The sequence below is a fragment of the Astatotilapia calliptera genome, chromosome 11, assembly GCF_900246225.1.
Source record: "Astatotilapia calliptera chromosome 11, fAstCal1.2, whole genome shotgun sequence".
In the NCBI taxonomy this organism is placed as follows: domain Eukaryota; kingdom Metazoa; phylum Chordata; class Actinopteri; order Cichliformes; family Cichlidae; genus Astatotilapia; species Astatotilapia calliptera.
Window position 1 is genome coordinate 32,075,491 of NC_039312.1, and position 144,179 is coordinate 32,219,669.

The 144,179-nt window shown below is 41.2% G+C and overlaps 1 protein-coding gene across 4 annotated transcripts; it reads left to right on the forward strand.

The window, feature by feature from the left end:
• The first annotated feature begins 23,171 nt into the window (after positions 1–23,171).
• satb1b (SATB homeobox 1b) lies at positions 23,172–83,656 on the forward strand. 4 transcript variants are annotated; one of them, XM_026183864.1, is made up of 13 exons: positions 23,172–23,625; positions 36,902–37,140; positions 39,988–40,164; positions 41,032–41,158; positions 45,402–45,525; positions 50,897–51,008; positions 52,102–52,179; positions 55,058–55,557; positions 57,771–57,983; positions 61,011–61,082; positions 61,531–61,686; positions 78,326–78,532; positions 80,357–83,656. In XM_026183864.1, exons 2-13 carry the CDS (start codon positions 36,927–36,929, stop codon positions 80,975–80,977), a joined length of 2,601 nt encoding a protein of 866 aa, XP_026039649.1. In that variant the 5' UTR covers positions 23,172–23,625; positions 36,902–36,926; the 3' UTR covers positions 80,978–83,656. The 4 variants fall into 4 exon arrangements, with proteins under 4 accessions (XP_026039649.1, XP_026039652.1, XP_026039651.1 ...); XM_026183867.1 differs by having other exon boundaries at positions 23,173–23,625; positions 45,402–45,450; XM_026183866.1 differs by lacking the exon at positions 23,172–23,625 and adding an exon at positions 31,195–31,639.
• Positions 83,657–144,179: the final 60,523 nt, after the last annotated feature.

Genomic DNA, 144,179 nt, shown 5'->3' on the forward strand with positions numbered 1-144,179 from the left:
AAAAAACTTCTTTAATATATTTTTGTTGAACAACTTTTTTTGAATAGTCATAATTTTAATAATATAATCATAGTAATAAAATGTTTTAAAAGATTATTTACAGAATTTCAAGCATGTTGCTAATATTTTCGTGCCCTGGATAACACAGGAAAAATGGATAATAGATCACGAACAACATAACTGCATCAAGAATAATTCACTTCAACACAAATATTCATGGAGTCAAATTGAACTGCATGATATTTGAGCTCACACCATCTAAAACTTCCTCAAGCACAACGATAGCACCAATCTAACGACAAAATTAAAACAAATCCAGAGTACAATCTCTTCACGTGCTCACATTACAAACCATTATTCGATCGCTCAAACACTGAAGTGCATCAATCTATTACATTACACAAGCCTGTTTCTCCCTGAACAGCAGTCTAGCTGTTCTATAGCAAACAAAACTTGATGTCAGATGCAGACTTAATTGAAAAGTTAATTAACTTTTTGAAGTCATCAGCTGTCATTCTTGCAAATCAGACTCAAGTCCACCCCCATGAGACCAACTACAGCAGTCTTAATGCCTGGGGACCTCCACCGGGCTACATGGGAACATTTGGTCATTGAAAGTACCATTTATAGAGTATTGTTTAATTAAAGTCAAATTAAGAGAACTCTATGCAGAATTTAATTTCTGGTATGAATTACTGCTGAAAACAGAGTGCAACTCAGATAATCAAACTTTTCATTATCCTGTCCTCCCTCCTGAGGTGCCTCTGCTGCTTCGCTCTAGATCTTTGTTTCTCAACTCCCAAAACATAAATGAGAGGAAGCTACCCACAATGCATTGCATATTGATCCCACAAGTTTCTGTTTTTCAGCAAACACCACACCACTGATAACAACATCACTGTTGCTATCAGTGATATATGTTAATATAACCATTAGATCAGCGGTCCCCAACCTTTTTTGCACCACGGACCGGATTATGTTTAACATAGGTGTTGCAGATAAATAGAAAAAGAAAAAACAGTACCGGTAGAAAAAAAAAGATGATTTATTCATAATACAAAGGAGAAGACCCTGGGAACCCAAATTAACAATAAAAAATAACGATAAAAACCCTGAAAACTATAAATTTCACACTCGAGCCTCAACTCTCGCAGCCCGGTACCAAACGACTCACGGTCTGGTACCGGACCTATGCATTAGAGCGCATCCAAGTCAAACAACAAAATCTGTTCTTTAAAGTTTAAATAGGAATTAATTTTGTGGCATTTTGTGCATTTTTGCATAAAATGTCACAAGTGAAGGTATTTTTGACCGTATCTAGACATACTTTGAAAGAAACGTTTTTGAAATGTAAAAGCACATTTATAAGCAGTAACACTTAGAAAATGCAAACATTTTTAAATATTTGAGGACACTTTCAGAAATTTAAGGGCATAAATGAAATGTAGAAACAGCTTTATGTTTGTATATTGAGAATTTGTTAAATTGTTTCCAGTATCAGACTGGTTAGTATCGCAGTATTGGTACCAGTGTGTATGCACCATTGATTTAGCTGACAGTTTCAAATTTTGAACAAACCAAATTCCTAAAAGTGAAGCTGTTGGTGTCAAGCAATTATGTGTGAGTGAACCCAAAGATCGGGTGTAACAATTCAGCGTGGGAATTAAAATGATTCTGAAATAAGTTGTGTAAAAACCTGCATTGAAGTAGATTTTGTGTACAACTGAAAACAACAAGATATAAGCAAATGATTCATGCTTTGCCTCATTTACAGTATCAGTTCCAGCTTATAAAATTTTACTTGAATAGTCCATACCTTTAAAAACAATCACCCATCTTCCTCTCCAGTCCTGTTTTGTATTTCTTACATCTGGAAAATACAGCAGCCATAGCTACCAACACACTGTGTGACAAGCTTTGCAAACATTTCTTTCTTTGGTGATATTTTGCTGAGCTTTTTGAAAAACTGAAAAATCTTCTGTTGCACTAGGACCTTTAATGCATCACTAAGATGAGAAGGAAGAAAAAAAAAAGATGTGCTGACATGTAACCAGTGCTGACATGTAACCATGTAACCAGGTTTTGGGATGTCATCATTTTCTGATTACTGAGCAAGTGTCTCCATGTTGCCACTGGAAGCAACAACAGGTGGATTAAAATGAACTCAACAGTAATATGCACTAACCTGCCTATTAGATTTAATTGCTCACTAACTGAAGGTGTCACTTTAACTCCTGGCTATATGTGAAAGGTTGTTGCACGTTAACCATGTAGCACCACCAACTCATACAGATACAACATTCTTTTAAACGAAAGTAAGGCAGCATGTTTGACTGCTTTAACAAGCAGTTGGGATCTGGCAAACTGAAAATGCATTTGTCTCAAGTCAAATTAACACTTACAAATGTATTTGTGGTTTGGACTTTGGCAACAGCATCTGTTTTAAGTGTTTGTTTAAATGCAACTCGTGCTAATGTGAGGAGTGGCAACAAATTTGTCACTGGACAGCTCTCAAAAATGACACAGGAAAAAGTGCCACAGGCTGATAGCTAGCTTCGTAAGTCAAAGCTAGCATGGCAGCAACTGCTAACTGCTAAATAGTGAGTCGCTTTATCCCTATTTATACTGTCAGCTGTCCTGAATGCTTACATACCTATTTCACTTAATGACCTAGGTCAAATATGTAAGATTTATTTCTTTTTGTTATGTTAGGTTAGCATGATTCTACATTTACTGGTAGCCTGTCTAACCTGTTAGAAATAGGCTGGGTTTGGGAGTCTGTTCAAGTCCAGTTAGCATACATTTTGTGTTCAGAAGATGTGCGAGAATCAGTGCAGGTTCTGCTTGAATATCGTGATCCTAAGGACATCTCTTCAATGAACGTACATTACACTGCACCAACTACACATGAGCCCCAGGTGGGCTATGTCCACTGGGGTGCATGTGGAGTCCTGTTATACTTCTATGAAGCAGACTTCATAGAAGTATTACAGGTGATCTCCAGCTGTCCATGTCCACAGCAGAATATCATCGAGGTCTTAGAAGGAAACTGAGGTTGGAGATGGGATAAGGATCAGGCCTTCTTTCACATACAAGCCGTTTTCTCGTGTTCATTTCATTGCACTGCCTGTCCTCCACAAATAGGCCAGAGTGGTCAAATTCATCTGCAAGAGGCTTAAATTCCCGCCATCATATTGCTGTCTCATTTTAAAGGTTGTGTGGAGACGGATTCTCCCATGATGTTTCCAGGGGTCAGCGCAGGTTTAATTGATTCTCCTTCTCCCTCCGTCTCTTATTAGGGCCACAGTGTCTCTCCATGGGAACTGCTAATTAGCCCTCCCCTGTGGCCACTTGGATAAGCAGGCAGACGTGGCCCGATAGACACTTCTGCGGGTCCACAGAGGTACTGGTGGAAAAGAGATTCACGCCAGCTACGCGGCTCTGTATATCGCTTCTTTAGGGACGACAGTATGATGTTTCCCTCCTTCACCATCTGGACACCAGATTTACTGACAAACGGATCGGGACCAGAGAGACTCATGAACATGATGAAACATGATTTTAGATGATAACACCTCTGTTCAAACTGGTGCGTGCATGTGCTCTTGTCTTTCTGAGGTCCAAATTGAGTCATAGACTTTTCAGAGCCATTTATGCAATGAAGGATACTTGTGGGCGTTTTTTGTAAACTACAGGAAGACATGAGCATGTCAAATACTGTTGTTTTGTTAAAGGCACGAACAAGGTTTCCTTTAACAGAAGTGACAGTTGTGGCAATAGTGACATGCCTGTCACATTCCCAACTTGTCTAACCCTTTAGCACTTCATTTAAACCAGGGGTGTCAAACATAAGGCCCAGAGACCAGAATCAGACCAATAAAGACTCCAACTTTCATTTACTACAAGAGCATTTCTTTATGATGTTGAAAAACTGAGACCTACTATTAAAGCACTTCTTTTTTTTATATTATATCGAAGGGATTACATTTGTGGTTAGACTTCTATATACTGGTGGAAAGGAAACTAAAATGAAATCAAAATGAGCTGTATGTGGTCCACAATGGAAAATAAGTTAAAGTCCCAGATTTAAACACAATGGGTAAGCATCATTTTTCAGCGTGTAGGGTTAACCCAAATTATCATATAGATTAAAGCAGTCTTTAAGCAACTACTCCACTATAGTAGAATACAAAAGTTTTGGTGTCTAAAGCTAAACTAGCATCCATCCATTCGCTTCCGCTTATCCTTTTCAGGGTCGCGGGGGGCGCTGGAGCCTATCCAGCTGTCCTAAACTAGCATGCAAGTAAAAAACAAACTCAAATGATACAAATCAGCAGGAGAAAATAAGAAGAAACAAGGCCTTAAACATGGCATGAACCATAGTGCCGTCCCTTCAACCTCTTTAAAACAGGGCGATTATTTCTTGGCTGCTAATATTCACCAAGGCTGTGATGCCAAAAGATATCTTGTGCATAGCTTTGTGATGCCAGAACATCAGAGCTTTTCACTATGTCTCTTTTACACCTTAAAAACTTATTAAAACAACTTGAAATCTTCTCAGCTCAAATTGTTTCAGATGGTTCTGAGCAAGGCCACCAAAGGACTTTTTGTGCTTATCTTTGTGAAAAATATTTGCAAAATTAGAATATTTTGATTCAGATACATTTTGGAAGAGTGATAATAGGTTCTGCGCAATGTGACGGGGATGTTTAAAACAAAAAAAAGTGAAGGTATTTTTGTAGCACTTTTCAAAAGTGAAGCCATTTTTGGAAAGTCGGGAAGCAATTTGAATGTGCAAATATTTAAGAAAGGGAGCAGAAGCAGTTTTAGTTTGCAGGGCTCTTTTGGGGGGTTAAGCTGTTTTTTGAAACAGTGCACAATGTTGGAATATGCAGATCTATATTTGGGGGAGTGATGGGGGTTTTGGTATAAGTAATATAAGTAATATATTATTTCAATCTTAGACCTCAGAATTCAAGAAGTACAAGTGTGTGTGTGTGTGTGTGTGTGTGTGTGTGTGTGTGTGTGTGTGTGTGTGTGTGTGTGTATGAACGTGTTTGAGCGACACAACTGTGAAAACAAAGCGATACTGAGAGAAAGTGTAGGATGATTTAAAGGTTGTTTCTGTTGTGGGCATAGCGGGTGCCCATGCACTGTATGTCTGGTGATGTGTAAAGTTCATGTAGGTGTGTAACTGCACTGTAGTAAGATTTGTTGACTCCTTGCATGCGTGTGCATTTTTTGAACGTATGTACACAACTGCTTCCTTTGAAGGTTGGAGGGACTGTGTGCAACACATGTAGCAGATGGAAAATGCCCTAAATTCTGTTTTGGTCACGTGTGTCTGTAAGTGTGCTTATCTGCCCGTGTCTGGTGTTTATGTGTGTTTTTGCAACTGACCTTGATGTTTGTTACCCAGAAGTGAGGATGAGCAGACAAGCGGCAGACTGTCACCTCAGTCGTTCTTTCCTCGCTTCACTCCAACCACAAAGACACAGAAGAAGGTGCTCTGTTTCTTCCATGTCAAACTGAAGTCTTTGCATCCTGTCTGCGCTCGATATAAAACCAGCACGTTTCCTCGAATATGACATTTCAGTGCTTTGTAAGAGACCCTGGAGTAGGATTTTTTTTCCTGCCTGTGGACAAACTGATTTTCTTTTCAGTTTTTTAAATAAACCTGAGAAACAAACTGCGACACTGAGAGAAGAAAGAAAGTTTCATATGACATATTCTCACGGTGCTGAAAGGCTGAGGACACATAATTTTTACAGTAACATGAATAATATCAAAACATTCACTCCATTATGACTCAACAAGTGCCCGTGGCTAAAAGTTTGTCTTTCAGAGTCTTTGTTGTGGCACACGTTTTAATGAAATGCCCCAAATTTACCTGAAGTGCATTTTTTTTCTGTTTCTCAGTTTCATTTTTTGTACATCAAACGGAAATCAGAGAATAAAGGTTTTCCACTGCCTGCTTTTACATCTTAAAAACATATTCATTAAAAGAAAATATATTTTTATGTCCACGTGAACACCTCTGGACCGAAAGAGTGCAAAAAGATCTTCTCTGCGCAAATTATTTTAGAAGTTATTGAGCAAGTAATAAAAAAAATCATAACTAAACTGAGTAGTCATAATGATTGTAAAACCACAGCGAAGTCACAACTGTGCAGGAAGATTGGAATTGAAAATGAATCAGGCGTGAAGTTTCTCAGCGTGAGTATAGAGAAATCACAGTGGATTCCAGAGAGAGCCTGCGAGTCAGGATTAGCGTCTGAAGGCTAAATGGTGTTATCGGTTCTGATTAAGGAGCATGTACATGGCGCTCGCTCCACCTCTGAGACAGCCACGGATGTCAATAGGGCTAATTGGCTCATTAGACCAGGTATTTAACTGTGCTATAATCATTCTGTGTCATCACTTAAGCCCTGGTGGAGCATGAGGGGCTCTGGCGATTGAATACCCCCTTAACCTCTGTAATAATCTGTGGTACGTGACGGAGCGACTCGTATGACAGGAGTGCTCAGCCGTGGCTCACGATATCTTCTGCTGTGTGGGTTTGAGTTTAGCTTTAATGCTTAAATTTTACTTTTCGGAAAAGAAAAGATGAAAAAATTTACCTCCAAAATATTTTTTTAAAAGCATTTATTTTTCAACATTTGTTTAACATTGTAGTTTTTAAAATATCTCAGATATTTAGCTCAACACCCCTGAATGATGTGGGTTGTTGATTGACTGTAATCAGAGAAATTTTATAGCCGAGGATGAAGCTACAAATAACTGAAACCCACAACCCATAGAAACCACTCATATAAAAATGGATTTCCCCAAAAACTCAAATGTTGTAATCATTAGACTCATTCATTTAAAAAAAAAAAAAAAATCCAAAAACCAGCTCGGTGATTACAGTTGATCTCAAACTTTGTATGGCTTGTAAGGAGTTTGCACCCAACAATTTTAACACTGTTAACTGCAATCATCTCTAAATATATTCATTCAGCATTTTAATGACTTTGTCTTTGGACTCAATCAGTCCCACCGAGATGTCTTATAACACACATCAGAAGGAATCTGCACATTAAACTTCACATGCAATGTCCAACTCAATGCCAATGCAAAATGCATTATCTGTGAGAGGCAGAAAGGTCGCAGTGGATTTAATAGCTTTTCATGTGATTATAACTTGGACTGTATAAAAAAAAAAATGGGTGTAGCCACCATGATATTACCCCTTGGCCTGGGAAAACCTAAGCAATAAATTGTGACCTAGAAGTGACCGTATTAGACGGAGAAAGTGGAAAAGTTATCAGCAAATCCTAAAAAACTTTGCCAACTGCATGGCTGCACTGTTCAAAGACATATGCCTACTAATGAGTCTTCTGTAACATGTTAATAAAGAATTTTAATCAGTAATAAAATCAACTGCATCCAGATATATTGTTAGTCTGATAATTGGCACCAACCATAAAAACCTGGATAAAATGTCCAGTTTTGCTGCTACACCTGTGGCCCAACCTACTTCTTACTCCACCCTGTAAAGGGTGGGTTTCTACTAGTACAGTTAAAACAAGAAGCCAGCAAATGCACATGTTTTAAGTTACACCACAAATATCTGGAAAGTTGGAGTGTCCTGATTAGTTTTGTCAAAAACTAAAGTTCACAAATGCTGAATCTGGCAAACGGATGCAATAAGATTCCTGAATTTCTAAGAGCAGACACTTTTTTTAATTGTAGTTTTTTTTTTTTTATCAAACATTTTTTTTAATCTTTGGTCCGCATGCAGTAAAATGTGTTTGATTAAAAGTGAATCAAAGTAAAACTGCAGCACAACAACAACAAAAAAAGGGAAGTTGAAACCAAGCACATCTTTTTAGTTTGTTTTCCCTTTTGCACGGTTCCACACATTCGTTGGAAGTTCATGCCATCACTGCCATGGTCTTTGCTTAAAGAAGAGGAGAGACGAGAGGAGGGGCTGTCCTGAGGGCCCCTGGAAGCTGGCATGGTGCTGACCGCACTGCTGTTTCTTCTGAAAGGAATGTCTGGTGTGGCATCAGTCACTGCTGGCATTCAGGAGATGGTCTGCCAGTCCCTCATCATTGTGCCACTACTGCACACACACAAACACACATACACTGTCTAACGCACAAAAACATAAACGCATCACACCCTGTGCAGGGTAGTGATAGGCAGAGGACGAAGAGCGCACATCCTTATCGACGCCAATCCAGATGAACCTACAGACATGCTTCCCAACACCCCAGACCCTCTCGCTGCACAGTTGGCCACCATTAGCCTTCTTTTAGCTTTGACAGTCCTAAGGCTAAGGGGAAAGATGGGGGGGGGGGGGGGGGGTAGCATTGCCAAGGTGCACCCATGATTTGCTACGTTTCCCAGGGCTACGGGGCCTCTAGGCTTACTGGCCCATGGAGACATAAGCCCCGGCCTCCCTGGAGGCTCTCGGCCAACCCAGATGCTTGGCATGGGCCGAACCGCCCAATGGGAGCCATCCAAGAGCTGTGGATGGCTATGATATGTTTCCACCGAGGGCAATTTCAATCATGTGGAATTTCGATGGATGAAAAGAATGTGTCTCGCCGGGGGTGGACTGAGCAGGAGAGAATCAGACTGCTGCCTTCACACATTACCTCATCTCATAGTCGAAACAACAAGGCGTTCTTCTTTTTTAATGAAATGTACCTAAAAAGATTTCAAGGGTCATTCATAGAAATCATATTAAAACATTCTACTCCTTTGTTGAAAGGTCTGGGTTGTGCAAAAGTTCTTGTAAGAGTAAAAAACTTTTTCACTGTTTATTGTAAACCACCTAAGGTTTGTTTGTGGTGTTACTACCACAAGCTCTTTGCATTTTTGCTAAAATATTATTCGAGGTAGATGTTTTCTCATTGGACATTCACTACACAAAACATCAGTGATATTCACAAAACTTCAGAATATTATAAATGATCCATTTTTGACTACATCCAGGCAGAAATGGTTTTAAGAATTATAAATGAAATAGTAATTATCCCCTGAAGTTCACATGGTGGGAATGTGTTCTCTGAGAGTCAAGAAGGCTCCATACCTTTACTTTGAGACTTAACTTTGAGGAATTTTTGAGAGCTCATTACTATCATCAAAAGAGTTAAAAGGCCTATTTCTCCAGAATCTTGGTCACTTGTACTTAGTTACCTGTAAAAACAAAAGACAAAAAAGCACATAAACCTACAGCAAATTCACTTTTTTCTCTCTCTGTTTATTCAATTGCAGTTAAGAAAATAACGTTTCAAATATAAAAAGAAACAAAAAGTTTATGAGTGAAAACACTGGTTAAACTAGGCAAGCTAATTCTAGCTCACAATTAAGGAGCCACAGTTTACAAGTGCAGATACATTTGCAGACTAAAAAAGGTGACCAAGAACTAAGATCTTAAAACAACAGCCAATCATTATAAAGTATGTATATGATGGTGCAATATCTCATTTGTTATCAGAGTTGGACACATGTTGGTCTTAAACTTAACTTACAAGCTTACATTGAATCTCAGTAAACTATAGAGACTGATGCAATGGAAGACCTCATTGTGGGCTTGTGTGCCCACATTATGACTGAAACTAAGCTGATCACGTGGACTTGTTGCTAAAAGATCTTTATAAACAGTTACTTTTACTGAAACACAAGAAGGAGAAATGATCTATACATCCACTGTCTGAGCTGGGAGGAAGTCTGCTATTTATTAGCAAAGTGAGCAAATTAAATACAATTGTAGCCAGTTACACTTTGTTTCTCTGAGGTATTGTTCTTGTTTTTATCAATACTGTGGTTACAGAGTATATTACTACCAGGAAGGAAGGTAGGTACACATTAGCCTACAGTGTAGGCTATGGTATAGAGCTATGAATTACTGTGAATCAAGCCTTACATAACTGGCAATGGATGTAAGCTGGGCAGTGTAATTTAAAATGAACAGATATCAGAGATATATGGCTGGAAAAAGACACCAAAATTATGGTTGTATTACTCCTTCTACTCTTCAAGTGTCATCAGCCTCAAACATTGTCAACATTGTGAGTTTTACAATTCATAAAAAACTGTCATGATGTCAAAGGCATTCATTATAGATGGCACACACCACAACACACCTCAAATCAGAGGGTTAAAAGCTCGCTGATGAAGGATTACGGTAATTTTTAATGTAGACATGTTGTTTTTTTAATTCGCTCTGACTACACTGCCTTGATGGTTTTGATTAATATGGCGAGGAAATGTTTGTGAGCAAGACATGTACAGCGATTCATCTGCAAAATAATCCAATCATTACCAACTAATGACGGGGGGGTGAAAAATGATGTGTGCCTGCCGCGGCTCCCCAACATGCATCAGGGCCCCACAGACGCAGAGGATTGGAGGCCCCACCTGTCACTGCGATGCAGTAATTGCATTGTGGGCTCTCTCCTCTCCTCAGCTCAGTTTCCTCTCTTCCCCATCCACCGCCGTTCAGCTGCGCAGACAATGCTCGTCTTAATGAAGCCGTCTGACGAGGTGGCAATTACAGACTTCTGTCACTGTCACCGGGGGCAACAGGGAAGGAGGTGGAGGGGGCGAGGGGGTGGCGTAGGATATCTCCCCCCTGAGGGCTTTTCCACACCCGCTGTGTTACGCTGGATGGCAGGGTGGCTAAGCTGCTGTCAAAGGCAACTGGAGAGCACGAGCTGGATTAGAGGTTTACTGTATGAGTGATTGTTAGGAGTGAAGTGATGCATTACAGCGTATGGAGATGTCTGTGGATTGATGGATGATCTGCTGACACTTCCACGTACACTTAAAAATGGAGAAGTGCTTCCATGTGCAGTTAGAAAACTTGACTCCTTTGACATTTTCTGGGTGATTCCTTTCAAGTATTTTTCGCCCGTTGAATTAGCACAAATTTTACATATTAAAAATCAGTTTGCTTGGCATCATCAGGACTTCCCACCCTCATCTAATGACTTATGTCTTCTGTGGCTGTGGAAGAGCTTGTTAAAGAGATTAGCCAAGAAGTTAGCTAATGCTATTAAAAACTATCATAAGCAAACCGACACGAATAACCTTAATTTGGCTAACGATAGACCCCATGTGATGATACATTTGGTACATTAAATAAATTAATAACGAAAATGCCTTTTTCCCCTCCAACTGTGGCATGAAAACAACATGATCAATAAGTTGCAATGTTGATTCTGAACTAACATTTTTATGATAACGCAGGAACAACACCAACACGATATCACTATTCATTTTGCCATCTCACTATGTACAGTGATAAAATAAACATAAAAACTATAACATGATAAGTTTACATATATGTCTGTGTACAGACTTGAGCAACATGAAGTACCTCAAGGCTGGTAAAAACCATCTGTAGGATCCGTAGGATGGATTTTGCTGGGGGTTGTAACAGTCAGCATGACAATAAGCAGGCCTACCTTATAACTCGCTACTTAATGGGTCTGCATTTACCTTTGGTTTAGAGGTTAAAGCCAGCCCAAACTTCTAAAATTAACAACCATATTGTGGTTGAGGCTTCAAAAACTGTGATTCACAGACTAGGCCCTTCTTTTGTATGCAAGCTAAACATTTACCAGGTATAAACAGCCCAGTGAAAGTCACTATGTAGTATTAAAAAAGGACCAAGCTTGCTTTCCATGCTTTCATCTCATCACACTTTAAGTCTGCTGTGAACTTCTCTCCTTGAACTTCAGCCAGAAGTCCCTATCGGCCTTCATCTCATTTAAAAATCAGCTGTCAGACTTAACAAATTGTCTCCACACTGGCTACCTCAAATTGATTTTAAACTTTTATTAATTACCTTTCAGGCCTTACGTGGCCTTACTCCCTACTTATTAACTACATTATAGATTTAGTCACTCTTTATGAACCGAGATGCCGCCTGGGTCAGATTCTCCAAACTGCTCCCGGCACCATCTCATTACTGAAGGAAATTGGGCATTTTCTGTTAGCGGTTTAGCAGAGGAACTGAGGTTAGCAAACTCAGCATCCACCTTTAAATCACTACTCAAAAAGTAATATAAAGAAGTCAAGTCAAGTCAGCTTTACTTATATAGCACATTTAAAAGACATCAAGTGTCAGCCAAAGTGCTGAATAGAGGGATAATATGCACTCTCTTAAGATTACTATTACAAGTATTATTTTTGTGCTTAAAGCTGCAGCTAAATAATGGACTTAGAGGTGCAGTTTACGCCCAAACTTTCCCAGGTTCAGCTCAGCATTTTCTTGAATTCAGCGAAACTTGGTGACCGCCAAATGCCAGAAGAACACATTTGAAAAACTCAGCAACAATGTCCTGAAACCACAACTTCATTACTTCAAAAAGAAGAAAGGAAAAAACAGCTCAAACCTAGTTAAGAGTAGTTTCATGTGAGTTTCATGCGAGTTTCATGCGAGATGTAGGTTTGTGGATTCCTTTTTGAGTAACAACTTCATGATTTCTAGAAATGCTGCAGCTTTCTTTTTTTTCTGTTGCTGTAAACATGAGACGTTCATAGAATTCATTTCAATTTGATTTGTCTAGTCTAATATCACATGTAAAAGGTTCAAAGGGCTTCACTGGCATAAAAACATACTAAGACATGGTTTCTATCTTTCATCTTAAACTCAATTTACCTCGCTGTTATGGGGTGACATCAGTAGACACATTTGTGAAATTTGGGTGAATCGATCCTGCAGCTCAGTGCTCATTTTGAACTGCTCTTTTGCATTAACTTTTATTGTAGGCTTTAAGCTTGTAAACGGTTACATTTTTAGCGTTTGTTCCACCGCATCCCGTCACATTCAGTGTAACAGTGATGTAGGTTTGTTCACGGCCTCGCTAACAGAAATGAAGCGATTTCAACAGTGGGTATTAAATTGGACTTGAATTCCTGCACAGGTGCCATTACAACTCAGTCACAAAACAATAACTTACCATAAATTCTTAACCTCGCACAGCTGGCGGTGTCTTTACTTGAACAGCTCCAGACATTAAGAACACAATTAGGTTAGCCAAGCTTTGCTGAAAAATTATGCAGAATTAGAGATTCCTCTGGTTGCAGTGGTATCAAAAAAGCCATGGTGGCTAAAATGGAAATGTGCATAAGAGGCTTAAAGGCATTCCAATTCTTAATGGTGATGTGATGGATGTAGTACAAAATGGCGTTGCAGGCCTGGATAAATGGTTGAGTACAGATATAGCCCCCTTACAAGATAAACCTGCCTCTGTGTTCCACGTTAATGAAGACAAGCGGAGAAAGTTTTGCCAGAGCTCATTCAAGTCCTTTGAGGTCACCAAAACTTTGCTGAATCTCTTTATCTTGCTCTTAAAATCACTATATATAAATACCATCAAGTCACAGAGAAATTGTGTATTGCTAATTTATCATTAGCAGCAGACCACCTTTCTTGAGCCCATATTTATGTGGTTGGTATGAATCAGAATAGATATGTGTTAATAATTAATAAATACAGTGCAGCTAACGCATTCGCCGCACTGCAGTTTAACATTCCCGTGGTTAAAGTAGCGCTCGCTTGGACAAAAAGTTAATTGAATCATTCTTGCTACTTCATTGTTTTCATGTCTCCAGTGAAGCTTAAACTAACGCTGTTTGTAATGTTCTTTAAATCACACTCTCAAACGCACACACACACACAAATGCTCCCTTTCACATCATTACAGGTGTTCCCTGGTGTCGACAAACTGTACATGTTGCCATGGATTCATCATGCCTACCTGCCCTATGTAATTATGTAGAGAACCATGACATTGTTCTTGAACAAAACAAAGTAGAGTAAATACTTCCTCCATCCTTCCTGTTTGCTTCTTTGTCGATATAGAAGGGAGTGTCTTCTCTTAATCTTTCTAAGAAAATGACTGTAGGGAGGAGATTAACCAAACAATATGTAATATTTATATAGTGTCACATGAGCCATATCAGCTTAGAAAAATATATCTATAGTTTTACCTTTTTAAAATAAAATTGCCTTAAATGAGCACAATGTTTTAATAGAAGATGATGATCTTATAATAATAATAACTTTATTTATACAGCACCTTTCAAAGCACAGAGTTACAAAATGCTTCACAGTTTGTTTTTTAAAAAGCCACAAACTGAACATAAGTGTACATGTTAAAACATACAGACACATAATCACACACATATTCAGCCATACTGATGGACATTCACTCCAACATGAACACATACCTGCATGTGTGGTTTCAAACTTTGGCAACAAACGAAAGGCAACAGTTTAAGGAAAGGCTAACCTGAAAAACTGAGTTTTCAGCATTGGCTTAAAAAAAATAACAGCGTCAGCCAGCCTGAGTAAGGCTGTTCCACAGTTTGGGCATTACAACCTCAAAAGCACAATGACCTCTGGTATTAAAGTCAGAGTAGGGGCAGTTCAAGATGGTTGACTGACAGAGAAGGTTTGATTTTTGCAGTATGTCTCATATTAAATAAACTAGACTGGGTAACCTTTGAGATAAGAGTTCCAAAATTCAGATGCTGCTCAAAAGTGATACCAAGGTTTTTAGCCGATAATTCGAGGTTATTGCTGAAGGGGCTGATGTGCTTGACTAACTTCCTTGGAGAAACTGCCTCGGCTTAGCACTAGAACCTCAGTTTTACTAGAATTAAGATAGAGGAAATTAGGATACATCCGATTACTAATATCAGAGAAACACTTATTGAAGCAGGAGAGGCTGTTGAGGCTGTTGGGCTTCACAGAAAAAATATAACTGTGCATCATCTGCATAGCAGTGGTAGGAGATTCCATTAAAACCATTGATTAGTTGGCCCAGAGGCAACATTTCTAAAGAAAACAGAACTGGTCCAAGGACTGAGCCCTTGGGCACTCCACATATGAGCGGTGCAAATGAGGACATTCATAGATTAATATGAACTCTGAAGTGTCTGTTTGATAAGTATGAAGAAAACCATTTGAGAGCAGTACCAGTGATGACAAAGCAGTTTTGTAATCTGCTAATAGCAGCAGCATGATCAACAGTATCAAAGGCTGCAGATACGTCGAGCAGGACTAAAGTGGAATGTTCACTATTATCCAAGCTCATAAGGATATCATTAGTAATGTTCAATATGCTGTTTCAGTGCTGTGGTTGTAACTGGGTTGGATGTTTCCTTCAATAATTTGAAAGAGCTGACGAGCACCTCTGGGAATTCAAGAACTTTTCCCTTGGTGAGAGGGCACAACAGCCACCAAGTTTGAGCCAGATCTCAGTGACAAAGAAAATATCCAACTTTTGAGAGGTGACAAAATTGTTAAGGCTGAATGATTTATTGGATGAGAGTCTACTGTTAAAAAGGGCAGTAACTGCAGGAGAGGGACAAATAATTGAGAAACACATTGTATCTCTCACTGTTGTGATATGATTGATGATTATCAATGGGTCCTCTCTCTTTAGTCCAGAGGGTGCAGCGCCCATGTTTCACATGTTGACGTCAGAACAGTTTCCCACTTTGCTTCATTCCCTTTTAAATGAGCTTTGGGTCAGCTGCAGCTCTAACCTGCATTTGTGGACAGCACCGTGAAGACAGTGTTCACAGACAGTGATTTCTGGGAGGTTACCTGAGCTCATGCAGTGCATGATTTCCATCACAGACTCATGCCTGAGGGCCCAAAGATCAGAGGGATCCAATACTGATTTTCAGCCTTGCGCACAGAGATTTCTTCAGATTCTCCAAACGTTTAAATTATTAAATATTAAAAGACTTGTAATTTTAAATTGAGGAAAATTATTCTGAAACTCTTCCACAATTTGTGTGCTACAGATTAGTGAACCTCTGCCCGTCTCTCCAAGTTTTCTTTATACACCCCAATCGTTTTACAGACCTGTTGCCAATTACCGTAATCAGTTGTAATACGCTCCTCCACCTTTGCTGCATCAAATTCAAAATGTGCTAATATTTTTCTTAAAATGGTGCATTTTCTCTCTTCAGACATTTGATGTTTTCTGTGTGTTATCGTGAATAACATTCTGCACAGCGTCTCAACTTTTTCATAATTGTGTTTGTAAATATTAGATCACACACAAAAAACTCCCACTTTTGTGTATTTATTTTTTGTTGTTGCTGTCCGTGTTTTTCTTCAGCTAAAGAAATATCATGATGTCCAACATTTTTACAGCAGCTGGTAAACCAGGCTCACAGGTTGTTATGGTATAAGCCCCCATGCTCTTTTTGTTCAGGTTTGACCAGTATGGTTTCTGCACCCTGCTACATGAGGCTGCCAAAATTCCACCCAGACATCAGATTTATTTTTGTCATGATGCAAATAATTCCTAATCAGCTTTTACCCCCTCGGCTGACACTAAACTCTCCACATCGAACTATTGGTGTTTCGTGTTTTCCGCTGGTGTTGTGTATTCTGCAGGGTGCCACTGCGGAGGCTACCATACCTGTAACATATGCTAGGTTGCTACTATCCACCTACTCTGATTTTATTGCATATTGAAGAAGCTGAGATAGAGGAAAGCAGTATGTTGTTTTTGATATAAAGACCATTTCATATCTACAGTTAGCAAGTTTTAAAAACAAACCAAGTCATGAAGATACTGAGGTTAAACTTTGGTAAGTAACCTTACCAAGGGTCACTTCTGCCAGAAAGCATTTTATATTTTAATAATTTTAAATCTGAGATAGCAAGATTCAAAAATATTGGTACTGAGTCACCAATCCAGCCCAAACACAGTCCCTCTGGGTGTCAAATATTCCTCCAAGCACACCACTTCAGGTTAGAGAAACACTATCCAGGAGGAGGAGGAGTTTAGCACCTTGATGCTTCCTGAATGTACCGAATTGGTTGTTCTCGGATCCTTTGAGTGACAAAATGTAGTGCACGACACAAATAATAAATGAAAGGAAATATATGACACAGTTGTTGTTTTAAGGACGGTGTGTAGATGAATTTATACCGTTTTGAAACTGCCTGACCCGAGAAGCCTGTGGAAAAAATTCAACTACGGGAACTCTGCTATTTTTGAAAGACGAGGGTTTTAAAGGAGTCATTTAATTGAACTAAACTTGGTGAACTTTTTAAGAAACTACCAGAGGCCTCATTATTTGAACTGGCATCCACCCAGTTAGATATCAGAGCCATATTACCTGCAGTGGCTCATTAGAAGCCCTCGGTTCACTCAGACATAGACAGACCATTGTTTTAAGCAGCGCTGCCCTGCATGTCTAGGTTGTCTGTGATTGACTAATGAGTGCACAATCAAATTGAGGAGATGCAAGGGCAGAGAGAGTTCAAACTTTAACTGAGTTTCTGCAACTCTGCATCTTTCTGCTACTTCTTTCCTCAACTAAAAACCTACTGAGTAGCAAATAATATTTCTTGACAGAAACAGCTTATGCTTGACGATGAATTGAAATGACTCACAGTTAAAATCCCCCTAAAATATTAGCACATGGAGTTACCTTGGTTTCTCTCTCATCTCTCTGTCTCTGTCAATGATTCATCTTTTTCAAGTTAGTGAAAATTTCCCTGTTGCTTTCCACCCAGTTACAGCAGACAGCCGTGGCTAAATCCCTCCCACGTATTTTGCACTAAATTACCAGTAATCAATCTCTTATTAGTTATCACCTTATCCTGATACTCCGACTTTCGTTTTCTCTTTGTACGTCAGCACTAAACTCTGATTGACAAACTTCAGAAGTGGACCCGAAAACGTCGCTGCCCGCACACATTACTCACACGTTAACTCTGCAGCTTGCAAGGCTGTGCGTTAGTGTGTAATAGGCGCTATTAATAAAGCCAAGCCATGCGTGACTCGACTTTCTCTCTGCAGCCTCCTCTCATGGTTGACTTCTTACCGGGGATTCAGTTGTGTGAGTTTGGATCAGTCTAATCACATTTGTTTAATTAAGCACAGCTAATAGACTCTCCAGGAGATAGGGTGTCTCACTGTGACGGCAGCGCTGCTCTGAGATGCATGTCAAACACAGAGGCCTAGACGCTGTAGTTCCCCTAGCTCTGTGCTGGTTGACATGCCCGACATCCAGCCGTGTTTACAGACTTGACACGACCAAGCTACGGGTTAAATGTTGCGTGGATGGATGCCAGAGGAATGCGTAACTTTTTAACAACATACATGCTCTTTAGCCTCCTTTCTATGACAGAAAATCCAACTGTTTGCGGGTGGTATCATCCTAAATAATGTGTAATATTAAGATATATAATTACACGACTGCTTTTTTGCAACATATAGACACTTTAACCGACCCTTGACCAGATGTTCTTAACACCTGGTGTTTCTTTGTTCCTTTGACAGAGACAATATGGTCATTTTATATATTCCAGCTGCATTAAAAGCATATTTTATAAAACTGTGAATTCACATGAAAGGCATGATGTCGTCTACACATAAGTGATAATAAACCAGATCTCAGAGCAACAATACTGCACTGTAGAAATATTCCATTCAAAGTGCTCATTTCACTTTTACATTGTTTTCTACTTATATGAACACACACAAATATTTGAATGATTCATACTTACGGTCCCAGGTGAACTGCATGACACTGATAACACTGTGTTGTGTCATTGTGTGGACTTTAATTTGTTAGTTGTCACTCATTTAAACATTGCACACTGCAGACACACATGCCTCGTGGTAATGGCACTTCCCAACGACATTAGCCTCCCTCAGTGGGTCAACTGTTCATGAAATCCAATCTGATCAACATCTGCAGCCCCACCCAAAGGCTCTGATGTTCTAGAGACAAATGCTACAGGATACTCCAGAGGTCCTGGGGAGGGTTACACACTATTAGGTAGGTGAGTTTAATGTTGTGTCCTTTTTAAACAGTTAGTTCAGAGCACTGATATGTATCAGAGTGAAAGACTGAAATATATCTGATTTTCTACTTTCCTTTAATCTTTGATTCTTTTTTCAGCTGTTGAACAATTCAGAGATTATCAAAGTGAAACTGTGTGACACGTTTAGAGCAGAAATGCCTCTGAAAGAGCTACGAACAACCCAACGACATCCAAAATATGACAAAGAGCTACAATCGTACATCGTAATTTCATATGCACACTGCCACCAACCAAGAGCCACTCTTTAATGCTGCGTTGGATTTTTGTAAATAGAATTCTTGGACTTTCAGACTCTTCTGATTAAAGTTTTCCTTCAACAAGAAAGGCAAGTGTTTAAAAACAATGTTGCTTGAAATAGAGAGACAAAACCCTCCAGGAAAAGGAGAAAGTCAGTAGGCACCCAGAGTAAGTTAGGGAGGAGGGTGGGATGGATGAGCCCATCAAACATCAGACTGAGGAGACAGGAGTTTCCCACTGACAATAAACATACTTTTCTCTGACACTAATCAGGTAGTAGTTTCTCAACTTTAAGAAGCTGATGCGTCACCATTATCAGTACAAGGACTGTGGATAAGAGAAAAAAAGAAACAAGGGACAAAGAACACAGTCTTTTTTTGACAACCACTAAAGTCACAGCTGTTCCCGATGATCCAAACTACTTCACATTCTCTCTGGGGATCAACAGACACAATGTGATATAAATTTAAAACTCAAAACTTTTTGCTCAATTAAGCTTTAAATAAATCCTCCTTATGATCCTCCGTGATCCTAGGATCAGTTTGAGGTCAAGAGTTTAACACTGCAGGGCTGGAGATGGTTTCATGATGTTCACATTACCAGGATGCTCAAGGAAAAGAAATCCCACTGTGCCCCTCACTGCATAACTGACACAAGATCTTAATGTGTTACACAGAAAAACGAGCACATCGGTATACCTGAAGAAAATTTGTGATCACAGAGTCCTCTAACATCTGGGCAGCTGCCACCAATGTTCAACTGACGCTCTCCACGTGCAGTAATGTACTAAGTGACATTAAGCTGCCACATCTGACGGGAGAGTTCACACCGGAAAGTAATTACTCTTCTGGGCTGTTTTCTTTCGCCCAGCTGACTGACATCCCATTAACAGCTGTAGGCGTGTGCGCTTTGGAGTTGCTGCTGCGGGTCAGCTTTTGTTGTTCTGATTGGTTCTCATCTCCACTGTCCTCGTTGGCAGCACGCAAATGAGGATTAATAGTGTTTCATTTGAGAGGTGAGCTTGTGAAGTATACTCCTCTCTCAAAATGTGAAGAGATGCTGTAAAGAAAAGCAAGGAAAAATTGCACTTCCATTTCGATTCCTGCCGAGGAGATCAGAGGAGGAGAAAATGTGGGAAGCCAGTGTTTACCCTTGGATGAAGCCAGGTAGACAAGTCATAGGTAGACAGGAATCCTTGTTAATCTTTAAAAGGTGAAAGATTATAAAAGATCTATTGAGGAAAGTTACAAAGGCTAACCACAAAACCAGAGCTTAAAAAAGAAAACACACCCGCACACAAAGTGGCTGAGCATTCCTGATTTAGACGAGACGTCTGTCTTATAGCTCTTGGGCATCTTTCTGAGACAAATTACTTTGAGTAGTCAATAGCCTGTAATTAAAATATACCCACTTGATGGAGACGCAACAGTGTCTCTCTATTTAGTTATGGGTTGGAAAGATTAATTCTGGGGTGTATAACCCTTGTAATTTTGCAAGTGCTGTTTATTGTTTTCAGAGAAAATTTTTTTAGTGCAGACGATTGAAATGTCTCAGCTCAAGGTCTGCTTTGATTTGCTTGCGCTTCACACACACTTGGTCCTCTCTTTGTGCTTTATATGTGCCCTACTCATGCTTCAGCAACATAGATGCACATTAACAATTTGTATTAATGTTTTGGAACACATCCACAGCTCTCGCACATCGCTGCTGCACTAATGTTCTTTGTGTTTGAATCCAGAGGTCAGGGTTTGCTGTTTTTTTACTCTCAGAAATACTGGTAAAAGCTGCTGGATGCCAGCATATTAAACCCAAAGAATGAAAAGAGTCTTATAAAGAGGGGCCATCATTTGCTGACCTCCTCTCCTCTTACTCTACCCTGTTTAACATGAAACTCACTGGTCCCCCTTGTGGTTAAAGTAACAACTGCAGCACATGTGGGCTCAGGGAGGCAGCAGCATGAATTGTTGAATAAAACAGAGGCTGCATTGAAATCACCAGCTGTTGTCCGTAATGATGAAAACATCCCCAACTTAGCATGAATTTATAATTATGCAAAAAGCAAATTTGAATCTCTTTACTGGAACTTTTCAATTCCCATTCAATCTCCCGGGAGAGAGCTGTTGTGAATCATATGCAGAGATTGTGTGCATCTGTGAGAGAGTGTGTGTGTGATTTTTTTCCTCCCTGTTTTTTTTTTTTTAATGCAGATCTCAGATACTTCATAATGAAACTTTTGTGGAGTCCCAAAACCACAACAAATGAACTTTTCTGAGAAGTATTTTCATATATGAGCTTACAATAATGACTCCAGTCCTTTACGTTCAGCGTGGACAACAAGAGAAACATTCAGATTTTTTTAAGACTAACTCTATCTTCATCTCACCTTCTGTTGCTCAGTTTCTTTTAGCTCCTTTCCCTCCCCTCACTAATTCTATTTTCACGGGGGTTTGTAAATTAAGTGTAAATGTAAATGGATCAGTGTGTTATTATGCTAAATCCAGCCAAAGAAACACGTTCGTATTGTAAGTAAACAGCTGCATTACCTGTGGGCTCCTGCACACCTGCTAGTGCATAGCAGTTAGCCTGTGCAGATGCAAACTGTCAATCATTTCACACACGCAGGCAAACAAACAAAGGCGTGCATGTGACAAATGTGTATAAATGTGCAAGGTGCAAGAAAGTTCAAACACATGACACAAATTTAAAAAAAAAAAATTCTTGCAAACCACAATCTGTGATGCACACACACACAGTATAAAACACACTCACATTATAGTGTCACATCCACATGATCAGCAGCAGCTCATGCACATACACGATTGGCACAAATAAAGTCAAATATAATAAATTATTTTTGCATTAAACTCTTTCATCTTTTTTCTGATGCTGAAGGATATTGTTGGGGACGTTCAAGCACAACATGTAGAGGTATAAAAATAATTTCCTTTACTAAGTGTAATATGTACTTCATTAAGACTATTAAATTGAATTTACCATATGTACAGATGTTTCCCATCTATTTTCAGACTTCAGCAGAAAAAGCGACCTATATCTCTCTATATTGTATTTTTTTCACGTAAATACAGCACTCAGTATATGAAAATCAATTAAAATATCACAAATATATTTAGACGCTATCAGGGCGGAAAATAAAAGGTTTTTTCTCTCTTCTTCTTTCTCTGTCAGCATCCTCAGTGTCTCGGCTAATTCAGCTTCTTACTGTGTTCTTAAAAAATATCCAAGACAACAAATAAAATGAAATGATCCTCTCTCTATGCTGGTTTTACAAATTTGCAGTCATTTAGTATATATATTTTTTAATTTCTTATTTAAACAGGCCTGTATTGACTTCGGTTGGTGGATCTGTGTCTGCGTGATGTCCGCAGTTAAGTTATAAGCGCAAAAAAAGCACACAGCAACAGCTTGCGTTGATAAAATCAAAGTGAGTGTGGTTCAGTAATGATGCATTAAAAATGTTCACTGCCGAATAGTCGGAATAATAATTATTTCCCACTAAAAGCCTTGTTTAAATTGGCGAAATTAATTGGAAAAATAGCTGTCGGCAAACACAGCAGAAGAACAGACTGCAGCATTAACACGCCTTTCAACCAGCATTGTTCAAACTTAATTATTCTTGAAAACTTTTTTCCCCCTTCCTTGTTTCCTATATTTTGGCGGCTTTCAGACAAATCAACCCATCTGCTTTAATAAACAGCTCTTTATGTCGATACGAGCATGTGATGTATACCAGACTGTACCGGGCAGTACGGTTTCATGCTCGGCTCAGGTGTGCGGGGAGGGAAAGCTGGCAGGTTGCCCTCCGCTATTAAAACAACAGGCTTTGAGTCGCTTCGGAGCAAAACGCACGCCGCTGCGCGCACTTTTACTATTTACCAGACTTTTTTTTCCTCCCTTCTTCTTCTTCTTGACATGCAAACATGTGGCGTGTAAATATGAAAATGAATGAGTGTGAGAGCTCTCCTGGCAGTGACTTCTCTCTCTCTCTCTCTCTCTCGCTCTCTCTCTCGCTCGCTCTCTGTCCCCGGAGAGCGGCGCGTCGGAGAGGAGCGGCTGTAAAAACCAAAGTGGGGCAATGAGACAAGCTGCGCCACAGCTGGCAAATCATCGATTTGAGCATCAGAAACGGGGAGGGGCGGTTCATTTACCTGCCACCCTCTCAAAGCAGCCCTCCTCACATGCCGCTACTCTACTCTCCTCTTCTTCACCCCCGCTGCCCGCAGCGCACGGTTGCTCGCGTTTCTGCGCTCCATCAGCCGTGTGCGCTCCCCAACTTCACTCCAACCTCCGCCAGTGCGGTTTCTACTTGACGACCCCCTCCTCCTCCTCCTCATCCGTAGGACTTTTGACTTTTTTTTTCTTTTTCTTTTTTTAAAAAAAGCAGTTCTTCCTCCCACAGAGCAGTCGCCTATTTTTGGATCTCTCGCCGTGGAGCAGTGACAAGAGATTGTTCAACTTTTGATGGAAAACAAGAGGTCGGGCGACTGCTGACTTTAAAGGTATGGTCTCTTACTCTAAACTGTTTCTGCTCAAGTGATCGCTGTCCGCTGTCATTCTGTCACATGCCTCTTTATTAGAGCATCTGCACGGGTTTGAAATCACATTTTTATTGCGTGTCACATTAAAAAAGGGGGTCTCCTTGGAATTAGAAGAGTGAGATACTCTAAATGAATTGAAAGCAATTTTGCAGACCTTCATCTTCCAAATCACTTAAAACCCGCAGACCAAAAGTGGCTGTAAGAATTTAATATTTCAGAGAGATTTTTAAAATAAAATAAATAAAATTAAAATCGAGATTGTGAGCGGTGACGCCGAACCTAAACGCACGCATTCAGAACTTTCTAAATTTAAACGGGCCCGTGTCGTTTCTGCACAAATAAGCAAAGCACTCGTGATATTCGCGGGGTTAAGTGCACCCATCTCCTCTAATTCATTTAACAACTTACTCTGCGTCGCAGCAGAGGAGGAGGAGAAGTGATGCAGCCATCGCCACCGCTGCTCCTGGCCTGACCGTGTCACAGAAAGTTGCTTAGTTTTCCGTCGAGTCGTGAATCTTGTAGAAAATACTAGACTTCAAAATCAGGCCTTCCTCTCTTACTTATAATGAAGTGCGTGCTATCAAACAGCTGACACGTCTATTAGAAATGAATCTACTGCAGCCCAACTGCCCATCTACTTTTACTACTTTTTATTAGGCCATTAGAGCCACTTCATTTATTTCCTCCACATACTTACCATTTAATTACGTGTCAACTTGCTTCAACATTTTTACTGCTGTGACATGAAACATTTTGTGTAACTCTTAAAAAAAACACTGACTGAGCCCAACAAGGTATAAAAAAGGTGTGAGAGACTCAGAAGGAAACAAACATTAAATGACTTTATTGCTTTCTTTCTGCTTGACATGGCGTGAGGCAGTCAGGAGGATGTGATGACAGAGTCGGTGTGGTAATGCTGTTTTGGTCTGCCTTATGGCTTTTGTCACAGTGCTGATAAAGTAATTTCAGGTACAACCAGACCTGTGTGTGTGTGTTTATGTGTGTGTTAGATAAAGAGATAGAGAATAGGGAGCAGTTATGAGAAGATGTATTAGTGTGCTCAAAATGCGTGGGCACCAATCTTCTGTGGTTTACAGGTTTTTAAAGGTTTCACTCTCTGTCTGTTCCTTTTGAAAAATAGCTGACATTTCACACAGCAGCAAGGCCAGTGGCTTTCACTCAGATATTCGAGATTATTTATATATAGATATCAGCATAAATACACACATGTAAGACAGAGTAGAGTTTGCGTTTAAGGCACAAGCAAGATGTGGCACAGGGGTGATCATTTGTGACAATTGTGCAGAGAAATTAATTTTATACAAAATAATAATAATCTAGCGGCGTTTTGCATTTCAGAGACCTGATCTGATAGCTTTCTGAAAAATAATAATTACTTCACGGTGTCACCGGTTGTTTACCATGTTGCTGCTGTAGTCAGGTCATGTGCGTTGCTCACGCACGTGCAAATTACAAGGTCAAGAGTGGCACTACTGCATGGGAAAAAGCAGGTTATGGCACAACACCGGTGATTTTTCTCCCTTTTATCTTTGCAGATCTGTGGCAGTTCAAGGTTCTGTGGCTTATCTGGTCAGTGCCTTAGACAGCAATGACAAACAGCCTTTTTCCTGTCTCGGGCTGCCATGTGTCACTTCTTGTAAAAGTCCTCAGACAACCAGAAGAAAGCCTCAACGGCAGTTTGTGAGCGTTGAAGCAAAACTTCTCGGTATTACTCCTCGCCTTCATTACAACCACTCCTTATCAGCTTGCGGTTGTGAAAGTGGCACAAAAAATGTTTGTGTACATACGATACCATGTCAATATGTTTGGCAAAATTTCTCCACTCGTTCTAGTTTAGCAGGAATGATAAGAATCAGAGTGTGAAGATGTCAGCGTTGCTTCATACTGCTGGGTCACACAGATCCAGCAGTAAAGCTTAAACATCTGTTACAGCTTATTAGTGCCTAATGAAATCCTCTGAATGTGTTCCCAGTTCTTACAATAACCCTACCGTGATTTACAATAAACCTACGATCTGAGAAGACATTTAAATATACTCACCCTTCTTCTTTTAAGTTACAGGTTTAACCTTGTTATACTCAGATTTTTCCCCTCAGAGCTTAGTTTTGTTTTCATTACGACTAATCGAAACTAGTGCACGCGGCATTTACTGTACTGTAGTAGTGTTGTAATAGCAGGAAATCAGCGTGTAGTGTGCACAAACACTCAGGGCTTTCTCACCGTCTTTTGCTTTTAAATCCCAGTGACGCTTCTGCATCACATCTCTTTTAATCATCAGTTTCAGGTCGTCAGGTCAAAGGGTTTCTTAGGACTGGCAGGATGACAAATTAAATCTTATCTCTCAGGTGGAGGTGGTGTTAGTTAAGTGTATATCAGCGTCTGCACGTTGCCGTGCTCTCGCTCAGTGTCAGGTTCACAGACTCTGAAGGGCAGGTTGTCAGGAGTGAGCGGGAGCAGAAAGTTTGTCCGGTGACCCCGAGACACCAATTAGCGTGGACATCGGAGAGCACAGGTTGTGATTTTTGTTGTTGTTTTTGCTGTGCAGTCTGCACTCAAATTATATTAGGAATGCTTCATCACTTTGCTTTAAAATTGAATTATGCTCTCAATCATCATTGCTTTCAGTAAAATTAGACAAAAAAGTTCAGGGAAAGAGGCTGTCCCTAAACACACAACAGACACTCCTATACGTTTCCATAAGCTTTGCTGTGTCGGCTGTGTGTCGTGGTTGTTGTTTGAATTCCTCCAGCAAAAGATGCTGTTTATTAACTCCCCCACCACCACCACCTCACTCGCTGAGTATTTGCTGGGAGTTTAGAGCTGGGCTGTTCCTCACTTTGCTGAGGCTGATATCTCAGGCTAAAACCATTAATCGTCTTTCTTTACCACCTCGATAATTATCGCTGTAGCAAAATAACAGCTCAGCAAACAGTGAAATTATACCTGTGGTAGGGAGCAGAGTAAATACCTGTTTAGCTGCCAGCAAATGTATTTATTAGACTGTCGCCAGTAAATAAGAGGCCTGTCTCGTTTTTTAATGTGTGGCTCTTTGGGGATTCCATCCCTCCACACTCCCCGCCATGCCTCCTCTGTATGAAATAGCTCTGTTATGATTGCTAATAGAGGAGAAAGATAACAATGATTCCCTCTTTTTTTCCCCGTTTTTTCTTTTTGGTGGCGTGTTACAACTAGTGTGGAATAAGAAAACGCTGGTGAGTTAATAATGACTGCTGCATTCCAGGGCTCAAAAATGTAAGAAAGCCCCCCCCTGTCAGTTACAGACATACCACCCTGGGTGCATGCTTTTAGTGTGTGTGATTCAGGAGTTACAGCTCATTTTGTCATTATCTGGAAAGTTCTCTATAAGAAAGAAACGGGGTGGGTTATGTTGTCCCGGCATGTTCAACTGCATTTATTTTGGCATATGCTTTGCATACTGTTGATCCAGATTCCTTGGCTTAGTGATAAAAGCATCATATTGTTTTTGGGTCCCCACAGTCAGCCCCGTTCGCTGAATGGCTTGGCGTGTCCTCCCTGGGACATAAAAAAATATCCGAAGTCCGTCACATTGGTTTTGTCACGCTTTTATGAAATGACATCCCTCTTATGTTAGATTTTTTTTTGGAGTTTGGAGTTGGGGGGTGTGTGTTCTTGTTCTTTATTGTGCTTCATGCTCCTGTATCAAATATAAATTACAGACGCAAACACATTCAAGTTTTCATGATTCAAATCATATTATTACCGGTCTAATCGTATGTTTTTTTTCTCAAGAGGGAAAAAAACCCTCATTGTCTTTCATTCGATGCTTGTCTTCATCCGATCTGTGTAGGTTTTTCTGAATCCTTTGTTCAGAGGGAGGAAAAAAAACAGCGATTTAGAGGAAAGCGCATCCCGCTAAGATCAGGTTGTTAATACCCACCCACATACCCCAATGAAACAATTTCAACAGATACTGTACTCTCTGTCTTACACACACACACACACACACACACACACACACACACACACACACACACACACACACACACACACACACACATTTGCCTTATCAACTGTTTTGTTCGTCAGTGGATGGATGATGCATCCTTTGACAAGGGATTAAATATGCAAAGAAAAATATGTAGATAAAGAAACACATCTTTAAGTCTGTGCTTCTTATTCAATACTTCTGCCTAAGCCTGAATATTAAGTGCGGTTTCCTTACACGCTTGCGTGCCATCTTTTTTCCCTTCAACTCACTGCAGCCTCACTTCTTGCACACTGAGGCGAGTAACACCATCCCGTCACCTGCCCTCATTTCCTTAACACTCCCCACAAGGCCAGGGGAACTGTGCCCTTCACCGCCTCTCACCCACTTCAGGAAAAACCCAGCGGGCCATGACAACCTTTCTCGCCCCTTCAGCGTGCCCTCTCTCACAAAGCCGTCTTCAGTATTTCTTTCTGCCTCTCACACACTAACACCCGTGTCTCTCTAACTCTATTAATTGTTTATTTTTTGCCGTCCACGAGGCAGAAATTAGAGTTTAATTATTTGATCATGTGACGACCGGCGTCCAGCACGCAGTGACAGAAAAGTAATTTCTCCAAACAGGGCCCTGCCTCTGATGCCTGTTGATTGTTCTATGACTAATTGGTTTTATAATTCGATAAAGGCGCAGAGGCGCAAGAGAGGGAGGGGGGTGATAAACAAGGCGGTGAAGGGTCCTCTGGGTGCGCCTGGGTGGGGATGTTGGCTTTGAATCGTTAGCGCAGATTCCCGTGAGGAGGCCTGACATGGGCTTGAACCGACACGGCGCTGCTCGGCGGTCATTACAGCCAATATTATCCTGATGGCGGGGGTCACGGGTTCGGGCAAAAGGCACGAACTTCCAGGGCAGAGGGGCCTCGTTACAAACGGCGCGGAAACACGCTCGCCACCACTGAGCGGATGTACATGTGTCTGTCTGTGTGGCGTGCATCTGTGTGGGAGCTGCACAGTGTACAGTGTACACCACACGCCATCGGGGGTGGCTGCTGGGTGTGGAGAGTTTTAACCTGAAAACAAGAGGTGGGAGTGCAGCGGTCGATCTGTCTGTGTATCAGAAATGGGGAGGGAGGAAATCCTCGTGGGGTCTGCTGTCTGCAGCGACGCCGAGACCCTCTGAGGGGAACTGGCGTTAGGCCTTCCTGTCAGCAGGCCTGAGGTGGAGACCACTTGCTCTGCTTCTATTTCTGTCGACTTCATGTGATTATAAAACAATTAAGTACTTAGGAGCCGACTCTCAGTTCATTACATCCCCCTTGTTCTTTCTTTCTCTCTTTTCTGCCTCCTCCCACACCAAAGTGCGGACATATGAGAAATGTAGAAATCACCTTCTCCTGCCGCTAATTGAAAGCCACACTCCTTGTATGAGAAGCTAATTTAAAACACGGAACTAATTCGAGCTGAAGGATATATTCACGGCGGAGTAGTTTGTCTTTTTGTGGTCACCTCGCAGCAGCTGTGTAAGTAGCTCTTTACGTCTTGCATGTAAATATTAATAAACCACCTCAAAGCTGAGCTCTGTACAGAGCTGAATGCGAGCTGTCTGTGCGCAACAGGAAAACGCAAGCAGTACCTGTGACAGCGAACACACACACAGACCAAGGGTGAAACCGGTCACTCTTAAAAAAACATTTCTGAGAAAACAATGAGCACCTCTGAGACAGCATCGAACCAAATGATGACACATTGCGCTTGTATTGTTAAGAAAGTGTAATATTCTGGGTTGGGTTAGTGGAATCTGTAGCGCCTTTTGAAACTTATTTGCCCACACACTGTCAAAGAAATGTCAGTGGCACTAAACAAGTCAAACGCCTCCCTTTTTCCTGAATTCATTCATGATAGAAAAATCAATTCTGCACCAAGTGCTGTGCTCTTGTTTAGAAAAGAGGTTCGCTTTATTTTTGTGGCTTTTTTTTTTGCTACTCATTTAACTGCTTCTTGGTTTTGCACGGCATCTACTGTACAACACCCTTGTTTTCATTTTTTCTCTGCACATGACATATTTTTGAGGTTCGTCTGCGCACCCACACTGATGCAGGCGTGTTTTGACACGTTTCCTCGACAGATTATTAAATCCTCTTCAGCCTCTAATAATACTATTATGTTTATGTGTGTGTGTTTTTTTTGTTGCGCGAGACACTTGCAGAAAGAGCTCAAAGTCGAACCAGTGACAGCGCTAACCCCCATGCTGCGTCTGTGTGTTTGCTCAGACTGGATCCGCAGACTAATTTGTATTAGTAACCAAATAATCGCATTAATTCCCATTAGAAGCATCACAAGTGGTGAGCATGAAGACATCACAACACCTACGTAGAGTAAGTGATGGCGCTGCCGCTTCGCTTGACACACTAAATAAAGACGCCTCTCGATGCTGAGCCAACAATAATATATTTTCTTATTCATTTTCAGCCTTTTCTCCCCCTTTTGTGTGCCAATGATTAGTATCCTTTTAAATGAAAGGCACATAATACTTCATTTCTTCAGGGACGTGTGGTTTAAAAAGCAGTGGGCCAGATATGATACCACTGATAAGTGTGTTATGGGAAAAAAACACACGCGGTACCTGTGATAATGCACACACTGAGGGTGAAATATATTTTAATATTATTTAAATATGAGGTGTCTCTTTAGCATCCAGTCTGTCATGTCATTTTTCATGATTTCTTTACAAATGTAGCCATCAGGCACAAAATCCTGCCTGAACAATTACACTTGTGTACATGCATCTCCCCAACACAAAGCCACACAAGGCTTGTAAAAACCCACCTTGAACAGAGCTAAATCTGCATTCAGCACATGATTATAACACCGCACAGCTAGTATTTTTAAAACGGCTTTCTGTGTTTCAAAACCCATTTTTCCCTCTTTTCTGTGTGATACAAAACGGTATATGTTAATTGATAATCAGCAGTGTTGATTCAGTGGTGCATTCAGTGCAAATCTGTGCCCTTCTGGATGTCAGAGGGTTTTCACAGCCACGTCGGTGCCAACCTAGCTGGCAGTGCCGGCACCTGTTGGCAGTGCCAAGGCCTGGCAGGGGTTATCGATGCTCTCTGATGGTGCCCGACAATCACAGTGGAAATGACTGCGGCTGCTTGCGTCATGCCAGATAGAAAAGAGCATTTGCCGACAATGGCTCGCTTTCACCATCGCTCCTGTTTTCCGGATGCTGCTAACGACGGCCAAGGAAGAAAAAAACTGGTTAAAAAAAAGAAAGAGAGAGGAACGGGAGCCGCTGCCGTGAACATCATGTAAAACATGTCAAACGTGGAAAACATGTCAACGTGCAGAACGTTGAGTAGCAATGCTGTGCAAGCCGAGGTGATGCAAAGCAATCTGCTGAAGAGAAGGTGTGGGTGTAGGGGGGCTCCAGCCTGTCAGATTCATGTTAGTACAAATCACAGAGAACCTGAAAAGGAGGCGCATGCATGCACACACACACGATATTCATGATTATTATTTCTATTCATGAAAAATAAAGTCAAATGTCCTTTACTTTCATGTATCTATGATGTGGTAAACTTACAAATAATCCATTCGTGACTTTTATGTCTTAAAGGGCTTGGTGGAAGTCTTGTTGCTGAATAATATGAATCTCTGAAGATGTATAAATAGTATTTACTCCACAGTTTGGGTCCTTTAACCACACTGCACACCACAGCTGGGTTTAATGCAAGTGTTGGCAGCTCACTGAAAACCAGAGACTGGTGGAGATAAGAATTGATTGCTGAATCTTTGAGTGACAGCCTCTGCACGTGAATTCAAACATGCTGGGGTCGCATATCAGCATTTTCAACAACTCTTCTACTTCCTGTTAAAAAAACCACATACGACGTGGGACCCTTTTAAAATGCAACCGCCTCCTCAAAACTTACACCTCACACTAACTAGGTGTCAATATTGCAAGACGTTCCATCTCAGGTCCGAAAGGTGAGTTTCACGTTGCATTTTTTTTTTCCGTTAAAAGCCTCTTTGATGGCCTCCTGCTATGAATTCCTAATGCAGTGTTTTTGGACACAAATGTATTTTAAAATGAACAAACTTTTGACCCCACAAAGGTGGGTGGAACAATGATTTAGTTTCACAACCAGGGGGGTGAATGAGAGGTGTAACTGTGATGCATCACTTCTTCCGTGATTGTTTTTTTTGATCGGTTCCAGGTTTGGCTTTATTTTAAAGACCTCCAGGTCTTTCCCTGCCTAAAAGAAGCACTTTATGTAAATTTAGAACCATTTTCTTTGTCGGGCTTCTCTGACTGCCGTCACTGGCTAAGCTAAGATGCTTACAACTGCCGGGATGCATTGTTTATGAAACAGCAGCTTTGTGTGAGACGATTTGCAGTCTTTTTTTTTCTTTTTTTTTTGCGGGGATGAGCTTTATCAACCCTGCAAACACATCGTAAGTCAGCATGTAGCATTATGTAGCACTTCATGCACACCTGACCTCCACGATCGACAACATTCAGGTTCTGTCGATGTGATAGGTACACACACTTCCTGTTTTCTGTTGGTTTCCTGTTTTTGTTCTTGCACAGCCTGGACAGACGTGCTTCTTCATTTCTCTTTGATGTACACACTGGCCTGATGACAAAGCCACACCTTATGTTAAGTGTGAAGAAAAGCACGCTTTTTATGAAACAAGTGTCCCCATGCTTTCATTTAATGTGCAAAATCTATTTCCCCATGTATTCTCAACGCTGAACTTTGCCTCACACACTCCCCCATCTGGCTCTTTCTAGGATCTAAAGATGGAGAGTCAGATATGCCACCCCTCACACCATGTGTGGGTGTGTCCATCATTAAAATGACCTTTTTCTCATGAAGTCAGAGTGAGGATCTTATTATTGGGTCACCTTAATGGTTCGGTAAAAACACCAGATCAGGCCTTTATTGACAATACCAACAGATTAACTTGTGTGATGTTTTGGCAGTTCGGCCAGCAGGGACTGGTTTGAGAAATAATTACAAAATAATGACAATAGCTTAACATCAGCCTGTTCAGGGTTTTTGTTGACAATATCAACAGAGATTAGCTCATCTAATATTTTGGTCTAACTTGCAGTGGAGGTAAAGTTTTAGCACATATGGGAAGACTGCTGAAAGCTAAATGTTGAGAGAGGGAAATGAGAGATGTGGCAATGAAGACTGCTTTTAAAAAAAAAAACTGTATTACTTGTACTATTTACAAAGCAATAAGTCAGTAATAGCCCTGAGAAATCACTAAAGCTTAATATTCAAGTTGATAAACAACCAACGTACATATTAATACAAAAATATGAGTCTAAATTGTATATTATTGCTGTAAGGGTGGAAAATGTAAATAAATATATTAATATGTAGTCAGTTTTTATTTGAAATAAAGCTATTATCTGCTTTTTAGACTTATATGTGTAATTTCTTATATTACTTTGTAGCGTATTTAGTTTTATATTTTTATTTAGTCTTTATTTAACTAGGAAAATATGACTCTTGAGATTAAAAATATCTTTTGGAAATGTGTGTCTGCCAAGATAAACATCAGCACAATCAACTGTGATCAGTAATCCACACATGGAATAGGAACATTATAGGTACTTATGTGTATGAGACAAAGCAAAATGGTTAATGTTAAAGCTCAGACCTAAAGCAGGGTCAGTTATGGTCAGTCATCATATTTGCATCCTGAGGTCATTTAAAGTGGCCTTAAATATATTTGGTGTATGGTTTGGATCAAACTCCAAACAATATTTCTACTCTGCAAAAATTTATTTTTATTCCTAGTTATGAGATTATTTTGGAGTTTTAAATAAATGGGTTTTGTTTTTTGCAAACACAGCATTTGTTAAATTTTTTCTCACTTTTACGTTTTGCTTTCAGTTTGTCTCAAAGGGCCAGCCACCTTACTTATTTTGCTATTCTGACTTCATCTGGATGTAGATTAATTTGTCAAACAAAAACTATACATTTGGCCCAAAGTAAAGTCCTGAAATAAATAAATAAATAAAACACATCATAAATTAAGGTATCGCGCGCGCGTGTGTGTGTGAGCATCTGTGTGTTACTCGGTAATAAATGCAGGACCGCCTCACTCTAATCAAGCTGATTAAAAATTCCTGCGCGCACAGCCGGAAATCGCACCACCGTTCCTCCCCGTTGTGTGTGTATTAGTGAGTGTGTGTGAATGCATGTGTGTTTATGTGTGTGTGGTTTCGCTCCCGGTCCACTTTCTCCACTTTGTCTCCGCCAGGACTTTTCCTGCCTGAGATGCGGAGGAATAATCTGTTTTGATTTTAATAGGGAAGGCTGCTGGTGCTGGTGGTGTGTGAGGGGATTATTCCTCTTATTTTCTCTTATTCTCACACACTTTACACCCCATCTCCTGCGCTCTCTCTCCCACACACACACATCCCCATCCTTTCTTCTATTTTTTTACCCTATTTTTTTACCCCCTCTTACCACGCCATTTGAAATGAGGAGGAGAGAAGGAAAGCAGAGGCAGCGGCAGCACCAGCAGCGAGGAGAGGAGAGGGGGGAGTGATGAGTCAATACAACTAATAATTTAATGGGGACAGAGAGGGAGAGACGGAGTGAGAGGGGGAGAGACAGAGAGGGAGATAGAGAGAAAGAGGAGCTCCGTCCGGACGCCAATCCCCAGCCAACAGGACACCTCCTACTATTACTATCAAGGCAGCTCTCTTATGCATCCACAGCGAGCCTTATTCATCCTCGGCATCGGAAAGTAAACCGCACTTTTTGACCCCCCTCTCCTTGTTTTATTTTGCGAACCTGTTTCGACTGTCCGCATATCGTCTCCACATCGCCTCCATGGCAAGCTCACACAGTCGCTTCTTAGTATTTTTGCTCTCTCTCAGTCTGCCGGCAGTCAAATCTAGCTAAGCCGACGCTGAGCTATTTTTTCCCGTAGTCCCTCCGTGAACACACACAGCGAGGGTTTGTTAGGTCTCGGCGGCGGTTGTTGTTGTTACAACTGTGTCCGAGGTGCTTGTGGTTCGTGCTGGCCGTACTGTGCGGCTGCCTGCTCGCCGTTTTGGATGTTGTGCTGCGAACTAAAGCCGAAGTCGCCTTCACTTGTAAGCGTTGCTAAATGTCGCCGGTTTTAACGCTTTCCGTTGCCGTCCTTTTTCCTCCACTTGGACGGAATTGGCTGTAACGTCAGGGCTGCACACTCCTGTCTCTCTCCGCTCCTGCCGCACACGCACAACCGCTTACCAATGTTCGCCTATCACGGTCCATCTCGACCTCGTCCTCCCTTGCACAGACCCGGGTTGTTGTTGTTTTTTCGCACCGCCTGCCAGTCCTCCGCCAAGAAGAGCAGGAGAAAGCATCTTTTTAAACACTGATTTTGGGAACCCCTCGCTGTCATGCACACGTAGAGAGATAACAAGAGAGGAACCGGGAGTTGTTTTTGGGGAGGGGGGGTTTCTTTCTTTTTTCCTTTTTCTTCTTCTATCTTTTCTACCCTGGCCAAACTTGAAGAAGAAGCGTTTTCCAGCCGGTGTTATATGCTCTCCAGTGCTGAAGTGCTGCGGTTCAGGTTGGTTTGAAGTTTTTTTCTTTTCTATTTCTTTTCTTTCTTTCTTTTTTTTTTTAAACTCAACTTCTCCTCTCTTAACTCCCACCCCCCTTTGAGCAGGGGCGTCCAGGATTTTTGTAAATGGGGTGGCCCAGAACAAAGCAAGGGGGGCCTTGTAGAAAGCAGTGTTTGATGAATTGATTGTGACTTGTTTTGTATTAAGAAACTCTTTTACAAAGTGGTTAAACTCTTTATTTAAGTCAAAGTCTACAAGTACTAAAACTTTAGCAGTACTTTTAGGTACTTACAGTTAAAATATTGATGATGCAGAAAAATATACATCATCTTATCATATTTGCTGATTCAATAGTGTACATAGCACTTTATTTTGCATCAAAAGACTAATTTAATCATTTTCTATATTGTTGGGTAGCTTTATTTATAATATTACAATTTTTTTATTGGATTTAAAAAAAATTGAATAATAATAAGTGGTAAAAACTTCAAAGAGTTTTTGTGTTTTAAGGTCATATAAAAATCCTGACCTGGATCCAGACTGTATCCGGGTCTGGATTCCTTTGGCTCCCTCTCTGTGGGGAATTAGTTGCTTCATTGGATGTTATGAATCGAGGAGTTCATGATCTTTTGAGTGGGGGTGGATGATTTTGCCCTTTTCACTCTTTGACAACAGCATTCCAGTTCAGTCCACCGGCACCCACTAACCACCACGAATAATTATTTTTCTGTTGTGACCTAATATTATTCATATTACTATTATTATTGATCAGATTTTCAAAGTTTGCCCGAGCACTTCAAATGATGTAGGAAGCTGTGTGTGTGTTTGTGTGTGTAAGCACACCTGTGGGTAAAGCAGCCATCCTCCATCTTTCCTTTTTGTCTCTTCCTCCCTTTTCTTTCCCACTTTAGATGACTACCCTCATGAGTCAGCTACTGCCTGTTTTGGAGTTTCCTCAAGCTGCTTTCTCCCCCCCACATCCTAAAGTTGTAAACTCATTGCTCGCCACGGGTGTTTCGCTGCACTTGCAGAATCTAAAAATAAAGTTCACACCTGTAAAAGCTTGTAACTGATTTTGTTTGTCTGTCACAACAAAATGACGGTGCGGCCTTTTGCCTTCTTTCTTTTTTTCTCCAAGCTGCGTCACGAATGGTAAGCCACACAAAGTGACTCACAAACTGAATTACGTTAGTTTCCCCTTCCGTGCGTGCTCCGCAGCACAACCTTGTTCCTTGAACTGTACTGTATTTATTGAAGTGGAATCTCCCAGCAAATTAATGTATTTGCTCTAAAACCTCGGCCTGTTTGCCTCCGCTCGCATGGGAATTTCTAGCGGGACACCCATACATAATACATGCGTTAAAAAATGGGAACATTACAGCAGCAAGATGACATCACCGCGGCCCGAGTCATCATAACCGAGGCGAATTGACAGTTACTGCCGTAATGGGTCCGTTTTCAGAGGTCTCAATTACTTAAAGGACTTTTTTTTGCTCTATAAAAATGTCCCTTCACATCTTCACATGTCAGTGATATCAACACAAAAGATTTTGCGTTCATTGCCCCTTTTGTATCACATGGCAACTCTTCATTCTCCTGCTTCTTTTATGCCACACACATATCTCCCCTGGCAGCTGATTACATGCTGTTTCTGCCTCCCCCAGGTGATAGTGAGCTGAGGTGCTGAGAATGATGGAACATCTCAGCGAGACGTGTTTGGGCAAGGAGAACTCAGAGCTGGTCAACAGCATGGCAGACGCCAAGGCCCCGCCGGCCAAGCTGCCCCGGCTGGAGCAGAACGGCAGCCCCCTGGGACGGGCCAGGCTGGGAAGCACCGGGACCAAACTCGGAGGGGTCCCGTACAAACCCACCAGCCACCTGCTGAAGACCTGCCATAAGAAAGGTAAGAAAGACCGAAACGGATCAAAAGGAATTTATTGAGAATAATTGTAAACATATAATTGTATTCTTTTTTGTTTTTTGGAGTGTTTATTGGCAAAAATAATCAATTTGAAGACTTCCCTCTGGGTCCTGGGAAATTGTGTGGCGCTTTGTGCGTTAATCACACAGGTGAAAATTAATCGCAAATCAAGTGATCAAGCACATATCCCAAATATGTGCGTCTAAAATTAGAATAGTTTCTGCTTTTATTTCTTTTATATGACAGAAAACTGAATATTTTAGGGGGGTTAAGTGTTGGTAGGAAAAACAAATGATCGGAAAATGTTTTCACTGCTTTTTTCTTTTAAGAAAAAAACTTTTTGTTATTTTACAGACAAAATTATTTTAAATTCAAAATAACCATTTACTTTCAGGCCTTATTTTTTGACATCTTTTATAGTTGTCCTTTATACACAACAAGATAATCTTGAAGGTGTTAAATGTTAGCCGCAGTGCCAGCCTGTATCAGCCGCATGCAATACAAATAAAGTATACGCAGCTCTGCGTGTATTTGTAATGACTGAGAGGAAACATAACCAATGTAAAAAGAGGAAAGTAATTTAAATGCAGTTTAAATAGGCCCCCTCCCACACACACACACAGCACCTTCCACCCACCACCACCCCTGCATGCTCTCCAAAACTCTTAAACCTTTTTACAATGCTTCTTTAGTCATCTCAGTACACACACACACACACACACACACACACACACACACACACACACACACACACACACACACACACACACACACACACACACTCCCACTTATTTGCCCAGACAATAGCTAATAGAAAAGCACTGTGAGAATTATTCCTGTGCCGTGCTGCATAGCGCTGTGTCACTGCTGCTCTCTCCAACCCCGGCACTCCTGCTCTGACATTTGTTTATTAAGGGAAAGTTTCAGTCCTTTAAGAGCCATTGCTGCTTAAAGGGAGCCTTTACTTTGAGATTATGACATAGCTTTTTAATATAACCAGTGTCATCTTGTGAAAAACACGCCAGGCAAAGCCATCCAATATGTGAACCTTCATTTTATGATTATGTTTCTTTCTTTTTTTTTGAGTTTGAAATCCTGCAGGTTTGGAGTTGTAATAGCACTTGGCTGCGAGGGCTCAAATGTTTGTTTGTTTGGCTGGTTTGGTTTTCTTTGGCCAACAGGGACTAAGGAAGTCTTGGAATGTAGCTGCGAGAGTGTCCTCGGATGGGCCATTTCTCTTATTCGCTGCTTTTTATCTACGTGTTGCACACCAGCTGAGAGAGCCTAATTTCTCACCTTCATCATCTCTGCTTCTCTTGGCCTCCTACAACGTTTGCTCCTCCAAGCATCCTCTTTGCCCTCCCCTCCTCTTCTTTTTCCTCTCATCCTTTTTTTTTTGTCAAATTTTAGAAAAGAGCGAAGCAGCCGAGAGAGGCGGCTGGTCAGCCACGGAGGCTTCGCAGAGGGCCCACAGTGGGCATTGTGTCCGAGCCCGAAACACTATTTACCGCAGCCCTCTCTGGGCTCCCTGGAAACAAAGCCAGTATTGATCCCCCAAATGAACCTGCACAGCAGTCTTTATTGTTAGATCTTTATCTATTAAAATCAGGGGAGGAGAAAAGCAGCTCTTTCAGCACATTCTTTTGCATCTGTTGGCTTATTGATTGTTTTGCCAGAGCTGTGTGCATCTTCTGGAATGCTTGGGATTAGAAAATATGGCAATGTTTATCATTTCTATCTGCACTTACAGCGTATGTAAAGAAACGTTCCCAGGTGGCAGCAGGTAGAGCAGAGACCTACTGAAAAAGTGGGGAAACAGGGCAACATTTACAAAGTACAGTAAGCAAAAGATTACCTCCAGTCAGTACTTTGACATAATTTTGACTTTCTGTTTTTATTCAGACTAAAACTTCAAAAGGCCAAGCCGCCCCTGTGCCCTCAAAGTCTAAATTTCACGCCTGTTATTTTAGCCAAAATGGCATATTGGATGATATTTGCACAGTTGGTCCCTTGAACATTTGACAGTCTTTGGACAAGGATTGTTCATTCCACCTAACAGCAGAGCCACTGTTGACACAGACTCGTAAACCTCAGGGCGCAGAGGTGGCTCGGGATTTGTAGCGCTGCATCATGGGAAGATGATTTTGGGTTGGCAGTCAAGGGGAAAAAGGCTAATGTGATCCCAGCACCTTGACAGTGAATAAACTGTGTATTGTGCCAAAAAGAGAGACGAGACTTTCTGTTTTTTGCGGCATGTTTGTTCACACGCGGTTAAGGTTATCATTCTGTCTAATATACAGTATATTTTTGCTTGTCACAAGCAATACCAATCAGTGCAGGCCATAGTGCAACACCTCTGCAATATTATGTCATCATCTTAAAGCTTTAGGCAACATGAAGGAATGCTACAACATTTAAAATGAATCTTAAAATGGGAATTTGGAGCAAAAAGCATCAGGGGGGAGATGATGGAAATGGAAAAAAAAGAAAGAAAAAAGAGGGCAATTTCTTAAAAGACGAAGCAAATTCTGTGTCTAAAATTATGCACCCAAGTAATATTTGATCCCTCAAGCTGATCATAGAGTTTGGCAATGGGACAAAGAGGTGAAGGTGTTGAAGGAAATTGCCCTATAAAAGATGAAATATGCCTTTGTGGTCCAAACTTGTGTTCAGAGCTTAAACCTGGATGTTCACTTCTAATCCCTCGACAGCCAACCTCAGTGTAACTTAATCATCTGCACTAAATTTTAATCCCATTCCTCTGCAAACAGAGGACTGAAGGTCAGAGTTTTGCATGTGAAGAAATGGCTTGTGTCTCTTTGTCTGCAGGCAACATGCTGCCTGTGTTCTGTGTGGTCGAGCACTACGAGAATCCCATGGATTTTGACAGCAAGGAGGAGCACGCTGAATTTGTCCTGGTGCGCAAGGACATGCTCTTCAACCAGCTCATCGAGATGGCCCTGCTGTCACTGGGCTACTCCCACAGCTCAGCAGCCCAGGCCAAAGGTAACCCCCTCACCCACTCTCATCATTGTCATCTCTTTCTTCTCTGATCTGACGCTCTTCTTTTATGCTTATCAGCGTCTTTTCTACAGCATTTTCAGACATGCTGGTGCTTGTGCACACACACACTCACTCAAACCTACAGACACACATACACTCTGTGACCATAATAGCTTACCGCCAGCAGATCTGAAGCCACAGTAACACAACCTGACACTGATCCCAGAAAGTCTCCCAGGGGTCATACGCTACATATTCCCACACAGAGGTATCCTCGCACTCTCACAGAGGCTAGCTGCACAGTAAAATGTTTACATGCACATTCACTTGAGTGCTCATATTGTATATATTTATATACATATACCCTCGGTGACAGTGGGTGGGAGGGGCAGGTGGAGGAAAGGGTCTGCTAATTGCACTTGAGCACACGTAGGCTGAGTGCGGCTGTTTCAAGGTGCCTCGATGCATGCTCTTTTATTATAGGCTGTCCATCACGCTGCACATACATACACATCCTAGGCCACCTTTCTCATGAGCAGTCTTCCATCTCTCTTTCTGCTGTGCGGGCTGCCACTGTTTTAAAAGCACTCTCAGGAAAAATTCCTGCGTGGTTGTTGCGATTTCAGTGAAAATTAAGGAAATAAAGAGCATTTATGGCACCGGAATGCTCCTGGGGGTATCTATGCGTGGCTTCGTTCCTACCGTACATGTTTACGGCTTTGAAATGAACAGTGAAAGCGAGCTTCGTGCTGATTTATTTGCTTCTGTGTCCATTGTTGTGCTTTTGTTTCCAAATCTGTGATTTTTTTTCATGCATTTCCACATTTTGTCCATATTTATGTGTGCCTGCATGTGTTTTGCATCATCCAGGTATGATTCAGGTGGGGAAGTGGAACCCCGTCCCACTGTCATATGTGACAGACGCACCAGACGCCACAGTGGCAGACATGCTGCAGGACGTCTACCACGTGGTCACACTTAAGATCCAGCTGCACAGGTAAGCAACCAATCCACAAGTTTGGGCACATGTGCACTGGAATATTTACAGTTGCACCAGCCCAGAATGTGTGCACATGTTCATACATATTCTTACCTGAGTGCTAACCACAAAACTGTTTTTGAAGAGAACAGTTAGTCATGATCACATTAGCATTTTCCCCCCTCTGATCTGTTGCGCTGTTTATCCATCTAGATAATTTCGATGTGAGTTTCAGCGTTTTGAAGATATATTGGTTGTAGAAATGTCTGCCTTCTCATTGGTATAATGGAAATAAATGACACATATCTTGTGGTGCAAAAATGCCAAGACAATACATAATTAAACAAAACTCAGCAGCAATATGTATTTCTGGAAATCATAACCTGGTTGCTCAAAACAGTCCACCAACCTAGCTGTGAGTAGTTTCGTGTAGGAACTATTTTCTTTTTGCTGTCTACATCCGCCACGCAAAAGATTGGTGCAGCTAGCAAACAGTACAACTCAGGCAAAGGAGATACCGTCAGTGTTTATCACACTGTTTATTACATGTGCTGGTGGTGTTTTTGTCACTAGCATAAGCCTTTTGTGTCCCTTTTAGAGAGTGACACAGTGAACGGCTGAAGTTAAAAGTGTTTGGGGGGGTTTTCTGGAAAGAGAGATGGTCAACTTTTCAAATGTGTCACAAGTCCTTCAAGTAAGCAACTTGGCAGCCATCTTGAAACACATGCGGGCACTCACTTGGGTGGTTATTTTGAAGCATTTTTGTAAATAAGCGTGATTTTCAAGACTTGTTTAAAATCAGCAGTTTCTTTCAATTACTTTTTTCTTGACTTTGTCCTAAATTAAGGCTTTTAAAAAGCTTTGTTTTTACCTTAAAAGCTCTGCTACTACTAGCTTCTTTGCTGTTGTGTGAATTGACCATGATTCAAACGGGACATCAGCTGACATCTCCCAAACTGGACAGTTCACACCAAAATCTGTTAGATAAATACCACAGCAGGCCAAATTAAAAATACATAAATTAGACCTTTTTTTAATGAACTCTCTCTTGAAAGTGTGTAATCTCAATCTCAACCTCTCAATCTCTGCTTCTAGCAATAACACATATAGCATGTGCCAGTTTACGTGTTTAATACCGAGAAAAACATTATTACTCAGACTGGCCGTTTCCAGGAAGTGGGAAAAACCCATTCATAAACCAAAAAAAACCACTGATTAATTGATCAGAACACAGATTCCGGAGAATTCGAACTCTTGGTAACAATCTAGCTTATCCATAGCTGAGAAGTGATTCTATGAAATTAACCGCTGAGTGATTTTTAACATGTTGCAGTGGAAACGTGAAATATGATAAGTAAATAACCGTTTTTAAACCAAGCTCTGCTTCAGCTCCAAAAAAACCAAATAAACGAATGTGGTCGGTGACTGCGTGGCTAAAAATGACTCACCTGAAATAGTTCCATAAATAAACCTGGCTGCAGCGGATATTTTAGGCAAAATATATTTCTTTTGAGTCTACATTGTGAATGATGAAGATGAAACCTTTACTATACTGAATACTGCTAGCTTTCTCCTGTCATTGCTCACCATATTGTATGCTAAATTATTCTCTGTAGGTGTGAGGCTTTGTCATATTTATACACACGGCAAGAGCATACAAGCATTTATAGACATGGACACAAACAGGCTCATATGCACTCATGGACACACACACACATGCGCGCGCACACAAACAGCCGACTGGCTCTGGTGTGGAGGCTTGTGCCAGCTGCACGCTAACCCAGTGTTCTGCAACCCTCTGGAGAGCTGTTTCTACTCTTTTTCTACCTCGCTCTGCCTCTTCCTTTTCTCTTCCCTCTCCTTCTGTTTCCCCCGCCACCAACACCATCACCACCCACCTCCACCAATGAAGCACTCACACACACGCACACACACACAGGCACGGCGACTGATGTGAACACGTCCACCAGCCAGACTACAGAAGGTTGTGTTTATTTCCGGCTTGCTAGCCCCTGAATGCATGGATAGCTGTCTTTCTCCGCTGCCCCCCTCTCTCTCTCTCTCTCTGCCTGTCTCTCTCTCCCACTCTCCCTCCTCTTGTTCACTTCCGTCTCCCCAGAGGCTTTCTAGCTGCTGGAGCAGTTTAAGGTGTTCTGGAAAATCCATTGTTTGTGTGTTAGAGTGTGCATGTGTATGTTTTCTTAGTAGCAGATGTGGTGTGCATCCCTTTTCTGTTCTCCTCGCTCATAACATTTCCAACACACCGGCTGACAGATTTATGGACAGGCACACACACACACAGCATCTCATGCGCCCTCATCGCTCTCTTATTCACGTCTCTAGCCAGGTTTAACGTGAAGTAATTCAGCGGTAAGTGTAATGCGAAACACACACAAAGTCACGGGAGCCCAGTTGAGTTATTCTCTGCTTCCACCCACCACGTAAATATATTTTACGTTTTCAAAACCCAGAATTCAGTCGGTGTCTCTGCAGCTCGCGATTGCAGCACAGGCGAACAGCAAAGACAGTCTGTTTGATATACAGCTTCATTTTGATTACGCCGTATATACGCAATTGTCAATATTGTTATTGGTTTGTATTTGTTTTTCTCTTTTTCTTACCCACGCCGCCAAACTCTTAAAGCCCCCCCGCCCCGACTGCAGCAGAAATCTCGCCAGTAACACCTTAAATTGTTTCGCCGAGCACAACAAGCCAGGAAGGTAGAAGTAACACGAAATAATAGTCGCCACATGCAGCTGATGTATAATTCATGCATCAATCCAGCAGATGTGTTGTATAAAGTAATTAACTAATCAGAACAATCAGGAGAGAGAGAAAAAGAGAGAGAGAGAGAATATGAAAGAGGGAGAGAGATCGAGGCAGGCAGATACAGAGAGAGAGAGAGAGAGAGACAGAGCAATCTCCAGATGCATCTGCTTGATGCGCCAAATGAAATCTGTCTGTCTTGGAGGGGCGCTTGCAGCAGGAAAAACGAGCAGGGACCCGTGTGCGTTCAGCTCGCTTTCTCTCTGGTTTCCTCTCTGTCTTTGCTGCTCTGCCTATTTGATGCAAACCAGCCAATTTATCCACGTATGCATGTATATGTTCCTCAACCGGGGTCAGGCGAAATGCTGCAAACTGTGTTTGACACCTTTGTTTTTAGGGAAAGTGATTTGCTTCCAGAATTTTCAGCTCAGCACTTGATTAGTGGGGAAATGATCAGTCGAGTTGACTGACAGAAAATTAATCAGGAGTAATGATGATAATCGAAAAAGGTTCAAGCGTCTCGTGGCTGAGGATTTGGTGCGTTTCTCTTGTTTTTAGAAAATAGAACATAACAATTTTAACATGCGATTTCAAGACATTTTGTTATGTTTTCTGACATGTGTAGGCTAAATCGAATAGCAAAAGTATTGAAATTATGCTACAATAAAATATCCACTCGCTGCAGGTGATAATGTCCACAGCTTTTACAAATATTAGGCAGTTTTAGGAGTAGACTGAAGAAAACACCTATCTCGACTCTTAAATTTTTCTAATGCTTTTATGTTGTACACGCTGGATACTGTGCACTTATCATTTTCAGTGGGGTAGAATTGTATACTCACTAGATATGTCATTTACAACATTTCACTGCAATTGTCTGCGTTTTGTATTAGTACACAATAGTAATTTCTTCGAATGAAAATTTCACACAAAACAATGCCAACACGTTCAGTGTGTGGAAAAAAGTAGGAAAAAAGCTTCTACTCTTAGCTAGCCAGTATTAACATCACGACACCTGCTGACCCTTTCCAAAAGCTGCAGATTGTTTGGTTTTCCCTCCGTCTGGCAACCTCTAAGAGTAAGATGTGGACAGTGTTTCACACCCAGCTTTTTGACTGTTACACTTGAAATATCAAATGTAAATGTGAAAATATGTGATTTAAGATGCAGCGAGATTTTTAAGGTCTATGATGTTGGATTGAAGTTGCACAAAAATACCTCTATAGTTCAATGTGTAATACACATGTGTAATGTCTATACTCAGTTGCAAGATTGTGAATTTTAGCATTTCATTGAAGATCCCATCAAAGCTGCTGCCTTCCTGTCTCAGTCTCCGTTCCATCTGAATTTGTTTTCATGCTCTACTCTTTCCCCCCTTCTCCTTTCTATCCCTGTCTGTCCTTTCCTCACACTCATTCCTTTCTTCTTCTCCCCATCCTTATCCTCCCTGTCACCCTCCACCCCAAATCCCTGTGTGTCTCCTCTCTCTTCACAGTTGTCCTAAGCTGGAGGACCTGCCGCCCGAGCAATGGAGCCACTCTACAGTAAGAAACGCCCTCAAGGAGTTACTCAAAGACATGAATCAGAGCTCTCTGGCTAAAGAATGTCCTTTATCACAGGTGCTGAAGACCAAACTGCTTATTCCAAAAAAAAAGACAAAAAACAAAACAAAAAGCCCAACCCTACACCCTTCTATCATACCGCACAACTAAACAAACACCACTGTGTCCATCACCTCCGTGTTTTATCTTTAACTTATCAAATGCCGTGAGTTTGATCACATGGGAAAGAGAATCAGCATAGAAAATCCAAATCAATGGCTATTGTTATTTGTTTGCCTCTTGATTTTTTTTTTGTTTGTTTCTTTTACCACCCACGACACACACACACACACACACACACAGGCTCGTATGTACCAGCAGCCAAAAAGCAGAGGTGTTGTTGAACGTATGGTTATTGTGAGATAAACACTGGCCTGGGCCCAGAACGATCTGGATGCTTTTTGTTCTTTTCTCATTTGATTCACTCTCAACATTTCAGGCTGGAGGTATGTTTAGGTTTTATATTCTGTGTCTTTCTTTTCCTCTTTTTTTTTTTTTTTTTTGTCGGCTGGGAGGTTGGATAGAAAGCACTAGTGCAGATATTGTATTAACAGGCGGTGTAGTCAGTATATCACAGAGGCAGCTCTGGAGTGAATGGAATGAAATGGCAGTATATCTCTCACAGGGGCCAATAATGTGCGTGTGTGAGGGAGTTACAGCACAAGGAGATATGTGTGCACCTGTGTGTATTTGCTTGTATATCAATGTGCAGAGCGCATATGCGAAATTGCTATTTGCGTTTTGCATGCGTGTGTGTATTCACATCGGAGCGTGTGCGTAGGTGCCTTCAGTATGAAGCCAGCTCTCCTCCTAGGCCACCGTATGGTCACCTGGAGACCCTCATTTGCGTTGTGTGCGAACGCGTGCGAGTGAGCTGCTGCTCTCGGTGTGTGTTCGTGCGTGTGTGTGTGTCTGTTTAGCCGGGCATGAGCAGTGCGCTGATGATGTAAAGAGTCCCTGGGTGGCGTTCAGGCGGAGCCCAGCCCGGTCTGGTAATCACCCTGTTTACGGTCCATATGTGAAGACGGCTCAGAAGAGAGCACACGCTAGCTCAGAGGATTTACCACACAAGCACACACACTCCTGCTCAGACACATTTTTGCTATATTGACATACACACCAGTCTCAAATTAAACTGAAGATTGTTTTTGGTTTGCAGAGAGGACGAGCTGCAGACCTGAAATTATCTGATCTTTTTTTCTTTGTGAATATCTTATGTATTTTACAAGCCAGTCTGGATTTCAGCGGCAACATTTAAATGGCAGCGTCCTTTGTAGATTTATGGCAGCTACAGTCAAAATGTAAGGCAGCGAGCTTAAAAAGAATAATCCAGTTTTTAAGTTTTCGTGTAACTTGGCAGCTTTGCCGTGTTGCTGCTTGATAATCTGATGATCTCCTCGCATGTATCTCTATCTGCCTCACTGAAACATGGCTGCCACGATGGTGTTTGACATCTGTTACTCTGTGGGGTTGCATGTGGCCAGTTACACCCATGGAGCGGCAGTTTGCTCCTCCTAAACCCGATTGGTTTACGACCGTGGTCATCCGCACGTTGCTTCGATACACGGACTCCCTGCCTTGCGAGCGGTGATGTCACCGCCTGTGTGCAGTCTCATGAGAAGGTGAGAAGCCAGGAAGCATTTGGCCCACCCGCTGAGATTTCTGAGTTGACAGAAAAAAAAAGGAGAGAGAAATGAGTGGGAGGAGAAAGGGGCGTTGCAGGAGGGAGCAGAAGATTGGCACCTTTTTAGGATTAGTGTTTCCTTGATATTCTTCTGCGTAATCCCAGACCGAAAAGAGAGGTTAACAGATGAGAGAATCGCAGCGAGTGAGTGAAAGAGAATTAGCCCACCTCTGAACAGGGCTCTGAAGAGAGACAGGGGTGGGGGGTAGAGGAGGAGAGGGAGCAGAGCAGCGAGGGGAGGGCGGTGGGGCGTTATTTTGTGAAATGCTTCTTTTGTCCGGGGCCTTGTCAAACATTTAGTTTCATTCTTTTGTAGCGGAGAGTCATGCTTTGTGTGTTCGGCCTACAAATGGCTCGAGGAAACTCAAGAGAATGCAGTGTTCACTAATGCCTGTTGTCATTCTGCTACAGGAACTGTTTCTGACCCGTGCGAAATACGAAGCACGCTTCAGGATTCACAGTTCATAGCTGGGAGAGGCATCTGCAAAATACAACTTCTCCCTCAATCAGGCTGATTTTGTTTTCTGAGGTTGCTACCAAGCTTAGCATCCCCCTTGCCCATATTCTCAGAAACTATGGCAACAAATGAGATTTCCCCCCCACGCCCCCCACCATCGCCACCACCTCACCCCACTCTTTCCCATTGCCACCACTACCTCTTCTTGCCCACCCCCTGTTCACTCTCGCTGGGCGGCCCCTGATGCACCAGCTGCTGCGTTGTGTAGCAGCAAATAGTCATCAAAATGCCATCTTTTGCAGGCCTTCACCACCTCGGCTGCCACAGGCATAACCTGGCTGCCAGTGCGTGTGTGTGTGTTAGAATGAAGGAAGGGGAGGGGTCATCCCAGTTGAGGTGGATATGTGCCATAATTGAGCTCTGTTAGATGTTGGCGAGAGACGAGGCGCAGTGTTGCAAATGGGATGCGCTTTTTTCCCCAGCTGATTCAAGACATCAGGCTAAGTTGGAATGCGTGTTGGTGTTTAATTGTGTATGTGCTTGTGTGAGTTTGTGTAACAGCACCATGTGTGTTTGTCTGCAGGGGTTGTACTCTGTATGTGTGTGTGTGTGTGTGTGTTTGCCAGTGTGTATATACCACACTCTAACACTAGCAGCTGGGTTCCTACAGTACCTGCCTGCTGCACTGCTATTTTCTTACACACACACACACACACACACACACACACACTCTTTCCTCGCTCTTCCTGTCTCCCATGTTGGGGAGTGGAATAGATGTTGGGGACCGATAGTAGCCCAGTGCCACTTCCTGGTCTTGCTGATAAGCTCTCTGTGCTGCAGATGGCTATCACTTAAAGGGTCCACACACATGCTCATGCACAGAGACACACCCGCAAACTCTCACACACACACAAACGCAGTCATGCTACCTGTTGACAAGCCCTAGCACAGCCCTCCCGCTGGCACCGCAGTGGCAGCAGAGGCTCTGGTTATCTGCTTGATTTCACTTAGTGCGTATGCATGTGTGTGTGACAGAGCGGTGGGGAGAGGGAGAGAATAGGTGTGTGTGTGTTGTTTCGTTCTCACATACACACAGGGCCCCCTGTGAGAGGTAGAGTGATGTATTGAGGGAGAGGGCTGATTAATGAGGAGCGTTTATTAGAACATCTGTGTCAAAGATGGCGGAGAAAGAGGGAGCGAGAGAGATAGGGGAGAAAGACGGGAAGTGAGGGAGAAAAAAGCACACCGTCTTTTGCAGGCCTCCTGTTTGTTGCCTGGAGCCGCCTAAGCCCAGATATACTGTAAATAAAAGATGCCAGGCTGGAGGAGAGGAGTTCATTATCCCCCTGACTTAAAGGCGAATTCTTCTTACGTTTTAAATACGTGGTTTGCAGATGGATCTTTGGGTGGGGACGTGGAGTTGGAGAGAGATTGTCAATGTAGGACCAGAGAATTTTGAACTTGCAGCTACTATTTCCTAATACCAGTATTGTATAAAAATGAGTCAGTTCATGCATAAAAGTGTGACCCATTAAACCGAACCTGAACTCCGTCAGCGCTTCCGTTGAATGAAGGCTTTTCAATATATTGATAAAAGACTGCTTTGTTGTAGCGTACAAGTCCAAATGCAGACCTTTTCACCCTCCTGTTTTTCATCATGCCGGGATGATGCACCGCAGCATGGTTGGCACAAGTTCTCACCCAGCTGCACGAATGTGACTCGCCTCAGCTGCCTGAATTTGCCTTTAAAGAAAAAGAAAGAAAGAAATATTAATAATAATAAGCAGCTGAATGTTGAACTTGACTCCACCTGGTACAAGCAGGTATAGTAGTAATTGTGTGTGTGATAGTTGGTGTCTTTTGTCATTTCCATGACACAAAATTCGATGTCTTCCTAAACATGTAATTGCTTCTTTTCCAACCTCGGCTGGGTTTTAATATTACTGAACCAAGACTTGGCTAGCACAGAGCTCTAGCTTTTATAACGTCTCCTGTGTGGTATTCTCTGTCTCAAACAGAGGAATGGAAAATATTCCTCATGTAAATCTTTTAGGAGGAAGCTGGTTAAAATTGTGCCTTACCTGCTGCTTTTTTTTTTTAACAAAAGGAACCTGTGTCTGTCTTGTTTCTTTTGGGTGGCTCGTTCCTGCCATGTCTAAAGTTTTCGGTGCGTCACACTTAGCTGCAGCGCTGCTGTATAAGGTGCGGCGTACGGCTTTAATCCGGAGGTCAGGAGTTCAGAGTTTGATCGACCTTTTTGATGGCACAGCTGTCACCCTTTAACCTCCTTTTGTGGTGAAAAGCTGGAGCCAGAGAACCAGAATCATCCTGTGGCTGTTCATTTCTGCTCACACTGCCATGCTACTCTGCCAGAAGGTTCCCCCCACCATCCTCCAAGCGCATATATTATAGAAAATGATAAAGATGGCATACCTATAATTTGAAAACAGATGGTTTGGTTCTTTTGAATATTTATAACAATCAAAAACAATTTCTCCTGTGCCAACCTCGCTATTCACCCGGAGGCCGGCAAGGTGTTAAAACATTCATTTTAATGAAACTGGATGGGAAAGAGGAAAAAAAACAGCTCTTTGTTTTTCCCAGGCGAAGGAGAGCGGTTGAAGTAAATGTTGAGAGGGCAAAGAGGCGACTGTATAGGGGGGAGATGGGAGCACGTACGCATCGGAGAACGACATGCTCGGTGCGGCCCCCAATCTGCTCGAAGTCGTTGTCTTTAACAGATTGTATAAATAAAGAGCCGCAAAATAAAAGAGGTTTATCTGTTTACATCGCCGAGCTCCCCAGGTGCTGATATTCAATAAGCAGCTATCTTCTTTTCCTTTCAAAGGTAAATATCTTTCCCACTGCATGCTCATGGAGTGAGCAGATGTAGAGCTCAGGTGACCTTATAAGTGACCCAAAAAGTTCAGACAAACTCATCGGCATTTGATAAAAAAAATAAAAGTAATTGATTAATTAATAAGAGATAAATCCCCTTCTTTGGTTTAATTTGTTTTACCTGTAGAAGAAAACAATCTCAGATTTCTGCATGTCTGATACTTTTCAGTTAGCTTTTTTCCCCTGGTACTGGGTTTTACTCGATCCCTATATTTTATTTGTTTTGACAAGCTACAGTGTTACTGCATGTTTCACAAGCTTTACTATTATGTCTGCATTTTCCACAATGAGAATCTAAAGTCTCTCTCTCGTTTTCTCTCCCTCTCCCTCAATCAATCTCTCTCTTTCAGAGTATGATTTCCTCCATTGTGAACAGCACTTACTATGCAAATGTGTCGGCGGCGAAGTGTCAGGAATTTGGGCGCTGGTATAAACATTTCAAGAAGACAAAAGATATGATGGGTAAGCAAAACGGAGGGGCGCAAAGTATGGCGCTCACACTTTTGTCTCTTTGCACACACATTCTCTCTCTCACACACACACACACACACACACACACACACCAGTCACCATTGCAATATGTTCCCTAACCAACCGTCTCTTTGTCTTCCTGCTGTTGCATGAAGCAGAAATACATTTTTATTTTGTTGTCTAATAATTTAAGCTCACTGCAGGCAGTGTTACAGTTACACACAGTGTTAACTTTGCTTCATCCATTATTGCTTTAACTAACACTAATGCAAGAGCCAAAGTGACCCAAGATGTTTTGTTTTTTGTTTGTGTGTGTGTGAGTGAACAAAGTATGACAAGTATGACTTCAGCCGGCCTAGTCTAAAATTCAATTAGATTTTCTTATCAAACTTCTACCAACACGTGCTTTATATAATCGCAGAAAAATCCCCTTTGACCTGCCAGGAAATGAGGTTATATAATAGCAGTAGCACCCAAGCTGCAGATAGCACGCCGATATATTTTTATGTCTTTTGATTCAGCAGAACAGCGCTCTGTTGTGAGCTGGTTTAATGCTGAGATATTAGCTTTACCAATCTGTTGAACATTATCTTTTTTCTTTACCAGTGTGCTGCTGCTGCTGCTCGCAGTGATGATAGACACAGATATTATATCAAAATGTTTTCACAGCCTTCCATGCAAATAGTGTGTTGTGATCATATCTTATCTGATGTTTTTTTTCCCCCCTCCATCAGTTAAAGTAGCAACATACACTGGGAACTTTATTTACTCGAGACCTGCTGTACTTTAGTACTCTCTTGCATACACCTACACATTTTCTGTCACAGTTGTTTTCTTTTTGGTTTTATGTTCCTTAAAAGTGGAAGCGCTGCAGCTGCCAGTCCGGCCTCAGTTTTAAATGCTGATGTTTTAAATGTCATATTTCTGCTTAGCTGGAGTGGGAGAGACAAATTGTAGAAAGCCTTAACCCTGTCTTTCTTTCCTCACAACTCTGCAATGTGTGTGTGTGTGTGTGTGTGTGTGTGTGTGTGTGTGTGTGTGTGTGTGTGTGTGTGTGTGTGCGCCTCGCTATTTGACTATTCAGGCATGCGTCAACCCTCCCAGCTGGAGGGGTACCTGGGGACGTGTGTCCTCCGTGAGAGCCCACGTGCCAATGCACTAGGTATGTTGCAACATGGGCACACACACAAATACTCACACACACACACTGTAGAGGACTTTGCTTTGGCATTAATTAATTGTGCGGAAACTCAGTATAGCATTACTTACGGTGATGTCAAACCTGATCCTTACAGCCTTTCTCCTTGTTTGTACCTGTTTCTTGTAATGAGATTATACAGATTAATACACAAAGATAAACACACAGTCACTTTTTGAGAAACTTTCCTTTATACTCAGACTGTGACCTTAACTGCCGTTAACAACCAGACTTTCCAAAAACTGAATCACAATTATAATCTTGATCCAAAAACCAACAACAGTCATTTTAAAGTCACAATTAAAACAAAAAAAAAATCGCTCTGTTAACTTTAACCCACAGGCTACACGTGGAAATCTCCATCTCAGTCACAACTAAACTTAGAGTTCCTTTACAATTTGAGAATCAATCTAAATGATTTATGCTTGTCTTTTAAAAAAAAGCAATAATTACTACACAGTTGTGTTTTTTCTTTGTATGATACTCTCTGAGGACTTCGAATCCTGATAAGAACCTAACCACAGATGTGTACGCACACAGAGAAGCAGCGATAGCATCTCAGGATGTACTCGTACACACTCAGATAAACTCACACGCGCGCACGCCATGTTAGCCAAACCTCAGAAGCAAAAACTTTGGCACATGAGCCTCAGGTGCCCACCACATGCCCGTGGCAAAACCTCCTGCCCCAGTCCAACCTCAGTATTTATGATGGGCTGTTGTATGTGGCCACAAATGGCAGCAAGAGAAAAAACACTGGTGAACTGCCAAGCATGAAGGCTGCGAGAGAGAGAGGGGCGGGGGGCACAGCAACCCTTTGTGTTTTGAAAGCAGTGTCTTATGTGACTCTAAATTCACTTCAGCACATCATGTTCAGTGAGTAGCTTTAGCCTGAAGTCAAGGGGAACAAGTACCTGGTCACAGGTACTCTCTGTCAGCTGAAGTGGGTGCCAGCGAGTGAGCGCAGGGAAGGAAACAGGAGCAGGAGTTGGGTCAGTGTCTCTCTCTCTTTCTCGTTCCCTCATTCTCTCGCTCTCTCTCTCACTCCCAGTCACAAACACACACTCCCTCCCTCCCTCAGCCCACATCCCATTCCCATTGTGTGTTTAATCCGGGGCTCTTTTGTGGCAGGATTCCACACGAGGACTCCCGCTTCTGTGGCAGCCTTTTTCTCCCAGGGCCTGCCATGCTCTTCTGTCACCCCTTCTCTTTTCAATTTGCATGGAAATGCCTCCATGTGCCTGTGTGTTTGTGTGTTGCGAGTATGCCCCCCAGCAGTCTGTGTGAGCGAGCATATGCGCACTACGCACATACACACATTCACATATGAGTGAAAAGGCACACCATACCATCAGAGCCAGGGAATGCCAGGGATTATGGAAAGAGATGTGATTATTACCAAGATTTTTATTTTTTGTTGCCCCCCCCCCTCCACATCATTTGTTTTCGACAAACACTCAATAGACCCGTCTTGGCCGGGTGTTTTGTGCTTGCTGACAGTTAAGAAACAGGCAGCTCAAACACACGATTATTGTGGGTATTTTTGGAAAACATCCATGCACTTAATCTTTCATCTGCTGAAAAATTCAGCTTGTTGAAGACCCCCCCCCAAAACCACCCCTTCCCTTAACAGCAATTTATGCTTTTCACATTCTCATACGATGCTTTTCTGTGGGATGTGGAGGCCGCAGCACACTTCTGAGGTGTTAATGTTGCCATCCGTATGAATTCTTAAATACTGCCCCCTCACTCACTCGGCATAGTACATGCAAAGAGCCTCAGCATATGTGAATTCCTTAAAGAGAGGCGGTAACCTGAAAACATTCAGCTGCTCCAAATGCTCATTCACTTCGTTGTGGGTAGCACTTTAAATGTTAAATCATTGTTTTCATCCTCTAAGCACATAATTTAAACCTGTCTTAAAATATTCCCCAGCAGCCATTATGGACTTAAAGATTCCCAAAGCAAGAGATGCTGCAAAAATCTCCAAAATGCCATTAAATGACGGCACATAGAATTTTTTTTTTCTCACAGACAGTTCGAGTCAAAACCGTTTCAGTATTTCAAACAGGGCAGTTCCTCAGGTTACTCGTTCTGTCCTCCAATGTACCCCTCCTTTCTCTCTTCGCTGTTCCAAACATTTTATATTTAAACCATCCTCCCCTAAATATGTCATATTGGCTAGCTTGTGTTCCTTATTTTAGAATTAAGGATGCAAAGAGAGAATCAGATTTAGCTGTATTGCTTCTGCCTCTGTGCATGCACATACACACAAACACGCACATATCATTTCTGTACCTACACACACACACAAGAATTTTTTTTTTCACATGATGAGGCCACAGACATTCTGTACTTAATTTCGAAGGCATGGTTAGTGGAAGACACAGGTCAAACACAATGAGGCTCTTTTATCTGCGTTTCCATCTTTTTCGTTTTTCTCTTTTTTTTACCCGGTCATTGGCAGGGAGGAAGAGGCCAGTGGAGAGTTCTGGTTAGGGGGAAGATTCTAACCTCCCGTTGCTTTTCGTTGGTTTCTTAGATATGTGCGAGCTTCACAAATGAATTCCCTTCTCATATAATGTAAACAGGAATGTAAGCTGACAGGCTTAGATTGACTCGAGGCAAACATTTGATCTGATGCAGGCCGGGTCTGTTTCATTTCTTCTGATTAGAGAGTATGACTATGGTGCCATTAAACTGATGTTCATGATTGTTAGATGGCTATCTGCTAGTTTTTCTTTTTACGTCATTCTCCGCGCCTGTTTTTTCCTCCTCTGTTTTCTTTGTGCAATTTAAGCCAATCATTTGTTCGTGTCTATTTTTCTTTGTCTTTCTCCAGCGGAAATGGACGGCTTGTCCGACCTCTCCCCACCTGGCTCTAACCACAACCACAACCACCTGAGTTTTTCCCAGCAGCAGCAGCCGATCCCCGGCAGCACAGCGGAGCAGACTCCTTCGTCGCCGGTGCCGCCGCTGCCTCATGCTCCGCCGCCGCACGGTGGTCAAACGGGAGGCCGACAGCCCCAGCTCCCCGGTCTGCATCACCCGGGCTTGGTGTCCACACCCATCAGTCCCCAGCTGGTCAACCAGCAGCTTGTGATGGCACAGATCCTCAACCAGCAGTATGCAGTGAACCGGCTGCTGGCGCAGCAATCCCTGTCACAGCAGTACCTCAACCACCCACCTGTCAACCGCAGCTCCCACACCAAGCCTCTGGAGCCACAGGTGGCATCGAACACAGAGGTTTCCTCTGAGATTTACCAGTGGGTGAGGGACGAGCTAAAACGGGCCGGCATCTCACAGGCTGTCTTTGCCCGTGTGGCCTTCAACAGAACACAGGTGAGGAGATCGAATTGTAACAGAACTGACCTCAATCAGTGGGTTATATTTAAACTGGAAGAAAATTGTAAAAAACATACTGCATCTGCCTACATCATACAGTCTTCATTCATTTTTTATCAATACTGTGTATATTCAGATGTTAATAAAGTATTTAAAATATGGAAAAGGTACCTTTACATCCCCTTAAAGTTCTTTAGTTGTAAAATCAAGTGGCACCGGTGAAATTCAGCCAAATACTCCCAACCAAAATCAAACCAAAAACATCAGCTTTTATCTCCCGTAGTAACACATCAAGTGTATATCTTACAACAACATCCTGTTTGAAAAGGAAGCGTATCACATTATCATTTCTACAATTTCACGAGATCTCTCTCGCTATGAAATGTTAGGAAAGGCTTCTGTATGAATCCACTGCTTATTCATAATTCTCACACACTCCAGTAGTCTAGCACCTCTGCTTCACTTGAAGACAGCTGGCAGGCTGCCATGTGAAAGACCCAGGTTCGGTCATGGCATCCGTTCTCTCTCTGCCAAAAATATGTGGTTTCACTGCAGAGTCAGAGGCCTAACAGACATATCAACAGACACACAGATGGCAGCGTTAAAGCCTTAAGACGTACTATCTGTGTTGGGGGGTTGACAACAAATCTCATTACCTCTCCATTTTCTTTGAAGTTCTATATGTGAAAAAGAAAAGGGGGGAAAAAGAGCGATAAGGATCTATTGGAGTTAGAACGTACAGCAACAAAAATTATGTGAGTGTTTGTGTTACTTACTCAGACAGTGGTGGTTTTGTGCAGCATGGCAGGCTCCCACACAAATAGAGCCTTATCGGTGGCTGATGTTAGGAATTAGTCCAACGTGCCTTCGGAGGATTATTTATTAGGTTTGTGTTTCTTCACAAAGTCTGCATTAATAAAAGGACAGGGGAGGGAGGTGTTGATTAGCAGGGTGAAGAGGCCTCTGTCAGTGCAGGAGGTGGATCAAAGGAGCAGAGGTTGCTTTTTTTTTAATGGGGTGGAAACTACTCAACCCAAAGAGACAGATAGAAATGGTTGATGGTGAAAACTGATAAGCATGTTCACACTGAAGAATGCAAACAGACACACACAGAGTTCAAGCATAAAAAGGATATACTGCTAATCTGTCCTCTGACAATGTGTATCCATCAAGTACACAGTCACACCAATAAAAATGTGTGGTTTGTTCACACATGTCTGCATACCACAGACCTGCATATTTTAAACATGACATATATGGCTGCATATATTTTAATAGTCACCGAAGAAACACCGCCAATCGCATATTGCAGTTCTGATCATTAGCCCGAGAGGACTCGAATGCTTTAAAAATAAATAAATAAAGGCACAAATCTGTTTTTACCATCACTTTGTTTTATTACCAAATCACACGTATTGATGGTGAGAGAAGCGGAGCGATGGTTTGCACAGTGTGTGGCCAAGAGCTGATGAAAAGGCCCAATCACACGTCTCTGATAATGGAGTCATCGCCGTCTCATAATGATGGAATTGAGCGCTATTGAAAAGTAAACAGAGGATACACTGATTGCCCGCTGAACAAGACAAGATGTTTCAGGCGAGTAGCTCCGCTCTTATCCAAAGCAGTACACGACTCAAAGAATATGTCCAAGATGTGCTAAATACCACCCATGTGCGATGGGTTCAGAGGCCACACACAAGTTTCAGTAAAGTGGGTTTTTTTCCCGTCATCTCCACAAATGATCATGGATGAAGTGCTTTAGACTGACAGAACAGTATTGTTGTACTTCCAGACAAAAGCCCTGCAGAGAGTCATGAGGATATGATGGGATGATTTTATAACATTAATAATGGACTGCTCTCTGTAGACAAAGCTCCTGCAAGTCTGTGAGAGGTGGAGACTCTCATATAATCAGTTGACTCAGAAAAGAAAGCGTGTGTGAGAGCATCACAGCTCCATTGTCATTAGAGTCTCCATTTACACTTTACTGTCTTACTTAAGAACCCTCTAATGTGATTATTCTCCTTATTGGTTACCACCGTGACCCCTGCTTCACATCTATTTCCCGCTCTGGGAGCCTCTTACTCTCTCTTCCTCTTTCACTTTTCTTTGATGCTGCTCTCCGTCCACTGCTCTTTTGGCACCTTCTCGTTTCTTTTTCTTTTTTTCTTTTTTTAAATATATATACTAAATGTGGTTTCATCATGTAGGGCTTACTGTCTGAGATCCTGCGTAAGGAGGAAGATCCCAAGACGGCGTCCCAGTCGCTACTGGTCAACCTGCGCGCCATGCAGAACTTCCTGCAGCTGCCGGAGGCCGAACGTGACCGCATCTATCAGGAGGAGCGGGAGCGCAGCCTCACGGCCGCCTCTGCAATGGGCTCCGCTCCGCTCATCAGCACCCCATCCAGCCGACCTGTACAGGTAAATTATTGTTTCTGTGGATGCTCTTCTGTGGTTATACAGCATGTTGTAATAACCTAAAAAAAACTTGCTTAAGTAGAACAGGCCCCTGCTGCTTATAGTGGATGCTGGGGTGGTGGATGGGTTCAACCAGCAGACACACATGCAAAGTTATGGAGCTTAAATACGCCACCAAATTAGGACGGTGAACTTGACATATGATGTGAGATGAGGCTGTGCTCCACTGGTAGCAGAAGTGTGATGGATAAAACACAAAGCATCAGCAGTTGTAGTAAATACTTTGTCAACTTTGGGACCCAAAAATCATGTAGTATTGCCAACCGAACCCAGATGTTTATTGCCATTACCCTGCTTATTAAACTCCACAACTATTCTGTTGTGTGGCCAACTCAAAGAAAACCCTTTCTGCTCCGAGTCAGAGTAATCTGAAATGAAGTGACAGTTCTTTAAAGTCCTGTGGCTGACAAAAAGCAAAGAAAATCTACTTTCTACACGGTTATAGTTTTCAGTGTGCACGCAACACTCAGGGCTGATAAATCTACATTTCTACCCCATAAAACGACATATCTGAAGGGATCTGTTCCTTTGAACTGTTGAGCCAGCTCTGCCGAGATGTTGTTGGTATTTCATGAATGTGTTTACACGCAGTGAGCAACGGGTAAAGGTATGCATGCGTGAGAGCAGGTTGGATTGAGCTGAGAATGTCTGTCCGTCCGTCTTTGTGTTGGGATCACAGACAGACAGACAGACGTGTGAATCAAACCTCGTGACGCGGGCGCTTTTTTAGAGGTGCTGCAAACCACACAAGGTCAAACAAAACGCTATTTCCTTTTTCTTTCTTCTTCAGAAGATTCAGTCAGTTGGTATAAAACATTTGCGCGATGTTAAATATTTATACTGTACAAACACAGGCACCTCATGCACTCATTAGCACACTCTGTTTTCTGGGACAACAACAAGCGTGTGTACAAGAACAACCCCAACACATTGTTTCGTTGCATACTTCACATTCCCCTCTATTGTATCAGCCTCTCCAGAAACACATGGAACAAATAAAAGTCTGTCAGTGGTAAAGAGAACATACTTTACATTCTTCCTGCATGTAAATGAGTTGTGCATCATCCCCGCCCTCACCACACAGGTGAGAATGGTGCACAAATGATGGATAATTTTTTGTGCTAATTTTGACCTTTTACCATGCATTAGGCAGCATTAACAGCCCTCCCATTTCAAAAAAATAAAGCTCACTCGGTGATGACAAGCTCTGTGAAAGATCAAACATCGTTTAGTCAGTGCGTCTTTCAAAATCGCTTCGTACCACAGCACAACTTTGTACCCTCGCCGCAAATCAGTGTCCCTCATTTGAAAGGTATGTGGCAACTTTCTACCACTTAAGCCCATTTGAAGTGCGGTCAGCTGCATTTGGGAGGTGAGAGGGCCAGACAAAGGCTTCTTCTGTCCTGTCTCCGGTGAAAATTTGGCTTTTATTTAGGTGCGGAGGAGAGTGAGATAGAAGCCCCAGCCCACCCATCTTAAAAATCAATCTTCCCTCTGAAAAGGCTCAGCGTGGTGGCAGTGGCCGGCTGAAAAGAAAGAGTCGTACTGTGAAGCAGCGGTGCTGAACTTAAAGCAGGAGCATTTTGCAGTTCACGGCTCATCTTTACAATCTCAGGCTGTGCCGGCACAGGACGGGAACTCAAAGCAGCAGAGTGAACTATCGCACAGGAATTTATTGATGTAAAAAAAGGAAAATAAAAGAAGGTTTTGGCAAAATAATCTGCTTCTAGTGTTCCTGTTAGTGTCCTTAAAGCCAAGGCAGGAACGTGGAACTATGAAGTGCCTGTTAAGTTCATATCAGGCTTATCTTAGCATATCTGCAGTGAGCTCACAGAGCTGCAGAGGCACATAACGAAACAAAATAAAACAGAAATAAATCTCCAAGGCGGAGAATAAAGGCAGTGGCTACAGCATGGTGTAGAAAATTCAAATCCTGCTTTCTGATTTTTATTTTCACATCACTCAAAATACTGTTGGCACATCAGTACAATATCTCAAGGCCTAATATGCTTCACCTGTATGACTTAAACCAATTGACATTTATCATATAGACCTGTTTTCTGTCCTTCCTCTCACGCGCACACACAGATTTGCACACTCATACACCTGGCCATCTGCCAGCCTCTCCTATGAAGCAATGCGGTGTGAATTTAAGCACATAAATCAGACAGGGTGGCAATTGAGCCTGAGACAGAGGAGGGTTTTTATTGGCCTCATAAAAACAGATGCAGAGGTATGTTTCTCTCACATGTACCGATGGCTCGGCTCGACTCTCCCAAAGCCAGTTAGTGCATGTCTCTGCCTTAACAATTTGCTTGACACGGTACCCTCCTGCTCCCGCTGACAAGCCCGTGTCGAGCTGTCATAAAACAGGATAAAAGGCCCAGAAATTCTCAGACATTCCACTTTCACCACAAATTTCAGAGATTGTTTTTTAACACATAAAGGAGCTCGTATTAGGTGTCTAGACAAATACTTGAATATATATGTTTTTTGATCACCAGTTCCATCGTGAGATGGTAGCTGTTGGTGTTATTATGGTTTATTTGAATGCCATTTACTTGTACCCACACCCAACCCTGTCGATGGTTCCTTTCAAAAAGACTCGTATGGAATGATTCATATGCTAATGGTTCTTGGGTAATGCTTTTATTAGGATACTTGTTACCTTGTCAAAGGATTTTCGTCAAGATGCAACAAGCCGCTGAATGAAGATGATTTGATTTCACTTGACTTACATTTATTTTTTAATCACCGGCTTGACATAAGAATAATAACGTTTCACACAACACATCTAAGTGTTTTTGAGCAAAGTAAGGCTGGCGCTGTGTGTGGGTGAAATCTACACTCGAGCGCGCGGGTGTGTGTGTAAGAGTTGGCTGCATGCATGATCATGTGTTCAGACAGATTCCCTTTATTATTATTTTTTCTTATGTGAGCCTGAACAAATATGGTTGTGTTGTGTTCTAGCCCCGAAGGGAAGACTGTAACAGCGTAAGGCCGGAGGATTGGAATCCCCGAATCCCTGTGGGCATTTCACCTGTGAGCAAACAACTTCACCCCTTCACTTCCCCAACCCCAGCACTGCCAACTGAGCAGATACATTCTCATTGAAAATACAAGTCACTCTCATTGACAACAATATCCCTATGTCAGTGCAATTTTAGTGTTTTCTATGTTTATGAAGCTGGAAAGTTATTTTTCAAGCGCGAGGCAAATATTAATTTCTCTGTCTATCAGCGCAAAGTGTTATCAGAAAGTCTGGAACAATAAAGTTAAATTACATTACATTACTCTGTTGCAGTATTTAGTAAACCAACTGTCACACAACACTAATAAAAAAAAATCTTCAGACAGAGTAGAGAGTCCAGGTCCACACATGCAATCTAAACCTGCCAAATACAAATAGAATCTTATATCTAACAACATATTAGAGTTTAATAAAACCGGGAAAGCCTTTAAATCAAATGTTTGTTCTTTTTATTACCAGGTTAAACCGTCACCGCTGCCCAGCGAGTGGAACGGCAAGGCAGACAGCTGCATCCTCAACATCAACTCCACCATCTACGATGAGATCCAGCAGGAGATGAAGAGGGCCAAAGTGTCCCAGGCCTTGTTTGCAAAGGTGGCGGCCTCCAAGAGCCAGGTAGTGAAATACACACTAAAGAACTGTCGCAAATTGTCCTCTGTGTTTAGGTAGCATAATTTGTTAATTGGATCGTGCTTTCTAAAGTAGAGCTGTACTGATATGCCATAAATCCAAGCCTGAAAGTCCAGACGGGCATACGTAATTGTCCAATGTCCACACACGTGCAGACACAGCCTTTGTGTTTAAAGCCAGAAATTGAGGACCTTTTGTCTCTGATTGGTGAACTCTGGTGAATTTCCTTCAATGCGTGTGTGCAGGAAAACTGTACATCTCCATCAAAGGTTGGAGACGGCGCATAAGGAAACTTAGCTCAGTGTATCAGTGGAGCGATTTATCGTCATAATGACACATGTCTTCTTTATTGTGGGTTTGGAGTTTAGCAGTCGACACTGTTTCAACACCAAACAAACCTGTTTATATTAGCTCCACTCAGTTAGATGATGATGGGAGCCCCTGTCATCTTCTCACAAAGAGCGCAGAGCTCACACAACACAAGCTTGTGTGTGTTGGAAACAGAGGGTGAAAACATAGCGCCAGTTTAACTCTTTATTAAAAGCAATTAAAAATGTAGCACTGAGGACTTATTATTAAAGGTTTTCGTGTGTCTGTCGCAGGCAGAGTTGGGAAGATTTCCACAATTGTGCTTGATGAAGAAGATGGTGGGGGGGAGAAATAGATCACCAAGGGCGGAATAATCTTGAAATATCTGCAAAGGCTTTATTTTTTTCTTGCTGATTAGGATGATTATAGCCCCAGATAGCTTTGTTTTACCAAATTGCAGTTTGATGCACAAACCACTGTTTTTGTTAAGGAGTTCAAAGACTCCTTGGAAGGATAGAGAAAAGGGGGAGAGTGAGGCGGTCGCAGTATTAACTCGCTCATGTCTCTCTCTTCTCAAATGACGGTTTGTCTGGGAACAGGTTTCCATCATGCTGTCTCCACCTCCCTCCCATCTCTCTGTCTTGCCCCTCTACCTCTCTCGTTCCCCCGATTTCTGCCTCTCTTTCACGTTCCATTCATGGCAGGCGGGTGTGAATGTGAATTGAGCAGCAGATAAGAAGTGTGCTAATTATGCCTCTGAAAAGGGGCCTGGGAGAGCACTTATCTCTGGCTCTATCTCGTAATGGGCGCTCCCCGGGCAGCTGGTCCTCCCCCCTTACTACCCAGCCGGCATTGCCACATCTACCAGCACCGCCAGGCCAGCGGCTGCTCCTCCCCAGCAGCACCCACGTACTCTGAAAATCAGATGCTGGGACCCAGCTTTCCGCTGCAGTTTCCTCAAAAATATTCAAAAAAGAAATTGTCAATATATATTTTTTTAATTTAAAGCAGGACAGTGGGTTCATTGTGTTAGTTTCATGCTCTGGGCAGACAGTTCAAGCATTTTTATCTTACTATCCTCAATGCCAGCATCGCAGTCTGGATAAAAAAGGGTTTCCTTTCCCTCAATGCTGTGTATAGTATCACTGTCATACACAAAAGTAAATAAATATGGCACTTTGTGTAGGCAACCGCAGGGCTGCAATGATATGTTAAATGATAGATTAGCTAGTTTGCTCGTCAAGCAATGAGTCAATCATTTTTGTCAGGTCTCGTTGTAAAGACTTGCGGAAAGAGTTAATCACCACAACTGAAATTTACAGACGTCCCTAAACACCTCGCAAACAGGCAAACGGCTATGAAAGGTGATACACAGATATAGCGTTACTGTATTGAATAGAAGATGCCTATAAGGATACAATTACTTAACACAAACCATATGGAGCAAGTCTGAGCAGCAGAGCTAATGCTCACTGAGCCAGTTGGTAACTAATCAAATGTAATCTCGCCCTGTATTAATCACTTCCTCTGACATGCAGATAAGGAACAAAGTTGTATTTAGTGAGAACCTTTATTACCATCTTTGTACTCAATTTTACTGCAGTTTTTTGTACAGATTGAAAGTATCCTTGTGGCTGGGAGTGATGAAGCTGCAGTTTACCAATATTCTCTAAATGCCTCACAGACAGGCGATCGGTAGATGTGAAAGTGTAATAGAAGGCAGCTCTTAGTCAAAATACAAAGACTTGACACTGCACTAAATCAGGTCTCTAGCAATACACCCGAAGCAGGTGAACAATTGTCAAGAAATGAGAACAAACCATCCCGCTACCCACACACACACACACACACACACACACACACACACACACACACACAAGCCCGTTCAGCTATCTTAGTGAGGACCTTCATTGACATAATGGTTTCCCTAGCCCCTTACCCTGACCATTAAAAATGAATGCCTAACCCTAAACCTAACCATAACCTAATTGTAATCCTGACACTAAAAATACATTTTGAGCCTCAAACTTGTGAGGACCGGTGTGTGTGTTCTCACAAGTGACTGTTGGTTCTCACAAGTATAGTAGAATGCAGATTTCGGTCCTCACAAAGATAGCTAGACAGGAACACACACACAGATTCCTAAATAGATAAGAACCAAGCAGACGTCCTGTTCTCTTCCTCAGTGCGTCACCTTGGTTCCTGGGAAATTATGACGGCCATTTTTTTCAAAAGATTGTTGCCGATTTAACAAAACCAAGTGATTAGTCAATATAATAGTTATTGATTAATGATGAAAATATTAGTAGATTTTGAACTATTAAACATGAAATATCATATCCAGTAAAAGTGTGCTGCCTTTATGCTAACTGATAAAAGATGGCACTAGTTTTATTTTAACCAGAAAAAATCATTTTAAAATGTGGTGGTTTGTTGTAGAACACATACCCACAATATGCTCGTTAGTGATTAGCAGTGATTTGTTGTCTCTTTAGTCATATTACATATTATTGGCTGCAGTGGTTACTCATTTTTAAAAGAGGTGTTGCTTTAAAAACATTTTTTAGGTTTTTAAAATGCTAGTAAAATGCTTGTCTAAATCAGTGAGAGGAACAGCTGAATGTATCCATTTATAATGTTCAAAATCATCACTTAAGCTTAGGTCAAGAGAGGTTTGCAGCCTTGCAGGGGGAAAAAAATAACCATCCGAGCCGTGGGTAGAGCACCATGCCAGCAGAGACTGCTGGTACTGTGGTTGGTGATGAGGATGGAGGATGGGCTAGACTGGCAGGATGCCCATATGGGGTCCAGGGAAATAATCATGGGGGGAGGGGAAGGAAGAGGCCTCATCACTGAAACTGGCACTGTCCTGTCTGCTTGGTTTGCATTTCAAACTCTGCCTGTTCAGCTCAGCTTAGGGTTTCCCAGTATGTTTACATAAGCACGGGACCAGGTGACTTGGACACATGCGGGTAGGTGCACACCACTTGGTGTATTTAGAGTATCTGAGACAGCCAAGAAGATGAGAACAGATCTGACAATCTTTAAGGAGAGAAAGATGGGAGATGGTGACCTGACGGAGGCCACGGGCAGCAATACTTTGAGTAGAAAAGTTAACCCGAGCCTGCTCATTGGTTCACGCTCCACTGAGCGTGCGGTTAGGTGTGGAGCATGTACTGTGTGTTTTTCTGAGGAGGCACATTGAATGCGTGGACCAGTGCATGTATACTCCAGTGTGCATATTTATGTCGGCTGGTGTTTGGGGAGTTTTTGGAACGCAGCCATTCTGTCCTCTCCTAGGGCTCGTAACCACTGAAGGCCTCTGCCAGTCCTCACCCTCCACATGCACATATTCAACGTTGCGTTTCAATCACTCTTTTACTGCCACATATTCAGAGTAGTAACTATAGAGCAGTGACTCTAACCCGAGCCATAATACTTTATCAGATTAATGTTTGCTATTTACTTGAAGTCAGACCATTCATTTTTTTAAGCAATCCACAAAGCCATTCTGATTTATTAGGATACATATTGTGTTTACTCTTTGATAAAATCGAAATCATTATTCATGATCCGTTCCTCAATGATTCAGACTGATCGAACGCTCCAAGAATGCTCCATCTCCATTTAGCTTCAGGAGATGTCAGACTTGGAGAAAACAACTGCGCGCTGCTGGTTCAAATCCAGCGTTGACACTGCCAGAAGTTGTGCTATTTGCCAAACGGCCCATTTCATTTTAGCCTGCAGAGGTGCAAGCTATGATCTGGATAGCTTGGAGTTGATGTCAACATTATTAACTGGCTCAGTAGGGCTAGTGCACTATCTAGCAAGCTGCAGTGCTTTGTTTTCATTCATGTTAACAGGGGAGGCTTGCTGTGTTGGCTAGCCTGACGGAGAGGGCAGCTAATATTCAGCTGAGCGATGGGAGGTCGGCTGAGGGTGGGGTGGAGCGGATCGGGGGCATTCCTTTGACACGACTTTTATGTCTAAACATTCCCAACACTTCCTGAGAGGAACTGTGCGGTGGATGGAATCAGAGTCCCTGCTGTCATAAAACAAGCACCCTGGGAGCCCTGCGCACTGCGGGGCTCAAAGCCCTCCGACTCCTCAATGGCCAGTGGAGTACAGAACGCAGTCAACACCACAAACGGCGCCCTCCCTCCCCATCTCTCTTTCTCTTTCTGTCTCCCTCTCTCACTCGCTCATTCTCCCCTGGAAGAGGCTACGCTAATTAGCCAGGCTCTAATGAGACAGAATGGCACTGATCTGGTCCGCCGCTGCGCCACCGGGGGGGCCGAGCAGGGGGGCTGGTGCAGTAGGGGAGAGAGAGGGGGGGGAGGTTGGTGTATGCCATCTGTCACCCTGCACCCGCCTGGCACGGCAGTCCCTGGAGTGGAGGAGGGGAGTGGTGGGGGGCCGGTGATGGCGGGGAGTGAGTGCCTCGTTGGTCTAAGGATATGGACTATTGGGTGAAGGTGGGTGGAGGCGGCGGGTGGGGATACTGATAGGAGGAAGGGAGGGTGACCGCATAACTGTGACTGCTTCATGTTTCCAAAGTTGCTAATTTCCTGTTACGGGTAGAATCCGCTTAGTGGTTTTACATGTTTTATATGGACATGAAAGCTTTTCTTAGCTTTAATCTCAGCCAACTATACCAAACCAGACACACACATGCAGCTCTGCTCCATCCAGTGGCTGCTTTACAAGAGGGGCAGATGGCTGACCTTTTCGGTGTCTCTGTCTAGATTGTGACCGTTCAGAGGTTTGTCTGTTGTGAGGAGCTGCTCGGGGTCGGAATATTAAAAGTCGCGTTTTGCATGAAAATCGTGGCATCCATAGATCGTCAGAATCGACAGTGAAGATGTTACACTGGTACTTGTTACAGTTTTGCATCGCTTCCCACAAGTTTGACTTTTACTGTTACAGCAGTGCTGGCATCAAGTCTTAATTTTTGTTTGTGTGCTTCTCCTCACCTCTCTCTCTCAAATTAGGCAGATCAGAGTGAGCATATCACAGCCCCTGGGGATCTAAAAGGGCCGTGACTGTTTATTAATTGATTTATTTATTTATCTCCCGTGCCTGCTTGGTTATTAGGTTGCCATGGGAAACAGGCTAGGCCAGATCCCCTCCATTATTAAAGACACAATTTCTTGAACTGGAGACCCAGCTGTCTGAATAATTAATTTAGTGAACGAATTATCTTGCAAACGGTAAGTCTTCCCCTCCCTCTGAAATGAGCCTTTCTCTTATTGTTTAATGGACAGTGGAATTCCCACCAGCCTGTTTTCTGAGCCCTCCTCCTCTTAGTGGGAGCACGGGGTCTCACTGAGCATGCTCAGAGCACTTTGTGTCTCTCCTGCCATCTCTCTCACTTACGCCTTACGTGCCACCTCTCACCCCATCTGTCTCCAACCGCACAACTCCCTCCCCCCTCGTCGCCCACCTCCTTCCCTGCAGTCCAAACTAGGAATCTGCCCCGACTGTCAAGACTCCAAATTGTCTCATCCTCATCACCTCTAGTACATTACTGTATGACAAATGTTTCGTGGAGCACAGCAGCTGTTAGCCAGTTCGCTACATAACTGAAGTAGCACTAGAGCTCTCTCGATAAACAAGCCTAACCGATGCTTATTCTGTCACACAGCTCACATCACTAGTTCTCACTGTTTTCTGGCTTGTTAGAAAAAGTTACTCCTATTCCACTGACAGGCACAGGGTTTTGCTAGCTTTTTCTTTCCTGCAAATGTTAGCAAGCTAACCCACTCCCACTGTCTCCACTTCTCCTGACAGACCACACAGGGCTTGTTCTGAGGCCCATTCTCGCTAATCTGATCAGGCAGGCAAATACGCCGGGAAAAGCGCTTTAATGATCCCCCTAATTACCTCAAGTCAATACCAACTGTATTATTAGACTCGGGGAAAATATTCCATTAGGGTGCCCCCCGTGGGAGTCCCCCCTGTGCGCGCTGATGTCACGCGCTGCGCGCCCCCTACGCTTGTAATTAATTTTATTTACACACGCAGGAATGCACAAGGTCGCACCTGCAGCCCGGAGCCGCCCGACTCGGCCCGCCTAATCAGATCTGTCATAATTACCATTCTGCATGCTTCTGACACACGCCGGGAAATATTTCAATTTAACTACAGCCACTAGCTCCGGCAGATGCAGCGTGAGAGAGAGAGAGAGTGTGTATCTGTGCTAGTGTGCGTGCATACAGAGTGTGAGAGAGGGGGAATTGCATGGGGAGATATTAGGACCTATCTAAGTCCTCATCCTGCTTACGTTCACTTGGTTTTGCTAGCATTATTTGTTCTCCTCTCTGTCTTTCAAAATCTCCTCTCTGTCTCTTTGCTTCCTCTGAGGATGACTGCCTCTCACTACTAATCACTTTATCCACATTGAATTCTATTAGTAGGTAAATTTACAATATACTGCATGAACTGAGCCTGACGAAGGGCTTCCAGCCATGTTTCACAGAGACATTTGAGGTTTTTCAGCTATTTTCTCAACATTTGAAAATTGTGATTTTATTTTAAGACAAGTCCCTTCAAATTGAACAGGAAACAAAAAAAACATATATCTTTTGTCTGCCTTTAAATATTTGATCAGTTTCACTAAAATCTGCAAACTTGTCAACAATTAAGAACACTTATTTAGCTGACATAGACAATTTGCAGGTTCCCTGCTATTTCAATCCCTAATTCAATAAGATCAGTCATGATTTATCAGCTTAATTATGCTTTGATATTAGCAATTAAACCCCAGCTTTGAATTAAATCTCAATCAAGCTCTTATAATTGATGGAATCAGACTCCATGTAGGTGCTTTCTGCGTTTGTAATGTTGCTGCAGTTGTTGATTATCTGCAGTTCATCTTCGATGTGTTTGTTGTCTTGTGTGCATTCATCCTCCATCTGCCTCAGCAGTATTGAATAGAAAAGATTATAAACAAGAGGTAAATTTGTGGATGGAGAACAGTGTTTGAACATTCAGTGTGGCTGTGCAGACAGTGCGGATATACAAATATCAGCCCACCACCAGGCTAAACTAGATTATGGTGCAATTTCAACAATACTAATATTTGATACAGAGAGACACGTGTACTGTAGCATCATCAGTGACTCCATTTTCAGCCATTTTGTACACATGAAAAATCTGTGGTGCTTTCCTGGACAAAGAGTCCACTAAAATGTGAAGTTTACCTTCTTAGGAGAGAAAATATATTTCCTGCAAGTGTTTGGTCAGGACTGAGCAAAATATTACAACAGTTTAATTTGTGGATATGCAAATTATAACAATTTTTTTCCTTGGGCTCGGGCAGCGCATTCATCCTGCAGACAATCAGGATTTTCTGCAGGAGGATGACTGTGGGAAAGTCCCTGGTCGTACAATTGTTACTGTGTTATGTGCAGTTGTGTGTGAAGAACTTTGCTGGAAAAGAATAAAATGTGTGGTTAAAAAAAAACGAAACTGTAACCACACAGATGTTTAATGTGCTCCATTTTTGATGGACTGGTCATTTGCCTTTGGTTATTCTTTATGCTCCATCTGCCTCTATTTGGTTGCTCGAAAATACCCTCAATGCTTTATTGGTTCGGCAGCCATGACGTAAACTGCCACACAGAGCTAGTCGGTATTGTTTCTGGGAAGGAGTGCTGACACAGAGAGAGGGCCATTTCCTGCACAGTCATGCCTCGCCCTCACAATGTGTGTCGCGTTAGCTGTCAGTCTGTTATTGTTGTCAACTTGCTTATTGTATCTGGAGAGGTCGCGACCCCTCTTCAGAAAACGCTCGCTGTTTGGCTAAGACTTCTCCGTGTCACAGCTCGAATTGAGATTAAATGTTTGGCATGTATGATTCAGACTGGCGAATCTCTCTCCTAAAGCTCAGCCACTGACATCCTCACAAAAGAAGATAGTAACACAATCTGGCAACCACAATCTGGAAAGCATCCTCTCTGACAAGACATCAGAGTCGTATCAACGAGATTTAATAACTAAAAAAAAATAGAGTTTTAAAGGCAAGTTTCTAAAGATTTAGATGACTCAGTTTTTAATCCTTAAAAGCTTTCCTTAAGAAAGAAGCGACCGTACTAGAAATTTCATCATTAATTTCTGCAGTTGCAAATCCAGCCATCCTTGGGGCCTGTCTGTCATTTTACAAAGATGGTCGTTTGATCCGTTTGTTTTGTAGTCTGCCTCCTTCATGAGGGCCTAGGACCTGCGTGTGAATTAGAATCAGATGGTGAGGTTATGAAAAATTATGCAGAGGTAAATAAAAATGTGGCTTAACAATAAATTCAACTCTTTGATCACCATCTGGTGAACAGCCTTAGATACGATACAAAGAAGGGGGTATATTATTAGAAAGTAATAAATGCACTGAACGTTTTTCTCTCGATCCGTTGGAAATGCCTCATACTTTCAGTGCCGTGTTGTCTTCTGTAGTTAATATCCACTCATGAGTTGCTTAGAGAGGCAAACTAGTGATTTGGTGGGTCCCTAGTTTCTCCAGAATTGATCAGATTTAGTACTGGCTCTTTAGTATTGGCGTGGTCTTTCTCAAAAACTATGCATCAAGACATAAAGTCTAGCCAGAAGCGGCATTATAAATGCAACATAAAGCGGCCTGAAACAGAGCTCAGTAATCTCCTTTTCAGCAACATTGGATACATTAGTATTTTGTCATATAGCAAAGCCATTTCCAGCACAAACCTTCTCTTAAGTAAAAGAAATAATGCAAACACGATTACTTTGCATTACTTTGGATATATGATGAATGCACAGTTCAGTAATCTTTTCCATTCCAGTAGCGAGACAAATTTGTATGTTCAAATCTTGCTAGCAGACATTTTTAGTGCAAATCTTGCCCTTGTCCTGATCATCTGCCTATCACACGGAGAATGAAAGAAAATAAACACGATTACTTTGGCTACATAATAAATTCCCCGCATAACCCAACATATTCATCTAGCTGCAGCGGTGCAACGATAATCAATGTGGTAAATCCTTAGCTGAACTGCAAATTAATTCCTTCCCTTTAAGCATTGATCACTGGATCACCCCCACAGAGGAACATATATTTGGATTAAGGCCTGTCCTTTTGTTAAAGGGCTAGATGAAGTTTGTGCGAGTTTGTACGTTTGCTCCGAGAAGGCAAACTACACAAACACAATTGAGTTGAACTTGAAGAAGTGTACATTTTTGTCACAGAGTTCATCTGTTACAAGAGATGGGAACAATGTGCTCTTAGTATATTTTTTGGCCGTCCTTCCAATTGCCACTGCAGTTCAATTAAGGCTACTGACCCCGTTTCCACTGCCTTTTCATCCTCACTGTATGCCAGAAACAATTCGTACAGTCAAAGCTTTTTCTGTTTGCTTATAAAGACCCACACGCCGCAAAGGAATCTGGCCCAGAAATGTGCAGTCAATTATTGCTTATTGTTGCGGGAGATTCGCATATGCCGAAGCATCGGGAACATCTCAAGACTCCACCGTCGTCAGCAGATGGGCGTCCACCATGCCGTAATGTATTTACAACACGGCGCACGTTACCTCGCAGGGTTGAACCTGCGTGCGCAGACGCTGGATTGGTGTGCTCGGGGAGGAGAAACAGGTTTGAACATACCGTGTTATCGGCTGCGTTTATCTGCATAGTGTTGCCTGCCAGTGCTGGGCCTCTGCCAGGTTCAAGGAGGAGGAAAGACAGTGATGCATTGTCTTCCCCTTTCTTTTAGCTCGCTCCCTTATTCAGACACAGGAGGTTTGTCTGGCTGTCTCAGAAACCGTCTTCTCCTCCAACCAGCCAGCCACAACAATAGCCACAATCATTTCTTCATCACCGAGTTTCCCTTTTCATTTTTTTGTGTCATCTTGGCCTTTTTTGTCCAGATGGTTAAAATCCAAATGGTGCTCAAAGCACTTTTTGTTGGGTTGAATGTGAGGCATTATTTTTGGTTACGCAGTAATCTGAGAAAGGAGGGCGGGAAAAACCTCAAATGGCAAATTGATGGACATCTGTTGGCTTATTTTAGTTATTTATTTTTGCTGTGGCCGAGGTCAGCTTGATGGGGCTGATAACAAGCAAATGAGATTAGGGGGAAGGTGTTGGTCCAGGCCATGTGACAGACCTCTCCCTGTCTGTCTGCCTGTCTGTCCACTCGGCCTGTCTCACAGCAGAGCCAGATTTTTTTTTAAACGTTCCTCCTTCCATGTTGGGGGTGTTTGCAGCAGTAGTTTGGTGGTGAATGGGTGGGTGGGTTGAGCGGTGAATACCATGCTGTTCTCTGACAGAGCAGGCCTATGCTCTCATTGGCAGCTTGTGACTGCAGCACACATACACGGTGTACTGCATTGCATAGCTGGGTGAATCTTGCGCATGAATTCAACTATTGTGTTGCAAGGAAACCGTTTCTCTCAGAACACCCGGTTACTATTTATATCAATATTATACAATGGTCTGCTGAAGCTCATGGGGCTGTGCTCAGATCTGACCTCTAGGGCCCCGAGGTGCTCTTTTAATTTGGCACCCCATGACCCCGTAGCCCCATGAGCCACCGGTCATGTCTGTTTCAAAACAAGAAAAAGAATCCTTGATTGTCAGTCCAGTTGTTTGAAAGTAATTAATAATTAAGCAACAATGACCCAGAGGCAGCGGATTACAGCGCAATATTGTTGCAGGTGTGTGCCAGCATAGCAAGATAATCCTATGCCTTTCAGTACTTATTGCTTCAATGAACCTGTTTGCAGCATCTGTGAGTTCAACTGAGAGATGTGCTTTGTATCCAAATAAACTGCCTTTCCAGTTCACTACTTAATCTGTGATTTCTGAGGTTATCTAGGTTGGAAAAAATGTGTTTGGATGGACGGGTATTTGTATAGTGCTTTTCTAGTCTTGCTGACCGCTCAAAGCGCTTTTTATACTACAAGCCACATTCACCCATTTATGAAACATTTTTTTCACTTTAAACACTCGCATGCTAATAGCTACACGTGGGGGCAATTTGTAGTCCAGTATTTAGAGTATGCTAAGGACAAGCAGCCTGAGAACTGACCTCTGCTCTCCTGAGCAATAGCTTTCTTTATTAGGTCAGCTGTAAAGCTGTTTGTCCTTAAATGCATAGTAAATATGATTTATTAACCGTTAAAGTGAAGGTTAATTGTCAGTAAAAAGTCAGAATGTCATGAAGAATTGCAATTTTTGGGGTCAATGTTGTGACTTTGAGGTCAAACTAATGATTCAAATGAAAACAATGCAACAGTTTTCACCCGAGAGAAAATTTAGTGGAAAACTGTAAAAGGCCTACTTTGTGGCGTTTTCCAAAAGTGCAAGTGATTTCCCACCATGGGCAAATTACAGGTGCGGCAGACGCAAAGGAGAGTGAGGAAAATGAACGTTTACACCGGTTTTAGGTCACCGTTCGCTTCCAACACAGACATTTGTTAAGTTTGGTCATCGTTTTTCTGCTGGGTGTTGAGTTCTAGCTTGGCTGACATTGTTTTCTGCGGTTGCAAACTGTGAGGGGGGATGAGAGGTGCGAAGATTAGAACTGTAGAGTCCACCTAATAAAAATAAATCTGTTACTTCTGTTTCTGATATGAATGTAGGTTTGCTGTAACTGATCATTATCAAAGTTATCAGCCAAAGACAGTGTAGCAAGTATAAGTAGACTTTTGGTTCCTGTTGCTGCAGCATTTTGTAGTCATGCGATATGAGAAAATGCCTTTACAACAATGTTGTTGTGAAACACTTTGAGAGAGCGCCGTATTCTCTATTGGTCGTCAAACAGGCCTGTTCTGAACTACCTGTTCTGTTTATTTATAGAGAGCCCTTAATGATCTTCAACAAAACACTGAGTACACTGCATTGAAGAGCCCTAGATTTTTGTTTTCTGGGCCGTATTGGAACACTTTAGTGGCAGGGGCAGCAAGTTCCATGATCCAATCAAGAGCAGTTGGTGCTTGTCAGCTGCAGTGGAGAGGCTCAACAAATTACATTAAACAATAAAGGGGAAAACAGATTTGAAACAGTATGGTAATATCAGTGGAGTGCGGGAATGTTGAACATAAAGTCTCGTTGATGGGGTAATTTTTGTGAAAAATAGTCATATTTAAGTAGGTTTTATATCAAATAAATTTCATGGTATGCCATATTTTACAGTACATTTGTTACTTTACTTTATCCCAACTTTATTTCTTCCAAAGTTCAAGAGGGAACTGCTCACTTCTTTCTCTGTCTCGCTCTCGTTGTCCCTCTCCATCTCTGTCCTCTCTGCCGTCCCCCTGCCTCTGCCTGGACTGTGGAAGCAATGCAATTAGACAAACACAAACAGAGCTCTTGAAGCTGGAAAGTGCTGACTGTCCACTGTCCGCAGTGTTGGACAGGGGCGGCGTTTAAAAACATTCTTTTCTTCCTGGCACGTGATTCTTCCTTCAGCATCGTCTATGGCAGCCCAGAAACAGTCGAAAGCAAAAAAGAGAGAAAAAAAGCCACACAAACGAACATTCACACTTGTGAACTAATAAACTCTGTACTTTATTTCATCAAATGGACTTCCTGGCATTGGAATGGAGTTCACGTCGCGCCTTTGTTTGATTGGCTCTGCTACTTTGGGTTTAATCCTGCTGGTTTGGGGAGTGTTTGAGTTGGATTACTCCATCGTTGGGCTGGGGTACTGTTTCTCTGGCTTTGACAAGATGGTGTGTGGTGGTTTGTGTGCGTCTGTTTGTGTTTTTTTTTTTTGGGGGGGGGGTGTCTGTGTGTGTGTGTGTGTGTGTGTGTGTGTGTGTTCTTCCTCACTACCGAATCAGCTGAAACCACAGACAGCCCAACTGGAGTGCTGTCCAAATCCCTCTGCATGCAAATTAAAAACGCAACAATAAACGTGGCAAAGGAACAAGGTGGGCACGCAGGCTTTATGGCCCCCTCTCCCCCACCTTTCTCTCTCTCCTTCCCTCCCTTTATGTCTCTCTCTCTCCCTCTCTTTCTCCCCCTCTCGCCTTCCTCCAAAACCCCTCCTGGGTTTGATGTGGCTTATGGGAGGAGTTGGAACAGGGGACAACCAAACTGCTGAGTTATCTCTTGCATGCAGTGTGGCGGCGTGGCTCTGCCCTCTGTGTGTGTGCATGTGTGTCTGCGTGCAGACCAGCAGCACGGTGTAATCCTGTGGAAATGAAAGGTGCTGCCGCGCACTGGCCGGGAGATTACAGCGCCGCTCTGTCGCGCTGCCAGGACAGACTACCCGGCTGAGAGAGCGGCCCTCTGTAACACACACACTCACACACCTCGCTGTCTGTCTTTGACGCCGCGTTTCCTCCTCGCTGCTTTTTGCTCCGCGGCCATCCCTCCTTCTTCATCCTCTCTTGTTCCTTTACAGCTCTCTTCTAGCTTCACTACAATTTCATGCCCACATCACTGCAGGCCCCCCCACTTCGTTACCCTTCTCTCTCTCCCACGCAGCTCTTCAGTGCGTTATTTCCTTTCACTCTTACTCACACACTCACACACTGGCCTGCTGAGGTTTAGGTCATCACGTCTGACCACGTCACTCAGCCCCTGTAGAGCCCTTCTGTCTGTGCAGTCCTCAGTCTTTCACTCGGCTCCATGAGCAAACATAAACACACATTTAGCAACTGTGACCGTGAGGCGTTTCTGTTTGTAAAGAAATGAAAGGGAAGTGAGATTAGTAGTTAGAATCGAGTAACACCGATGTTGCCAACACTTTAAATAATAGTTTGACCAAGCAACAGTTCTGATCATTTTCTATTTTTATTGTGTTCTCCCTTTATACTGGGGAAGCAACCATTTTAAATTTTTCATATTTTGAAAACAAAACGTAGCCTGACTTTGCTAAGTCTTCATGTTTTTGCTGATTACGTGGATGTCAGTCGACATCAGCAAAATCTGATGGTACCAATAATAAGCTGACATGTTGGTGCATCGCTACCTGCAGCTGTTTTTATGAGCAATAATCCTGCCCACTGATTTCTTGGTCATTTCAATTTATCATTAGATTCATATGTGTATTGCATCTTGATCTTCAAACATCCAATGAACACATGAACTCGAACATCTTGATTATTTTAGCAACTGATTAGTTCCCTATTTAAACAACAAAAATTTAATATAACAAAGAATAAAATATCAAAGCAGTAGGGCTGAACGATATATCGCATTTGCGATAATATCGCGACATGATCAAGTGCAATTTTCTAACCGCAAAGGCTGCGATTATACTGCGATTATAAGGCTGTCCAAATTACTACCATATCCCAGAATTCATAGCGCGGCCCAGCCAAACTCCAGTTTCCAGCAATGGCGGCCGCTACTAAGTTTTAAAATTACTCATACTAATCTTTCTGGGTCACAAAATAAACTTTTAACATATTTTCAGGCGAGAAAGTAGTTGTGTAAACATCAAATATCTGCTCGGTTTATCAAGATATCCCATATTTGCAAAAGTGCTTCGACGTTTTCAGAGGCGTCTGCTACCCACCAGCTCGACAGCTAGCCGGGAGCTCGAGGATTACTGATGCGGCCGAGAACGGCACAACTCCCGGCACATCATTTTCAGATCACCGCGGAGTTTCGCTGCTCGGGTTAAACGTAATATATAAGTCACTTAGACAACCTAAAAATGTTATTGTTGGGCTTTTTTCAGTGTTTTGTTTGTTCGTGAGTAAATCGGTTTGGCTGAGATTAAAGTTATTAGATTAGATAAAATAAAACTTTATTAATCCCCCGGGTGGGTTCCTCCTTGGTTTTCACACAGCTGACTAAACGTCAAACAGAAAACTTATTAAACAGAAGTATGAGACAGTCGAGAATTTACACCAGTGTCTGGTTATATTTTAGATAGCAAGAAGCAGACGGCCGAGTTTATTAAACTCCACCGAGACAGCGGTGACGCTAATCAGAATTAGACCGTCCAATTTCACGCCTTTAAACTTTAAAGGCGTGTTTGTGTGTGTGTTTATACAATTGCTATTATGTTTGCACTTTATGTGTAATGTTACTGACTGCAGAGATCAGTAAGATGTGTGTATTTTTTATTTATTAGTTTTATTTATTTAATATTATTTTTTAATTGAATGACTGTCTAGTAGTTCACAGATGTCGAAAAACTGAGTGTGGTAAAGCCACTGATTTTTTTTATGTATATTTCTGCAATCTGCACATTGTACTGACTTTCATTTTAATGTTTACACCAGGGTTCCTTGTCAGCACTTTATGCTCAGATGTTTGTAAGCTAAAAATAAACTATTGTGTATGTTCAAATATACTGTTGTGATTGAAGAAGTTAAATAAAAATGTCAGTCATCAATTCATGCATCACCTCATGTCATCATAACAGAGGTCTGTCTTCCAGGAAAGAACAGTTTAAAATTAATGTAATATAGTATTGGCCATACTATATGATGTATTGCTTGTCTTTGTTTAATAATACAGAAGACAAAGACCTTAAAAAATAATCGCATATCGCATCGCAATCGCAATATTGGGGCAAAAAATCGCAATTAGATTATTTTCCATAATCGTTCAGCCCTACAAAGCAGTATGACCAAATGATGCGATGTCTCTAAAAGGAGACCAACTTTTATCATGCATGTTCAAGTCATGTTGTCAAATACATGTGTGTGTGTGTGTGTGTGTGTGTGTGTGTGTGGGGGGGGGGGGGGGGTTCTGCCTTCCCCGCTGCACTTTGAGTGTTAGCGCTTCCTGTGTCGGGCTCTCGCTGAATCTTTTAATCACCAAGGTCAGACCTCTTTGTGCATTGTATTAATCAAATAAAGCCTTTTCTAAGTGCACTTGTCTTATACTGTTCCTCAGCTCTGTCTTTCATGGCCCTCTGCTGGAGCATTTTAAACATGGGAGTCACTCACTTCCTCCCAAGGGTGCTACTCAATATGCCAGTATGTCTTTCTTGTCATATTAAAATGTTCCCTCCTGCTGTGCTGCTTGACCTTGTCTACCTTACGTCTTCATCTTCAGCTGTGTAACCCAAAAAAGCCCCAATGATGCATTTTATGAGTGGTTTTCGTTTTATTTTGTTCATTTTAGTGAAAAAATGTGTTAATTATTTTGAAATGGTGTCACAGTGGCTTTTTCTTCCTCACAGTACTTTGATGCTTCCGATAGAAGCAGCTCTGTTTTAAGGTTTCGTAGTCTGGTTGATTGTTTGGCCTTTTTAGGGCTGCAACTGTGCTTAAACATTTTGGACATCACGGTCCGAATTGCAGTACATTCTATTCTTACTGATTTGTATCCTTTTTCTCCTTCCTTCTCCCTCCTTCCTTTCAAATGTTTTGTCCAGGGCTGGCTCTGTGAGCTGCTGCGCTGGAAAGAGGATCCGTCTCCAGAGAACCGAACACTCTGGGAGAACCTCTCCATGATCCGACGCTTCCTGAGCCTCTCTCAGGCCGAACGCGATGCCATCTACGAGCAGGAGAGCAGCGCCGGCCAGCAGCACCACAACGAGCGGCCGTCGCACTTGATGCACATTTCCAGTGACCAGCTACAGGTGAGTGTGATATTTTTCACAAGATTATGACCTGAGCCAGTGCCTTTGGGCAAGGCACCGAGCTAAAACTACAACAGATGTGTTCCAGAACATGAATATTGAATCACAGCAATATGTTTCTGGGGCTGAATCCACTGGTTGGCTGTGGCTGATCACATGTTGGGTTAACTGCTTATTCTAAACTGCCCTTAGGTGTGGATGTCAAAGTAAAATATAAGGTGCTCCCCTCCCCCAGCTGTTAAAAAAATGGATAGATGGATCACTAATTGCTAAATCAAAGCAATTTGATTATTTGTGCTTGTGATTTGGATCTCTTTTTGGTACAATTTCTTATGAAAAGTAGTTTAAAGATATTATGTAACAGTGGAGAGAATCATTTTTAAAAATCCTAATGAAGTCTGATTATTGTATCTGTGCATATCCTGTTTTCCAAAGGTCTGTGTCAAAAATAATTTAGTTTAAAAAAAAAGGGAAACCTTAATTTTCCCCATTTGACTTCTTCTTTCAGTAATTCTAACCCTAACAGCACTCAGGAGTTTCTGCGAACACATAAATTAACAACACTGCAACACTTAAAAGTTGCTACTTTTTAAGCAAAAAACGTTTTCAAAGATATCATTAGGCTGAACTTGCTTAACAGAGCTGCTTTATAAGAGACATCTGGCAGATGAATAGAAAATAACACACAGGCTCGGTTAACGGTCGAAACATCTTAATGAAGTACAATAATACTTCTATTAAAAGTCTGAGCCACAGCAGAGTGGTTGATTAGTTATTTGGTTACTTGGATACAATGGCAGCGTTTCACAAAGACTGTCATTTAGTGGATATAAATAAGGTAATAGGATTTCTTTGACAAATCAGTTTGAGCAGCAGATATGGAATGAGGGAATTTTGTGCATACTTTGCATGCAAATGCAAAACGGTTGCAGATTGATAAAATAGGATTATTTCTGATTTAATGGTGCAGTTTTACAGTGTCCATAAGAGACTGGTGTTTAACTATTTTGTGCTGCTCTTTTACTAACGTGATACATTAGCCAAATTAGCTCACATTTGCTCAACAAGAACTAGCCCGGCTCAGTATATGGATACAGTAAAAATCACATCTTTGGGTGCATTTATGCAGCTGGCAAGCAGAGTCCCTGCAAAGTGCTGTTTTGCAAACTTCATTATGAAACACCTATCTACAGTGTCTGACTCAGAAATGAAAATAAAAGAGCGCCCATTTTGCAGGGTCAATAGAGACCACGAGTTGCCCACTCACTCGCTCTCCAACCACACAATGAGACATTTTACGAGTAATGTGTCATGTGTTTACACTAACGGGACTCTGACGGCAGAGCGAAAGCCATCGATAGCATTCTCACACGGCGGCAAATCAGCCAGACCATCGCGATGTGAATTGTACACAGGGAGCTTGTTTATCACTGCCGGGCAATAGAGGCCGATAAGCAGCACAGGATATAATAGAGAGGCCAGTTTGCCTGTGAATTCCCAGTGTGCGTGGAGCCGATCGTGTCACTCATGTGTACGAGTGTATATGCTGGTGTGGGGCTGTTGCCTCCTCTACCTCCACAATGAGACTCAAGCTCCCACTACCAAAAAAGGAAAAACATCATATCTGCAGAACTGATTGCATTCAATCAGATATTACATGGAAAATTCCTTCAACCAAGTGCCTGTTCTATACACAGCAGGCCCATTTTTCCTCACAACTCAATTGATTTTAATGAAAGGCCTTATTAAGGCGCCGATAAGTGTTCACTGATAACATCCCCATCTCCTTTCTCTTCCCTCTTTCTTTTTTTTTCCTCACTGCAGGCTCAGCCGCCTCAGACACAGCAGCAGCACCAGCCCTCCTTGTCCCTCCACCCCTCCCAACAGCCCTTGCAGCAACAGCAGCCCACCACCGGTCCCCGGTTGCCACCTCGCCAACCCTCCACCGCCTCTCCGGCCGAAACGGAGGACGAAGGCAGCCGCGGAGGGAGCATCAAATCCCGCACGGGTGGAGGCAAGATCTCCCTGGAAGCTCTAGGTATCCTGCAGAGCTTCATCCAGGACGTGGGCCTATACCCCGACGAGGAGGCCATCCACACCCTTTCAGCCCAGCTGGACCTGCCCAAGCTCACCATCATCAAGTTCTTCCAGAACCAGCGCTTTTATGTCAGTCACCCAGCAAAGGCACCCAAGGAGCCCATTAACAACAACAACAACAACACCACTATTGCAGCCATCGTCAACAACACCACCAGCAGCAGTAGCAGCAGCAGCAGCCCGGCCTTTGAGGAAGAGCTGACGGACTTCAGGGAGAGCGGAGAGCTGTTGAAGGAGCTGGACGAGAGCACGCAGACCAACAGCACCATCTTCTCCATCAAGATCGAAGAGCAGCTGGGTCGAGGTGCCGAAGCCCAGTCCGAGTCAGAGCACGAGGCCAAGGAGTAGGACTCTCCCCCTGAAACATGTACTGAGAGTTTTCCTGTGCACACAGACTGGTGACTGTGCTAAATGTAACGCTCTGGCCGCCACAGAAACACCACACTGCAAACAAAGAGAAGTAGTGTTTTCAATCAGTACAGCATCTGGACTGTATGAGGAGTGTTCATATATATATATATATATATATATATATATATATATATATATATATATATATACACACACACACACACACACATATGAACTCACAGTGCGAAATGAGTGTTCACACACTGGAAAGCCCATTTCAGACTCAGTAATACAAAAAGTACTACTTTTTCGATTTTGTAAAACTTGTATTATTCACTGTAAAGACTGATGCATCGTTTAAATAATCTGCACAAAAAAATTATTAAGTATGTTGCCGTGGATATTTGCTGACTGCACTCTATGTCTGTTGTTTTACACTGACTTACTTTATCTTTTTGAGCTACTGATTATATTGAAAAAGGAAAAAAAAGTTCCCCTGGAGTTTGCTAGGACTTCGATAGGTGTTTACGTATGTGATGTTTAACTGGATTCTTTTTTTTTTAAGAAAATAGCAAATGAAATCAAGGACCATGTGGATGACAAGGCCTTAATTATGAGGTATCAAGTCTGGAGCCTGCTGGCAGATTAGTTATTCTTTTTAAAAAGCGCATAATGTGATTATGGATCACTCCAAACTCTGGAACGCGATCACCCAGCCCAGGTGCATCTACGAGAATAGCTCAGTCTCTTTACATATTATTTGTTAGGGAAGAAATATAAATATATATATATATAGACATTATATTGTAACTGTAAAAAGAATACAGTCTTAAAAAACTATGCCAACAAATGCCTTGTACTATACGGCACTGCCGATGTTAGATTATTTTGCAAAACCTTTGTCACTGTAACTTTCTGAATTGACACACAGTTGGAAATGTGAATTTCACAATGTTTATGTTGTCTGACATTATTTATTTGCAGTTCATGCAGTGTTTCTGATGTAATTACTTTTTCTAAAAAAAAAACTAAAAAAACAGTTTATGTTTCCTTGTGCGCGCTCTCTCTCTCTTTTTTTTATTCCACCGATCTTGTTTCTATTTATAAATGTAATTTCAGTGGGCAGTAAAAACAAGAAGTGTCTTAAACGTTTTAAATGGAGAAATGTGCTTTAAAGGTTGCCTATAAAAAGTGCTGTATGTCAAGCAACTCATGCTACAAGCTTCACAATTAATGTTGTATGCAATTTTTACTATCATGCAAATAAGCTTAGGTAAAATGACTAACCTATAGAACACCTTAGAAAGAAAAACATATGCAATCTGTGTGAAAATCGATGTCTGCGATGTGTCTTCCTTTGGTTAAGAATCCAATTCAAAAAGCTACTCCTGTATAAATATTCTGTAAAAAAGTGTTTCTTTTTTATGAGTTCATTTCAATGAGAACACCAGTTATTTTGTTACGACTGACTGTTTTATAAGTGTTTCTCGGTTCTTTTCGGCAGAAATGTTCTAACTAGAAGTGGTTATTGATTGTTAATTACACAATTAAACTGTTTGTATTGTACCACAGATTTCTTGGCATTAACTTGACCAGGCTCTTTTGACACCAGAGGTGTGTTTGTCTCCTCTGGAAACAGGAGAGGAAACAATGTGAAATGGTTGTTTGTTTTTTTTTGGTTTTTCTTGGTTTTCTTTTTGCTTTTTTCTTTCAAGTTCTGCTAAGAAAGAGCAACTCCAGTTACTGACTCATTCCGCTGCGATCACTGAACCCATGTCACTTGTAATATCTGTAAATATCACATCTTATGAATCATTAATTGTTTAATATTGTAAATATATTTGAAGTTTGTGCAAAAGCTCACCGTACAAAGCTGAATCGCCATTCTGTCGTGCCTCTTCCTCCCAAACCGACTGTACCGGGGCTCTTCTGCTGCATCTCCACTTCTACATGCTGAGTGTATGTGAACCACCTTTGAAATCTAAAATAAATAAATGTTAGGTGTGAACACCTGTAATAGCAAAGCCCTCTGCAGGAAGTTCGGCTATAAAACAGCGCAGGTGTCCTGACCTTGCCGTAAACCCCAGGCGGGGCCAGGTGTCTACACCTTTAGGAAATTACCCCCACCCGTTCACACCCTGAGATATGTGCCAGCCTGTCTGGGCCAGCGTTCCCTTTGTGTTGTGCTGTTTTTATCCCATAAATATAGAAAGAAATCCACAGTGCAATGTTGTGTACGTTCACGGGAAAAGAACAATCAAACGAAACAGACAAGAGGACATCCTTTTGTCAGAGGTGATCAGAGGGTACACGATACGTGTTAAGAGGTGATAAAAAAACATTACCGCATGTCACAGAGCAAAGAGGCGCCATTATGCTTCATTATTTCTCCATTTTGACATTACAAATGGCTTACTCACTGACAAACAGAGGTGAAGGCACCAACAAACAGGAACTCTAGCGTAATACTCCTCCTCATTATCACTGTTTTCATAAGGATCAGCTATATTTGCCGCACGCTTACAAAAGGTTTTTCTACACAGATGGCTAATACTTTGCTCTAACAGTGGTTCAAGACTTGATTTCTGATGTTTTCTGGAAAAGTTCAGCTATAAAGTGAAATATCCTACAGAGGGGTTATCCGGTGTTCTCCAGCAGCTGTAAAAAAAAGTCTTCGGCAAACATGGTGTTATTTCAGGGGATCGTGAGATGAGGAGGTTTGCCATGACAAGAAAGAGCCAGTTCTGTTTCACCATGGGTGGGTATCATGGGTGATTGCTCAGAGAAGACTGGCAAGCACCGAACAGGTTTGATACTCCATCTCCATTAGGCTGTTCGCTGGCTCTCCACGGCACCAAACACACTTCAAAGACTTTCCCTGATGTCAAAATAGAAATCATAATTACGACAAGAATGGTGACTGATGAATCACTGACTCCGTTACCCCCGGGCGCCTCATGCTGTTGCTTATTTAGAAAAAAATTAGCAGGCTACACAAATTTACCAGAAAGCATGTAGATGACGCCACATCATACTGTGGTATGCCGCCGGTGGAGAAAGAAGCCCAGCAGATACAGTGTCTTCTTGTGATATTTGTAGAAATCCTCAGCGTCAGAGCAAATAAACAGCTTCCACATAAAGACGTGGCTGGCAGACGGTGGGCTGGAGAGGCTGAGGTCAAAATGCCAAACAAAGTTTATTTTTAACTAAATTCACAGGTATGTATATTTGGATGTCACAGGAGGTATCCAACTTTAAGCGGAGATATCATGTCACATATAAAGTGATATTTTACCTGCAGGTCATAGGAGCTTAATGGAGTTGGTGTAGAGCTTTGCCTTACATTTACACAGGCCAGGCATGGAAGTTCAGCAATAATGCAACATACACAAAAAAGTCTGTTTTTTAATTGCGTGTCAGTTTTACATTCATAAATATATGATATATATTTTTTTTTTATTACATATATTTTTGACTGACAACTATTCATCTCAATTAGGTTTAGTACTTTATGTTGAAATTATGTTATCCAAATGAATGGAAGATGCACATACACTTTTAATATTTGGTCCAAATGTGTTTTAATATATACAAAAGCCTGTGATGTAACAAAAAAAAGGACATTGTCAAAGTTGATAAAGATTTTTAAAAAGCTGCACTTAATATTCTTTACAAATGTGTCATCTTAATGTAGTATCTTCTTTTTAGCATGTTTTCAGAGTTAAATTATTTTCTGTCTGATAACTAAATATGTCAGTGCTGTGCTGTAAAAAGTACCTTCTGTGCTCCGTCAAAGAGAAGCTCCTGAGTGAGGCCTTTAATTCCAACTGCCAACATGTCAGATTGTCGTGCTGGACGGCTTCCAGGTTTGTGGTGAAAAGTGTTTAAGTACAGTATTTTAAAACATTGTACACAGCTACACTCCACCAGCGCACAAATTGAAAAAAAAAAAGACAAATGGTGGACAGAAACAGAACTGAAGTGACAATTTAAAATCAAACATCCCTGATGAAAAACCTACAGTAGGAGTATGTTATCCCACTAATGTGTATTTTATATTTCTGGGCTGCACAGCTGCACGATGGACACATTCAAAGAACGTATACATGCTCCACTGAACACAACCCCCCAGGGTACATGCAAAGATGTCAATCAACAATGAACATTAACACTTCACAGGCGATTTGAAGGAAGCAGGAGTTTGAGCTTTCTGAATGCAGATTTGAGGGGATGCATCATATTTTGCGTGTGTGTGTGAGTGTTTTTTTTTCCACTTTGTGTTATCATAACAGACACTTAGCAACTCTGAAAAAAGAGCTCTGAAAGTGTCTCAGTGTTGGGTAAACCAGGGGATGGGCTCACGGCTTGGCCCGGTCTCTCACAGGCTCTGTTTCGTAATCGTTCACGTGATATTTGATCCAGTGTTTGTACTCATCAGACTAATAGTCGACGTTCAGCAGTTAGAGAGAAATTCTGAGAATTTTACAGCATCATGAGGTGGTATAATTTTATTTCTTAGTGCTGGGGAGAAATAGGACATCTTACTTGGAAAACAGAGGTTAACATAAGTTTTGTGCAAAGTGGTTGTGACATAGAGCATGACCTTAAAACTTCCATGCAAAGGAAGCATTTTAAACTTCAAACATGGAAGGAAGGTGGACTGTGTACACGATGATATATGACTGATTCAAATAACACTCAAAGATATGCAGTTTTGCATTGCTTCAGACCGTGTGTAGCTTATTGTCAGCTTTTATTATTTATTATTGTCAGATCAATCGTCAAGGACTTTCCAAGTTGCAGCAGAATCCAATTCAATTCAAGTTTTCAATTCAGGCTCATCTATATAGCACCAAATAACAACAGCAGTCTCCTGAGGGTGCTTTGTGTGACAAGGAATAACACAGAGAAAACCCCAACAAGTAAACCACCGCTTCTGAGCAAGCAACAGTGGGAAGTAAAAACTCCCTTTTAACAGGAAGAAGCCTCCAGCAGAGGGAGGGGCAGTCGTATGCTGTGACTGGTTAGGGGCGATGGGAGGAAGACAGAACAAAAAATACACTGTGGAAGAGCCAGAGATTATTAATAACTAATGATTACATACAGAATGGTGTATAAATACATAGAGAATGAAAGAGGTGATTGAAGAAGAAAGACGTCCCCAGCAGCCTAGGCAGCGCAGCTAAAGGAATAATAACGCAGATGTGCCAAAAACTGCATTTCCTTTAGTAAGCTTGTTCCAATGGTGAGTGAATCCTTGCACGGCTTCATAACAACTCCAAGTGGGGTGATTAAAAAAATGATATTAACTCTTCCATTTAAAAACAGGATTTTAGACATGGCCACTTTGACACCTGATCGATCAAATAGGCCTCATCTCTGCTATTTGGAGTCGCTAAACTGGACCTCTCTACTGTGTTTGTGCCTTTTTGAGAATTTTTAAAAATGTAATTATTTTACAGTTAAAATATCTTATTTTGTGATGCCAACAAAGGTCTGTGCTTCAGTTTTGGTGAGTGGCTGTTACTTAGCACTATTTCTTAGCAAATATCTATGACAGTACATTACACTCTTATAGTTTATATGTAGACCTCACTAACCAAGATTAACAGCACTAGCTTGTAACCTCAGTTTTTAATCCAAATATGGTCACTTCTAATAAAAAACAAGATGGTGGTGGCCAATACAAACCAGTCCCTCTTTTGCACATTCTTTATTAGTTACTCGTTTGTTACATGCACTCTGAAAGGGTAGTGTTGTCTGAAATAGAAGCGCTGTGCTGTGCACCATAAATAGCATGCAATATCTGACTGCAATTGCTGTGCTAGCTACTGCACTTTGTGAACAGTTTACCACACATGTAACACATGCAATGTTTGCTCTCACCTGCATAATGAAAAAATCTGCTGCAGTTAGCTAGCTGCCACTGATTTCATCATCATTATCAGTGATAACTGAAATCTTTGCTTGCCTCGATCTTTCAGCTATACAGCCAAAATATTGACTGTTGAAGATGTACAGTGCTCCACACTCAACTTTTTGATATTTGAGTACACCATTCAGATACTCATAGAACACTTTAGTCCTCTACTGGTTTGGGAATTAGCATCAATTAGCATGTTTAGTGCTCTGGTAGGATTAGCTTGAGTCGGTACTATGGGGTTAACATAAACTGTACATAAAAGATGGAAGTAGGCTCTGTGACTGATTTTGGACTCCCGACTTTGCAAGTCTCAACATTAGCATTGTGGCCAGTAGTGGTTTTAGATACGGGCGGCATCACGGGCATCTGCAAAAAAAAAAATTTAAAAAATGCTCGTACTCATGCTGCCCCGACGTCATGCCAGCGCATATTGGGAATGGCATAGGCACCGATCGGTTTTCTATCGCCCGGTGGCGGGGGATTCTCTGACCGGCTGGTGCAGCATCTAATAACCAACTCGCAAAATAAAACAAAATAAAAACAAACCAACAAACACGAAAACACCAGACTTATAATTTGCAACAATGTTTTTTCGAAATTCTATACACGAAAAGTGAGCGCGAGAGCCCTCGGTGCGCCTGCTCGCTGCTGAAGTCAAAGTAAACTTTATTGTCATTTCCGTTACATACAGTCCAGTATATAGAGAGACGAGATGACGAGGCTCCAGTTACAGCAGTGCAAGTAAACAAACAATATATATAAGAAGAGTAAGAAAATAAATTTACATTTTAGGACTTGGGGTAAAGGGATCAATAACAATTTAAAATTTACAGTTTGATGATTTAAAGTCTCACACACAACCCGTCGAAAGGGGAGGGCGGGGGGCGGCTGCTTCCAAATAGAGCACATTTCATTTATAAGGTTGTAAATCCAAGCTTCAAGAAATCTCAGAAATGCACCCTAGACAAAGTGAATCTGTGAACTAAGGTGTAGGTGTGTTAGATCATGTTGTGGTGATCCTTGGGTTGAGGGATGGGTGTTCATACTGGAGTGCAAAATTAAAACCAATGTAAGATGGACAAGAAAAGTTCAAAGCCATCAGTTTAGAAAAAAGAGAAAAGAAGAGGAGGAGAAACGAGTAAAAGATGCAGGTAAGCAGATGTGTGATTGGACAATGGCAGGTCATCCTGAAACAATCAGAATCAGAATACTTTATTAATCCCTAAGGAAATTATGTGGGTTACAGTTGCTCCAAGAAGAAATGGTAAAAATAGTAACAGTAACAGACTAAACTCCAAACAATACATTATGTTACAGATTTTAATATTAATTAGTCATTGTTAATTGTTGATTTGTCCTGTTCTCATTGTATGATGAATTGTGATGGCTGTTTGGTAGCCGTTAGCATACTATGCATACTCTCTTTCTCTTCATATGTGTGTGTGTGTGCAACAGCTTTATGTTAATGTACAATCCTTAATATGTTTTGTCTGTGGCGCCTAACAGGCTAGGACCGCCACTGATTGTGGCCAGGTGTTTAGACAACGGGGTGAAGTGCTATCATCAAGCTATAAGCTAATGCTTGCAAGCAAGGCAAGCCTAGCCAAGCCACCTAGCTCAACACAGCCCCAGTTCATGGTTGTTATAGCGTTTGTGTTTTATTTTTAGTCTTTGGATTTTAAATTCCTGCTTTGATTTCTTTGTTCCAGTATTGTGTGAGTCTTGATGTTATTACTTTGTTCATTTTAGTGATGAGTTTCCATTTTGTGTTTTTGTTTAGGTCTGTTATTATTGTTATCTGTAGCAGTAGTAGTAGCAGCAGTTTATTCCTTAGTCCCTCTGTGTTCTCTTGTTTAGTGTTAACGTTCATGGATATTAGTCTCTTTGTGTTTTTTCCTGTTTTACTTTGAAGGTTAGTTTTCTTTTGTGTTCTGTGGTAGTTTTGCTTCCTCTCTGTCTTCGCTTGATTCCCTGATTGTTTTCATTTGTTGTTGACAGTGTGGCCCTGTGTCTCATTCCCCTCCTGTGTCTAATCCCTAATCAGCCATCTGTGTGTGTATAAATAACCCAATCCTCCCTGTGTACTTTGTCAAGATGTGTCCTGCAGCCCAGTTACTTTGTTTCCATGGCTGTCCTTAGATTTCGCCTCTTCCTTGTGTTTTTGGATACTTGTTTGTGTCCCTGTTTTACATCTACTTCGCATCTTATTGCACTGGAGACCAAAACTGTTTTGTATAAGGTTGAAAACATGCTTTTAATACTGTGAAGTTGGGCACTTTAACATGGGAGTCTTTGGGAGCCAGCCCCTAGCGCCCATTAGAGTTTTTGGCAATTTCATATTGCTTTCATTTTTCAGTCCTGGACATTGTTACTTAGCTATGAAGCTGCGTGCATTTTTAAGCTTTGTTTTGGGGCAAATATAGCGTTCATAACGTTCATTGTTTGTATACAGTCTAAGTCCTTAACGGGCCAAAGGGAGCTCAACAAAATAGTTTAATTCTTTAACACACAGTTACAGCACAAAGCAAAGTTCACCTCTGTTTATTTTCTGCTGCAGTCCTTGAATAATTCCTTGGTTTATACAAGATTATAGGGAAAAGTCACACAACTGGAGAAAGTTGTAGGTTGTTTATTTACACTGTTTACAAAGTAGGAAATCTTTGCTTGCTAACAGACACCACAACAAGGGACAGTGACGCAGTTTGTTTGCTTCTGATTGTTCATTGTTGTGTTTGAATAGATTCTATATAATCACAAACATTTTACCTCATTTAGTAAAATACTGGTGTCACATATGCCATGAATTGATAAAACACCAGAGCTACTTTTTTTAAATGCATTTATTTACAATCATAGCTGTGATATGAATATACACAATATATTTAATTGCATTTCAAGGACTAAGCTTTGCAGTACCAGAGCCGCAAATGGTTGTTAGCTTTCTGCTAACACAAACGCTGACGTACCAATGCATACACATGCTGATGTAAAAGGTCTGCAGCAGATTTACTGGGCAGTGTCTTGGTTATGTTTCTGCTACGTTTAGCTCCAGATTAATCGGGACGTTACACTCAGGTTCCTGCGCCACAACATCGGCAGGTCTGGCTCGCATAGCGGAATCCTCTGTGCCTACACGCGAGCCCTCGGGACTGCGCAGTAAATCAAACAGGAAATGCAGCAGAAAGCCTAATAAAGTTATTCTAATGATAGCAATCTCTGCGGGATCACCACAACGTAAATTGGGAACTTGTCTCTCCCTCGCTCCTATGCCAAGCTGCTTGGTAAGAGCAAAATGAAACACTTCTCAACAAATGTAAAGATGCAGAAACAGGTTAGAGGTGTGGAAATTAATGACATTCATCACAGAGTTGATTTCTGCCCTCTCGCTCGTTGTTTTAAGGTGATAAAATTAAACACGGACTTACTCAGGGGACTCAAGGTGTCCTTCTGGTCACATTCATGTAGAAATATTACACTCCCATGCATATATTGTCTGATTTATGTCACAAGTGGCACATGCCTGTGCTTTATCCTATTATGTCATTGCAAGATAAGGGGCTCATCTCACAAAAGGTTTGCAGATATCATCTTTAGCTCGTTTCAAAGGGTCTAACCTGGCGCAATTTTAGAAGTAGGAGTACAATAATAGTCCATTTCTGGCCTTAAAGGTACAATCTACACAAACTCCCACACCCACAGTCCATAGGTTAACTGATGATTGTAAATGTATCTACAGATATAGGAGAAATAAACTGACAACTACTGTTTGAATGGAATATTAAGATATTAATATTATTAGAATATAAAGCAATTTTTACCACTACGCTAAGGTACAGAATTGTCACCAGACAAGCATGACTGATATCTATAATGTCCAATTCACCTGGGTACCAATAAGGGTACAACAGCATTATTTTTATAGCATATGAGGCGTATATCACACATAGAAATTAATGCACACAGACAAGAACATGTGAAGCAGGGCTGCTGAGGATCCTGGAGCATGCGTTGGTGATGCATGTCTATAACGACAAATTAAAGCCTAAAATGATTTTTTTGTGATGATCTAGTGTCTTTGCCTCTTCTCAGTTAACGGCCAGCTGCCCAGGTAAACTGGTAACACAGATTTATATTTGTATTTGTATTGAGGGTGCTGCCCTCATCTAACAGATGTTCCTTTGCACAGATGCCTCATCTCCACATCACCCTCATACCTGAAATAAGTTCCCACGGCTATGACATCAAACATCGGTGTAATGTGTCAGTCATAGCTGTGCACAGACACTTTAGGAGGCATGTGTTCAAACCGAAAAAGGAGCAAATACATAAGTATAATAAAAAATGTAAAAATGAAGCTGCACAAAGTAACACAGCTTTTACTTGCTTGAGTTATTTTTCATTCAGCACTCCTGCAGATATCCATCAGATCAAAAATTAGTATATTAGTAATTTATATTTATATGATGATCTTTTGCATTGAATATTTCCAACCTGCACTTGGTTTTGCTCCAATTACCAAATGCTTAACAAAAAAGTGCTTTGAATGTTCAAGTAGAGTAGGAGAGTGTCATAAGAGTGAGTCCATTTAAAAATACTGTTTTTGATGATATCTGTATTGTAAAATGTGTAAAATGTAAGAGGAAAAAAGCAAAACTGATAAAAACTGAGTGACACTTGAAGCGGACTTATGTTCTGGACTTATATATTTACACTTGTAATGTGTCTGAGCTCTACCTGTGCACGTGCTTGGTGTCACTTCAGAGTAACTGGCACTTTTATGCTAGATTACAGGGTTTTTTTTTAACCATTACTGAGGTCGCTGTTACTCTTGTTGTCTGGCAGTTGTATTGTGTTATGAAGGTTTAGTCAGCCATGATGGCTGAAACAGAAGAGCTGGAATTGAATAGAAGTGCTCCACGAGCCGTTATATCAATATGAACTCTGGGTGAATTAAATGCACAGCGCTGCATTCTTTCCTTGTTGCCCTCGTGGGCACTTTGAGAACCCTAGGAGCGTACCACTAAAAGTACAATAGGGTACTTCATTTTCTGAGAGTGTAAGTACCACATTCCACTGCTTGTATTTATGTTTGGGGCCGACACCTATGGCTGCCCTTTTATTCGCCTCCACTGTTTCAGACATAACAGCTTTTGTTTGAAGTCTGGAGGCAGACACAACAGCACAGCGGTGGCTCCATGGCGCTCAGACCCTTCCACCTCCGTTTACAGTTCAAGCATCTCAAGCATAACGTTGTGAAACGGGCAGATGAATCTAATAGGCCTCCAAGAATGTTGACATCTGCAAACTTAGAGATGTATGTATGAGTCCATTCACTCGCCTTGTTGTCTGAAGGAACGGATATGAGTATTTTTTTAATGTATTTTTAAAGAATTGAGTAATCACTTTTGCTTTTTAGGAAAAAGCAACGTAAATTCGGGGATAGAAGTGAGCTGATATATTAACGAATGTTGGTTTTTCTGTCTTTTTGCTAATGAATTATACCTGACTGAGCAGCCACTGCAGCGGGCTGCTTTAAAATTACAGCGAAAATCAACTACTCTCTATTTATCGAGTCTGCGGCCTGTTGTTCATTTTCTAGGAATTTAGTTGAAGTGGCCACTTGTTATTTGAAGTACTAATTGAACCCATTTTCCTTTTCTAAACCTGTCTTACCACTTTCATTTTAAAGCAATAACTCATCGATGAACAACACCACTCACCAGGCTCCACTTGTCACAATAGTTCCACTTATGCATTGACCAAAACAGACTCAACAGTGAAAGTTGCATTGCAGATTTTTAGGCCGCTGGCACGTCAAAGTGCCTCGCCACTTATCGGTGTGAATTATGTTTAATGTATTCAGTGCGAGGCTGTTAAAAGTAGAGAGCTGAAAGCATCTCTGTAGGTAAACTTAAGGTATGAGCACTCACCCAAAATCAGGCAGTTTAGGAGGTCTCTTCACAAGCCTGTCCTTGGAGGTTTCCACACTCCGGCCTTATTAAATTCAAAAACAAAAAGGAGAAAAATCCTATTCAGTCTTTGTCTTTGATATTCCTAAATGTCTTTAAACCGTGTAGAACCTTTGCAATATTTGAACCTTATTGAAGTTAATTCAGCGGATTTAGGTAAAGCATGCTTGCATCTGCGTCAGTGTTTGTAGATGTGAGTTGTGATCTTCCAATCATGGGGATGCTTATCCAGGAGAAGTTGACACGTCCTGGTCGGCAATCTGCAGAGGAGCCGAGGTGCAGATACTACATTCGAGCATTTTTTTCCCCTGATCATAATTGCACAGTGACAGATGGGCAATGGTGGAGCGCACAAGTATACAGCATGCATAGAAATGTGCTCATAGCTCCAAACAGGAACAGCTTTAAAGCAGTCAGGTGGGGTTTTTTTAGACTCTGCTTGCCTACCCAACACCTACGTCTTCACAGCTGAGACAGAGTTGCATTAAAAACGGTCAGAAGTTCCAGGAAAGATGCAACTTTGAGATATGAATAGTTGTAAATCTTTGCTGTTACAGGTGAATGGTGGAAATTGTGACCCTTTTTGAATCAGACAGTGTCTCTTGTAAGATAATGGAGCAGTTCTCGGCTTCTTGCCACCTTTCCCTCCTCGACAAGTAAGCATCAAGTGAAAGCAGGGAGAACAGAGAAGAAGCAGTTAAATTGCCTTAACAGCTGTGCAGGGTATGAATAACTCGTTAGCTGTGTGCATTTTAAGTCATCAAATCCCGAACCCCCTCACCTAACCCTCATTTGCAAAGGGGACAGGAGGGAGGTGCTAATTAAAGTGATAAAGAGAACAAATCTTATCAAATCTGGTGCTGGATTTTTGTTAGAAGGTGGGGTGGAGGTGTTGGTGTGTGTGTGTGTGTTTGTGTGTGTGTGTGTGTGTGTGCGTGCGTGCAGGTGTGTGCATGTGTGTTTGTGCAGAAAAAAATCTATGGTTACATCTGTATTCTGAAACACTCAGGAAAGGTGTTATTTCATGTTTAATTAATTAAGCAGTCTCTTTAACTGTATCTTGACAAATGTGATGCCAATTAGATAGTGAGGAGAAATTGTTTATTGCTAATTAATGGTTGATTTCAGGGGAAAAGAAGTTAAATCCTTTGGTATCATACCTTTTCCTAACTGTTACATTGTAAATGAGCATCTACATCTTGCTCTAGAGTGAAAATATCGACTTCACGCTTGAGGGTCAGAGGAAAGTTTTTACTGACTCGTTGATGGTTTACATGCAAATTTGTAGGTGCTTGAAACGCATGTTGTGAAGCCAATGTTCCTTCAGACATTTGTTTGAAATTATATTGTGAATCGCTAAATATCTAAATATCTTGCCCAGAATAGGTTTAATAGTAGTTAATGTGGCAAACACTGGTTTAAGCCAATTTTAGGGAACAGCTGTTGCATTTATGACATCTGTACAGTAACAAAACAATCATCTGTACAAGACAAAGTCCAAAAAGTTGAGAATATTTGAAAAACACAAACACATATCAAACAAGTTGTCCCAGTCACAATAATAGACTGGAAAAGTGCAGTGCGTTCCATATGCGTAACACCTGATGATAGCATAGCGCATCCCACAGCCAATTAGGTTAAATAGTAACAGGTCTGATGGAACTTGACTGAATATTTAAAAATAAAAAAGCTTTCCAGAGAGGCTGAGGCTATGGCTACGTCCACACGTACCCGGGTATTTTTGAAAACGCAGATTTTTCTATGCGTTTGCACCTTTCGTCCACACGTAAACGGCGTTTTTGGTCACTGAAAACGGAGATTTCTAAAAACTCCGGCCAGGGTGGATATTTTTGAAAACGCCGTTTTTGCATTTACGTTTGGATGAGAAAAACGGCAAAAACGCAGAAAACACAGCGTCAAAGGTGTGCGCATTTTTTGACGTCACACTGTGCGCCACATTATTGTTTCGGTGAAATGAATTTCTACAATACTATTACTGTTAATTCTACTCTCTGCAGTGTTTAAATGTTTACAAATACATACACAGTTACTGTCCCTCCACACATACGACTCGGTTCTGCTTCTATGCCCCAGCTTTGTTTACTTTTTCCCACCGAGGCTTCTAGACTTCTGATTGGCCAACATTTCTGCATGGTTAGGAATATATCGCCACCTGTTGCTTTGGCATGTTCCTAGCAGCGTTTTCCTTCATTTCTGCCTTTACATGTGGACGGGATTATTTTTTAAAACGAAAACGGAAATTCTCCGTTTTCAAAAATACCCGTGTACGTGTGGACGAGTCTGTCCAAGATAGACAGAGGGAGATCATAAGGTTTTGAAAAAAAGTGGGAAATAGGGTGAAAATACAGTTTCTCCACAAAAAAAATAACAGGACATAAGATGAATGTGTACAATTTAAAGAAAACACAGATGATTAATAACAAGTTTCTTTGTGTAAATCGTTACATGGACTCACACAAATGTTAATAAGTTTAAAAAATATATAGAACAACATCCAGATATTAATTTACTGATTTGAGTTCATCCATCCAAGTCCACATCCACTTCACATCTGTGAAGGCACCATCAGTGCTGGATGATATGCATCCAGATTTTACAGCAACATACTCTGCCGATCATATCACAGTAGCATAGCATAGTATTAAGTGCTAAAATGGGCTGCCAGCAACAAAGGAAGGCAAGGCAAGGCAAATTTATTTGTATAGCACAATTCAACAACAAGGTGATTCAAAGTGCTTTACAGAGACATTAGAAACAAAAACAAATAAAAAGCATGATTTAAAATTGATTAAAACAAGCAAACAAACAAACTAACTAAACACACACATTTCACACCTGTTCGCGCGATCTGAACCCTTATCGTAAGGGGAGCTACCAGTCCTTCTGTGGACGAGCTACTTTCTATTTTAAATTCCCTGAATTTAAAATACTCTCTAGACCCAGTCTAGACCCAGCTGGGGAGCTACCCAGAGCTCTAAACCCACTTAACAAACAAACAAACAAACAAAACAGTATATAAAATCAAAACAGATAAAATCAGAAATAGATAAGATCAGTAGTTAGTGTAAGTTTTGAAATTTAAGCTTAAAAGTGTGGATTTGGTGCTTTATTCAAATGCAGCTGAGAATAGGTGAGTCTTCAACCTGGATTTAAATAAACTGAGTGTTTCAGCTGATCTGAGGCTTTCTGGGAGTTTGTTCCAGATATAAGGAGCATAAAAGCTGAATGCAGCTTCTCCGTGTCTGGTTCTGACTCTGGGAACTGATAAAAGACCGGATCCAGATGACCGAGGGATCTGGAAGGTTCATACTGGGTCAGGAGGTCACTGATGTATTTTGGTCCTAAACCATTCAGAGCTTTATAGGCCAGCATCAGAACTTTAAAGTCTATCCTCTGACGGACAGGCAGCCAGTGTAAAGACCTCAGAGCTGGACTGATGTGGTCCACTTTTTTGGTCTTAGTGAGGACTCGAGCAGCAGAGTTCTGAATGAGCTGTAGTTGTCTGATGCGAATGCTGAAATACTATTAAAAAAAAGAAAAGATCTTGCTTCAAAATTCTGATAAAAGATTAAAAGCTGGTCTTGTTGCACCATTAGCCTGGCATCAGCTGAGCTGTGCAGGGTGTACCCCACCTCTTACCCTATGTAAGCTGGGCTGGGCTTTCACCCCGACCCTAAATTGGATAAGCTTAACATTAGATGCGTCATGGTTCTGGGTCCTTGTGACCCAGCATTCTGAGTTTCTTGTGTTTTTGTGATATTTTGTATTTTGTTTTAGGTTCATTAGTAGCCTTAGTCTGAGTTTATGTTCCCTGTTCAGTTCCTTGATTATTGGATTCCCCCCATGTCTTTGTCCTGTGTGTCTGTGTTTTAACTCTTTGCCTGTCCCCTTGTCCCCCTTCTTGTGTTCCAGTCGTGTGTTTCATATCTGCATGTTCCATGTCTGGTTGTCACAGTCTACGTCTCACCATGTTTCCTGTTTTACTTTGACAGTCCATGTCCTGGGTTAGTGTTTCATTTTTGCTTTCCTCCCCGTCCCATCAGTTCTAATATGTGTCAGCTGTGTTCCCCGTGTGTTTCCCCCTCCCTCGTTATCATTTTGTGCATTTAGGTCTGTGTCTCCCTCTGTCTGGTGTCCCAGTCTCCCTTATGGTTGTGTGTTTCCCCTGTGTGCCGCTTCATGTCGTTAGTTTCTGTTATTTCCCAGTGTAGTTTATGTTTTTCCCTTTCAGCAAATAAAGCTGAGTTTTGAGTTTAAGTCCCGTCTCCGTGAGTCTGCATTTTGGGTCCTTTCCTGCCTTCATTACACAGCTGATTCATGACGAGATGGATGCATGCCGCAGCATTTAAACAGCATTGGAGCTGTTTGTGTTGTACTTTTTCTTTGGGTTTCTATAATTTTATACAGCAGGCTGGTTCAGCGTATTCTCATCCCGAGGTGTGATGAGCCATTTTCTCAAATGTCACCTGCATCTTACCGTTGCACACACGGTGTCCTTGATGCACTGGCCGTGGCAATAATGGCCACGGAGAGTTAAAGGTCCCATTTTTAGAAGGCGACAAAATCTACATTAAAAGGGTCGAAGAAGCATGGTGGGACAGGTCACAGGTTTATCAACCAGGAGACAGTAGTGCTGGATTTTTTTTTCATTTTCACTCACTTTTTTCTTTCAGTTTCACTCACTGATTGGGTTTGATACTAAAAACTAGTTGGTTAGTTGTAAGCACTAAAAACCTTTTTCCTGAGGTTAAGAGAGAGTTCATTGTTGGGGTTAAACTACTCCTCTTCACAGCAGTAAATTAAACAAAAAATGTTTAATTCAGAGCAACAGACCCATCTGCTTAGTGCTGTAGCCTGGTGTCAGGGCACAGATGAAGTCAGGGTAAGAGGTCCGAAACAGCTCTCTCTCTCTCTCTCTCTCTCTCTCTCTCTCTCTCTCTCTCTCTCTCTCTCTCTCTCTCTCTCTCTCTCTCTCTCTCTCTCTCTCTCTCTCTCTCTCTCTCTCTCTCTGACTCATGAACGTGCGTAGAGAGTTTCACCTTTCCAGCATCCATCCCTGGAAGGTTAAAGATTTTAGATCTGGACTTCTTCTCTTACATTACGATTCTTAAGTGTGAAACACTTTTAACCTCAGGTGGCTTCAGTTTAACTCCTGCAGCTAAACAAACTAAATCTGCATCACCAGCGAGTCATGTGCCACTCATAAGACTAAATACTAAAAGTGGCCTGACCTCAGCATGCGTGCCAATTTTCACAGCATTCATGTCCCACAACACCACGGCACCAAAGTCAGAAAATGCCTTTTGTTCCTCAACACTTCCTTCCATTGAGTCCACATGTGAATTATCATTTTCTCAGGGAATACAGTGTGCCGTCATCTTTCAATTACCATGTGCCAAAGTGAATGAGTTCTCTTAAAATAGCAACATGACACGCTGTGAGAGTGTTGCCGTGTCTTTGGTGCCTGCGACAGAACAACTTTTCTGTGTTGGGCTGCTAGAAACATTTCCTAATGTGTCATGTCACTGGTTGATTTAAGTTGAGCAGAAGAGCTCTGGTTGAACATAGTCTGTGACTACACTCGTAATGAAAGTACAAGCCGAGCAGAGCTCTCATGGTCAACAGGATTATCATTCAGATACCAAGTCCTATATGTGTTTAATTTATGGGTGCTGGGTGCTTAATCGTGTTGAGAGGGGCCTTCCAGACTAAATCTATTCTGCATATAATCAGAAATTTACAACTTTTCCATCTCGGCGCCATCCAAAGAAGAAGCATCTGAGCATGCTGGGGAATGGGGACGGGGAAAGTGTGCGTGAATTTTAATTGTGCTTGCAGCAACACAGCCGTCGACTGCAGTGACACACACCAGCGTTCCCTAAGGTATAAAAATTTAAAATCAACTAAGTAAAAAGGAAAGTTGTCTTAAATGGGGTGGAGGGGTGGTGAGGGTGGGGGTGGGGGGTTGTTGCAATGGCATATCCAAATGAAACGAGAGAGCGAGTGAGGGAGAGAGAGAGAGACTGAGGGACTCAATTCCCCAAAGATGGTTTATTATTCCATGCTAAAATGAAGCCGGAGCAAGGAGTGGAAGTCAGCGATGCGTCAGAGTTGCTCTTTGAAGACATTAAAAAGCTGAACGCACAACAAAGACCAGATGTTCCAACATGCCTTATTTATGCACCCATCAGCCTGCTTCCCATGTCCACAAAACACCAGCATATTTCTACCTTTTAAAGTCGCACACAGCGCACCCTGAAAGAGAGAGCGCTGCTTTTCAGTGATTTTTTTCTTTCTTTTAATTAATTAATTATTTTTTAACTTTAGTGTGTGTGTGTGTGTGTGTGTGTGTGTGTGTGTGTGTGTGTGTGTGTGTGTGTGTGTGTGTGTGTGTCATCTGGAATTGTGGGACAATCAGCGAACATTCCCGGTTTGGCTGCAATCATTCACGGTTGAAGTTTAACGAGATGGAAACTGATGCAGAGTTCTTGTGTTTGTGCACGATGATGGATGCTCAAACACACTCTGCGTGATGGACTATCGATGGACTTGTCATGTGCGCACTGCAGCTTTGGAAGGTTGCGCCCACATACTTTGCACAAAAGCATATCCCAACCCGCACACACACAACGTGGAAAAAGCGTAAACTGCACATGACCTCGCGTTCCTCCTCGGCTGGGGCTGCTGCGAAATCATCAACAGTATATATCGCCTGGATTTCTCTCAGAAACGCCACAGACAGCAGGAAGAGATCCTTAAACAAAAATCTGTTCAGTTCAATTAAAAAACAGGGAGCTATCTGCTCCAGTGAGGGAGGGGGAATTGAGGAAACAAAGAGTGCTAAATTGATGGCACCACAATAAAAACTATTAGCTGGGGAGTCGACAGATGCTGATGTGCCGGTCTCCTTTCCAGGGATTATTATTTATTTACACTTCTCAATCACAGCCTCCCAGATGCCAGCCCGGACTCTGGCGTGGCACGCACACTCTCCGAGGGAGGGGAGGAGAGGGGATGAGGAGGAGGAGGAGGAGGGAACTCTGGGTAATAGAGTAGGCTGGTGAGGAGACGGTGTGTTCTTCCTTGTAAAAGGGTCACGAGGTGAAATGTTGCTTTGACAGAAATGTCTGAGAAAAGCTTTGGTCGCGTGCCAGCCACAAATCGGCATCTAAAATATACCTGATGTGGGTGGGTATTATTTTTTTATTTTTGTGTTGTTTTTCTTTTTTCCCCTTCTTCTCCATCCTTCGGAAGATTCCTAATCGCGAGTGCACTAATGGGCCTGCGCACATCTGTCACTTAGAAGCAAATTGCTTCATTTAAAGGAAAAAAAAATTGCACACAGAATGTATCCAATCTTGCAAAAGATTGGCTATACAAAAGCAGGAAAATGTGGACTCTGAGGTCATTGTGACTTAATTTGATTTTTTTTCCAGCATCTGAAGACAACACGTATTAAGCTGTCTAATGATTGAGCTGTGATAAGACGGCAGCCATTCATCGAAACACTGCTCGGAGATACTCAGTCCGCTTATATCCATTTCTTTTCTCTCTGCAGTTCATCCCCTCCTCTGCCTGCTCCTCCCTGCTCTCTTCCCCAAAGCAGCAGTTGAAGACGCTGATTTGGATTTGTCAGACTTGATGGAGGGTTTTTTTTTCTTCACAGACGCCTGTCCTTGCCTCTTCTCTGGCCTGGAGAGTGTCTGAGATGTGTGCCCAACGCCGCTCAGTATGCACGTTGCCTCTCTCTCTCGCTCCCTCTCTCCTCCCTGAAAAACATCTTTATTCAGCTTCTTCGCTAATGTCTGCGGCACAGGCATCAACATGCTTTGTGCGAAATGAATTACTGCTAATTAAAAATCAACAGAAATGAGCATGCAACACTCTGTGCCCCATTAATATTTTAACCAGCAGCAGCAGTAATTAAAGCCGCACTAATTTTTTCCCTCTCTCGCTCAGCATCCACAAACCAGTCAATAAATTACATCAAAAAGTACAGGTGTGTTTCCCTGTCAGAGCTGTAATATCATGATAAATCGACATCATCCCTCATAGTTAACGGTCTCACCTCCCCTATTCGCCAGCGACTCACTACTTGCTGTTATCTTTGCCAGTGTAAATGGGAGGAGGGTGCTGAGGCCTCTTGTTTCACTAGAACACGCAGGTGTCTCAGTGTGTCTCATTTGCAGGTAGCAAATGGATGCTAAGAGCACCATTAATGGAGATGTGTTTTTTTTTTTTTTTTTTCCACTTTTCGCTGGGTGTTTATAAAAGACCGTCTGAAAGAGAAATCTGATGTTTCATTCATGGCTTCGCCCTCGGGCAATAAGTGTTATCATCTAGCGCCGCTGCAAGGCCCTTGGATCTGAAATGTTAGGTATCGTTTCCTCAGCTCGTGGCATTTGGATTTAGTGCAACACCTCTGTGGAACTTCAGCACAGCAGCTCTGCCACTTTACCTAACTTCATCAAAGTACGTGAAAGCTGCAGGTCAATTCATAGTAGCAGGGGCAGGAAAGTTGACTGCGTAATCTTTATTCACACATGTGAATGCAGTATTTTTGCAACAGTGTTTCGGGAGCTGCACAGTTTTTTACCTCTGTCATATTACAGTCTTATGCTGCTAAACATCCTCTACGACCTTGCGTGAGCTGACATCTGGATCAGAGATTAAAAGTAGTAGTAACTTTTTGCTTCTTATACAGGTTTTATAAAACTCAGGCATCTTGAACCAGGATCTGCAGCCGGTGGAGGAGTGTTTCCAAGCTAACAGAGTCTGCTGGGCAGAAAAACAAATACCATCCCCACCTGGACTCCAAGGTGGTGAAGGCCATCTGTGAGCAGCTCAATGACACTGCAGACCTCCAGTGATGACCTGGACAGTCTACAGGGAGTGAAAGAAGAGATATGATGGGTCTACCAACATAATATACTTTACATCAGTAAAGAACCTTTTATTCACTGAAGCGTACACCTGCATTGGTTTTTGTATTTTTTTTTTTCCACTTAAGATAATGATTAATACGTTAGCTGGCTTGAGAGCATTTAATGATTGCCATGGAAGAGCTGGAGGTTGTGGATGGATGGATGCTTTGGTATCCATCAACTGTAAGTGAAAATGTCACTTACACAGCTACAACACATAGCCACAGGTCCATCTTGTATTGCTCTTATGTGTTGTGACATATGAGCCACGTTTGACCCACACAACAGTTATAAGCACAAACATGGCCCTAAATGTGTCCAGAGTCTGTGTCCAGGCCATTGAATACTCTTTGAATAAAGAGTACGATGCGATGGTTCTTTTAAGACGTTGTTTAAGTTTTCTTCCATTAAAAGTTGTGTTCAAGTGTTTCTAGGTGAGTTCTAGTATGCCTAATATATTAGATCGTTTTCTCTTTTTTTCCCCTCCTAATTCTCCTTTTACAACAATGCTGCTTGCTCTAGTTATGAGTGAATGGTCTGCAGAAGAGGTTGCTCCACAGAAACACACTGGTATCAAAAGATTTGTTGAAGGCACCAAGTCACAAGTTAATTTTGCCTGTGTTTAAAATCAGACAAGGGAAACCAGTGACTCAGTCAAAATAGAAGGGCAATCTCTTTGCGAAATCAGTAGTTACCCAATGACTTAACAGAACTGTGTACATGTGACAACCAGCTGGTTGCCCAGAGGTTGAGGGTGTTTTAATCTCAAAGCAATGACCCAGATCGCCTGGTTCAACACAACTGGTTCAACACAATTTGGTTTGACTGCAATCAGTCTCAGATTGGTGAAGGTTTGAAAATAATTGCTTTGTAATTTCTAAATGCCACCACTGTAATCAATCTGAATTAGTCTATGCAAATAAGTGGAGTTGGTCTGTGTTGTGTCTCTTTGCAACAGAGGCACAACTAGTTGCCCTTGGTTGTGTTCTGGTTATATTCATAACATTGCAAACTTGACCCTATTCAAGACGACTGACGGCAGACTGTCTTATTTCTATCGTGATTCACCGAAGTCGCATTGAAGGTGGCATCTGACTGCGACTGGTTGCAGACCTGGTTCCAATCTTCTACGCTACAAGTTCCTACATGGTCACAATAGCTTTTGTCGTGCTGTTGTCTACAGCCATGCTTTTATGTAATGTTGCAGTAGCATTGCCCTACATTTTAAGCCTTAAATGATCCAACGTCACCAAGTGTATCTCTAGTTTTTGCATGACAGGGGCAGAAAAAAGAGAAAACATTTTGCTTTTGCAAAATCTGTTTTAATTTCGAGTTAATGCATATCAATGTCTCGTCACTGAGCCCTTAGTGCAAACACAGAAACACAATGAAAGTAAACTAAAAATCACCGCATGAGCAGACTGCCCACCTTTGTCTTTTCATTTAACAGAAACAGTGAAAATGTAAAAAAAAGGAAAAAGAACTTCTCATGTAGGGAGCTGCACAGCCACAGGGCAGAGGTGACTCTTAAGAAAAAGTGTGCGCAGTAGAATTACACTGTTAACTTTCATGTTGACAATTAAAACACACCGCTAAATAAGACATGCCAACACCAATGTAAATATTAATTTCACTGGTGTTTATATTTCAAATCTGCGGTTGGTTAATAAGTAGATTGATGCGCACTCCAGGGTTTTAAAGTCAGCAGAGAGTAAATGGGTTGATTTTCCTACGTGCCTAAGTAGCTTCTAAACAGCGAATCATTCTCCTCACGTCACGAGCGTTTGAGTGGCGCTCTACTATTTTTAAGCCGACGTTGTGACCTCTGTCTGTTTCTCTGTTCCCGCCAGATAATTTCAATTAATCGCCTTGACTTTAGGTTGTGAGTGGATGTGACTTCTCTGCTGTAAATGCTTGTCTGCTGATTAGGTTTGACTAAATCTAAAACTCCATCAGTCCATTTCTGTGTGTGTTTGTGCATAGATGCATTTGTGTGTGGTCTACCTGTGTGTGTATGTATGTCTGTGTTTAAACTGTAGTTTACGGTGAGAGCTAATAAATGGGGTCTAGTGATTGCAAATGCATTTGATGTTTTATTTCTTTATTGCTTTTTTTCTGGTACTTTTGAGGATTTATGTTTTCTTCAACTTAAAAGAACTCATAAACTTAAATGAAAGCAGCAACTGATACAAAAAATAAAGGCGACAAACTCTGATTAAGAGAAAAGTATAACCAGCAATATTTAGGTGCTGTATGTGTAAGTATCAGTAATAGTAAATATTGCTCCTGATTACATTAAATTAAGTTAATAATAATGGTATTTGAGCAGTGTAAATAGAGTGAAGTACACATGATTTTGGTCTATTGAATCTGACCACATTCAGGTCATTTGAGGAAAAATTTAAAGATTTTCTATAAACAGAGCAAAGAAGGGGAAAAGGTTTACTTCTGTGAAATTTGAGGCAGTGACAACTAAATTAATGAAGAAAAATCAGAGTTTATAGGGAAAAATTAACTTATGTAATGAATAAGTTATTTTCTTGTATAACTTATGGCATTACATAAGTTTTATGTAATAAAGTTATGTAATGAAGGACAACCAAAAATCTTGCATGTAGAACATACATTTAAATTATTGCAAAGCTCAGTTGTAGCTACTAAATCTTGCTGGCAAATGTAATGGAAAAACTACAATATTTGGCTCTGAAACATATTCAAGTAACATGAAATTTACAGATTCATGGACGTTGTGACATTTTCCGGCACATTACACAATAATGTAACATATTACTGCACTAAATTCAGTTATCCATTTACAGATACAATTATGTCGTTCCTTGCATTACAAAAATTCTTCAGTTATCTGAATGATGCGTGTATAGAGAAGAAAAGAAACGAAAAGAAAAAGCATCAAACATGCCCCTTTTTCCTGCACTGTTGCACTGCTATCAGCTGATAGTTCACATGCAGGAAGGACAGTGGTGGAGCAGATGAGATATAGGCATTACTTTTTTTATTGCTTGGAAGGTGTAAATTTAAAGAAACCCCTGCAATATACTGCTAACATAACTTTAGCTCTTTGCAAGGATCTGCACAAGTGGCATGCTAACACAAAGCTATTAAAGAATCTAGAGTGATGTCAGAATTAAAAGTACGGCAACACCAACCCAGCAGCCTCAATTTCAACAGGTACAAAAGCAATGATGAGCAGTCAGGCTCTGAACACTGTCACAACCATTTGCATCTTTACATGTTTCTTCAGTAGAATCAAAGTGACAATCACCTTGATTCTCTTTGCACTGCCAAAAAAGATCTTGCATGTCAACATTAGGATACAGATTTGTGTTGGTGTCTGGGTCTGTATCATAAGCTTTCCATCCATCCATCCATCCATCCATCCATCCATCCATCCATCCATCCATCCATCCTTCTTCTTCTGTTTATTTGGGCCAGGTTGCAAAGGGGCAGGAGTCTAATCTCCCACTCTCCCTTGGCTATGCTTAGATATTATGTCCATAAAAATTATGAACAGAATTGGTGACAATGGGCAGCCCTGGTGGAGTCCAACCCCCACAGGAAACACCCCATACCCCACCCCAAGCACTGAGGTTGAATCTCTTCTCCAAGTCTACGAACACATGTAGACTGGAGGGAAAAACTTCCACGCACACTCAAATATCCTTAACCCTCCTGCCTTCTTGGGACCTTTTTGTGCCACTGCTATGTGTTAAATGGCTGCCATTTCCACTGTGTTCAGTGGAATATAACCAAACTTGCCACAGGATAGTTTTTACCTGTCAATGTTAATATTCCAGTGTGAATTCCTTAAATCAGCCTAAAATGGCTGAGCAGCAGAAATCCCCACACCCATCACCCTGGGGACCATTTTCTGCCCATTGACTTCCATTATAAACGCTATTTTTCAACCCCAAATTATCATCATATGATTTTATTTTTTCTTCTTTTCTTGGATGTCAATGAAGACTCAGGGCCTTGAAGTTTTAATTTTTAAATTGCAAAAAAAAAGCAAAGAAAATAATGGCAGGTCAAAATGTATGTTGGTGCCAATCTTTGGTCCATCTAAAGGCCTACTTATAATGACAATCACATATTACTTCAACTGGTTTTTTGTGGAAATATTTAGTTTCGTTTTTTGGTTTTTGGGGCTTATAACACAGGGCGCTCATGTAATAACACTGGGATTTGAAGGGTTAAAACAACGAAAATATAATTAAAACTTTACATGAATATTTCAGGGAGAAGTAGTTTTACAAGGTTGGCTAATTTAAAGTGGAATAAAATATGGATATATGGTCTTTTTATGGCGTGGCTGAGAATGGTCCCTAGGGTGATGGGTGTGAGTTTTTTAAAGGATGGCAGGAGGGTTAAGAGGATAAACAGCATCCCCATTGTTCCTTCTGGATCTGAGTTTTGGCTAACTCTCTCAAGACAGCATGAGCACAAACAACAGTCAGAACCTGTTCTGTAGCCCAAAAGCACATGGAAGCAACTCTGTTGTCAACAGGGAAAACTCTAACATTCAGGCTGAGGAGATAAAAAGATGCAGGCCTTAGTTCTCGCCTCTCACCAAGGGTAACTCCAGAATCCATTCTCTCTCCGGGTGACTGGTTCTAGCTCAAGGTGTGCCCAACTGAGCCCACCTTGTATCTAATGGGGTTCTCTCAACCTCACACAAAAGCTTAGGTTTTCTTCCCCATCAGACAGGTGATGTTCCATGTCCTAGTCGTCAGCGTTGATGATCTGTCAGCAAGAACCTCAACTCTTGGCCGCCGCCCAACACACACAATGCACGTGACTCCTGCAGTGCTTCCCAGGCTCCATTGACTAAGGCCTGGCCACCACGCACTCTCCCTTGGGAACCCGCCCCAGGCTTGGCCATTAAAGAGAATCCAAAAAAACAAAATAAAATTAAAGCAGAACAAGCTCAACCAAGTTAGGCTAAACTAAGCCAATCCAAGGTAAGATCTTAAGATAAGAGAAAAAAAATTCCTAAGATCATTTTTTATAGATTGGACAGGTGTGTGTGTGTGTGCGTGTTTGTGTGTGTGTGTGTGTGTGAACATTATCTTTGGATCGCTTGCTAGCCAGCTATTTTTCTCCCTTTCTCTTACTGTTGCTTTCCTTTAAAAGCAAAACTAAGAAACAGAAAATAAAAACATGATTATCAGTCTGATATGTTGGACTGACAATCATGTTATTTTAGAGGCATTTGCTCCAGTGACCTGGTGTGTTCAAGCATACAATGGAGGGTTTATGTGGCAGAGGTCATGACCTCTAGAAGCACAACAAAGTCTATTGACATGCTCACAATAAATATCCCAAGAGACCTCAGCAGCTCATATAGAAAATAGAGTGACTGCTGATGTAACTTGTTGATAGCAAAAAAACGGGTCTCAATAGAGAGAAATGATGCAGATTTTGTTGAAACTGTGCTTTTTCTGCAGTGTTTTTTTTCCCGACAGATGTGAAGCTGTTTTTGCTGTGGTGATGCTGAGAGCGTTGTAAAATTGTTTGACCCTGTGTACATAAAACCACTCGGGGTCAGGGTTGCAGTTCTGATAATTGCATAATTTATTCTATTTATAAACGGACTAATGTTAGCATCATCAGCAACAGGAGAACCCCTTTGTTTCACCTCCTCCGAAGGAGAACTGGGTGACACACAAAACAGGAAGAAAAACAAAATGTTGAGTTTACACACACGCGCACGCACACGTGACTGTTTCAAAGATGATACTGAAGCCTCCATATCAGGGGTCTGTCTGTGTCTTTGGCCCCACTGTTCTCATTCCCCGCACAATGAAATTATACCATAGCAAGCATCATCTCATGGAGGCAGATTCAAGGCCCATTTATTTGAGATTGCTTTTAGTGTAATTCAATAAAGGCTTTTTTACTCATTTATTTCCATGGTGAAATTCATGCTGAGGAAAACCAGGGCTGTATTTCCCTCATTAGCAGTAATAATAACCATAATAACAATAATGGCATTAAAAAGCAATCATTTGAAAGATCCTGCCGTCAATGTCAGTCTCAAATAGAAAATATAGATGGGAGCTGGACATTATTTTTTGGTACTTACGGGAGACAGTTTAGCAAAAGCTTTAGTGCATGTGGATGAATTACAAGTACTGGACAAAGTACTTTGTGCCTATAAAAGCAGAATTAAAATAAGATTTTTCGTAATGTTCAGCTGTATAATGTGTTTTGTGTCATTAGATTTTCAATTAGATAAGTTTTATCCTGATAAGAGTATAGAGAAAAGTACTGAAGTGGAATAAAAGACCTGAACATGACACATGAAAAGAGGAGGTTGTGTATTTATGAAAAGGAGGTAAAGGCAAGAAAGTAAAAAGAGGATTTAGAAGACAGCAGAGCAGCAGGATCCACAGCTCCACCGTCAGATCGGTTTTCCACCACTGGAGGCCAACTGGCTATCAAGATGGTGCTCCCATCGTCGAGGCTTATAGGCGAAAACTTGGTTCGCTCGCTGATCCGCGGAGCAAGCACAGCCTCCCCGAATGCCCTGCAAAAATAAATATTTGAATATTCTCCGGCTCTCCTAAACCAGCTTAAATTGGATCATTTTATTTCGCCGCTTGCCCTTGCCAAAATGCCAAAAGAGTGTGGGTCTTGGCGAGCCTTTCGCACCCAGGCATGCCACCCTCCCCGTGGCCCTGCCCACCCTCTGCACTATCAGCTGACACAGAGTCTGCCCCCGGGCCGCCTCCTTTCTCCTCGGCCACACTCCTGCTGCGTGGAGCTGGCACGCTGAGCCCACACAGACACCGGTCTAAACCGGCCATGCGTCCAGAGCGCATCAGGTGACATCACGGTCATCAAAACCCGGCAGATGAGGAGGATGTGCAGCATCCTCATCCAGCCTTTATGCAAAGAGCGATTCTGCTCCGGCTCCTGGGAGGCACACTGAAGCTTTCTGAGATGTTTGAGAATGTGCAACGAAAAAAAGAAAGTATATGTACATCTGCGTCATTTCAGAAGTAGACTTTTTTTTTTTTTAAAGAAAAACAAAATCTCTTTATTTTGAAAATGTGTTTTATGGTTCCTGAGCATTTTAAAACACAGGACTGTTTCAGTTTTCATATTGTGCTTTAATCTGGAGTTTGTTCCAGTCAGTCTTTGGTTTCTTTTCCTTTCTGTACAACATGAAGTCCTCAAGCTCACGAGTGCACAGTAGTTTAAATGTACTGTAATTTTGTTGCATCATTATCTTAAGTAAGTTTCAATATTGCACAAATTGCACAAATATTCCATAAATAATATAGAGAAAGCTGACGTTTTTCTGGAGATTTGATCAGTACCAGTGATTTAAAAACTGCTTCTCAGTAGCTTGATGGACATTTGGCCGCTTTTGAACCTTCAACATTTTCAGGATCAGTTAACAAACAGAGATGAAATTGACAGACTGACTGAAAACCAAGTTAAGAGTTCCATGAATGCACACATACCCTGGAAATAAGAGGCATTTAGAAACCATGTCATTCAAAGACACAAGCCAAAACACAATAGCAAAGGTTTTTATTATATATATTGTGTTGATGCTTGAAGATAAAGATAAAAGGGATGCATTTCACCCTCTTTTTATAACATGCAGATGGAAAACAGGCATTTGTACGTGCTGTGATTGGTGCATTCCTGCTGTGAAGTTTCGCTGCTGCACCCATAGCAACAGCATCTATGGAAAACTCACACTTCAGACAGGTTTGTTTTTTTAGTCTGGATCATTTTCCCACAAATGAGCACTGTTGGCAAATTATACTCCTCGGAGAGAAGCTAAATACCAGTACTGACAACAGCCGTGATGTTTCAAAGTCAAATATTGATTGATTGATTGATTGATTAACTTTGTACCTGTAAGTATAACTGTACAAAAAGACTCCTGACCTCTACACAAAGGACTCATAGCCCTTTCATTTAAAAAGTTCAATGTAATAATTTAAGGGAATTATTTGGATGACAACTATGTAAATTTATAGCACAAACTGCAGGGTTAACCAATGAAGTTGGACGTCTGTTGGCTTTCATGAACACACTGGTTTGGGTTAATGTCAGATTGTTATTGTTTCAGTTCGCCCCGATTGTTATTATTGCATATCATAATTAAAAAAAAATTCTAAGCTGCCATAAAGAATTTGAAACTCTTCTTCAGTCCCGTCTTGTGTCTGTTGGAGACCCGGCTGGTTTTCAGGCAGATCTTTAACAATAAACTAGCGGCTCACTATCTGCCCTTAGCAGTAAAAGTATTTGCTGCACTGCTGCAAGTGTAAATTAGGTATCCGAGCCTAAACAGTTTTACTGAAGCTCTCGTCTCAGTCGCTGCGTTTCAGAGTGGATTACAGCTTTGTGTCTCTGCACACAGCAGCAAGTGTGCAGACTGAGATGGGGAAAAATGCTCAAAGTGAAACAACTGGCTGCTGAATGTGGCATTTTGCTCGCTCTAAAATTAAATTTGTGTCTTAATACAGTGCTTTGTTTTTTGTTTTTTTACTCCATTCTCTCTCTCTTTCTCTGAAGTTTGTCCACAACTTCTGGGAAATGTTTGGCCAGCACCTGCATGATTAATATTTAATGTAGCTGTTTTGGAAGTAAGTATTTACGTGGCCTTTAATTACTTGGGTCAATTCAAACTTACATTTATTGCTGCTTTTTTCAGATATTCCCTCTTTTTTGTGTGCAACTCATCAACCGTTTTCATCAGTTGTCTATAATTGCCTCATTAGAGTTCTCCTAATTATAGTGATCAAGAAATCTTCCATACATATCAGAAAAAGGAAAGAAAAAAGATTTTTTTTCTACTTTAATGTGGTTTATTAGATTCATTTTGACAAAATAATCACAATTCTGTGAGACTCCAACGACTCGGCATGTTACTGTAATGTATGTAACCACAGTGTTAATTTATTTTAAAAGGCTGTGTGTCGAACAGCTCTGACCTTGTGAGCCATCTGGTTCCATCAGGCTCAAATTTCTTTCTTTCTTTCTTTTTTTCCCCTCCCTCCTCTGACGGCTGAAAAAGGAGCTTCCAAGAACCAGATGGCTGCTGAGGTTACAACACTTTCTGATTTGCCTTGGATCGATGATAACAGTTCGCCAGAACAACCTAAAGGTGGTGGAGGAAGACTGGACATGACTTGGGCTGAAAGGATTAAAGATCCAGACTCTGATTTAATTTCAGAATTTTAGCAGCTTGTGAACTCCAATTAATAGAATCTCATTTTTAAAAACTTGCTTGTAAAACAAGTTTGTGTTGTCTTTTGTGGTGAAGTGTTCATGTTTGTATTCCTTGTGCAGTGATGTCAAGGTGTGAACCCAGAGTATCAACCAGAATGAACACCGGGCTTTCATTCTTGGTTTCAGTTATAATTTTGTCTTTTCTTTATAATAAAAATAATCTGAACTTCAGCATCTGGTAATTGAAAATGTGGCGATCAACTTTACACTGCATGAAAAAATGGAAGTAAACCCAACAATCGGATCGAATTTGGACTCAACATGTAATGTAACAAGTAATGAGCAGTGTCCAGAGCAATGAACTTTTGAAAGCATACGGTGACATTTCAAAATGTTTTCACTTTTAATCATATGCCCTATTTTTGGACAGTGAGTCGTTTCCACTCGCTTCTGAACAATATATAAAAACTTGAATTTAACTTGAACTTAGTTCATTAAACAGGGAACAGGAAGTGCTCATTCATTTGGCAAAATTGTGCTTATATCATTTAGTGATGCAAAACTATTACAATTTACTCTTGCTAGTATCCTGGCTAGTGTCAAGTAACATCTGAACAGCAGATAACAGCCTATCAAACAAAAAAAAAACCCAAAAAGAAAGTACGCTAATCCAATGGGGTGGTCCAAAAACACTTTTTGCTCTCTTAAACAGCTAAAGGCTGATTTATGGCTCTCTGTTGGTGTCCGTTTGCTCTCAGCTTAGGCAGAGAGAAGGATTACGGGAATCCAATAAAGAACTAACAACATCACCAACATAAACAAGAGAAGCCCAAATTACTGGTTGTTTCACTTTTTGTTTGTGATGCCACCAAGTGTGAGTAGACGGCTAAACCACACATTGTTAATAATAATATATTTGTAGATGTACTGCGCTTAACTTAGTCGCAGTAATAATATTACGTTTATTTATTCAGCACTTTTAAACAACAAACAGCAACACTGGGCCACATCTGGTTAATCTTGTCTGGCCCACGTGAGTTCATTGGGATCATAACAGAAATAAATGCATCATGCAGTTTTTCTTATTTCTACCACCAAAGACTCTTCGATAAAGTCCACGCAGGCAAGCAGATGCAGTTTCACTGAAACCAACGTTTATGCGAGTTTGCTAGCCTCGAAAGACATAAGCTCACTCACAAAAAAGAAACATTACTGCAGAATGTAGAGTTTTTAACAAGACATGAATTTTGAAGTATTTACCTACTGAAGACAGAGGATGTTTGAGTGCCACGAGACTTCTGGAACGATGGTCAGATGAGACCAAAGTGGAGATGTTTGCCCATAAAGCACGGTGCCACGTCAAACACAGGATATCAGCACAAACAGCTCATGCCAACTGTCAAGTACGGCGGTGGATGGGTGATGATTTGGCTGGTTTTTCAGCCACAGTACCTGGACACTTGGAGACACACAGTGAACTTGTCTGCATACCAAAGTATCTGGTGTCAAATGTGACTTTACTAAAAGTTACAAGATCTTGTCTGACAAAGGTTTTATTTTGAAAGCGGTCCATAAATTAAAAAAAGCAAGACTCAATGAGCTTTGAGAAGTAAACTGAAAAGTTGATAAAAAGGCAGTTGATAATTATGCTTCTTTTTTTGTTAGTTTTTGATATGGCCGCACTTTTTAACTGGTGAGCACTTTTTCCTTCCTTGAACTCTTTCGGCACTTTAGCAATTAGCCTAGTTTAGGCTAATTGCTAAAATCAGTCCCCCTGATATCAGAACTGGTTTTGGCCAGTATCAGATGGAGCTCGCTGAACCCTCAGAGAAGGATATCTTCAGTGGATGAAATTACAGAATCACATTTATTTATTTACTTTCCGTGGTAAGCTTAGGGAAGGTTCTGGTTACAGTTAATAAATGCAAAAGCCACTTGCAGGTCTTTGACAGCAACACTGTTCTCATGCATGCAACCATGTGTGGGATATTCCTCTGCTATCAGTCCTGTTTTCTAAAAGCAAGTATGAGAATATCGCGCTGAACATAACTTCCAAATTACAAATCCACAATCTCTTTTTGAAAATGCATGTATTTGTGATAATACAAACCTTCAATTTGTGATAATATCTCGCACTGTAAAGAGCGATGTGTGTTATGAAAAGTAATATTTTACAGTGTGTGATATGAACACTGGGTAATTTTGCTGTCATAAAACAGGGGAAGTGGAATGAATATTACACCGTCTGCTCCATCCAGCCCCCCCTTATTTTATGTCTCTAACTCTCTCCCTCTCTCTTATGCAGCTGTAGCGTCCTCGGGGCTACTGGCTAACCAGATCAGGTGCTAAATTCACTAATTGAATAATTTCACTGGGCTCCACAATGGGCCCTTTGAAAACCGCCTGCTCTTTGTGTCTGTCCTCGAGTGACTGAAAGTGGTACAGCCTTTTCAATGAAAGAGTAAGGCAGAGTTGCTGCAGTGGAGTAAACGCACTGCGATGATGTGCTGGCTTTGTGTTGCAGTGTTGTTGAACAGAACCAGCAGTAAAGTATCTTGGTGCTCAAGTGTATTGGATATCAATGGGAATGGTTTCACATACTGCCTGTTAGAGCTGATTTGCTGTGAATGCTTTATTGCCTGTTGAGATTGTTTAAGAGGGTAAGTAACAACCTTGATTCTTTAAAAATCAACTGAACCCGAGATCAATCCAACAAGCAAAGAATCAAAAATATAGATATTTCAGAAGCCTCAGCTGAAACAATACTGGAGCATTTGCTGGACTAGTTTCAGCTGCGGATGAAACATTTGCTGTTTTAATAGTTGTGGAAGTGGATCTCTAGGCCCCAAAGGTATAAGATCTATCAGGCTCTTGATAGTCAATACCTGTAATAAAGTAATGGTAAATTACTGTTCTGTCTTTTCACAGGGTTCTTGATGACAATAAAAAAATGTGCTTTACATATTATTGCATATTACCTAAATTTCATAGGTATTTTATTCCAAATTAACTCCAGTTTAAATCAGCACTGAATTGCAGTCTCACATGTTTCCTTTATTCTTCTAGCACATCCATTAGATCGATGGGAAGGAAGAGGATAAAGAAAAGAGACCTACAAGCAATTTTTGCTACTTATCTTTGAATATTACACACCATCACGTTAACCATTACTTTAAGAATTTACCCTATCATGGAAAAATAGGCTAACATTCTTGGGAATGTGTTGATTAGTCAAAAAAAAGATCATGCCAAATATAAAAACTTTAGTGCACTCCAAATCAACCCCTTCATGCAGAAATCTTTATTTTGGGGCACATGAATTATTTGCTTCATAAAACCTGAATATGTCATAAGATCCAGCTGCCCTGCACAGATTCTTAACTCTGATTAAAGGACCTAATGAAACAATCTCATTAAATAATTGTTTCAAGAGACAATAAAAAGCAAATATTTCTGAGAATTAGTGAAAATAAATAACTGTATGGCTGAGTTTACCTGACTCTGCTTTTCCCCTGACAGTAATCGGAAAATAAAACACCATTAAAGGTCACCATGCAAGCGTTGTCACAGTGACTGTTTATATTTTATTCCATTACCAAATAAAGTTCTGCAGCCAGTTTGAAATATGGAAATTATGGCTTTTTTTGTCTTCCTTCTTGTTGTCCGAACGTTTTTCTACTTCTTACACATTTTTGGGTGTTACCTGTTATTTCAGAAAACGCTGAACTAATTTTTTCCCCTTTTAATTTTTTTGTTGATCAAGAATGAAAAAGAACAAAAGGCCCATGAGTAAATTATTCAGAGTTCTTACAGAATGGCACTTGTCTCTGCTGGATCCTTGACCTCTTCTTATTCCCATATTGTCCTTTGGTATCTGTATACTGCCAGCAGCGATGTTGGATGTCCAGAGAGAAAACTCCAGTTTAAAAGAGCAAAGGTACAGACAGAACAGCAAGAGCAGTGGTGATGGAGTAAATGCAGAGTGTCAACCAGGAGACACAGTTTGCGTCCTATTCTGTAACTTTGTTTTATTCAGTTAGTTCCTTTTCATTCATTCTTTACATTCATTTGCTCTTTGGTAAGGTTTAGGCTAGTGAAAGTCATGCGAAAATGTACCCTTTCACAATGTTAGAGCTGTAACCCTGCAAAAATTAAGCTAAACAGTACCCAGAGCTTTAAATTGTGACGCCTGACCAGCCATTCGTATGTAAGGAATGGCTCCTTTGGTTCATCCGCTAGCCCATCTCTGATTCATCCAAAGCTTTGAGCCCCGTTATAACTTTGTGCCTACTTTGAAGTTATCTTTTTGCTGCTTTGGAGCCAAGAGCCTCGTGGTCATGGATCTCCTCATGCAATCCACCTCAAAAACTGATCGGTCTTTGGCACCCTGCTGGTCTCCTTTCACCCAGAAATCTGTGTCCCCAATTCCTCAAGCTTAGGTTTGATGTCTACAGTTCTGTTTGCGCTGCTCCAACCAGACCTGCGGATGACATTTTATTTCCTCGACTTTACTTTCTCGATTTGTGACCATATTTTCCTACTTTAGATTGACCTTTGCGATACCAGCCTTTGTGCTGGAACCAAAATTATAGGAGCGGGATGAAGAAGAGGAGACGCGGTGCCAAGTGGCTGACTGACGAGCTGCCTTTTCTGGGCCGCTCAAGCCTGAAACCTCGCTGTGCCATTCCCACTTCGGCCTGAGCCAGTCTATGTGACTTATGGAGTTTGGGCCCCTACACTGCCAATCCCACTTAGAGTGCAGTTTTCTGATAAACAAAAGCACATTCAAGCTTTAGCTTCTCATTTCACACTATGTGCTTTGGCTGTAGGCAATGCTTTCCTGAAGCCCCTGGCCTAGAGTCCAAAGAACGGCTCCAGTTGGCTTTCCTTAAAAAAAAAAAAAAGAGGGGGGAAAAGACGCCACATGTGGAGGATTAGGCTCCATCTTTCATCCTCCACGCTCTCTGCTCGCCCTCTGCTACTAGAGCCATCACTGCTCCCAGTGAGCTGGTGAACCAGCCCCGTGGACACATTCAGTCTATGATTATCTTTTTCTTTTTTTTTTACCTCTAACACCCAGCATGAACTCACCTGAGTCTCTCGTCTCTCCATCTCTGGCCTGCCCTCATCCCCCCTCCAGCTCTTCTAACCGTGCACGGGGATTGTGAACACGAACACACAATCTCCCTCTCTGCCCGCTCTCCTTTTCAGTGCTTGAGTTGGATTTAAACTTTTAGTTTGGTGCGGGGGCACACACATCCCTGGCTATTGTAGGAGGGAGACTGACTTTAAAAAAGCAGTTGTGATTCTGAATATTCTTACAGTAAAGTTCGTGGGGTATGCTGAGATGCCGATGCAGTTTTTAATTCCATAAATTGTCCTCATTGTGACTTTCCATATTTTCCCAAACGCCTGCGCCTCTGAAACCTGGCAACTATAGCATACAACAGCACTGTACATATGGTGCTTCAATCAAGAACCTGCAAATGTATTCCATGACAAACTTGTATTTCTTGAATGTACTTAACCTGTTTAGTATGAATAGTGCACCAGATGGATGGAAGAACAAGAATAAGGTAAACATGATACTTAATGCTCTTTCTATTAGAAATGTTGAGGCTCAGATCTGAAGGCGAGTGGCACCCGTCAAGGCCCTTTGTCTCCAGCTAAGCAGAGATACCAGAGTGGTTATTAGTGATGCATGTGAAACGCTAGCCAAGGCGTGTGATGACCCTGGGGGCCTCGCCTGTCTCAGGGAACAGATGTGCCACCCACTCGCAACAGTTGTACCCTTCCCACAATGGCCTTGTGGGAGACAGTGGGCTAGCTGCGGACTGAAGATGATACCTCACTTAACTAGCTCTCATGTTGGCTGCAGGGAGTGTGCGTCTCTGCGAAAAGAGGGAGCTGGAGAGGAAGGGAGAAACAGGGAGGGTGTGAACAGCACACATATTTACAGGATCAATATTTACCCAAAATTTTTCTTGGGAGCCAACACCTGCTGCATCTTTGTATAAAGTCGAGAAGTTGGAGAAATGAAATTGGCTGATCTCTCTTGAAGATTTCATTAACTTCCCCCCCAATATGAACTTGGGAACTTGATCAAGTTATCATAGCATTAAAGTCTTCAGCAGATTTTTCTCTACGCTTATTCTTTCTTTTCTTTTTTTTTCATCAGACAGCTCATTAAAGCAAATACAGCTAATAATGAAGATTTTAAAGGCTCATAGTACTCTCTAATTTTCTTTATTATTTCTTAATCCTTAATGAAGAGTTTCATTTACACCACGCTTATAGAGAAAACATGCATTTCAATGTGCTGAAAGTTAATTCATTTCCTTGTAATGCAATAGTTAGTTTTAATTGCTTTTTAATGTAGTCGGTTGACTATAATATTGCAGAAAACAAACTTTGTGTTGCATTCATTTCATTTCCATTTGAAATTCAGAGCCATTATTTCAGAATTTTTAATGGCACACCGTGACATGCTTCGTATTTGCAGGCTTCTCTTTGCAGTTTACCGTTTTCTCATAATGAGCAGAGCTATGGAAACATGCCGCATTATGATAATTGTGTACAATTCTGATATACTATACTTTAATAAAAGGATATTTGAACTCACAGCTTGCTGTCAGATCAAGACAGAGATATGTGTTGTGAGTGTTGGCACTAACAGGAATGAACTGTGACACCTAAATCAACAACTCGCAGAAGGACTTTGCCCCCAAATTCATTTGTCAATAGATTGAGTCAATATGGGTTGATCTGTGTGCAGCTCGACAGCCTTCTGTCTACCCGTCAACACACAGAGGACAGTGTCTGGCTAGACGTCTGGCCATTAACAGCATTATCTCTGTGTCTGCTGTGTAAACGCATCAAACGGTGGGTACACTTTAAAAAAAATAATAATACAATTTTTGTTTTCTGCCTGTCATGAAACCAGTGTCCCAGTTGTTTGAGTGAGTGAAACCCAACACGACATAAATGGAGTCCAAATTCAGTCTTTATAAGTGAGGTCTTGACTGATTTAATTATACTAAGTGGTAGGAAGCCCCCACACGCTATCAAATATTAAAGTGGTAATCTGTGAGAGTTTTGTTTTTATTTTCATGCCTTCTCTAGTGCTCGGCACTCACTGCTACAATTTAAAAACTTTTACCCGTCAATCGGACATTCTGGGTGAGTACACCACAGGTGGTCCTTTATATTTGGACTTTTGAACAGGAATTAGAATCAGTTCTTTTGCTTTTCAGTGCACCAAACAAACCACAGCGACTTTCACCTCACCAGGGTCAAATGCTGCTTTTTTGTCAAAGCGACTGGCATCTTATAGATATGCATAAAGTGTCTTTTGAGATGGATCCGAACTGCACACACGTGGATGCTTGTAAAGAGCCCCTTGGCATCTCTTTAAACCTACTGGGGTAAGTATGAAGGAAATAAATCAGCAAATGAAAGCAAAGCAAAACACAAAGTTCCCAAACTGAACACAAATAACCGACTTTGGGTGACAAACTTGTGACTTACTCTTCCACCATCGTCCAAACTTGTTTACAGAGGTTGGTTATCTCCTGGTTTGTTGAGGCACTAACAGTAAAGGACGTCTTGGTTCTAGTAATGTTTGTGCTGTGATTGAATGGCTGTATTTGACACTGTGGAATTAATATGTTGGCTCAGCAGTCATGATCCAGAGCTAGCCTTAGTCGCTCGTTTAGCCTTTCACTTAATCACAGTGTTGGTCAATCTTAAACTGTGGTGTGTCTCCTTAAACTCAGCTATATGTATGTAAGTTCAGTCCCAATTAGTTTTTGGTTAGTTTGCCTTACTGGATCTCACTAGCTGTACTTTATGAGGAAATTCTCAAGTCATATGTCTGACTTGACAAATGGATTAAGGAAACATAAGAAAGTGTTTGGTTCCTGTATACAGATCCTACATCCAGTTCTTATAAGGTTCCCTCTGTTTGGTAAGACTTCAAAGGTCATAATGTGGAACTTTCAATTTAATGTTAGGGACCTTTCACACGGTGACTCTAACTTTTTTCTTTTAGGCTGGATGTGAAGAACATTAGCCTGAATTGAGTAGACCTGGACCATTTGTAGCAGTGTAGAATAAGATATAACATCTGCGGCCCCTGAATGAAAACCTGGCCTCACAATGCATGTATGTCACAATGAGCGCAATTAATGAATTTTTAGATGCAATGGCTTCTGGTGCATTTAACAACAGAGAGGAAGGTAAACCGGGAAAATAACCTCCAGCTCAGGCTGCGTGGAGTTTGGCGTCCCGGACAGTATGTGCTCCATCTCTCGCCCCGTGACAACTGGGATGGACTCCAGGGCCGGAATTGCGGAAGTTATGTGCAAATTATTTTTCAAGATGATGGAAGTTATATAGCTCCACTTTTTAACACCAAATATGATTTTATAATGCCTGAATGTCCTTAAAAAATGCTTTTTTTCGAGCTTGAATAAGCGATTAGAAGACTGACATAAACAATTTAAGTGGCTAAATTGTTTTTCAACTGATAAAGTCTTTAAATAACATACCGCTCCAACTTGTTAATTGTCAGCATTTTCACTATTAATACATTTTCAAAACGCGAACTCTGGGTTGCGATGATGAAAATCTGATATTTACCTATATTCTGATAGGCTTAAACTATTACGCAAGATGACACCGTACATGTTGGTCGTTAAAACAGTTTCTTGATTATTTCTGTTTTTCAGCTTCAAAGTTTTTATCGGGTCAGAATAAAGACAGCTGGCTTTTTTTCACTGACTGATTAACTGAATATACCGAAGCTAAATTGAGGCTCACAGACATAAAACCCAACCTACTGCAAAGAGGCTCTACTGAGCGTTTTGAACGACAAGCACCCACCAAAACACCGTTCACATTTCAGACAATAAATCATTAGTAACAACCATGGCATCTCTTTCCCTCTCACCCCCTCCGCCACCACCACCTCCCTCTTAATGCCAATCAGAGCAAGATGGGAAGATTCCCTCCAACTCTTGAGATCCAGCATGTGTTTCTCCCAGAGGGGAAAAATTAATTCCTCCTCCTCCTCGGCATCCTCCTCCTCCTTTTTCTCCGCCAAGGTGCAGCATGCTTCCTCTTTTTCTCTCCCCATCTGAAAGAATACAAGAGAATGAGAACCTCTCCTGAGGGGATCCAGCTTATATACTATTTCATCCGCATTTAAATCCTCTGATAAATGCGAATGTGAATGCCTTAGCGGGGAACTTGCAAAATAAAGAGAGATTATTTTCTGGAGATACTAATATTAGTCTTTTGGCATGGGGTAGAGTGAATACGACACCCAAGCGTGGGGAAGTCTATTGATGGTGATATTTAATCTAGTGTAAGCATTGCTCGTTGTCAAAGGAGTGGAATAAAGGGGAGAGGAATATGGGTTGTTTTTTTATTTACATACCTGTGAGAATGATGATCCATTCAAATAGATGACTTATCAGGCCGGAACAGAACCTCCCTCTCGCCAGAGGCAATGAAGAGGAAGAAAAATAAGTTAAGTCTTGCATTATTCTGAATGAAAGCTTTTGTTGGCAAGATTTGGTCTCTCTATATATTCTACAGTACAACTTTTTAACTACTTTTGGCATTTTGTAACGAGTAAACTATTGTTTCGCCTTGTTTTTTAAGTTCGAAGTTGTTGAGGAATTCTCGTAAAGTTTTTTTTCCCCTCTGCCTTCATCATCCAGGTACCGAGCCGCACTTTTCCTTCCCACTTTGATGCAGGGAAAGAGATCAAACGAATCCTTAAGACACCGATAATAATACGTTTTTATTATGTTTTCATTGTTCCCCGGGACTGTCATTTCCAGCAGCTTCTGCGCGAGGAGACACGAAGACGGTTTCCATCACAAATATTCCTTTCAGGATCTGTTAGGCCTTGCTTGTCATCTGGATGAAAAGGAATCGTGGGGATTTTTGTGCTTGCCCTTAATCTCCCTAACTGATGCTGGGAGTGCAAATCAAATCCAATTATAGGCAATGTGGGCCTTCAGCCTCTTTGAGGAAAGATATTGGAGACACTGATGGTTATCTAATGTTTTTCTTTCTTCTCTCTCTGCTTTGAAACAACCAGCAGAGAGTGAGGTCATGGGAGTAGATCCGAGTGCTTGCAAGACCCCACTTGAGATGATTTTTTTTTTCACTGTCCACAACAGTCCATTTCCCTTTTCTTTTCAATACAAAGATTATTAGGCTTCCTAAGATCTTTACATGTTGGGGGAAAAAATGACTGAACGATGCCGAAAAAAACGCTTCAGGCGTGGTGACATTCATATTTAATAGTAGTAATCTGCACGAACAAAGGCAACTTTATGATTTCTAAGATGATAACTACAGGTAAAAAAAAAAAAAAAGAAGCTGACTCTACTTTTTATGGCCCTCATGCATATTTTAGAATTTCAATTAGGCTGTGGAAATAGCAGTAAAAGCATGTATTTGTTGGGTAATTTGGCTGCTGTTTGAGGACAAGATGTTTATTTTTTCATTTATTAATGCGAGTTTCTGAGGGTAACACAGGTACCAACGCTACACTATGAGCAAGCAAAGTGCTGCCCCATCCTTCTAATAATGATCCATGAATTATTATTTCTATTATTATTATTACTACAGTTAATAAGCAAGTGGTACTTTATGCAGCAACGATGGAGCCATTTTTAAAGGGACAGTTCCCCCAAAATTTCTACTTCGGCTTCTAATGTTATTTAACCTTCTAGACTGTTTTGGTGTGCGTTGCCAAGGTTTGGGATATATTCAGTTCAATTCAATTTAATCACAGCAATGGTTGCCTCGAGGCGCTTTATATTGTAGGTTAAAGACCCTACAATAATACAGTATACAACTGAGAGAAAGCTATAGGAATATCTACCTTCTGTTGAATATGACGACAGCACGTGAACTAACCTTGTGGTGCTTAAAGCAATGAAAAAGGAATGAGGAAAAACTCAGTCGTAGTTTTCATCTTTCCAGTAATCATGGCCTAAACAAAAACCTTTTTGTGAGCAGTTTCATGTATGAACATTTTTGTTCTACTAAATAACGCTCACTTAAAGGATTTTGCAGAAAAACGCACCCATCTACGAGTCTTTTTCTCGTGCACGTGTGACTGGATGTAAGCTTTAATGGCGCCCCCTCTTGGTTGAACTGTAATCTTGGGAAGTTACATGGATTTTTTGGTAGTCGATGTAGACATCCTACAAGCCTACAAGTGATTACAACAGAACTGGCTCTACTGCACTGCTGAACAACAAAAATAATAATACAAAAGCATGACGTTGGGTGAATTATTCCTTTGACATCTGCACATTCCTTATTTTCATAGATCTGGTCATAGAGTATGATTTATATGAAACCCTTGTTTGATGTCTGCAGCTGTTAATTAAATGTAATGAGAAATGATAGTCTTCCTGAAATATCTAGAGTAACACATACGCTTCATGAAGCTACCCTGAGTAAAAGTATCTAGTTACTTCTTACCGCTGGGAGCTGAGATGTTAAATAGGCTTGTTTGTGATTGGATGATTTTTGGTTTAAGTCCAGATTTTCTGCAACAATGAACCAGCAATTACCAGATCATCTGCCTTGTTTTCTGACATGGGGCCCATAAGCAATGCGTTTACAACCCCGGCTAAGACCGTATTGTGTCATAATGAGCAGCTTCCCGCAGGTCTGAGCATGTAGGGCTGTGAGAGAGTACAGCAAGGTGCCACTAAAAATACGTTCCCTGGAAGAAAAAACACCAGAAATGAAAATCCAACCAAAGGGATGGTGCAAAGGGACTAATGGGGGCTGAAATACTAATTTTGGATTCACTGACACAAACTCTTATCTGCTTTAATCCTAGCTTTGGAGAGCATGGCTAAGAATGTCCCTGTTAAAACTAATCTACGATTACAAAATATCTCGAACTCAATAAACTGAGATTATTCAAATCCCTTGTGGTGTAATCGCACCCAAGTGCCACCATGTAATCTCAACGAAACGTGTTTTGCATTCATCTGCCTCTTTCTCTCCCCGTCTCCCAGACGGCATGTAAGTAAACCTTGCCGTGGTGTGGGACGCTGCAAACTTAAGAATTTGCTGCTTATTTTGTATCATTAAAATATTAATCACAGATTAAGCCCCCTTAATACCCCATGGATTGCCATTTTAGAAAACAAATACAATAGTTCCCCCACGCTTTTCTTTGCAGAAACCTCCTGGCATCTCAGGAATCAGCTGCATGTTTCGCTGCTGAAAGAAAGACAGGAAAGGATAGAACTGTAATCCCTATCAATGCACTTTAGAAGCCACCTTCTTGCTAAAATGTGTGACTAATGGGCACAAATCTGCGGCTTTAGAAGCTGTCAGCGAGGACTGCCTAGGCCGTTGTTCCACTATTCACCGCATAAACGTAATAAACCGGTCGCGTTTGTTTTTGCCATTGCTAGAGTCTTTTTGTCCCTGCTCAGAGCAAATGTACCTTGAGGTCTTGTGTAGGGTTTCTCTTTTCAAGCTGCAGCTTCTTCTTCTCCTTCTTCTTTCTATTTATTTATTTATTTATTCGCTTTCCTCCTCCCGCCTGGTCTGTGTGCTGTTTCGTGGTGCCGTAATGACATTAAAACACGAACACTTAAAGGGCTTTTGGTGAGAGCTGCATTGTCTCCTGTGAAGGCTTCCAAAAAGAGGCTTTTATTTTGTTGTGGGATTTAATGCCAGTGTGTGTTACCTGATAACATTAAGGCAGAGCAGGGAAGCAGGAATATTCCCTGACTGGCAAAGCTTCAAGAATATTGACCACCAACAGGATTGCAGCTGATGCCGGCCATGTATATTCATGCGCTCAGAACGGCCTGATTATAGCTATTACAGAATTATATCCGGGGAGGCGCAATTCATTAGCCCTGATTTCTCTTTATCTCGCGTCAGAGTGCAAGGCTAGCTTACTGAAGGAGGGCTGAATAATCTTGCTGTGTTTCCAAAGCCAGATGAAAGAATCCATGTCAACTCTGGGATTCGGCAAACCTCCTGAGAGGGGAATTTCAGTGTAAAAGTTAGCAGGCCTTATACTTGGATGAGTAAAAACAAACTCGAAAAGTTCCTTCAGAGTGATTTTTTCCCCCCTTTTTTTCTTCCTGGCAGGTGAGATTTTGTGGATCCAAATCGATTTATGTTGTTGTTTTTGCAATGGCAGTTAAATACACTTTGGGAAATGAGGTGAATGAAACCTATAAAATGAAGTTTGCTTCCAGCTGAATAGCTAATTCAGTGCATCCAGAAAAAAAGCGAGTCTTTTTTTCCTCTCCTCCGCTCACTGCCGTATGTGAGGGAGAAATAATGACAGTGTTTCGGCGTTGTTTGATCATCCTTAGCAAATTTGAATGCCAAATTTGTTTTGCAGGTGTTGCTCATGGAATAATTGAGCTGCATAATGTGGATAAGGTGTTGCTACCATACTACACTTAATACGCATTTTAAACACCAAAACAGCTCCAGCCGCTACGGAAGCCTAAAATCATTATAAGTCTATTTTCTTTTAAGGTTAAAAAATAGATTTTTCAATTGACACAGTTTGTCTTTGTAAGAGAAAACATGTTTGAAGGTGAAAAGAATTAAAAACAATAACTACTTTGAACAGAGTCCAACTGATTGGAAACTTCATTGAAAATTTTTGACTTAAAAAAAAAAGTGACCTCTATATGTGTACACCTTTATGTACACATATGAATGGGGAGAGCAGTGCAACATTGAATCTCACTTCTCCAAAGCTTCTTGAAATACAATCATATTTTTATGATCGCCCATCCAGAAAAACTCACAAGAACTGAAGGATTTCTCCAAGTCAGTAAAGCGTCAGAGGAATCGTCCACGAGAAGAAGCTCAAAGGGTCATCTGGTCTGAGTTCATGTCCTATTCTAACAGTGCCTGAACCTCCGAGAGCTGGATAAAGACGACAAACCCCACCCATCTGATACATCAGGAAGAACTAATGCTGATAAAAATTTGTGCAGCTTTAATATAGAGTGCTTAGATACCAGAAAATATGTGCTGTATGTACACAGTGAACCAGTCTGCTCTGGTGTCTTGGGTGCATGGTGCTCCTCCTCTTGTCTTCCCAGGCAAAAGCTCTATAAACAGAGACTGAGCCACATGTAAATACACACGTGCACTCATGTGCGCACACACACTCAAAACAATGGCTATTACGAGGCACACCTGGGTTCCTGCCTGCGCCATCCTCCTAATATCTTTTAAATCTTCACATAAGGTATGCCTTCCATAGGGCTTACAATACCATTTGCTCTAATAAATTCTTTTGGCAGTGCTGAGTGCAAGCTGCTTCTCTAAGGCCCCAGGAGAAGCACGCGGGGAGCGAGAAGGGAGAGGCAGCCCAAAATATGAGGATAAATAGTGGGGAATCCTCCAGGACCCCAGCCCTGGTAATCAACATTCTTCCAACTGGAAACATTTTCCAATTCTTTATCTTCATTTAGCTTCCTTACCTAGTAATTCTTAGCAGCGGGCTGCAATAATTTGCATTGACGCCTGAATCGAAAAAACAAGAAGGGTCCAAATTGAAGGTTTTTGGAGGGATGAGGGGAGCCCAGGGGAGAAAGAGAAAGGGAGAAAGGAGGGGGCGATGGTTATAAGCAAATGAAATTAATGACGGTTAGTGTTTGTCTAGCGAAGACAGGAAGGAGCACGGTGTCGGGTGCCATGTTAAACACTCCACACACGGTAAAGTAGCTAATCCAGGCTCCCTCCATCTCAAGCCTCTGTGTGATTACAGCGAACAGTCTCCTCATCGTGAACGCCGTGGAGCAGAGCGGCGGCCCTAGTTACCTCTCCAACAAGAGGCTCATTAAGAGCAAGAGAGAGTCAGAAAGAGAGCGAGAGAGAAAGAAAAGGGAGGAGGAGGGAAAAAAACGATTTTTAAGTGTTGACTAATAGAGGAGCTCCAAGGTATTTATTTCTTATTGTTTCCCTGCAAAGTCATTATGCCACACTGGAGGTTGTTCTTTCCACTTTCCGGCAAGAGAGAGCGAGTGAAGTACACAGGGTGTGTGTGTGCAACGTGTGTGTGCAACGTGTGTGTGCAACGTGTGTGTGCGTGCTTGTATCTGTGTGTATTTCCTTTCACCCTCCCTCACTCCTACTCTAAGGGAGGCGGTGATGACTTGAGGCAAGCCTGGATCTCCAACACTGAGATGCACTTCTATTGTGGCTCTTTGCTGCTGCAGCATATGAACTGTCACTTGTTAAGTTAAATTATACATTGCCTCTCCTAATTCCCAGCCCGATATTTCTGGCAGAAGGGAGGTACACGCGGACAGGCAGCATCTGTTAGACCCACTGATGAAGGCCAAAAACCCTTTTTCTCTGCACCCATTCGTCACCGGCTCTGACAACGCTCGGCTCATCTGATCTGCTGCTGCCGACTGAGCGAGCTGCAAAAGTAAAATTAACTTTTTTTAAAGGAGAGAGATGAATTCCTGAAATTGGTTTTGATTTATCTCCATTACAAACAATTTAAAAGTACACATTTCAAGCTGTTTCTCAGCAACTCTGACATTTAATAATGTTCTCAACTTTATTCTAGTTGCATGTTGTTGCTGCTGGAAATATTTTAAAGGTTAAATGGTTTAATGGTAATTATATAAAGCAACATTGGAATATTACACCATCTAAACACAGTTTTATCAGTTCTCAATTGTCTTAACAATAGTTTAATTGTTAGCTCGCCCGCCCACACAATAGTTGGGCAAAGACAAAAACCACTAATGGCTCAGCAAAGGAGAAGATGAATAAAATTAAAAGACACCTGCACACCTCTTCTCTTCTAGTTGAATAGATTTCTTTGTTAATTTTGGAAGCGAGTTCAGTCATTACAAAGAACACCTACTGTCCTCCTAAGCTGCACTTTAAAGCATTTAAGCATTTATCGGCACAATAGCCCATTCAATTACACTGATAACGAATGCAAAGCGGTGCATTGTTGATTCCAACTTTCTTGCATAAAGAAACTACAACTTGAACCACAAAACCAATGTGGAAACTTAACCTGAAAATAATTTTCCTGCAGTATAAGCCTGCATCTGTTGATTAATCAGCCTGTGTGCAGTTAATTGTTGAGAGGCAAATAATCACTTTGACCTTTTGGCGCATCAAAGGTCAAAGGTATTTCTGCGGATAAACACTTTCGCTGTCTGGAAAACCAGCAAGGCATCATGGGAAGTGGAAGTCCTTAGTGCCATGTAGTAAGGCATGTTTTGAGTGACAAAGTTATTTCTAGTATTAAAATATGTTAAAAACCAGACCAATTTATTTCATTCTAATTGGCCGATTCCACAAAAAAACATCGCTGCGTGTCATCTTTTTGCCACCACAGTACTCGATTGCATTATATTTTTCAACCCATATAAACTATCATCAAAATATGATCAATTTTTCTCAGTCAAAGACATTTAAATACCTCTTTACATACCTGATGGATGAAGTTCTCCAAGATTTTCTAAACTTTATGCCGTTTTATGTTTTTGCAGCTCAGGACATGAAAAACACCTCGAGTATAAACATGAAACCGCAGTCAGAAAAATATCTGCAGCTGACAAAAATCCAGGCATGTTAAGTAGAGTGGATGAGGGGGAAGGCTGGGTGACAGCATGAATAACTTACATGCATGGACTGATTTACAGTGGCTCTTACAGATGGTATAATATTCACTGCTCACATCAAAATATACATCGCTAAATGTAAATTGTTGGTTTGTTAAGAAAAAACTAGAAATATCTCACACCTTTAAACACACAGATTAGAATTCCCTCTTAAATTTGGAAAAGCCGATCTTAACTCTCTTTCTACAAGTACTCGGTGTGCTCATAATCCAGAATTCCAGGTGTGATAAAGTGCAGCAATAAAATGGTTTGAAAACACTTTCTGAGCAGGTCAGGTGTGTGTAAATTGCTGAGATTCAGGTGTCATTAGTTTTCTGAGGGCACCATTCTCACCCCCCTCCTCTCTGCCAGCGGATCTCTGCAGCCACCAGTTTGTTATGTGACACCTCCTGGTCGAGACTGAGGCTGCAGCTCAGAGGCAACTCGCGCTTGCTGTGTGCTGTGTGCGTATTTGTGCATGTGCGTGTCCATATGTGTGTACATAAGTCTGTCTATATCTTTAAGAGGGACAGAACAAGGTGCTGTGTGATTGAAGAGGCATGTGAGAGTGCGCGTCAGTGTGTGCATACATACGGTACATACCCCCACTTAGGAAAGCCAACCATCGTCAGTGTCTCCAATGGCTTAGGGCCCTTTCCTCTCTCTCCCATGGGGACCCTTGATTGAAGCCAGAATTCCTCCACGTGTGCGCGTCTGTGTGAATGTGTATGCTTGTGTGTGTGTGTGCGAGACTCAGGCTTGCTGGGATTGCATTAGACAAAAGGGACGCACTTGCCAGCAGCTGTGGTGAAGACAGCAGAATCCCACCCCACCTAAAGCACCCCATTGGTTCCTCCTTCATCTCCCAGCCTCCCTTGGTCCAGTTAGGCAACTGGAGCAGCGATGGCGCCCGCTCAGGAGAAGAAAAGGCCCCTCGGGAGTCTGGAAAGTGAATAAAGGAACGCGCAGAAAGAGAGAATAAGCATTTTTCATGCTTTTTGTGTTTAATGCCATTTCCAAAAATAATGTGGGCCTCTGAAAACAGAAGGTAAAGATTTTTAAGAAAACATGTCCACACATAGACAGACACACACACATGCGCGAGCACATACACAAACCGCCAGTTTGGGGAGGGTTACTGTGAATACCTGATTCTTCCCCCTCTTTTTTCTCCTCATCTCCCTTTAAAAATCTGCAAATCCATTTGCTAAACAGCTGCACCTCTGTAGTGCACAGATAACAACCTGGGCCAGACTGGCTTTGCGGCAGCGAGTGGAGGCAGATAGGCCCAAATCTCTGGCCCTTTTTTCAAAAATGCTAATGACGAAGGAAACACTTCCCCGGCCAAAAAAAAAAGAAAAAAAAGAAAAAAAAAGGCAGAAAGAGATGGAGAGCGAGCGTGAGGGAGAGAGGAGGCTCTTGTAGATCTGTCAATTGCTATTTTGACAGATATTTGCTTGTAAGTACACACAACACTTGTTCCCTGTGTCTTATCTGGTGCTGTGCAGAACACTGACCTACATTACATCAAGCACAATATGATGCACAAACACGCTCTGTTCAATAGCCCGCTTTTTCTGTTGTTGTTGTTTGTTTTTTCTCACTCCCCCTCTTCTCTCTTTTTCACCTTAAAAACAGATGGATTCAAATGAAATGGCTGCAAATCCTGTGAACAGAAGGTATTCTTTCTCAAATAAAACCTTGTGGCTTAAAGGGAGAATCTTGCGACCATCTCCGGATGTTTGATTGCTCCTCAAAGGCCTGAGCAACTGCACTCAGTGGAGGAGAGTAAATATTGGAAATATTGCCACAGCTGCTCATTCACTCCATCTCTAACTCTCCGTCTCTGCCTCGCGCTCACACTCTGCGACATGTAGACACAATGGCGCAGAAAGCATTCTGATTGCGATGTGATGTACTGTTTGTCCGTGCTATACGTAGGCTCTTTTTCCTGCTTAACAGCTTTCGGTGAGGTCAGAAGTCAATCAGAGAGCAGCAGCGCCCGCAGCTAGAAGAACTTTAGTGTCTCACACAAACACACTTCAGTGAAATGGATGATTTCCAACACAGAGTTTTAAATTGAGGTGCTTCAGTTGACAGATTGGCTCGCTAATCACCAGAGGCTGCATTACAGAAACTCCCTAACTATGAAATCCTCTCTTTATTTGTTTGGTAACCATGAAAATGTGAGTTACTTCCCTGATTTACAGCTTTATAAATAAATAAATAAACTCAATGCAAGGGCCAACTTACTTGTTTCTAATGCTTTCAGCCACATCTTATGGCCTTCCTCAATGAAGGAGTGGAGAAACACCTCTAAACACGTTTCTGCGGGCAGAATTCCACATGAGTATAGCCTCCAGAGGGAGCAATGTTGTGCGATGTACTTGTATTTATATAAAGAGTATAACAGATATTACATTTTTTGCCACCTCTAATACCAAACTCACCTCTTAGTAGAACATCTGGCAGCCACTCGTGATGGCACAAAGAAGAACCCTGCTTTGTAACATAGTGCTATCTGGAAGAACAAATTCTTCATTGCAAAGCAGTGACGATGAAAGTGAACTGAATGCCCATTCAGGAGGTGCACTCTGTATCCAAGGCTGCACAGACTGGTCTTTGATTGGATTTGACATCAAACCCACGCTAAATAATTATGCATATGTATAGAAAACAACATATAAAAGCTGCCAATGAGCCATGATAAAAAGAAATGAACATATGCACACATTTGAATATAGAGATGACAGGATATTAGAATTTAATTAGTTCTTTTTAATATATTTCTTATGTCATTCAGCATTACAAATTACTTCTTTAGATTATCATGCTGTGTGTGTGTGTGTGTGTGTGCATTTTGTGGTCTCCACACAGGAAGCAATTTCCTTGTTGCATTACTTTAGTTGATGGTTTGTTGCTAGCGGACATTCCAGGCTCTGGTTGCCTTGGTGACCCTCAGAGGTTATATTGGATCTGACGCTTGAAGTCGCTGAACGTCTCTGGACTGGTCACCATGTCCTGTGTGAACGCCTCATTTGATTTCCTGCTGTCGGGTCGTTAAATTTGCTGTTAACAACTTGTTGTTTTTGGAATAATTTATTTATTTGATGATTTATTTTTAAAATCCCGACCTGCTGTAAAGCAAAAGGTAAATGTAGTGTGGTTAAAAAGTACAATATTTCCCCCCAAAATATTGCACGGACAAAAATTATTATAATAGTACTGTACTTGATTGCACTTGTATCCGCTTATACAACTGAAAATCTGATAAATGACTCAGTGAAAAGATCTAAAGTTTATAAATCAGGAGAAGCTTGGGTGGGAAACGTTAAAAGAAAAATGCTACCAGATCTCTATACCAGTGTTTACCAACTACTGTGCTGCATAGGTGTGCCGTGGAATATTATGTGGTTCCACCTAATTGGTACTCTAAGCGACCAGCGTGAGTAACGGGCAGAACAATTACATTCTCTTCCACTAGAGGGCAGTACAACTACCTGCTCTAATTAAATGGGTTGCTAACTGCCAGTAAAACAGAAGAAGACGAGGAAGAAATGACATAATAGTCATGCTGTGAGACAACGCAGGGCCTAATAGCAATAGATAAATATTTGAAAAGAGAAAGTAGTCTGACTTGAGTCCTGGAGAAAGTTCTGACCCAGATGAAGGCCCTAGCATGAGTAGAGGTCAGAAGAAAGCAAAAAAGGTATACTGGGGACAAACCGAGCCAAATCTGTTACGCTTGGTGTGCAGGGAAAAATTATCAATATGCTTTTGGTGACATTTTTGTTTGGTTTGTGCTGGTGTGATTTTTCTAATGTGAAATATGTGCCGTGGCTCCAAAAGATTGGGAAACACTGCTCTATACAGTAGCTTAAACCTGTGAACTCATGAAGCTGTAGTAACTCTGCAGGCCACTTGAGGCTCGGTCTAAAACTGAGTCAGTCCTCATAGACTTCCATGTTAAAGTCCCAGATTTTAGAGCACAAATAAATATATCAACATTCTGACATGAAGGATGGTTTTGGGTTCTACAGCCACGGGACTTTTTTTTCCGATGAGTTAACAATTTTAATAGTAACAAAGATTACACTTATGCATTAAGAAGGACTTGGCTGTTTGACTGGCAAGTAGATATTGCTCTAAATATTAAGCTTGGCCTTACCTACACTAAGTCAAGTCGCTGTCCTGCACCTCCAACCTGAAATGGACACGCCGGTCCACCGTGTCCATTTTAAACTTTGCCTCTCCAAAGCGTGAAAAGAACACGCATTGGAGAGGTTGCAGTAAGCTTCAGTAACAGCAGAGGGAGATATTTTATTTCAAGCTAACCCGTGCAGCAGTGGTTAGCACTGTGCATGTGTCAATGTAATTTGATGAACACAACTTATGGCCTGAAAAGCAAGCCATAACTTCCTGTTGTAGTCTTTTCAAAGTAAAAGTCATGACACTCAGACCACTCAGAGGCTCGAGCGTCAGAGTTTGAGTCATAAAAAAATTAATAGATAAATAATGATTATACCCATACTTGCTGTGTGATGAATTATACTAGTCACACAGCATGCCAAGGTGAATATAATTCTAGTATTATTCAGATGTTAACACTATGTGGATGGAGTCTGTGACTGTACCATGTACATTATGAACAGTCTTTGCTAACCAGCCTGGCCAAAGCTGTTAATTTAGTATTTCACCTTCTCACCAAATATGTCAAAAAAGAAAGGAAAAAGACAAATTTAACATTTCAAAATGATAGTCAATAATAATCCACAAATCGATAGGTGACAGCACTGTGGTTACATCCATCTACAGTCTACAAGGGAAACACTTCAACATAACACATCTGACTCTTCAGCTGTTGATTTGCATTGTGATTAATATAGATGCCAGATTTCCACATGAAAAATATCCTTAACAAACACTACATATCTACTTCTGCTGTGGTGATTTTCATCTCTTCTGAACAGCAAAGAAACACACTGCACAAGCACAACCTCAGTATGAAAACTGTCAGGTCCCAAAGGCTGCAGATCCACACCTGCTCAGTTTTCTTTCTCACACTATAATGGTGTGACACAGCAGTATGGACCTTGTGCTAAATACACTATTAGATATATAAATTGAATATTTTATATCCTCACATTGTTGTTTATTTTGTTAATGGTGATGTTTATCCATTAGGTCGTCTAGGCTTATTTTTAATTGCCATATTTAATACTAATGAGTGAATGACTAAAAGTTACTGTAACTCATTAACTACATTATTTGATCTATAGAAGCCTCCTACGAGGCCTTTGGTACAACTCAATGCATTTTGTTTGAGAAAAATTAAACATTTTTCAATTAGAAAAGCAACAATGTTCACTGAGTAAAGCGACTGAACTGAAGCCACTAATTTACTATTTATAAGTTGCACTCATGAGTTTATCAAACTCACTTGGCAGATAAACAACAATGTGACCACACTATCATCCATAACCAGCTATTACTTCCCATCAGCTGAAGTTCTAGTCCTCAAAGAGATAATTAAAGGTTCTCTTTTCACTGTAATTGTCAGTTCACTTAATTGTGTTTTGATATATTGGAGAATGTATAGCTTATTCCCACCCCCAAATCCATCATGCATACATTAGGTTGTTTGTCTGTAGGATTTTTCATAGCCGATGCCCTTTGGGATTTGACCCCTCTTTATGTTGACTGGCAGGTATGTTGCGAGGCAGGAGGAGTGGGAGGTTCGCCCCTGCATGGCCCCAAGAAAGAAAGGTGTGTGTTTCCATCTATGTGTGTCAGTGTGCATGCAAGACTGCTTCATCTTTTACAGAAAGTGTGTGCAGCTGATACAGGAAGTGCTCAGTTACAAGCAGTTTTAGGGTGTTTTTTTTAAATTGAGTAAAAGTTGTTCAGTATAGAACGCTGAAAGAACGTGACGTGGTTGGACCTTACAAATCCATTTATCCAGAGGGAAGCTCTGAGTAGAGCTTCCCTCTCTGGCAAATAGCAGTTGACGTTGTGTTAGGCATCTGATCATGATGTTTTCTGGCAGGCTGCCATTGGAGGTTTTCTAGGCAACCGGGAAAGCCACAATGGATACACTGAGTTTACTTGTATCCAATATCTAAGTAAGAAAGTAAGTCAAGTTTACTTCTTTCACAGACAAGCACTGACAAAGAGCTGTACAGCAAAATAGAGTAAAATAAGTAAAAAAACATATTATAATTAAATTAAAGTGGCATTAATAGTAATATGAAATCAAGTAAGACAGAAAAAATGGTTAAAAAACAAAAGCTACAGTACAAACATTATGTAAAGAGACATAGGTTTTACCATAATTCTTGTGCCACATACACCACACATTTACAGGATGGTTTCATTAACATTTGACCAATAACTGCTGGTCTCATTAGGGATGTACTGTTAGTAACATAGTAACATTTAGGACTGTTTTTGGTCTGGAAAACACATTAAAACATCCATCCATCCATTCTCTTCCACTTACCCCTTTTCAGGGTTGCGGGTGGGGGGGACATCTACAAAATAACAGTTTAAATACAACAAAGCTGAAATAAAGATCACAATAGGGGGAAACAATTGATGATGCTTTTGTGAATAAACCAAAGCCACAAAGTGTTTCAACAGAACCAAGGCAGACACTTGGGAAATCACAGATTTGGCTGATAATGGATATTAATTAATAATTTTTGGATTATCTAAATACACGTCTGAAGCACTCGTCACATGAAAATATTTATTAGCAGCCATTAAATATATGATCAGATACGTTTGCATGTATTTTTTGTGAGTTTACAGTGGTTTAGATTGTCTGGAAAGCTATGTCACCTTTATTTTTTAAACATTAATTCAGATTTTCCATGCTTCCTACAACCCCATAAATAGAAGCTGATAAAGATGATAAACCTAGATTATTTGCAACAAGCATCTGGACAGATTGGAGCTTTTACTATGTACACCTCCTCATTCAAAACTTCCACACCACCTGTAAAAATATCACCTACTACTTCATAATTGTATGGCAATCCATCATGTTCTAAAGTATATGTATATGAATATGAATCAGCCTTATCACATAGTTCACAAAAGAACGTAAAAAAGCGCAACGCCAGCCTCGTTCGGTACAATAGGCCTTAATGCTGCGTTTGAGTGAGACTGTCGCCACATGCAGCCCAGAGAAAGCAGGCAAGACAGAGTAAACAGTTTGTTCCTGCAAACAGCTCGATGCCAATCAGCAATTAATGAGGCGATGCTGGAACCACCGGCTGAGAGAAGTTAAACTGAGCTGAATTAAGGAGCAATATCATCCCTCATGCAGGTGCTCGCCGAACGAATAACTGCTTTAATTACTGTTATTCAATCATTTGCTTTTTTTCCCTGCTGCATCCAAACACGACTCTGGTATTATCCCTTTTTCTTGTCAATTTAAAGACGTCTATCACAGACATCCTACCTACATGTTTCTCTCATGGCACTAAAGCATATTTGACCCTTGCAGAAAACAGAAGAAGAAGCTGCTTCCAGTCTTGAAGTGCGTATTGTAAAAGAAAGAAAAGCTCAATAGCAAGGTGCAGTTTGCAGAGTCCCTCTGTTTGAATAGGTCCTTATCTCGGTTTACATACTCGGGGTGGAGAGGTTTGTGGGTGCGTTTGATGGGAAACATCTGCGTGTGATATGGGGGATCTTCAGGGATGGGGGAGGAAAAAATGGGCGTCTTTGCACCTGCTTTGGTACACTGCTCCACAATGCCTGTTATTTCTGCTAGAGGTGTCTCATGTTGTTTTTGCCATCACATACTGTCAAGATGAAGAGTACAGATTTGTTCATTTTAATTATATGGATACAGAGTCAAAGTCAGATATGAAATATGGGACTGAGTCTGACTTTCAGGCCATGCACCAAGGCATTTGGAAACAAGATTTCTATTTTTTTTATCTTTAAAAAACTGAACCACCAACCCTATATTTCCACTTTTTTTAAATAAATAAATGTATTAACATAGGGAATATTAATGCAGAGTCAGCTGATGGTCACTAAGATATGAATGTCCAACAATTTGTAACAGGTAGGTGTTCATTAATGGGAAACACATGGAAACGTTCGCTGAAGACAAAGAGAAAGTCATCACGATTGACTAAAGTCTGCAGTATAAGATGATGTTAAAGTTGCAGCACGATCTGATATCGTCGTGTTGGTGTTGTTCCCAGATCAACATAGTAAATGTTGTTCCAGGATCAACATTGCAAGTGACCAATCAGAATGTTGTGACGTCATACTTTTGCAACTTCGGGAAAAAACGCCATAAAACAAAAAACTGTACTTAAGCTGCGAGAAACTGCCTCTGTCTGCCGATCAACAGACCCTAACCCTTTAATAAACGCTAAGCAGAATTGATATTGTCCTTGCAACATTGGAATTTCATAAATGCACGAATGGCTTGGCGCACCAAAGAATAACGTCACAACAAGGTGATTGGTCACTTGCAATGTTGATCCTGGAACAACATTTACTATGTTGTTCCAGGATCAACACCAACACGACGATATCAGATCATCCAAAGTTGCATTATACCTTTGCTATGGTAAGGGATGTGGTCAGAAATAATTAATTGTATGCATCTGTCCATGCCATTCTCAAGATTATCAGGAAATATCTGGAGGAATCCTGTGACCTCCCGAACTTCATTTAGTTTACAAATTAAAAGATTTCTGTGAAATCACAACTAAATCCATATGCTAATAATAAAAAAACCAAACACATGTACACACATGGGATGAAATTATAAATTATTAATTTCAAAAAAGGTCAAAGGTCATTTGTACTGTTACCATATAATGTTACCCCAAAACATCTTTCTAGACCTATTTTCTGCTTTAATTCAGAAATGGAAGGAGAGATTGTCACCCATTTAAATGCCCAATTTGGAAAGTTCAATAAAATAAACATGCCATTGAAGTTAGAAAGCTTTGAACTTCCAGATTCACAAGAACTCCATGTTTCTTGTGTTTGAGTCTGAAGCACAAACTGCAATTTGAATGACTGACAAGGCAGTAAATTGGTTAAATTAAAAATGTAAGCTGAAAAAAGTTGCTGGTAGTAAAGTAGCCACATTAAAAAAAGAAAAAAAAGCTGTGGTAAACCCAATGCACACTACCTGATCAGCACCAAATGAAGTCAGTGCTAATTGTGCTGCTGTGTGCGCAATACTTTTGCCATAACAGCTTTACAAGATGATGTCAGTGGGGTGTTTATAGCCTGTTCCACTGCTCCCAGCTGGCCAAAAACTATTAATACTGCTTTTAAGGAAATGAATAAGGTGACGGCAAAGTCTGCCCCCACAAGCTGTGTGGCACCTTTGTCACGCATGGCGGTGCTTTTGCTACCAACTAAGGAAATAAAGAAAAATAAGCATAATTTTAAACTTTTAAAATCGGCTCATAATGTGTTTGCTGCTTAAATGGTGAAGTCACTTTCAGGCCCACTTTTTTCTACGCCTTCACAAAAAAGGTTGTCCAATTGTTCAGATGTCCTGATATACAACTTCCCGTCAACCATTGTATTTGCTTCTCATGCATGATTTAAAAAAGGTTTGTAAACTCAAGTTTTCTCTAAAGTTGACCTTTCTAATGTGAAGACAGAAATAATACGGCTTGTATTCTCTGGGGAGAGCTGGGGAGGGACGAGGGAGCCGGCGCACAATAGCGCTGTAGGATTTGAGGGGATTGACACAAAACAAACGAGGTGATTTCCCTCAGAGTCAGAGGAGGGATCTATCTCCGTAGAGCTGCATGCTGACAAGTGCTGGTCCCCGGGGACGACAAATAGAGATGTTACCGCTCCAGAGGGAAACAGGCGGCTTCCCTGCTTTCATGTTACTGAACATAAGGCAGAGAACAGCAAAGGAAGGAGGAATCTGGAGATGCTAAAGAGCTTTTATATGATAAATATGACGCGAGCATCACTTAACAGACAGCAGAGTCATGTTTTGTTAGTCTCATGCTCTACACATTTGCTGTGTGTAAATAGTATTAACATATTTGTATCTTAGTTGGATAAGGTTTTGTTTTTAACTAATTTTCCTTGCAGATATTTTTTTTGTTAGCAGCGGAGGAATCCTTGGTTGTATCACATTCCCAAAAAATGTTATTGTTATTGATAGAAAAGTCAAATCTTTGTTACACCTGCAAATTTCAGGTGTATTTCCTTTAAGAAATTCAGGTTATTAATTTTACAAAAATAAATTGTGATTTTTCCTTCAAATGGCAGAAAGAGCAAATTATTTTTAAGATTGCTGACTTTAATCCCAAGAAATCCAGACACTGTAGCATGCTCGCTCATGTTCATCACACCTCAGAAGGAAGGAAACCATACATCTACTTATCTTTGGCCACAGCCAGTGATAACTGTCTCCTCGTTGGACATTTATAAAGTCACACAATCAACCAGACTTTTATTGAGATAAATCGTTAAAGCTTTAGCTACATAAGGATGTGATTGCAGCTCTACTTTGTGCTGACAAGAGTTATATTCTTTGGTGAAATCTTGCCAAGAGTGCCTTTGAGCATCCATCAATTCAAAAACATTTGAATGACACCGTTTTGATCCAGTCCCGAGCTGGCATCTGAGTGCTATCTCAGTGACATGATGTATCTTATTAAGATCCCCAGGGGTTTTTCCTTTTGGCCTCCTGCCTGACAACGTAACGTCCCAGGTGGGCCAGCGGGACATGCCAGCTTCCTGACCTTGGCATCTCAGGAGCTGTGGGTAAACAAAGCCCTCTGACTCCTTCATCCCCCAGGAGAGCCTCTCTCTGTCTGTCTGTCTCTCTCCTGCTCTACCATGAAACAAATGATTTTCTGTAGCTGATGACTGAGGAACACACGCCCGCTGTATGCGTTCTTATGTGATCCACAGACAATCAGACAATACCTTCCTCTCGCTGTTGTCAGTGCATCTTGTTCACTCTTGGCAACGTTTATCCTCAGACATTTTTGCTTTGTTGTTTTTTTTCTATTGTTTATATCGATTTTGCAAAAGGATGTTTATTCTCTTCCTTAATGAAAATTGAAAAAACTATTTATTCGCTTTGTTTGGTAACTTTTTCTGCTGATGAGTTGTTTGGTGAAAAATAATTTCAAATGTACAATAAAGAATTACAGTCTTTGAATTTTCCTCACATCATAAATGTTTTTTTTTTCAGAAGATGTCATCTTTTGTTTAATGCTTGGCTGCATGGTTTGATGGCCGGCACTTTCAAAGTCTAGTCTGTTCGGCAACAATAGGGAATCTCAAACTTTTATCAAAAGCCGAGGTGGTTTCAGTAGAAATTAAAAGTTTGCCAAGAAGAAAATGTCACTCATATGGAGAAAAAAAAACATTAGCAAAGGTTTTGTCTACAAATATATATCCAATTTAATAAAGAATCTACTGTACATAAAAAAAATCCTGTGTACAGGTTGTTTTGGGTGGCTCAATAATACATGTACTCCCAGTCTAAGAATCCCAGTTCCCCTGAAAATATATTGCACAAACTGTCCAGTGACGTAGCAAATCTATCAAACCAACTTTTGACATTTTTGCAGCTAGACATCATGTTCTTAATCTGTCCCCTGCTTTAAATAGTTCATGCAGTGGAAAAAATATTAAAAAGGGATGAAGGAACAGAGCCGTCAGTGCTGTACAGAGCTCAGTGATGGCACGAGAAAAGTAACTAATATCCATTTCTGACAGTCAATCCTATTCAAAGCTCAGAAGGAAAAGAGCTCAGACTTTCAAGTAATTTAAGAGAGATAAAACTAAGGGGCTGCTCCTCAAATAGTGAGTGTGAGACACTCTGTGGGTTCACTGTCAGTAAACCCATGATTTTACTAGCATATAAATATGTGCTAGAGTTCAACTCCACAAAAACAGTTTCAGGATTCTTTGCCAGGAAGCAGTTGCGGTTTTGTCTATTGGTGAAAGTGCAGATTAAAGCTTTTGTTTTCTAGCGTTTAGCTCAGTGGCCCAGGGACCCTTTTTCCATTCACTTTTTAATCAGAGTTCATAATGTAACAGTGTGTGAGCTACCCGGATTTTGTGAGTTTTCTCCAATTTAAAGTGTATTCAATTCAAAAAGTAGAAAAAAATGTTTTTGACACAGTTTTTCATGTGATGAAAGAGAAGCACATTGAGACTAAACACACTAGGAGTATTAGTGCCTAATATTATAGAACACAGTAGATTGGGAGCTGTATACATTACAGTATGTGTATAAAACACCTGCAGTCAATGTGCAGCTGGATGACGGTCAAACAGCTCATAGGGTAGCTGGTAGTTTAGGATGTAATGTAGGACATTCCTGAATTCTCAATTCTGTCTGTAATGGAGTAAGATGGAGCATCACTGCTCCTTAATTCAGTAAATCACATTACAAAGAGTAATCAAACTGTTATAACATGTAAGTTAAATATGATTTCAGTTTTGTTCAGGTGAAAAGAGCATCTTTGAGGGATGGATATATACACATTACTTCAAAGCTGTTAGGAAAAAAGAACAAGAATTTGTTTGATTTTGTACTGTTTATGCTGACAATGGTAATATTGACAATTATATGAAAGCAGCACTTCAGGCAATGTTGTAAAATAAGGCAAAAGTAATGTAAAATAAGTAGTAACAATTTACTTTTTTAAAGGAATAAATTAGTAAAGTAATACTGTAATGAATAAGGTGTAGCACAGTTTTCTTGTTGTTATTGATGAGATGTGAGTTGTCGAAAATTTCTGCATCAGCTGAAAGAAACACGTTTTATTTATATTGCTGAAAAAGAACTGATCAGTTTGTGGATGGATTACACTGAAATTTTGTTTACAGATTCAGATTCATGTTTGATAAAAGGATGAATTTGAATTGCTTTGGTGATACCCTTTTACCCTCGCACCGTTATCATGTTCAATATTACATAAGAGAGAATTTAAAAGAAAAACAATCTAAAAGTTTAGAATCAACCGTATTTTTAAAAAAATGCACAGCAAATTCAAAAGTGTTAAATGTTTTGGTGTTAGTAGTCTTCTTGCAAAAGTAGAGTTAATTTTACTTTAAGTAGAGTCACATTCTTTTAATGTAACTCTGAGGTGTAAAATGATAGTAGTTAAAATCGAGTGTTAAAAATGAGTGTTTCTCTGTCAAATCTGGAGGTGTAAAGTAAAGTGTAAAGTGTGCGTGTTAGTCCCCATAAGGAAATAGTTCCTCTGCATTTAACCCATTCACCCAGTGAAGCAGTGGGCAGCCACCAGTGCAGCGCCCGGGGAGCAGTGTGTAGGGACGGTACCTTGCTCAGGGGTACCTCAGGGTAGCCGTTCAGTGGAGTCGAACCCCCGACCTTCCGATCATGGGGCCACCATTCTACCTACTGAGCTATCCCTGCCAATGTTACAATGGAAACATTAACTCTTGACCTCTTAACTCCGAACTCCTACAGGGGCTATGACACCAATAGAGTAAATTCACAGACTCCGCCCCCAGCACGGCTCCAATCGAAGCTAAAGTGAAGCCGTTTCAGAACATTTTGCTCTACATATTTGAGTTGTTTGCCGTGCTTGGTAAGTCATTTTTTCAAAGATTGTTTCAATTACTATTATGAGCTTTTACTTCTGTGGCTCTTTGGAGTTGAGACAAAGCTGTGTGAAAGGCATTAGCCATGTTGCTCAGTGATAGCATAATATTCTGTTTTAGCTAGCTGAAAGGTATTGTTTGCGGGCAAATACCACAGCCTTGAAAAAAAGCTTGCATGTGAATTTTCAGTCAAATTTTTGGTCAAATACACCTAAAACAATGTCTAGAATGTGAAATGTGGTATAATGGTGCTACTTGAAGCCTGAAAATGATCTCCCATTAAAAAAACGAGCAAACAGCAGTAGCAGACGTCCTGACTGGGTTCTACGTTAGCATTTAGATCCCTCTAGAATTTTGTGTTTAGGTAAAAATTAAAAAGGTTGAGGTTTTACATTTAGTTCAGTATTACCTGTTGCCTGTGTCCTTGTCTTTTGGGAAAATATTTACACAAGTAATGGCTCAAAGAGGATTCCTTTTTTTTTTTAAACTGTGCTGCAATTGATTACCGGATTATTTTTGCCATTAATTAGTGTCAACTAATTTTTATTCAATCTCCGCACAGGATATGCTTGTGAAGATGGAATATGGGGGAGAGCAGAAGTGCGTTGAAGTTCCACAAAGGGATGAATGAAGGACATGCATATTGTATTGAAGAAATAAGTGATGAGATGCTGTTATTTGCATTTACCATGTCAGACCTTTTGATAAACAAAATTCTAATGAAAGTGATAACATGTACACTGTTACATCTTTCAGAAAATGTTTTGAAATTGTGGTGCACAGTTCAGAATAAATGTTTTTCAAAAACCATTGCATCTTTTTAGTAAATGTTTATTTCCAAAAGAAATTTCTAGAAGTTCAGAACAGTAAAATTCCTGCTTTTTAGAATTAATTAGAAGATAACTCTTACATAGTTAAACTAAAATACTCTTTGAGAGTTAATATATAAACTCTTAACACCAAGTGTTAAATTATCAACTCCAGACAGATTTGGTGTTTAACACTAAATCAGAGTTAACGTACCAACTCACCAAAAAGAGTTAAATTAACACTCTCTGGTGTGGACCCATATAGACACTTTAATAGTGTTGAAATCAAATCTGACAGTGTTAATTTGGACATGCTGGATGTGCTATGTGGACGTAGCGACTATGATGCCACCCATTGTTTTTTTTTTTTGTTTTTTGACTACGATTTGGAAGTGGTAAGTCATCAGGTAACGTGTTGCATCCATAGACTGTATTGTTAGATGGCAAAGACACAGATGATTGCTAATTAGTGTTAAGCAGCATAAAAACACTAAAACCAGAGGCACAGGCTTTTTGTGTTATCTGTTAGAACAATTGCACAGCACAGCAAGCCATATGTTTTTGTCAGACTATTGCAATACAAAATTCTCTAACAGGTTTTAATAAAGAGAGTTCAGGGGCCCAGGATAGTGACTCACATCAGCCGAAGTGAAGCTTAACTGTGACATCAGCTATCGTCACATCCTTAATCATGCATAAATTTAATTAATGGACAGTGTATGTTTTTTGGAAAATGTTCAAAGTCTTCAGTCAGTACAATGATATTATTGGCAGCAAACATATATATATGTGTGTATATATATATATATATATATATATATATATATATATATATATATATATATATATATATATATATAAAATATTCTTTATTTGCGTCATTTAATTCAACCCAGAACTAAAGACTGCAATGACAGTATAATAGATGTAATGTAATCAATCTATTTACATTCTTCCCCCTGCGTTTTACTCAACTGTTGAAAATCTGGATAAACAGATCCCAAAGAACGGGTACTCTTAAGCAGGAACTGAACCATATTGCGGCATCTGGAATTCACGATTGCATTTTTTTTACTGTCCATATGTGGCAGACTAATGGCTCCATAGGAAGAGGAATCGCTGTTACTTGAGCATCAGCGATGAACAGAGTAATGGGTCCATAGGAGGACAGGAATGAGTCAGGACCTTGGCATGCTGGAGACCCAGCAGTCTTCCTCATTCTCCAGTGCAGTGTTGCACAAGCCTGCTGAGAGTACAGTGCCATTACTGCTCCCACAAACATGAGGAGACAGGGGCTCCTCATTTAGCCAAACGATCACTTAGCTCCAAAGCTGCACTGAGATGCTGAAGCCCAGGGAGAGCAGGAAGTGTTTGAGGAGTTATTCAAACATTTACAAAGCCAATAACTCCACTAAATCTACCAGGATGTTTCGTATTTACATCTGATTCTCAGAACCCCTCCCCCACAAAAACAATAACATGGCATCGGAAAAAAATTAGCCACAAATAACATAATGGCATCCTCTTTGAATCTCAGCTGGTGTCAGGTTTAGGCATTAACCACAGTGAGTTTTAGATGGAATTCTATTAAACGTAATTCTGCTGATGATGAAGAAAGCTTTCTTATGGCGTCATGGAGGAAACTGCAGTGATTATAAAGTGAAAAATGCCTATTAAAGGTGTGAACCCATGGAGCATCTCTCAATTCTTTTGAGTACTTGTTTTGATTATTAACAACCACCTCTTTTACTGTTGTGTTACTGCTCTCTCATCAACAACCAGTACCCATAAAAAGCAATTATTACTTCATAACAAAAACCTCTTTTGCTGCTGCCATTACTCCTCTTTCATCAATAACGAATGCACCTAAAAGAAAGCAATTAAGAGTCAATTACACAGACTAGATATAAAGGTAAAGATTTTATTTACTTTATTTGGTTCTTCTGCTGTTTATCATAAGAGTGTCCGCTCTATTTCTTTATAGTTAAAAGTAAAACATTAATCCTACAAGATGCATTTTGTGATATCTTAAGTGACCCACTGTGAAGGTCTGGGGTAGTCGGGGTGGTGC

Bases quoted from the DNA above. Each gene is read 5' to 3' on its own strand.
- satb1b (XM_026183864.1), top strand. From the start codon at position 36,927: ATGATGGAACATCTCAGCGAGACGTGTTTGGGCAAGGAGAACTCAGAG. The intron at 40,165-41,031 runs GTAACCCCCTCA...TGCATCATCCAG, and splicing joins CTCAGCAGCCCAGGCCAAAG to GTATGATTCAGGTGGGGAAG. The intron at 52,180-55,057 runs GTATGTTGCAAC...GTCTTTCTCCAG, and splicing joins CCCACGTGCCAATGCACTAG to CGGAAATGGACGGCTTGTCC.